This window comes from Metopolophium dirhodum, chromosome 2, assembly GCF_019925205.1.
Source record: "Metopolophium dirhodum isolate CAU chromosome 2, ASM1992520v1, whole genome shotgun sequence".
Taxonomy (NCBI): domain Eukaryota; kingdom Metazoa; phylum Arthropoda; class Insecta; order Hemiptera; family Aphididae; genus Metopolophium; species Metopolophium dirhodum.
This window is the reverse complement of record NC_083561.1, coordinates 13,541,212-13,663,210: the sequence shown is the minus strand read 5'-3', so window position 1 is coordinate 13,663,210 and position 121,999 is coordinate 13,541,212. Positions and strand designations below refer to the sequence as shown.

The 121,999-nt window shown below is 32.0% G+C and overlaps 1 protein-coding gene across 1 annotated transcript; it reads right to left on the bottom strand.

Moving 5' to 3' along the window:
• Positions 1-34,648: 34,648 nt before the first annotated feature.
• LOC132938233 (division abnormally delayed protein) lies at positions 34,649-120,897 on the bottom strand. Its single transcript, XM_061004951.1, has 8 exons — positions 120,245-120,897; positions 75,127-75,285; positions 66,008-66,404; positions 64,917-65,271; positions 40,015-40,280; positions 38,751-38,883; positions 37,316-37,520; positions 34,649-36,573 (listed from the first exon to the last, which is right to left on the bottom strand). The coding sequence occupies exons 1-8, from the start codon at positions 120,411-120,413 to the stop codon at positions 36,404-36,406; spliced, it is 1,854 nt and encodes a 617-aa protein (XP_060860934.1). The 5' UTR covers positions 120,414-120,897; the 3' UTR covers positions 34,649-36,403.
• Between the last annotated feature and the right edge of the window lie 1,102 nt (positions 120,898-121,999).

Here is a 121,999-nt window from a genome sequence, read left to right as displayed (position 1 = left end):
TTACTATTTCTTACACGGCGCATGTGTGGGATACGAGCGTACATTCTATTCGATCTCTTGTGGTCATAAAGCTTATGTTGGGATGAATTTGTCCATTTTTTTTAAAATCGACGCATTTGCCCGGTCACGTTTTCATGAACACAAACGTGGTGTATTGGACAACCCGTGAATCGATGAAACGCAATACATCAATATATGTCATACAAATTTCACCGTGCCGCAAAAGCATTATTTATTTATTTTTTTTTTTTGGGAGGGGGGCAGTGTGTGTTCTCACTCCCATGAAATTGTGTTCCATAATTGGCCTAAGTCATTTATTGATAAACTATTTAAAAGTGTGTATAAGTCATTTAAGAATAATGAAAAACTTTATAATTAAAATAAAAATATATATTTTATTATAATCTATACTATAAAAGCGAAATAGAAATCTTCGTTACGGATGCTCCGAAACGACTTGACCGGTTTGGCTGATTCTTTTTTTGTTGTGTTCGTAATTATCAGGACAAGGTTCTTATGAAAGAACATTTTAGGAAAATCCACCGAAAAAGTAGGAAATCTGGATGTCAAAAATACAACAGTTGCGCCATCTGTCCAGGAAAAAATAAACTAAATAATAATATAGTTTTGTTTATTATAAGGTTGCTTGTTAGTTATGATTGTTATAGTTTTAGTAGTTAATTTTGAAGAATTTTATTAAAATAAAAAGAGGAAATCAAACCTTGACCGCTCCACAAATGGTGCCAAGAGGATGCGCTTATCTAGGTACAATATAGTTAAACATGAAATTAATAACATGTCCACGGTATGTTGAATTAAGTAAAAACTATTGATACTTTAGAGTTAAATTATACACTTCGTACAAACGGCTATAATATGACATAACCAATGGTGTAAAAATGGCATATCATTTACGCTAAATATAATATTTTATATAAATAGTTATTTAAAAATGTCAATCTTATAAAAAATTGTCTATAAATATAATAGAAATTAATAAATTATAATTTTAATAAATCGGTTGATTTTTTCGATCTTATAAAAAATTGTCAATAATAAATTGTTAAAATTTACCTAATATGTAGTTCTAAATGTATCTAATATCTATTAAGCATGGCACACAGGTATCTAGGATTTTGGCGCTTTCGTACTATACAACATTTTTTTCTTATCTCATTTTGGCGCTTGTCTTCCACCAGTGCAAACAGCACAAGGTCCGCGATCTACCGCAGGTAGATTGCCTACATGATAATATACTGCTGTGAATCTCACGGGATAACGCCGGTCGAGATGGCTATACATTAAAATATAATATCATTTATACTTAAAATGATATTGCTTCCACATCATATTACACCCACAAGGAGTTGAATAATCAGAATTTTTTTTTTGCGGGTGACAGCTAGTAGTATATATTTTCTAGCTGTATTATCTAGGTTTGATCATGTCTGACCATTTTTTTTCTTACTGATTACAATATTCATATACATACATTAGACATAGTTTGCATGCACGCTTCCCATTGTGCAATTTAAGTTACAAAACGTTGCCGCTATGCTAAGTTTCGATCGCATAATAATGAGACGATTGTCTCATTTTTATACATATAAGCAGATTATAGTTGTGTTTAATTTCAAGAAAAAATAAGGGAACTTTTTAAAATATTTGACTTGATCGAGTGGAGGAATTGACCCCATAAAATGTTTGCATCCCCTTATAAAAAACTTAAATGGCGCGCCCCCGTGTCGTTATCTCAAAACAATAATAATATTATTATTTATATAATGTCTATTGTTTTCATCACGGCATTCGATGATAGGTTATTGATTGTAATAATATCAGTAAATAATTATATTATATTGTTTTATTTACGATATAGTGCTGCTATACTGTGTGTATCGAGTATCGACCGATTTCCGAATAAAAGTTTTTGCGCAATAAAAACAACTCTCACGACGATATATTTCACGTTCAACGATCTGCGCTGCACTAGTACACATAAATTCGGTAGAGCTGTATTAAATGTACCAATATCACTCGTAAACCCCCGTTTAACACGTTTTCACATCTATAGAAGCGATTTATTTATTTTCGTCGCAGTCGTTATATAACGTGGTGAAATCACGTGGCAGAAATCGTCTTTAAAAATATCTAGACTGTGTTGTGGTGTGTAGGGTGTATTCACGAATGGTATATACAGTAATCTCTCGTTATCCGCAGAGGTTACCTTCCAGGAAAGTTGCACGGATAACAAGATCACAAAGCAATCTAAAAAAGTAGGTTAGGCTATATATTTTTAATTTAAAAAACACAATAATATTATTTTTATTATTATTTATCGTTTGATTTTTAATTTAATTTATTTGTTTATACAATACATTTATATTTAGCACTAAATTGAATAGAAACGCGCAAATATCGCGCCACGCACAAATATCATCTGCAAAATTAATGGTTAGCGACTATCAATCATGGATAATATATTGTACCTTAAGTATTTATCTCTAAAGGCATAACAGTATTGTCAAGTATTTGAGTAAATGTATTTAAATACTGTCACAGATTAATTCGTAGTTAAAAATCAAATACTCTTATTTAAATCCCTTATCCGTCTATCAAGTTTCAATAAATATTCAATATTTTATTTTTTAGTCACAATTGTAATTTTATGTTTGACTCATGAAATTATGAAACAAACGAGAAGAAGATAACAACATAGTTGATTATTTTCGTCGAACCCTATATTATTAAATTATTGTGCCATAAATTGAAAAATACAAATTAACAGCTACCGGATACGGATTTTGTGTACATTAAAATGTGTGTATACTGTTTATGACATACCTATATAAGAATTATATATACCTATTATTCTATAAGGAAATAATAATAAAAATTATTTAATGAAAATATTTAATACACTATGTCACAGCATGGTAGACAGGATTCTACAAATTTATACCAGTAGATAAGTACTTATAAGGTTAACGATATTTTTCCGATCGTATATACAATTTGTTCACTGTCGCCAACACTGTTGTCCGTCGCAAGAGTAGATATATTGAAAAAATATTGGGTATTCAATAATCATAGTAAAGTGAAAAAATAAATTTAGATAAGTATTAATTGTATTTAAATAGTTTCCAAGTATTTGTATTTGTTATTGAATAATTATTGACAAAAGTACTTGAAGTACGCTATTCAAATACTTTTTAAGTTGATTTATTTATATCTATATTTAAATACAAAAGTGTCTTTTTCACAAGATTGCGGCATTGTATGTGAGACATATTATTATGGTTATACGTACCGTTGTAAAAATAATTATCTAAAACAAATTGCACAGTGGTGGTATAATAACGACACAAATATATTGTATAGGTTATTAGTTTATGGATATTTTGAACAAATCCGTTGATAACGATGGATTACTGTGCATATTATAATATACTCGGCAGTCGACATCAATTAATATTCGTCACTGGTTGACATAATATAGCTGCCATATTGTAGTAATAACGGTGTGTATACACATGCTGTAAACGTGTTCAGCAATATTATTTGTAGCGTCTTGTGCGTCGAGAAGAGATTGTCGGAAAATGGGGATCTCGAATCAAAGGATCTATAAATATAATGTATACTTAAATATGCGGCTTGCGTACTAGCTATTATAGTGTGTTTCCGCCACTCGTTCACGTCATGATTGCAGCAAAATTGTAGCAGCGTGATAGTATTGCGGATTTGGTGGAGGAAAAAAGATAAGAATGGAATCGCCTCGGACGGAAAAACGAATAATATATTTTATGATAAATACTAGAAAAATAATATTAACTTTTTTAAGACTTTAAATATTTTATAATATTCAAATTTTACATAATATTAATGTTGCACTAAGCCACCGACCCTAAAAATTATAAATAATTTTTTTAACGTCAATAGTTGAATGGATTTATAGTTTGTACCATATTTCAGCATATTAAATACGGCGAATAATAGTAATTGTCAGCCACACATAAGTAAAACCACACGGCGTAATAGATAGGCAATTTAGGTACACAACAAAGCTTACTGATGAGTGATGAATTAATTTTACTCAATAATCGGTCTAGTGCATTACTACACTAAAATAGCTAAAGATGTTATTGAACTAAATTAAGTAAAATAGTTAAGTATTATATGGTTACCGTCGATCGTTTCGTATCCACATTTGTGTGGTATTGGATTAATCTTGGATTGATATAACTAATATCTCTAGTGTTGGTGTGTAGGCACTGTGAAATTGGCTAAATTTGTACATTTTGTGGCTGTGACATTTTCTGAACGGTTCATCAGTCTATAGATTTATTTTGTTTCATTAGTATTATTAAACAACTGTAAAATTTGTAACATTGTACAAAAATTAAATTAATTCGACGTACGATATCCAGAATTACGTAAAAGATACCACAGTTAATCACACCACTCTGTACGCAATAGTATTCTACCCGACTTATCAACTATACCTATGTTATTGTATAAGTATACTCACCATTGATAATATAATATTATCGATTTAATCGAAAGTAACTGCGGAAAAGGTGATAACAACGAACAAAAAGTTAACTTTTTGGCACAAATTATCTGTGTATACGACGATGACGACAAAAACAAATACAAAACCTTTTTCGCTTGGCGGTAGTTTTTACTTTTGGAGGTGTGCAAAATATTCAATATAAAGGCATTTGCTGTAGCATAGAAAATTGGATAGAAATATAATATAATGTAATAATATATATAATATTATTAATAACGTTATGCCACAACGGCGTGAAACCTCTCAGATTTCAAAATGTCGTTGGACGACGTCCAATCGCGATACGCCGGGGAACCGCCAAACGTCCCGCGACGCCGGCGATATTATTAAAAAATATTATTATTGCACAGGTAAGACTTGCTGTGGTGTATATTGCAATATCCACCTAATATTTTATGTATACAAAATAGTATAATAATATTTCATGTCTCCCTGTACATTGCTATCTCCGCGGGCAATTCACGACGAGTCAATATTCCACGTTGCGCGCGCTACGAATAACAAATCGTTGCCGTATTGTGTTACTGCTGCAGAGACTATAGAAATGAAAAACAATAATTTAATTTACTTCGGTGATACCTACATATATCATATATTATGTGCATTGCACCTACGCAATAAACATCGTAAACACTATGTGCATCTGAATATATATATATATATATATTATGATGGTGTATGTATGCGTATTATGTTCCGTGTCCTTCGAAATTCGATTACGTTTTCGTTTTCTTTTCTCGTATTATTATTATTATTATTATTATTATTATTCCTTACCTGCGCGACAATGAAATTGACCGTCATTCGGGGTTGCTCTGTCGGTCGTCGTTTATTGTTTCTGGCCATTTCAGAAAATGCAATTACTGTATATACATATATTTTTTTTTACTTACGCTTCTTCCTCTTCTGCTGCTGCTGCAATACTACTTATCAATGAGATCTTTCGGCTGCGACGATGCGTGTCGCGACCGGTCCGGGCACGTCGGGCCAGGATGACACACGCTATTAGCGTTGCCATTGTGTTTATTATTATTATTATTATTGTTATTATGAACGTCCGTCCCGCAGCAATGGACCGCCGACTTATGCGATTTCCACGAGATTCTCATGTGATGTATTATAGGTATAGTGTTATATTGTATGTTATATTATAATGCACAGTCAGTATATGCGCATTAAAAAACGTTTCGAAAAATACGTAATTCTTCTCCACCAGCTAGCTATAAATCCAATAATATACAGGATGATTCACCGATCATGCCCACCTCATATTTCTTTTGACGAGGAGAACAACAGAATATAAAATAATGTTTATTAATGAATTTACGTGAATGCGTTCAATAATATTAATTCATGTGAAGGTACAAAGTTAATATTATAAACATAATAATAATATATTATACCTATTCTAGCTACTAGGTAAATATGATAAATTTTGTTGCTTGTTTTTTTTTTAAACGCTATGGAAATCATTATTTTATTAAGACTGCGGGTATCGTCGTTTTTGGATTCTGAGCGGAGCGATGAATGTATTGATTTTACAATGATGTGTGTCTTATTTTTTTTCAACTTCAGTATCTTGTTTGATGGGAAAGTGAATCTAGTTGGTGCATCGAGAAGGTCAAAATTTAAAAAAAATTGGGGAAAACCAAGAATTTTTACCCAAAATCAGTAATCGATTTTGATTTTTGTTGTAACTCTAAGCATTTAAAGTTCAAATCTTGACAAAATACTTAAAACTCACGATAATGTGCAAATTATTTTGAGTTAGAAATACATAAAAATGTTTTATTTTAAATCTAAGATTTGAAAATGTTATACAAGATTCCTCATAAGTTTGTCTACCTTTATCATAAAAAAAAAATAGTAAAATGTCTACAAGAAAGTCAAACTAAATTTTTATGAAGGTTTGAAGTTCATATTTTTACAATATTGGATATTCACTTGATTCCTCATGTACCGATTTTCTTATTTTGTTGTTATTCAAAAACAAATAACTGTAAATACATGAAATTTACACCATATGTTTCTTTTTTCAATTCTCATACTTGATAAAATTTTCAAAATATTTTGACTCTTTATGAACTGTTTGCGGACATTTTAAATATTTTTCTATAATTGTCAATACATTTTATTTGTTGGGTCAAAAAGCGTGAAAATGTAATACAAGGCTTCTGATATATTGTTTTTATAGCAGTTGAAAAATATTAAAAATATATTGTCACAATTTATTTTTACAAGTATCTAAATTTCAAATTAAAAAAATATTTTGTAGTTAAAAACTTACAAAATTCTCAACTTTTACAGCTAAGGATTGAATATGTTAAACAAGGTTTCGCGTAAATAGGTTATATATAAATTACTTTATTCACAATAATATCATCAAATATACTTGGTAATATCATAAGGTGACTGACTGTCTTATACAATTATATTATACCATTGAATTCAAATTTAACACAATCCATTACAGTGACCCACTTGTAACCTACTGTACAGCAGAGTGAGACACACTTGTCCACATTTATTATTTATTATCATATCATAAGTTACTGTAAGCTCAATAGTTTCTGGACTAGGTTTAGAACTATTCTAAAGTTGTAAAAGATTTAAAATGTAAAATTCTAAGACATAAAATTAAATTTGTTTTCTAATGACTTGTAAATAGGTAATTAATTCTAGTTATATCGTATTTTGATATTTTTAGTTTAGAAATTAATTTTAAAATTGAGTAGTTTTACTTAAAAATTGTATCATATTCTGAATAATTTAATAAAATATGTATTACAACAGTAAACACTTTGTCTTATACCATCACTACCCTTTCTCTTATAGTTTATTGTTTACAGGCAAACAAACTAGTAAACACGGTGAGTGTTAGTTGGCACTACATTGGTTTTTAATCTTTTTCCCAGGTAAAAAGTTATCTGTTGAAAAATGTATCGAACAACTTCGTACTAGGTATATACTGCTACAGTTCATTTATTATTATACAAACATTTATGGTCATTACTACAGTGAATAAGACCAAATTTCATATTTTTGTGATAAGCTGCAATTTCGGTATGTTTATGGTTTTTGGTTACCACGACGACGATCTGCCGTGGCTGCATAATATATTATATTCTGTTCGATCGCATCGCATATTATTGATTTGAGATTCCATTTATCTTACACGATTTTTATATCAGTATAGTTAGTTTATATCAGTTACATATATAGATACGCAATGCATTTTCTGCATAGGTCTGAGTCGACGGACAGCCTGTTGGCGTGGTCACCGCTCGAATGCGAGAGAAACAAATACGCACAGCAGTATTTTTTGTCCACCACCGCGAAACAAAGCAAGTTGAAATCAACGCTCTTGGACCGGACCATATTGGACCGAACGTTCCGTCGGCTGGAAGGCAATCAGACGACCGAGTGCGAGAAGGAGCCGGCAGAAACGACTAGTGGGCATCGAGCTAAGAACGCCCGTCCGAAGAGTGCGATCGAGGCGAGTATATTTAATACATCCTCTGCACGCGTGTATATATGATATGATATACAGTAAAACCTCCGTATAACGGACACCGTATAAGACAGAAATCTCCCCAAAGAAAACGATATTAGTCCCATAGGTATATAATTTTTATCCCGTATATATGTATATTAGTCCCCCTATAACGGAAACTAGTTTATAACTTTGCTACAGAGTGGAGTTTCGTTACAATGAGGTTTTTCTATGTTATAATAACAGTGGAGTAGACAGAGAGGGGCTCGAAGAAACTACTCGTATTCGAATTTTGTACTATAGGTGCATCAACATTTTGAAAAACAGAAGATTGTATTTTCAGTACAGAATTTTCTTTAATTAGTTCAAAAAATATCAATAATTTTGAAATATAATCTTAAACTATATTTACATTTTTTCAAAAATCAGAATTTCAATACATTTATTATTAATTAAAAAAAAATAAAAAAAAAAATTTTAAAAACACACTTTTCCATAAAAACATTTAAAAAAAAATTTTAAAAATTGCACTAAAAAGACAAAAATAATTCTCTGTACTTAAAAATAATGAAAAATTTATTGATGAAAAATTTAAAAGTGTGTGGTGCTCATACACTTGACATATATTCCCAGTCACTATCTTATAAACATGATTGAACAAAGAAGTGTATGTGAGACTTTCCTTGGCTTTTAAATTTTTCATCAGTAAATTTTTCATTATTTTGCTCTTATACTTGACATATACTGCCAGTCACTATCTTATAAACAGGATTGAACAAAGAAGTGTATGTGAGACTTAGCTCGGCTTTTAATGTTTTGTATGATGCACCACACACTTTTAAATTTGTCATCAATAAATTTTTCATTATTTTTAAGTACAGAGAATTATTTTTGTCTTTTTAGTGCAATTTTTAAAATTTTTTTTTAAATGTTTTTATGGAAAAGTGTGTTTTTAAAATTTTTTTTTTTATTTTTTATTTTCTACTTTTTAGTTGAAAGTAAATATTTTTATTAAACGTTTAAGAAATATGTTATCCGGTGTTTTCGGTACCTATATCAGAATACCGGTATAATGTTATTTGGTAATAATTACCGTTGTTACCATAGATATTATAATAATGGATAGGACACGCCTATACTTGCTTCGTAAGAGGTTGCGGTTTTTTTTGGGGAAGAGAGAAAGTTCAATATCTGCGAGAGATATTACGGCGACGTCGTGGGGACAATCCTTTTTTTTTTTTTTGGTCCATGTCCCAAAATGACAACGGATTATTGTATTGTCATCCAAGACCAAGGTCTATACCAATTTTCAGAATTTTTCATCTTCAAAAAGTGCCTCAAATCGAGCGCGCAAGATTTGATCACAGACAGACGTGAAACCAAACTTAAGAAAAGTGTTAAAAATGAGTGTGGTCATGCTTGGTGAATCATGCTGTATAATAACACATTTAATTAAATTATTGGATTATTATTGGAACTGTAGCCTAATATTGTTTAACATTTTGATAAAAATTTTATAATTTATAATTTAGCAATGAATAACGATATAATAGAATAATCGATGCTTGGCGTGGCGCATTGGCTGCTATCAGTCACGCAACGTTACTGAGAGTAAGTAAGGGCCGTTAGTCGTTACCACTTGTTCCCCGATGGGTGACCACCCGGGTCTGTAGTGCGCAAAAACCTTGCCACACATACACTTGTTGTTTTTACAATCGTACCAACCCTACCAACCTTATAGGCTAATGACTGAGGAATCGTCAAAGCCATAATTAAATTAAAAACATAATGAAAATTATAAATATAATATAATCATACATAGAGACAATTAAACTAAAATAAAGTATAAATATTATCAAATATTAATATATAAGTAGCATTTATTATACTAAATTATAAATAGTTATAATAATTATTATTATATTGATAGGAGGTGCCCATTAGAAAACTAACACAATACCTACCTAGTCAATAATATGAAACCATCATTATCAAAATAGCATCACGGCCGGAATGTGTTATTTTAGCCTTTAATATTATAAATCTCCAACGCTATTCCTGTTCATACCTCTACCTCCCCTAATCTTATAATCCTGCCCTCTCTTACTAGCAAATTAAAATCCTAGCCTAAAATCCTAACCTTAAGTGCCTCCAATGGGTGGCTTCTTATCTCCAGCCACTCAAGCCATATCACCTCCATCACATGCACTTATTGTAAGACAACATTTACAGATTGTGTATATTTAAATAAACGATAAAAAAAAAAATATATTATAAATTGAACCATATACAAATCTGTTGTGAATTTTTTTGCTCATTATGAAATTCTGTCACTGACCAAATTGTTGTAATGTTCATATTTTTCATAGGTAGTTTTCATTTTGCTGAGATTTTTTCAACGTTTTACGGTGGGTATAAAATAAAATCGTTACTTAAGTAGGTAGCTTGCTAGACTGAACCCTCTTGAATACAACATTCATTGTGTAAACATTTGCGTGGTAGAACACTACTCAGTACTCACACGACCCGGCTAGAATTTTTTTTTTGTTTTTTAGTCCGGCACAAAATATTATATTGTATCGTACAACGACCAAACTAATATTGTTTTTTTGAGATCATGGATGATACCGATCAAACCGTTGTTTTTCAGATAATACCTGCAGGTGTTTAGTATAGTTCATCATGGCAAATATATTCTTACATTTTACAATATAACAAATAGGATATTTTATACAATATTATTTTAATTCATAAAATACATTACCATACGATATAAATGTATAATTATACCTATCTACCATCAACGATTATTATTATTAGTTATTACAAAATGCCCATTTTTGTAATATTATGGTTGTCTGACCAGAAACACTTTATTTTGATTAAAAAGTTTCAACGGCTGTCAGTACTATTATGACTAAGATTAAAATAACTAATCACAAAAACGAATTATCCGCAAGAAATACTGCAATATTATATAGGAAAAGATACTATGATGATTCATATGTAATTTTTTTTTAATTAAAATTTTTATTTCGTTTGGTGAAGGTGTTTGGAACCAAGCTGCGCAACAAGAACTGCGATAAGGCGGACTACGAAGTGCAGATCGGCAGAGAGTATAAAACGTTCGAAAGAGAGTTCATCGCGTTGAGGGTCGATAGCATGCGGATGTTGAGTTGCAGTGGTGATCCGCAGATCGACGATGGGTGGATACTGATCGCAGATCGGGTCCAGGAGTACTTGAGCAGAGTCCGGGAGTTTTTTGACAGTAAATTGTCACATATCAACTTGATGGAGTCCACGTGGACTTTAAGGCGCAGGACCCTCGCTTTAGAAGTATTAAAAAAATTGTATACACTCGACGTGTCCAGGATGGACGATTGGATCGAGGCGGTCGTAAAGGTGTAATCACACACACGACTCACTTATTTTAAGTGATTATTATGTCATAATATATTATTATAAACGTATTGTCTCGATTGCCAAACTTTGAAGTTTTATTCTTATAGTATTCGTGTGCGCTTGTCGTCTCATCGTTTTATTACTAGGTACTTACCTATATTCACGGGTTCTTATACTATTCCTAATATTATTTTATTTACAAAAAAACAAGTTTTAATGTAAAGCTAGTGGATTATAGTGAATTTAGTGATATTATATTTCCTAAATTTTTGTTTATTCGTTTTCTGAATAAACATAAAGAAAACTAAAAATAAAAACTAAAGATCAGACGGTTTACTCTGGAGCATGCGACGTTTAATTTAATTGTCCACGAGGGAAGCAATCGTTTTCTAAATTCAAACCGTATACCCTTACAAAGATTGCCTTTGCCCTTTATTGGTAGTCATCATTCCAAACGCAAGGCAAGTTTTTTAACCTCGAACGCGCTAAATCTGTCTCAATGAGTGGTCTTCGTGGAAGTTGTGCGTCCTCACTTTATGAGTTCAGACTAGAATTGTTGTTTAAATTTGATTCTTCATGTATTTTTTAACTTATAATCTAATAATCACTAATAATGTTGCTTAAAAATACTACATACACCTAAGTTTCGCCACACACTTGAAATTTGCAAAAAAAGTTGTTTTTCACGTAGATGGGGCTGGTAAACGTTTCTCTCACCCCATAAATTGAATTTTCCAGGCAAAAAGATGCGGTACACATTTCGGAAATGGTCATTCAAATGCATGCAATTTGCATTATAAATATTTGCGTATAGACGAATTTGCAAAATTTTAAAAGTTGGGGCTGAAATAACGTACTTAAAATAAGTGTCTCAACGATCTCAACTGATCTTCCTCTCGTACATATAATAATACTCTACTCGTCAGCCAATCAAATCAAATATATTATCCCTTTATGGCTTTATACAGGAATACCTGCAGCAACCGTTACCTGCATAAAAACTTCGATGTGTATAACTATTATAACACTCACTTATCAATAAATAACGCAATTTGTAACTCATTAACACAAACGACGAGTTTCTACATAATTTGGCTTTTCAAAGTAACACTGAAACAAAATATATTTTACTTGAAATTATAATAAATTGGGTACTTGCAGAACACCAGTTATCCGATTTACAAAAAAAACCGTATTTTGAAAACGCATTAATTTCAAAAAAAGTCGTCGTAGACAAAATGCGTGGTGACGCACCCTGTATAATGGCGTTTTGACTTTCAAATTTCAGCATATATTTCCGATCAGATTCCGGTGTGGGATCGTGGAGGTTTACTTGGTCGGCCGGCGGATCGCGTAGGTAGTTCGAAATCCGAAAAACGCGGACTCTAATAAATGACAATAATGCGTATTAGCTGTAGTTGAACGATTTCTGGAATTCGAACGCCGTCTGAATATTATGCTTACTGTTTGGGTATAGATAATATTATTATAATATATTATATTACACGCGGCACGAACATCACATAATATTATTATTATTATTGTGCGCTATTGTCGTCGTCAGGAGTATAATAATATATTATGTTCAGTTATAGATCATCGTCGTGAGAACGTTTGCTGCAGATGACGTGTCATCTATTTCCTATTTTGTCATCTAAATATTATATGCAACGCGAGTATTTTTTTATATAAAAATATTTTACAGATTACATCGATTATATTGCACACTATACGCGTCGCAAACGAAAACCGTCGAACAGAAAGAAAAAAAAACGAGTGTCGTTTCCGTCATACCTCTTTTTACAGTATATACTATACCAAAAAGGCTCGGGAAAAAATCAGCAAAAATCAGATGCAAAAAAAGTCCGTTGTTAAAAAGTCTGCGGTATAAAAAGGTCCGGTAGATATACATAACCATCAATCAGGTAGGTATATAGTTAAAAATGTACATAAATAAAATACGATGTGTTGAACAATATATTTTAACGTTCCGATTTATTAGTAGGTACCTATATTGATGTAAATTTTAATTAATTGATTTATCTGACGAAATAAGTAAATAATATCTTGTAGGTAATATGGCTATATACTTATCAGTAGTCAACTGATATAACATATATATACATAAAACTACTGTATGTCTGTATCTATACTTTCTTTGTAGGACTTAGAACGTTGTTCGAGTCTTGGGAGTACTCGACAATGTCTATTTTTGATCATCGTAATGAATGATCCCAGTATTGTCACACAGAAATCAAATAGTAAATACCGTCGCATTAATTTTAATAATTATATTAGGTATAATTTAATCTTGTTTATGTAGCTCATAGAGGTTATAATATATGGACAGGTACTTACGTTGTACATATTATTATATAATATTCTTGTATTTCACTGAACAGTTGTCGTTTTCGTCGGTATCCAGTTGGACATTTTGTTGGTTCCTATTTCTATATGTAAATCTGTTAAAATCGCTTAACGTCGAAAAAGAGGGCAGAAATCTTCAAAGTAACCATAGAAAGCGCCAAAATAGTCGTGCGGTTAGGTTATGCATATTATTATTATAATCGTAACATATATACGTTGGAGAATACAAAACGATGGAAATTACGTATTGAATGAAAACCAAATATAATTGACCGGAAGATACTGTCATGGTCGTTACATTTAACAGATATGTTTACAGGTATCTTATACTTTTTTATTCGCATTTTTGATGTGAAATTAAATAGTTTTGCCATATGGATTTGTTTATATTCAAATTTCAAATACACTTGAAACGTATTTAGAAAACCGGACTTAGGTACTTACGACTTTTTATGTTCGGAACTTTTTTACTGCGGACTTTTTATGTTTCGGACTTTTTGACCAGAACTTATTTTCCTATGCCTTTTTTTTCCTGTGATTCACCTACGCCCCACGTATACGTGCATGCAAGTTTAACGCCATTTCAGAATCCCATAAACGAAAAAAACGATTTCGATAAGTGCAACTAAAGTATATTATCATACGCCGATCGTACGCCGCCTAAGCGATTATTATTTTCATTCATTCTCTAATGTCGGTATAATATCGCATCGACTCACCGCGACCGTGGTATTATCGGTTGATGTTGTTTGGACCGTTTGTCGATGGATAAAATAGTGGTTGTAACTATTGTAACATATGTCGTTTTTTCGGAGCTCGTTAAGCGTATTGTTAACGTTTTCATTAAATTATCATATATTACGCTGTGGATTCGGTTCGAGTCGTGACTCGTGTATTACTACATGAGGGCCCCAATAAAAAAACGAACATTTCGTTTCCTATCGACATCATTCCGTTGTATTATTATAATGTTATTGCGCGGGACTAAACTTAAAATTGTCCAGGTTACGATTTTTATTCGCCGTCTCCCTCACACGGTGAAATACGTCATATTTTATCATTGGAACAATAAAACACATCATGCCTTCACCTCCCGGATACGCGTATGGACATATTATATAGTTGACTGTAATATCAGAGATCACAAGATGTTACAGCGCTCAGGCGTGAGTTTAGAACTTTAAAATGGCGGAGGCTAAATTTTTTTCAGAAAAAATACAAGTATAATTTTTGTACATTATAAATAATAGATTTATAGATAAGGCGATTTGATGTCAATATTTACAATTTTATTTATATTTAAAATGTTTGGATTTCAAGTCCTGTAATAACTAGGTATTTATTGTATGTATGAATACATAATATATAATATTTCCAAAGAGGGTAGGGTAACTCCCCCTCCAGGATTCGTAATCTTTCAGCGTCGAACATAATATTATATTATCTTAATATTAATCATAGGTATTTAATTATTCATTTTAAAATCATCAAACATTTTAAACCGCGGTGAAAATACAGCTATAGCAACAATTATTATCTTCCGTGATATATAAATTAAAAACCCAATTCGACAATAATTTCCAGATAATTGCAATATATGGATCGAAAAAAATATTATATAGTGGTCCTGTTTCGATATACCATATTTGATTGTTGTGAAAAGACGACAATTTTTTTCCGTAGGAACCTTGGAAACTTGTACTAAATATATTGGCGTGGGATTTCTAGTCATAAATTAGGTACAACTATTGTAAAATATATAATACGACAAATGCAGAAGATAACGTACAGTTGAAAGTGCGTGAACATGTTTTTAAAGTAAAATTATTCGTTGATCTTGGCACCCTCTTAAGTCTACCATGCACAAATCCATAAATCATGTGGTGAAATCGCAATTCATTACGTTAAATAAATGTTGGCTATTGGTGTCCATATTGTATAATATATAGCATCGATAAATTTATTACGCAAATATACAACATTTAGTGAGCATTGCGTATTTCGATACCTATTTTTAAAATGATAATTTATCACTTTCAATACATATTTCTTTGTAAAATAATTCTTAAGTATTGTAAAATATTGTATAGAAACTAAAGTGCCGTAAGTTCAATTTTCTATGTCAACTTTGAACAATACGTTAAAAATTAAAGTTAAAAGCACCAACTGCTAAAAAAATAACCGTTGATATAAATATATTATATATTGAATGAAATGCTGCCTTTTGTTGTCACGAAGCTTATAAAAAAAACCACCAACATCTTTTTAGCTTTTGGTACTTTATTTGGTTTTTTATCATTTTTTAAATTGTTTTAAGATTTTATTTTAGATAGAATTCAGTTTATATTCTGAAAATAATACTAATAATTAAAAGCTAAAACCTCACAATGATAATTTATTAAAATGGTTCCAACTAAAAGAATCTCCATGAATGAGTTTTAAAATCGATTTCCTTTATTTTATTTTTCTTTATCGAATCTATGTTACTTTATAATAAATAATTCTTCTTTGAACTTATTTTTTTATGTTAAATGGCCTGCTGTAATAATAATATATGATTGGTATTAAATTGATGACAATTATATATCTCACCGTTAGTTGCCCGTGACTATTTTTCAAGTTAATCTAAAAACATTAAATATAGAAATTAGGATCATTGTGAACGAAATGGAAGGGAATAACTTTTAATGTTACCTACTTAATATTATTAACTTGAGTATAAATTATAAACGAAACTTTCCACTGATCCTGCTTACTTTATCTGGGATTCTTAACTTTCATTTAAATTATTGTAATTTTAAACAGTATTATATTGTATTGATTTGTCAGAATTTATAAATTATGAGGGCTTGGTGGCCGTATCATAGGTTAGGCCATATCATCTGCTTCTGCGTGTAAAAATAATATACCCTAAAGTAGCAAATTTGCTGTTATAGCTGAATTCTGTGCATATCTTTTTGCCGTTTTACTAAATATAATACAATATAGACACATGAATTGAATCGGTCATGATGGATCACGGATGGCGATTATAGGTTAAATGTTAATAATTACATTGTTGCATTATTGTAATATTACAGCGTAATATCCCTCTTTTCGTTGAAATACTTAAAACGGAAAATTCTACAAAAAGTAATCTAAAAATAACATTGTCGTATAATTTAAAAACCCAAAGGTATTACCTTCACTTTGAGTGTCTTATTTTTAGTCAAGATTTTCTAGATATAATTATTAGAAGGAACACGATGAAATAAACCTTGTATTATAAAATGTCGAGTATTAAAACACGAAATTACACATTTTATTAAAAGATGAACAACGACAAAAATATTTATATTAATAATACAGTGTTATAAATTACAAAAACGGTTACATTTTGCTGAAATTGTAATTTAAAACATTTTTAAAAAAAAAATGTATGTTGATAATATAATATATATAATATATTTTTTGGTAGGTATTTTAAATTAGTATACGGTTGTCTCTTTCGCTAAATTGTTATGTCTATTAGAAGTTAAAATCCCTAATTTTACAAAGTTAAATCAAAAAACAATCCGGCGTTAGACGTACTTACATTTATGTAAACTTCAATGGACCAAAAATATGTATATAGTAAAAATTTTATTCTCGTAACCTCGTATAGTCGTATAATAAACGTTGTTATATTTAATAACTATTATCATTACTCGAGATGGTTTTCAGATCATGTATAAAATACACTAATATCTATGGTTATTATGCTACCTATTTTTCACATCAACAAAATTTGTAATTTATCAATTTAAGCTTATAAATAATATTCTTAATGTCGAAATCAAAAGTATTTTGATGAAAATTTTAATTTGTCCAACATAGGTTATAAGTTTTTTTGCATTTAACTTCGAGAAAATATGGTGATATTTAAAATTCAGTAGGTAAGTTAATCATTAAAATTTACAAATGTTACAAGTTGTACCCTTGATAATACTTGTAAACATTTTTTTTCTTTTTGCAACAATAATATAGTTTGGTACATTTTTAAATGTGAGTACATTATAATAATATGTTTATATTACAACCAATGTTTTATTATGTTTTTTTCTCGTTATTTTTAGCAAAACAAAATGAAATTAACACTTATCTTATGCACACGTACCTACTTATCATTGTGCAGTTCTAACACGGTACGGGTGGACAAGCGGTGTTCGTCGTGACGCACGCATACCAAACTCTACATGACTCTAATTATGTTAATAGAATTTAAAACTTAATTATAAAGAAATTCCGTTATGGTCACAACGACATGCGATCATTTCTACACGTGTAATATTAAATCGTTTACAATATGATAAATGATAATTATATGTATTGTATATTTAGAATTAAATCAGAAGCTCGTAAGTAACTAGAACGAGTTCTAATCCAATATATAATTACAGTGTTGGTATACTATTATGGACAACGAGAGGAAAAGTAAACTTCAGAATTACAGAGCTACTCGCTTTTAAAGTTTAGTAAGTATAAAGCTCGTGTTAGGTATACCGTTTATAGGTAAAAGACAATTATAGTGGCAGTAGGTACTACGGTTTACTACGGTTTAACCTTTCCCCCAAAACCACGACTTTTCCATTTACGCGCAAAACTACACCATTCCATTCTCCGGATTTCCCGTTCGGAGCCTGTTGGCAAAAAATGTAATAAGACATTTATTACATTTTTCTAAACGACAAAAGTACCTATATGAAATACTTAGGGACGGTTTTCAATTGCCACACTGCACCACCGTCGAGGCATACATTCTCATTTACGATCAATATCAATCAACCGATTTCGGTCTGGGACAAACGTCGTATAGGTATATTATATTATTATTCCATTATATCATGGACAAGGCGACCGAGCTGAGTTAATAATATAATCGTATAGAGTGGTTTTGACTTTAACGTGCATACATATCACGTCCGTCGAAATCGGAAGGTAACACGTCGCCCGTGGATGTTAATGCATGACGTAGGTTCGTATAGGTACTATTGCTATATTTACGCGTGCACACCTTTTCGTATTATTATTATAATGTTGAATGTGTTATTATAAATGCATAATCGGTGTACGAAACTATAGCATAGTACACTGTGCCACGGTAATGCCAATATGCCAACGATTAGGAGGGTGCATCGATTCCGCCAGCCCAGCACTAGGTAGATATATTGCTATAAGTTTTAAAACAATACCATTTGATTCCACCACCTACCAAATCGTTTTACCACAGGTCACCTTACAGGTTACTATATCCTTAAATATATTAATTCATCAAAAACCCTTTTTAATTTGACAAAATGTTTTTTTAGATGTGCTACCTAATGGAATAATTTAATTACTGTTCATTTCTATATATACATTGCAGGCAACTATCAGATGGGATATAAAACATAGGTTCAAATGTTTGTAAATAATTTCTCACGTTTAGGTACATAAAAAATAGACGTAGTGTATTTAAAATTAACATTTACCTATAATACTTTCAAAAGTAATATATTAACAATCTACAAAATAATAGACAGGTGCCGTTATCATCTAAATATTAAAATCAGCAATATAATATTATAAATTATTTATAATAGTTGTCGGGTGGTGCTGCTGAGTGCCTGCCCACAAATGTTAAATTCTGCTACTTTATATTATATTAAATATCCTATTTGCTTGTTGTACATAATGTTGTATAGATTGTAAATTACTTAAATGAATAATAATAAAAAAAATAATAATAATAGTTCATGTACATATTTTTGTATTTTAATTGTATTTTTTCTGAACAAAATATAGCCCATGATTACTGATCCATGCCTGTAGGGTATACCTACCAACTATGGTAATAATTTAATATAACGACGTTTGAAAAATCGAAGTTCAGGAGAAACGTAGATACTAAATCTATTAAGATAATACTATAATATTAATAATAATTAAAACTGAATAATATTCATCAAATAAGAATTAGTAGTTGACGTTACACACTGTTGTTATTATTTTACTCATTTTTTTCCTATAGCATAAGACTCATTTATGCTTGTCTTGTAGTTTTGAAATCATGCCAAATAGTATTTCATATATAGGTATACTGGGTGTAACAAAAAGACCTGACAATTGAAAAATGAAAATTTGATACTAGTTAAACGTATGAAAAAGTTATGAAAAATATATATATGGTAAATAATTTAAAGATCAGTTATGTAAAAGTCATTTGGTACGTTTCGAATTAATTTACTCCAAAAAATATAGATATTTAAAAATTGCTAAAATTAATTATTTGACATTTTAACTTAAAAATACGTTATTCCCATCTAAAGGTTTCTAAAAATTAGATTTACAGAATGGCCAATTTGAATTTTTCCAAAAAAATGTAATTACATTTTTTTTATTATTAGTATTAAAAAAGGTGGGTAAGTGGGTGTCGCTCTGCTGTACAGTAGGTTACAAGTTGGTCACTGTAATGGATGGTGTTACATTTGTATTCAATGATATAATATTATTGTATAAGAAAAACGATTCTGAGCGAAAACGGTCAGTCAGCCTATGATATTACCAAGTATATTTGATGATATTATTGTGAATAAAGTAATTTATATATAACCTATTTACGTGGAACCCTGTTTTAAATTTTCAATCCTTAGCTATAAAAGTTGAACATTTTATAAATTTTTAACTACAAAATAATATAAGCAATAGTAAATTATTGGTTATAGAACAAAAGTTATTTCATTTGTCAAGTTATTCTGTTACACCTTGTACATCGTCGTTTCTACGATAATATAATATATAATATATTATATCATATACGTTTTATCGTGTTCCAAGATTAGATTAGATGAAATGATGAAAATAATAATATAATAGGTCTTACAATAGCGACCCCTTGTTGTCAGTTAGTCACCATGTCCATCATATTATAATATCATACACGTATATTTATAAACTGTATTAATGTGTGGACGGGGTCATTAATTATCGTGAAAAGGGTAAGGTGTAAAAATACCGAAAAAAAAACAGTCTGTTAAAGAAATTCTCACGGCTTCAATTTTTGATATTTCAAAAATGGTTTTTTTTTATTACCTATAGTATATTATTATTATATATCTGATCCGATTACGGTTTCCATTATATAAATATACATTTATTTCTATATTATTATACGGAATTATCTTGTCTGACATCAATAAAATATTACGGATCGCAATAAAATCGTTTGATTTCGCTTTTTCTAGATACCTAACAACCAACAGAGCAACGAGGAGTAGTAAATTTACAATGTAAAATTTAAAAAAAAAATATAGTTAATATTACTGACTTATTTTCTACCGATTAATTAACTCTATTACCCCTAAAAAATTCATGCGAGACCCATTTAATTCATTCTAATTGATTATGATTTGTGAAACATGTGGTTAGGTATTGTTATCTGCAGCAACCACCAAACGGTTAACCATATTTACCAAAATTGCTTTATGGTTAACTGTACTATACTATTACCAATATTACTATAATTTAAAATTATTTATTGTTATTCATGGTAATATTTCGTGACAATTTTTACTTTTTCTGTTTTATATCAAAAAAGTATAAGTATAAGCATAGTATTTATAAACAACGGTATAAGGTATCATTTCACCATTCGTACCAATTTACTATAACTTTTATTTACGTAAGTTCTCCATAATATGTCTATCAAATATTATTATATAATGACGAACTTGAGTACCTTAAAGTGTGTCAAATAGATAAACTTTAAAATGTATAACCACCGCTGCGTGCTTGTTACGTTTTTAACTTAACTAGGTGCAAAAGTCCTAGATTTTATATTTATACCTGACTATATAATATAATCAGATATAAATACTATTATGCGTACAGTACATATTATTACATTGTATATATTTCCATGCAACCGATTTATCTCGTTGACGTTTTATTTTTAATGTTTAAATATATTACACTCATCTACCGGTTTTCGTTCGATTATATTTTACTATCGTACAACCCCTACCCCAGTTAACTCCAGAGTCCGGATTGTTTGATTATTATTTCATAACATAGTCTTTTTTTTATCGTCTCGTAAAACGCAGGTTAAAGGAATTTTTAATGCACGCGTATATGTAAACGTAATTTACTGGATTTATTTCAAATCGGTATTGAGGCATGTACAAAAATACCTACGTCGTGCGTGTATCCACCTAGATTGTTTTCCACAAGCCCCAGATACCATATAGGTAACAATATAATATAGTCTTTAATCTATATAGTATATTTCATATTAAAAAATATATATATTTTTTAGTATATTTTATGCGTAGATATTTAATATGCAGATCTAAAACAGATTTTTAACACAATACCACATTGTACTTATATTATTCGGGGTGATTCATTATAAGCATCCTCACCTCATTTTCTTCAATAATGCAGTTATTAAAAATCAAATTTAAAATTTAAATATAATCAAGATCATATTTTCAAATTCTTGAGATTTCTTTGTAGGTACCATTACTTAAGGATTGTCCTGTGGAATACAAACTTCTGTTTTTTTATGCCCCCCCTCCTTTTATATAATAAATCATTTAGTGAAAAATATTGTTAGTGTTTGAAAACGTTAATGTGTATCAAAATTCGTTAGAGTAGTTTTGAGTTAATTAACATAGTGTATTAAGGATAATAGGTCCACGATAATGGGTTTTAAATATATGGCGGTTATGGTAATTTGAAAATTTTAGGGATTGATCCATCAACATTAATAATTAATGGTCAAAAAATGGTTCAAGTATAAAATACTAGATCCAATATTTATAGTTACTTTATATTTTCATAAAACTATTATTTAGGACTACTATCCTTAATTTAAACATTTTAATACCTAATTGAAAAACCACTACTTAGTTTGAATTATGAATTAGGTACATCAACATTAAAAAAAAATTAACTGCTAAATAATTTAAGTAAAATAGAGAGGTACTCATTTGAAAAAAAACAGAAGTTTGTATCACCTTAGGACACTCTTTAAATAGTAAAAGAAAATTAAAAATTTGAAAACTCTAAAAACCACAATTCGATTAATATAATATAATACATTGAGACTTTTAATATTTATGTCACACAAAATACTAAAGTTCCTGTGATGTGTTGAGAAAAATTGTAGTTAAAAAAAAATGATGCATTCACCTCGCGGTTGTTATTTTTGTTACAGCTATAAAAGATTCGTATTATATTATAGTGTTCAATAATTGTTATTGAACGCCGCATAATATTATTATTAATAATACGTCTTAACAACCGATAGCTTTTTACGTGATACAACTATATAATGGACGTGGCGCCAGTGTGTACTTACCTATACTTGTATTTATTTATTTATTTATTTATATAATATGTCTGTATTTGAAGGCTTTGTATTAATTTTGGCTACCTAGTGTTTAGAATAATAATGCATTTTTCTGTTCGAAAGAAATTGAGTACCAATTATTAATTTCTATAGTCAATCATATAAATTATGTAACACACTATATATCGAGTCACGGACAAAAAAAATGCATATCAAATAATATTATTTCGTCGATATTGAATTTGTTTACTATAGTCTATAGACACAGTAATGTTATATTATAATTCAAGAAAATTTACATTATTAACACATAACTATATTAAAATGTATGTAAATATATATATTTATATTGCATGGGTGCATTATGCACGTCATACACCCAACCAGTAACACAGTACATTTTTGTACTTCACTTTTTTACCTTCTAACTTTTTAGAACTGTTTAACTGTTTAACTGCCACTTTTTCATCTGTCCAATTTATCCGTCAATTGAGGTTTACCAATAAGGACCCATCTTTTTCTATAATTTAATCAAAACGTATCAAACTTTCTTGTGTTCGTTATTGTTTCTAATTTTTTTTTTGCTACTTTATTAAACGAAAGCTTATTATTCTTGAATATTGTAAATGTTATTGCTATCTATAATATATTACAATAATATTTTTTATTATAAATGAAAAACCATTGTTGTTCCAATGTTCCTATAACCGGGTAGTTGTCCGTAGACCATAACATTATTAAATAAATAAATATACGCATTATCTATGTATAATCAATACGCAATTAAACGAAAAATAGTAATATACAATACATTTTATATTTACTTATAACTAAATTTTTATTTTTTATGGAATTAATAATAAATATCTTACATGGTTTTATTATAAAAATGTTTATGATCCTGCCTATATTTGAGTGTTATCGAGTTTAAATTGAAAATATTCAAATATCGTAAAGTATAATGTTAATAATATGATTTCAACGTTTAAGTTTAACATTAATACGATTAGAAATATAGGTTAATAAATAATATATCATTAATTTATTATTGTGAGTATAACCTTTTAAGTACCGATTAATGTGATCCAAATCATATTTTTTAATTGTTTTACGCAATAATATATGTTTTTTCTAAAAATTAATATACGAAATACCATTGATTGATTATAAACGCTATTATTATTAGTAAATACTAGTATTTATAATCAATGTTAATATCTACAGGCATAAAATATCATATTGGAAGCACAAAAAACTGTCATTCGCCTCAGATGAAATGAAATTATCTGATTGGCATATTACTATCATTTGTAACTCAGTGTAAGTGTGACTGCGTGGGAAAAGTGTATATAATTTAATAATTGTTCTGACTGAAAAATGTAAAAAACCTTATCAGATAGGTATTGAGATATTGAGTAGAAATCGAAGCAAATATATAAGTTCAGGTTTTCTTAACACATTTTTAGATTTAATTGTTTGCAGTCTTTGTAAGTCATGAACCACACAATATGGTGTGGTTCATGACTTACCTAACCTAACCGACACTTTTCTATAATGTCACTGAAAGTTTTTTTTAATAATATTCGTTTTTACACCAATGAAATATTATAAATCTAACATAATTATGTAGGATATACTTTAGTATGCACTAGAAATGTTGAAACACTAAATCTATTTAGTTTGTTTTATAAAACATCTTTCTGAGTAGTTTCCTAACTCTAATCTCTCTGGGTACTTTATGATATCCCTTGCTAGGATTAAATTGGGATACATCCGTTTACTAGGCTCACGCCTATAATTCAGAGCTTAACCAGGCCTCTGAAACAATGAACTTATAAATTCTATATTGAAACGAATAACGTTGTACGGTAAATAATATAATATTACTAACTTTACTGCTGACGATAATAATAAATGATAATTTTAATTCGACGTGTATTAAAATGGTGACATTTTAATCTAGAATAATTACTGCAGTTCCTTAACCCACCAAATTGTTCATATTTTAACGGAAATAATATTATTGCTATTTGTTTATTTTAATTTTATGTATTACCATCTAATTGTTTTGGTAATTTTCGTTTGTTTTAAATAAACACACAAAAATAAAACCGAGAAATTCGTTCAAATAAATATGTAAATAAATTGTCGGCGGAGCGTTATCGAACCGCAAATTCCCAACCGACTTACTTGCTTGATTATTGAATGTATAATATTATACATATATATAGCCACACAGGTAGTTACAGTCTTACAGCTACTGAGGATATTAAGATATCTGTTCAATTATAATCTCTTCGTATCTGTCATTTTGAGTATTACGATGATACTATATATAACATCCGGATTTAAATGATCAAACACAGAAATCTGAATTATAATAATGTGCACGTTTCACATCGCAGAGAAATTCTAGTCAAGTATAATTCGTATATATAGGTAGGTACTAAATCTAATAAATTCAATGCATAGTGGTATCCGTGGAACCGGAAACGAGCACACTCAAACCTGCCGTGGTTGACTCCCCGACGAGTCTGCGATTCAAATATTATAAATTATAATATATGAGTATACTGTATGTTTACAATAACTACTTTTGACTTTAAATATATACACAATCAATTAAATTTTAAATCAGATCTTATTGTAAATCGGCATTGTATAGTTGAATTTCAAATTAAATGTGTATTAGATATATCAGTCGAGCTGTTTTTTAAATCATTGTAAATTACTGCACATATCATTATAATTATTAATATACATGTGCTAAGGCATTAAGTACAACCTGTACAGCCTGAATATTAAAGTGACAAAAATGAATATTCTACTGTGGAAAAAAATACGTGATCTGCAGAGTAGGACATCAGTACATTTAATTTCACTACAACAGAGCACGGATATTTTTCCGGATAAAATTACATAACACGTCGTGGATAGGTATATTTTTTCGTCTGTTCAATGTTTTTAATTACATTTTTTTATTAATTAATTGTTAAACTGGTTGTTTTTGTTCAACAACAGTCAACAAACCATTTCGACTGTTTTTTTTTACAATATTTACAATAGTTATTGATCGTAAGTAGGTATAACCTAATACATTATACACATAACTATTACAAATCGAAAAAATTAACTATATATTTCACTACACATATTATAACATTATACACCTCAGTAGGTGTCCGGAGAGAATTGCCGCCATCTCCCCCACCCGGGCATGGCAGATACCTACCTACGGGTGCCCACTAAAAAAATTGCCAAACTAACAAACACACGTGTTTCACTTACAGTACCCTCTCCACAGTTAAAAACCAACCAATGGCCAAAGTTGCCGTGGCATAATTAATAAAAAAAAACAACAAAAAAAAATACCTCAGTAGCGCTAATTTCTATATGTATAAGAATTGTGCATCCATTACCTTATTTAAGTGGATGGTGATGTGGTGGACGATGGTACTGGTACGTAGTCCGAAGGATGATATAGGTACAAGATTTTATAGTTTTTTGAATAGTATGAATACTTGAAATTTGTCGCGTATTTCGATACAATTTGAAACTGACATCGACACGGACGACGCCACTGATACACCACAAATCTACACCTTTACAAAATTAAGTCCCTACTTTGACATGTCAACTGATCTTTAAAACATATTATGTTAAAAACTAGACTACTATCAGAACTCAAGTTTTGACGTCGAAAGCAGTTTGAAATTGTTTAAATAAGATTTACATTTCTGATCGATTGTGCGGTGAACTTTTTTTATCGCCCTGGTCAAAACGTTACGCCCGAAAAACTAGTTTAAGATTTCTGTTCAATATTGTAGCCTGTAGGTACCTTTTCATTTTCAATAACGAATAAATAATGATAAGCGTAAAAGTAAAAAAATGTTTTCGACCGTTGCAAATCCAAATTGAAATATGAAAATATAATATCTTTTGTCAGGCGTACATTGTATTGTTTATCGAATTTTTGTTGATAAATTGGTTTTGTTTCGCTGACAAAATGTGATTGTTGTAGTACTCTGCGTGCAGACTGTGTCTATTTAAAAATTTGCTTATTATGTACTTGTGATTTCAAATTTGGTCACCGCACGTATATACACACACGACACACATAATATTGATTATTTACTATTTACAATATTGTCATGCAAAACGTCATAATAGAGTAACAAAACAATTGCCTTTACGCAACTCTTTAAATACTTTATGACTTGTGTGTGTTACCGCAATGACAGCTTGTCGATTTTCTAACAATTATTATATTGACACTAGTGCTTAAAATCTTAGGGTTGTAGTAACTCCGACCTTCCTGAACCACGTGTGAGTAATGAGTATCGATTATATGAGCAATGCGTCTATAGATATTATAATATACTGCGTAGCGTAATAACTTTATGCAGAAGTTTATATAATATCAAAAATTAAAAAAAAACAAGAATTATTATTATTATTTCCTTTTAAATCAATCGCAACGCTAAGTTTTTAAACTCTAATTAGTGATTTATTATATAATAATTTTATTATTATACGACATTTTTTTATTTTATTTTTGTTTTAAACCATTTACTACTTATATTTTATTTTTCTGTGTGCGTTTTATTTAATTACTAGTTGGTCATTAAATTACTTATCAAAGGTGGGCAATTAACTTGAGTTAGTTTAGTTATGTATACTTAAGTAACGTTTATAGCTACGTAGAGATATAGCATAATATAATATATTAAATAAATACCAAACAATATATAATATTTAACTAGGTCAAAATAAGTCGATTAGTTTATTTTCTTTTCACTCAGATCACACATTATAATATATAATCACTCATTAGTGATAGTGAAACTTTACATTTTTTTAGAATAACTCGTAATTTTGTATTAATTCTTCCTACTTTTCCTTCTTAGTATAAAGGTGTATATAGACGCAAATAGTGCTAAGCCCCACCAAAAATATCAATATCCACCTCAAAAATTTCCTAAATTATTTTCAAGCTTCTTCGATATTTTTATATAGTTGGGATTTAGCCCCTACCCCAATTTTCAAATGCTATTTGCGCCTCTATGATGGTTTAGAGAATTTATTATAAGTTTGTGGCTACTGAATATTATTGAATTAAGAATTATTTTTTCTTTACTTTTGTTTAAAATCACTGTTTACAGCGTGATTAGATTAACAAATATTTAGTTAACTTGTAATTTTAATCATAATTGTTGATTTGTATAAACAGCATAATTTTAGTTTAACGAGTGTACCTTTTATTTTTCAAATTAACTGAAAAAAGCCAAGTAGGTATTTATAATCATGGACAATGTTATCCAATTCTGTAATTAATTGCATTAGAGCATTTACCATAACTAATTAAGTTTATAAGGTTGAACAAATTAACTTTTAGCTACTTAACGACGGCCACCTTTGCGATTATTATAATAATATTACAACACAGAAGGCACTAACTCGGTATAAAATTCAAATTCCCATTGCAATTCTACAAAACTCCAAGGACCGCGCTTTTTAGTGTTTATACAGGCGTATTATAGATTAGTGATTGCTGAATTGTTTTGGGGGGTGTAATAAAAGGCCGTCACCTCCTCCTCCACCACTACACTCTTAGACAAAATATGTAAACAGTATTTTTTTTTTAACCACCAATAAAAACAATAATTCAAATTATTAACTCCAATAGTTACGCCACTGCGACCATTGTCTGCGAATTAAACTTTAATGATGCAGGTGCGTAGGTGTTATAATATAGTGCGCGTAGGTATTTATTTATGATTCGCCGCGATCGCAAAAAACAAATAATATTATGTAGATCCGACCGGCCACGACACCGGTGGTTATAATAATACACCGTCGAACAATCGATAATATGGTTTTATGTGAAGGTGTTTTACGGGTAAGAATATATATAGATTGCATGCCATAAAGTATAATTTCGCCTCGTCTGCGTGATAAACAACGATTTTCTACCATAGGTGCGTGCGTGTACGTATGAAATGTGCATACGCCTTGAAAATATTATGCTCAGCGTTGGCGACGGGTTGAAAAATAAAATAATACTTTATATTACTATTATAGAATAGAAACCGAAGAAAGAGTGGAGTACAATATCGTACTAGACATTTTTTATTATCACAGAACTTTAATGCAACGAAAAAATGGGAAAATGGAAAAATAATTAATAGTCCGTCGATCGGGTGTTCAAATAATTAATGCAAACTTCAAACTCGAATTAAACTTTTATCGTTTGGGTATTTTCTCTGCAAGTCCTAAGTACTTTTGTTTAACAATCCAAATTGGTTTAGTTTGTTTTAGACTTGCGCTAAGACTTTGTCCGGTGTCCTTTTTAAGTAATGCGCACGCAAATAGGTACAATCATTTAATAATACATTCTTCTCGTGTCCGTTGAGATATTAATAGTTCAGAAAAGTCATTTCACTCTACGACCGTGCAATAGATTCCATAAAACTTTTTTAAAATGCAAATTTAAGTATATAATATATCAACCTTATTTGTTATGATATTTATTGCAATTTATTATTGTTTGCATGACGGACAGATAGCGTATAAGTGTAGTTACTATAAGTCTCATACTTGGTATATAAATATAAGAGGTCCAATAACCTTAATTTATTTGTTTATAGTTATAAACATTTTATGGCAATATCAATATTTTTAACATTTAAAACTCGTGACATATTTTATGTTCTTTTTTTTAGGAAAGAATGCCAAAGCGCTTAAAATGAAATATTGATAGACAGGTAGTTATGGTTTAGAGTAATAGTAAACTTATTTAAAACGTATAAGCTATATTATGTTATAATAATATTATACGTATAAAGTCCAATGTTTAGCTTTACCTATTTAATATAATTCAGATGTATAAAACTAGTATCGCAAAAACTAAAACCCTATAGCCTTGCCGAGTTTCAAAAATCGTTTTGTTAGTAATTTATGAGTGATGGATATTGCAGAGCCGAAAAATCGAATATGGTATAATATTACTATTTCAATCGCGATTTAAAATTTAAAATTTCAATATTTCATACTGCGAGTTCCGATGAAAATCTCAGTAAAACTTAGAAGCATAAATTAAAAACGTAAAAAAAAAATCAATAAACGCCCTTAGGTCTTAGGTACTTTTCTATGAACGTGCAAACAGTGTAGATCTCAACATAATGCTCAGTATCACGTTTCGCGTGTGGTCGTAATCACGAAATTTATTCCGAACCGTGTTCACTTCATAAACTACGAAAAAAATCGTTTACGGACGACCTCGCGTTACAGTAAAAATTGTAGAAAAAAATTGATTCACCGCTGTAATACTCCAAGACATTTTTTTTCGGTTTGCCGACGATTAGTACAATATTATATTATGATATTATTATGTATTGCTAGCCATTCTAATGAATGCTACTTTTTGTCAAGATTTCAACACATACCTTTTGAACAAACTCACATATTGAGCAAATTTACAAATAAGGAAGGCCTAATTAACTATTTATAGCTATCACAGTTTTTACCACATTTAATTTAACACAATAAATGGTTGTTTTTTATTTTTGATGTTTGTCATATTATTATTCGAAATACCTTCTCGAAAAATGAACAATTACTAATATAACTCAAGTCAAAATCAATTTTTTAAATTTCAAAATAAAATACGGAATTGTTGATAATCAACACCGATTCACAGTTGATTGTCATGTCATCTCGGGACAAAGGCGCCCGCAGGGGGTTCTAATAGGGGTATTGCCCCCCTGGGATTCTGTTATTTGCTGTATGTAATTTAATAGCATGCACAATATGCACATCATAATATAGTTTATTTTTGGAATAAAAAAATGTTAACAATGATGTTGTATGCTATATTAGAATAGAGATGCTTATAGTATACCAAAATATAATAATACACTAACCTGACCATAGGATTTTAATCCTGGTAGAATTTTATTCTGCGAGCGCTCTTGTCTTGGCATTAATAGTCCCAGGTAGATCAAATAATAAATAACATACAATTTAAAATTTCAGTTTTCAATGTATTAAATTTGTATCAACTGTAAAATCAGTAATCACTGAATTTAGAAAAATTAAATCCATAAATGATAAGCAACAAGTTAAGAAAACGTAACCGCAGATTCAAATCATATTTAGTTTAAACTTTTTAAACACCTGTGCCCCTTGTCGTACTTCGCCTAATTTTATGGTATGAACAAATTACGTTTCTATGACAAAGGGCAATATTATTAACGAGATATTTTATAGCTATGTCTCACGCCTCACGTCTCACGATATCGGAGGTACATTGTTACAAAACAATAATATTTCTAAATGTTTTCTACATAATAATATCGCGACTGTGGCAATCCATACGATAATAATGCTCAATGCACTGGCCGCTATAAAAACACTTTGACATTTTATTATTCCTGTGCCAATCGAATCAAACAAACATTGTTCGTGACTTACAGACTTGTCGACAAGTTATAAGTATTAATGGTATTCGGTAAATGATTCACGTCGATAAAAGGAGGAATACCACTCTTTTCGGGCAACAATAATAATTTAATACGTGCGAAAAATAAATGTCAACACTATAGTGTTGCTGCAGTCACGCCAGCTGTGGTCAGTATAACGTCACACCAATGAACGCAAAATACATAATAATAAATAAGAATAATAATTGTTTGACTCCACTAGCATTTTATTGTTCTTTTCCATGGCCAATATATTTATCACTATTGTAAGTCGTCTGAGGGAAAACTGGTAGGTACATTTTCGATACTAAAACGTTTTATCGCACATTGCATTTATTTAACACGAAGTAACACGTAATTGTACACATTGTTTATGTTTCCGAACGTTTCAGTCGTGTGGTACAAACATAATAATATTATTCTAATATAGTCTAATGACTAATATAGACGACTGTAACATACTGCAGTAATCGACGTCGTTAAGGGAAGATAGTCTTTTACACACATTTTAGTACTTGTAATTTGTCCACAAATTATAGGTACACTTCTAAATATTAATTTTGGTAATCTGCGCTACAACATAAGACGAAATGGCATATTATGTAATGTGCGCCGCACTTAAAATTTAAATTGATGAAATTTACCTAATAATATTTACCACAATATTTGACAGTGATTTATAATATTTCTCATTTTTACATATTTAATTATTAACTGAAATATCATTCATTTGTACTTAAGTACGTAGGTATACCTACCTACAAATAATTACAATTAGCTTACATTTTAATGATTTCATTAATCTATTAAGATTATGTTGATATTACATAGGTATTGTTATAAATAAGTCTAAAAATTATTGTTAATTATTTTAAAGCGGCGAAAATCACAATTTTCGTATATCCAAGTTTGCGCAGATTACGTACCTAATATGTCTTTTTATCTAGTTTTATGTCGCACAAATTACAAACTTAAGACGTGCAGGAAATCACCAAAATGAATTTTGAGTTTTGGCACAAATTACATACGACCGTGTGCCTCATTGACCTTGAGGCGAGCGCTTTGTGACGCAGCTGGTGTTTCGTCGATCGGTAGAGTCCCTTTAAGTCGGTAGCCGAAGGTTGGTTCGCGAATTATGTCCTTTACCGACGACAATATTACGATCGGTAATACGGGTCGCGGGGATGAGTCCTGCAGGGTCGCAGTCAACCCGTAACTGTGTTACCCCGTCGCTTATTTGGGTTTAGTTTCGTACGGGCTGTCGTTTCAAGTCGGTGTAACTATATATATTATTATAACCGACTTTGCGCGGAATCTCTGCACAGTACGCGGAAAAAGGTCACCGCGGCGGACCTACGGTGTGATTTCCGTACCGCTCCGGTCACGCCCTCCTCTGCACCGCGAAAGTGCACTTCATTTATGTCACGGACTTAAGAAGGATGGTAAGCACAAAACCCGGGAGTCCCGTGGTGAATTGATGCGTGTTTTGTTATGGTCGTGTATAATTATACCTATTCTAGAAATTCAATCAATCGCCGTTCAAATACATTACTATGTATTAGTCGGTTGTTTTTTTAAATAATTAGACATAATTAGAAACATTTTATCGCTAACGAATAATTCCACTGGCCGAAAATTTAAGAATAATTGTGTGAAAAAATAGAAGAAAAAAGTGTTTCAATGTACCGTCTTACTGATAAAATGTATAGTCGATTAAGATTTAGTTTGTGATGATGGTTTTTTTTTCCGAAATCCTATTTATCTTTTTCTGTAAACGATTATATTATGTCTGGCAGAGAGATCGTTCCGAAAGTCTCTAGAATCGTTTTTCGAATGCCGGATACGAATTATTGTCATTTTCAGCATTATACCTAATATTATCACAACTCTGCAGATGTATAAGTTTAACACAACCGTATCAATTAGGCCTACGAAACTGCATTGGATTTTTTCAACCCATTCTTTTATTGTTTTATTTTAAAAGCGTAAGATCAAATGTAGTCACCTTTTGTCCGCTGATCAGTAAGTACACACAATGGGGCACAGGGGTTTTTATCCATCAAAATGGGCGCTGGGTGGCTGGTTGACTGTTAAACTTACTGGTGGATTATTTCATATTGTGTGTTGAACTAATGTGTGATACCTATAATTAATTTCATGTCCTATTAATGTAACAAAATTTATTAGAAATTTTTTTTCGGTGTAGTGTAATGTAATGTAACCTAACCTAACTAATGGTGTAATGTGTGTATTGTTAATATCCTTTGCAGAAAATGAGTGTGCGCTGATGAATATTTAAAATATATACTAGACGCGAAGTATGAAATAATTTACACTCACTGTACACGGTTCAACTCTGTTAGAGATCATTGTAATATACATATTACATACCCGCCTATTGCAATATTTATAAGTACCAATAATAATATTAATGTATTATAATATGCTTTTTTTGTCTTGTCTTTTTTTTTTTGCTTGTTTTGTTCTTTTTAATGTATACATATATATATAGTTGCAATTGTTGAACTATAATAATTTAGAAGCTAATAACAAACAAAAATAATAATATGCAGCTGTTAGTAATGCGTCCCGATCCGATTATGTTGGTTCTAATCATCGACATAGACGTTTAAAAAAATGCGATTCAATAGAATAATATTGCGACTGTCGTCGGTCAAACCGAAATTCGCGTATGGCACTGCAGCACGGCCCGAGAGTTTGGCAACGATGTGTAATAATATTTGCTATAATGATAATAGCAATAATACATTCAGTACGTGAACAATGATAATAATATAATATGTGCAGTGTCGTCTTTGGGTCGTCGATATCGTCACTGTTGATTGCTGCGACTACGTGATATTCGCACCCGACTGATTTCCCGCGTCACGTCCGTTGATGTTATTATATTTAATATTTTCCACTAGCCGCAGAAAAACCAAAATATAAACTAGACTCGTATAATATTATATAGGCAATGTGTATATGGTCTAAAAATTGTATTCTTTATTGTATCATAATATATTATAATAATATTATACATATTATAACTATACAGTATATATTTTATTATATTAGCATGAATAAACATTAAAGACAATTTATATAATAATAATTTTTAAATTTGCCTACTTAACTATACAAATCACAGTCGTCAAAATGAAAAATAAAATAATAATAATAAAAATAAAATACAACTAATCCAATACATAATAATAATAAGTTTCAGCTAATCATTATATAATAATTTTTTTTCTCCAACAAAACTCTCATACAAAACAACACAATTCCCTAGTAAATTTATCCAATTCTTCTATATTATATTATTATTGAAATTTATTGTTACGTTCAACGTCGAAAAATATAGGATATTAAATTTTTTATTTAGCAAGCAATCTCTTTCACCCGCTGGAAGCCCAAGAGGAATATCCGATGACGACCACACTCGCGTGCAGTGCCCACAATCCCGTTATCGGTGTCGCAGCGTCTTCTGCAGTATATATTATGTTGCACACATCATAGGTGCATTCACACGATATCATATATATTACGTCTCACGGTAAAAAAAAAACGCGTTACACAAAAAAACGTGTCTCTGATAGTAATAATAATTTGAAAAATAAATAAATAAACAATATCATATATAAATAAATAATAAAAATATTATGTCGGCTCGTTCTTACAGCATATACGTTTTTCGAGGGTCGTTTTTTTTTAATTTTCCTCCCTCACTCGTTCTTTTTTTAAATTTTTTTTTTATCGAAAATCCGATTCCATCTTGAAACGACGACGACAAAATTACGACGTTAATAAATAATGGCCTATATATTAAAATATAATATTACCTATGCACTACACATAAGCTACTTTATATTATAGTAATATTATTATTAAATTAAATTTTGTTCGTGTGTCGAAATATTAAAATATTCAATAGTACACCTATGTACGACTTATAATGGCGTGAAAATCGTACCGTGGAGTCGGCCTTTTTTGTGCGTTCCCCCGCTCGACTAAAAAAAAAATCATATCGCCACGAGTGAGAAAAGTAAAAACAAAAAAGACAAATAAAAAATGCGGAACTAGTGAAAATACAAAATTTTCCGTCAAATAAACGCGTGTAGAGCTTAACAATATAATATATTTATAGATTATTACGGATAAGTGTTCAAAACTAGACTAAACAAATATTTACATTGTTTTTTTTTTTTCGTAAGTTTACATTATTTTAAAATATAAATAATTATTATGTATTATTATTGCTCGAGAACAACAAATAAACCGTAAAGAGACAAAGTTAAAAATTGGGTTATTACGTATTAGTATAATATAAGCCTAATGGTATATAATATATATATAATATTATATTAACGATTGTTATTACAAATTATTGCGCTTGGTTTTCGACAACAAATATATATAAACATATATAGGCTACAGAGAACATTTTACACATAAATAATATCATATGAATACAAATTTTATCAGTCTAAAGGACGTAAAAAAAAACAAATATATAATGACGACAAATTAAAAAAATAGTCTCATTTTGGAAAAAAGAAAAGTTTAAAATAATTAAACGATTAATTGTGTCCAGAAGTGTTATAAATTGTACATATATATAGTTTTTTTCGAAAAGGTACCCTAAAGAAAAGCCGAGTAAATCCAAGAACAAAGTTTCTTTTAACAACAATATAATAATAACTTAACGCGACAAAAACAAAAAATAAAAAGTACGTTTAAAAATATATCCTCGTCTGCAGCTGCTGCAACGCGGGGATGACCATCAAGCACACCGTTATCAATAGGGGTGCGTGCAGTCGTGTAGACGGTGCGGCGCCCGAAGGTTCGTTGGCGTTGATCACTACGTCCGGTCCCGATTTCGGTCCCGATTTATCAGTCGGTTTGACTGAAAAAAAAGAAAAAGAAAAAATTATAACACCGAATTTAAACAATTACATTGTCACGATGCACCTATACATAATGATGTATTATTACTATTGTAACGAACGTGTGCGTTGTCGTTTAAATATTTAACTATAGGTATATTGCTGACGATTACATAATAATAGTTGGCATACACATCGTGCGCGATAATCTTTCTCATTTAGTTATTTGTTTAATAATACAATTTCATATACATATTATGATCACTGAGCCGGGCGAGCCTCACTGAGAAAACTCGTGTGGGAGCCCAAGTGTTCCAAATTACATTATATAAAACAATATACCTATCTATTAAATTATATTTGATAAGTACGTGATTAAAATTTAATGTTTAATATTAGAATTATTTTACATTGTAAAAATAGAAATTTAGATTTATTAAGATAAATTTACAACAATAATGAAAAAATGATTAAATATGGTTCACGAGTAGATGGTTACAAACACTTACAATACGCTTGATTTTTGATTACTATAATGTATTAATTCTTCGGGAGATTGTAATTGCCATTGCAAAATTTGTTTTTTTTTTAAATTAATTAATTAGAAGATTTATTACATGAGATGGTATTTCATTACATAGTTTAGTGCCGGTTATTTCAAAATGTCTACTATAGATTTAGTTATTTGTTTTTCAACAATAACAACCGTGATAAACATATTTATGTCCATGCGTATAATATTGTGAAGAAAACAATACTTACATTGTGAATCGTCGGCGTTAGGCAACTGAGTGGTGATCGGATTTTCGCCGGAACCGTCGCCCGATGAGTAGTCTGCGTTGTCGTCGTCGTCGTCCCAGCCCGAGTTACTGCCTCTGCCGGTGCCACTGCCTTCGCCGGACCCTTCGGCCTCGTCGGCCATGAACGAGTCCGATTGTGGACTCGAACTCAATTGGTTCAACACCGTCTGGAAATCGGTAAGTAAAAGATTACAAATATCGTTCGGCAGTGTTTAAATTTAGAGGGGACAGAGCACACCCCTTATAATTATGTCCTATAATCAATAAGACATTTAGATATATCAGGTACGCACATTATTTTTACACTTTTGCATACCTCTCCTAGTTTTTTCCCAAATCAAGCGATGTCGTTCGGTCACATCTAACGGTGCTATATATTATATATTATTCTGCCCAGCGAGTGAACACGCCGTGGGCCGACGAAAATCGGTTCTTCAGGGCGGCATCCCTACGCGACACCTGTCATAGTGAAAACGGTCTCGGCGGAGAGGTGTCGAGTGAGGATGCGCAGAATCGGCATGTTCTCCCGTTGGACATAGTATATATAGTGGCGGGTATTTACGAGGAGATGGGTCGATAGTGAGAGGTGGCGATTTACTTTCCCTCACACTCGAGTATGATAATATTGTTGTATTGAAAATATCTTAACAATAATAACAGAGTCGAAACGTTTATACCTATTATAACTACTGTACAAAATTTACCAAATCCCATCACATCGCTGTTTAGCTGTTACGACGGTCAGATGTCAGTATTGACTGGTCATTATAAACGGTTAACGCATATTATAATACGCATCGTAACATATTATGATATAATATCCAATATTTAAATGCTTTATTAGCACATTATAAGAAATGCACTATAGGTATATAGGAATAACTAAACAGTAAATAATCGATAATTTTTCGAGTGTTTTTTTTTTACCTTCCTGTCGGATATGTTTTGATTTATAGAGCCGAATCAGAGTTAAAACAAACAATTAACTGTTTGTCTACGTTCCGAGCACATGTATGTATATCACTCGTCATTAATTTCGGGCAAGTCAGTCAATTCAATATATTATTATATTGTACCTATATTATGTATTATTAGTATTATTATTATAGGTATATATGCGTGTTATCCTGCAACACAAGTTCCTATACAACATCAGCAAATACTCCATCCATAAATCACGTTTATGGCTCCGTTAACGATTTTAAACGATCTATCGTCCGACTAATACATATAATAATACTAATAATATTAATAGTATATAATATATCCTTCTACCCCTCCCCGTATATAATTTATCGGATCGTCTAAAGAATAACGCTCGACCGCACTACATCTCCTATACATCACTATATAATATAATATTCTGTACACCAAAGTGATAATATCGTGCAACTCACTTGTCTGATGTGCCTGAGCTTGTCGATGACTTCCGCCACTTTGTTGTCTTGGGAGTTGATGGAAGCCGTCCAATCGAATTCCGGATTGTACATTTGCGCGCTCAACAACGGCCCGACGACGTTGTCCGTATACCTGTGCAACATAAAATATATAACATCGTTATCAATTATATAGGTATAATATATATATATATTATTGCGTACGGCGATGATAAATATTATTTTAATAAATAAACAATAAATCAATAGATCGATAACAAGCGTTTGTGTAACCGAATATGGAATTATAATAATTATTAACAATTGCCGCACACGCGTCTAGTCTTGTTTGGGCATACAATGCTATAATATTATTATTTCGTAATATCATCGTATGATGTACTGCACTGGAGTAGTGGACAATATAAACGCTAAATACACGACGTCTCAGCCGAATGTTGCTGTCTCCGTCTTCAAGTGGCTAATACTTTAGCAAATTTATGTTCTGCAGTTTAGATTCGTTTAGCTTCGTTTAGCCTCGTTAATGTTAATATTAGTATGTGTTTACCTATTATTTAACTTAAAGTAAGATAACAAAAATGTTTAATCATTTATTGAAAGCGATTTTTCGATATTTTAATTTTGAGTAAGTAGCATTTTTAATTTGTAGTATTTTACACACTCTTAAAATTTGTTTCGAAATTAAAATATCGAAAAAAGTGACCAACAAACCACAGAAAATTATGTTACCTTTCAATTTAATAATTGGTAAATTCACTCTAATATTAAAACTAACAAAACTTAACAAGAACTGTTCAACGTGAATTTACCATGTTTCACCCTTATCTAAGACGAAGACGACACATGTGGGTGGAGATATTCTCTTGACGATTCTTGATATATTATTGTATTTCATATTATATGTATTGTATATAGCCAAATAAGTATAGGTATAGAACTACCGTACGACCGTAAATAATTATCACGTTACAATAATAATATATGGCAACAGATATGATGATTATATTCAGGGTTGGGCAGTACATTGTATAACATACAATTATAATTTTATAAAAATGATGTGGCATTTTTAGAGAGAAAAAGGTCCGAGGGGGGCTACAGCCCTCCCAGAAAATTTCAGGAAAATCCAGAAACGCTTTTAGCGTTCTGTAAACATATTACTGTAATAAGTTCACAGAAAACAAAGCAACGTTTTGAATTTTCAGGAGAGCTGCAGCACCCTTTGTTCCTCCCCTAACTACACCACTATTGTAAATACACTTACTCTCCCACAGATCGGCCATTCCAGCAGTCTGTCGTCGTGTAGTTTGTGCACATGGACCGTGCCATGTCCGAGAACAGTCCCCGTACCCTGACCGCGGTTTCCGGGTCAGAAAACTTGGTCAACTTGGATGTGAGCAGTGCGGTGCTAAGGTCCTCTTCTTCGACGTTCCACACTTCTTGGCTCTCTGGCGTCTTGGCTGCACCCGACGATGAAGCTGTAGCCGAGGCGCGAGTGTTCCACCTCGCGGGACCGCAAAAGTATTTCACCTGCGACACCGAATCAAAAATCAAACATCAATTAATATTAGGCTGCAGTGTGTACATATAAGATATAACTAATATAATTGTTTTTCATCGGATCTCCCGACTCATGGGCCATTGAACATATTATATTGTATAGGTATCTTTTAAAGAATAATATAATATTTTACGATGAGAGAGTTAACTATTGTAAAACAAAATTCGTTCAACATTTCAGAAATAATAATTAAATTTTCATCAATGATGATGCCCCGAAAAAACATTTAATGTTTAAAATAAAATACAAAACACACATTTTATTTATGTGGAGTCCATAGTTTTTTATTGTTTTGTTTCTATACGACTTCATTTCATTATCATTACATATATTAATAAAAATCTATTCAAATACGGAACGATATTTTTTTTAACATAACTTATTAACAAACTAGAATAATATATGCTAGTAAACAAAAACCTTAACTAAAAAAGTGTACGATAGAAACGTGCGAATAAAATATGGTGGGCAGACGATCAGTAAAAATATTCAACACGTTAACGTCGTAAATACGTTTAAATAGGTCTCAACTATTACAATGGGTTAGTTAAAAATATTTATAATATATTAAACGAAGATTGATTTTTGTATGAAAGGAGTAACAAACAGAAAACTGACTAATTTTGATTTGTGCACACCACGAAAAGTTCACGCAAATATAATATATTATAATGCATCAACTTAAATAATATTATAATAAAATTGAGGTGAACACCTTTTAAAAGCCATAGTACACGTTTAATATCCAACCGTATTATCAGGCGCAATCAGGGAGGTGTATGGAGGGGCAAAGCACCTGCCACTCGTGCAGCATATTTCAAAGGTCCTTAAAAAATGCCTTGTCAAATTCCCTAATAATGCTGCACATATTATTTATATATGTGCACCAATGTAATGTATAATATTACGACCCAGTGATAAAATTAAAATAATCAAGTGACTTAAAGCACGCCTTTTCAAAAAAAACACGTCTACCCCAAATGCTCCTGAAACAAAATCGTGTGGTAAAAATGTTATATTGATTGCATGACGAAATCCTCGCATACAATAGACACCAAACGCGATATTAAATTGGTTTGTTTAATAATACGATGTACGTATATATATATATTATACTCTCTCGATCGGCATCCGATGTGCGTTTCGATTAGATTGTTATTAAAATAATATAAACATAAAGTCTCGACGATGATTATACCGGAATCTCGGGTTTCATAATAGTACATGTGCACAGTGCACATATAGCTGCTATGGTCGGAGGAAAAGAGAGATAGAAGAGAGAGACAGATAGACACGGTGAGAGACAGAGAGAGACAGAGTGCTCGAGGCAAAGTTTTGGACACACCGCGAGAAACTTTTTGTTTTAAACATATATACTTCTAGGTATGTATATACCTATTGTTTAGTCATCGCGTGTACACACAAACACTCACACACGGTCGCGCTTACTCCATACACACACATATAAATATAATATATATTATTATACTTTTCGGCCGGCCGGTATAACAAAGCGCGCGCGATCGGAGCATGCACAATTGAATTGTGTGTATCTACATGACGATTATTGGGCTCGCGGCGTTAAAGATATACGTGATGTATTATGTGTGTATACAGGGTGAATCACCTGCGAGCATGTTCACCCCCCGTCTTTTCCTTTGTTAATTAATTTATTAAAGTCCTGATTTTTAAAGTAGGTACCTGTGTGTATGCAGGGGAATGTGGGACAAAGTGGACACACCTTTGTCTTTAATTAACCGTATAATTATATTATATCATTGCGTGAGTTTGTAACTTAAATAGCCAGCATTATTGCCAATACGCATAACTAACTTCATATAGTTTTATAATTTATTCGCTATAATTTAGTTTTTTAACTAAATGAACTTAAAGTCATTTTTTCTCATGATTGCCATGACGATATTAAAAAATCATATTTCGTTTGTCAGACATCGTACAAGAACAACCCCAAAAACTACGACACTGGCACTGCGGTGCAGCGTGTTGAATATTATAATTTATATTATACTATAATTATTGTGCAATATGATAACAATAAAATATTATTATTGTTTTTGTAGTTCGGTCGGTTACAGTCGCGAGAGTAATGCGCACTGCAGCGGTGTTTTTAGTTTGGCTTATTAATAATTATACACGAAAACGACGACATATTTCAACAATATTGTTTTAACACAAAGGGCGGGCGGGCTTTTCCCGTTTTTCCGGGACGGCCGTGCGGGAAAACATCGCGGCGGCGCTTTCCGTACGCAGTTTACCGTACTTTTGCATTATTCATCGAGTCGCGTTGTCCTGTAAGTTGTAAACAGTTATTATAATATCGTACGCGCGTATATATTATATTGACACGGACGCGGCGATAAAACAATATTTATCCGCATAACGTCATCCATTGCTATCATATTATCTGTCTTTCTCTCGCTCTCTTATCCATATCCCTCTCCCTTAATTTATGTACGATATTCTAATACTAAATTTTCTCGCAATTAAAATTGCATTCCGTTCGTTCACACAGTTTTGGCGTATTTGTACCGTGAACGACGCGGAAACGGCGGCATGCTAATGATATATATTATGTGTATATATATATATAGGTACAATAATGGCACAATCGCGGTCGTCGTGCGCTGTTATAATATTATTATTATTATTGTCATAGTTCCCGTCGCGAAATTCTTTCGCTGTACAAACACACACCCACACAGTTGCAATGCACATCTTATACATTTTATAATAATATGCGATTGTTCTCTTCCCGTCGGTTGTCTTTGCGATGCGATTCTCCGTGACCACCCGACCGGAATCGCGCTGCATCCGCCGCCGTCTCTCGGAAACGTTTTCTCGTCAAACCCATCACATTTTTGAGCCGCGGGACCGCAGGAACCACAACCGCACCAGTGGCAGAACATTTTCTTTTGGATGAGGCCCAGAAACTGTTTATACCTACCACCATCGCAGCTTATAAGTTCTCTTTTATAATAGTGTTTTGACGGAAGTTGGGGTGATTTTCAGTCACTATCGAAAAACGTATAGACATTTTTATAGTTTTTTTTCAATACGTTTATCGGTCGCATATATAATATGTATACAGTGTTAGTTGAGACTATTCGTTGCTCGGTCAAATCGTTTTCGTCGCATGCATTGTACGAATATTGCATAACATTTTGTATCGTAGATACATATATTATTATATTCAACGATTGTCAGAATAATAATTTATTCAATTGTATGACATTATCTTACTATTATTTTTTTTTTTTTTTGATAACAGAAAGTTATTATTTAGTTTACGTCCCCTCGCTTTCCCTACTACCCGTTTTAACCTTCGTCACCGGTCGGTCAATAATAATAATATAATAGGTTGTGATTAGGTTTTTTAACAAGCGTCACGAGCAAAATGAAACGGCGTCGAAATTGTTTTATTTACGCGTACGTGACTGCTGCAGCAGTATACACAGACCCAGACATACAGACACACACACACAGACATACAGACACACACACACACACTACCTGTAATACCAACGACTACCGCGGTCGAGGCGATAAATCTAAGAATTTATCGCCGCGCGTCGGCCGCGAAATCATTTCGGTCGTTGTTGTAACACGCAGGGGCAGCGATAAATGCGCGACGAGTGCACGCCACGGACACGACCAGTTGCAGTCGCACGTTTTCTCGGATTGAGTTTGCAGCTCAACGGTTGTGCTGTTTCAAATGCATAAATTATTAGTAATATATTTTAAAACACGATGACGACATGTAAAAAAAAAAAAAAAATAAAAATAGTAAAAAATGAAACGATTAAATGTTTCGGCAAACAGAATAATAATAATATAATATACTCCCGGCAGTAGGTATGTGCGCTGTTCGACTGTGAATATATATTTTATTATTTTTATAGTTGTGGCGACAATGGTATAATATTATATTATTCGCAGTGTCATAACTCAACGAGTTGATGGGTGCGCCCCTTATACCCGAAATGTTCGAATTAAGCTCGATTCGATCATTTCAAATCATTTATCATTCATCCTATATTGGCATATGTGTATCTATCGATTTGGTTGTTGTGTTACAACGACGCAACTAATTAAGAAATAAAATATAAGCGTAAAAATGTATTTTATATGTCTATAATAATTTGTAATTATCTAAATGATTTTTAAATTGTAGCTATTTATTAACTTTAAAAAAAAAACTAATTTTTATATTAATGTGTATACAATTTGAAAATTATACATATTTTTAATTTGTAGTTATGTGTAATTATTATAATAAAAACAATTAGTTTTAGATATATTTCTGACCGTCAACTCATGTTCATTGATAAATATATTTTATATAGATTATTGCAACGAGTGCAGTTCGAATATTACATTATTACCTCTTTTTTTTCCCTAGCGCAGCTCAACAAAAATAAGTGCAACTCGACCTTATGGCTTATTACATTATCGGGGTGAGTCATCCGATGGGGATAATCCTCTGCACACATAAAGCCATTTTTCCGGTAAGTATTATCATTTTATAAGTCATAACGGTACTCCGTATCGTAATAAAAAAAATGATTATGTTAGGATTCAATGCAGAAGACATACAAGTAATATTGGCAAACAAAAACTAAAAATACAGTTTTAATTTTATTTGTGGCATACCTATAGCTAGAGTAGTTCAAAACTTAAATGTGTAAATGCATAATTATCATTGTAATAATTTTTATTTATTCAATTCGTACCTATATTACACGTGTTATATAGTATAATAATTTTATCCCTGAAAAGTTATATTCTTTTTTCAACAACGAACAAAATACTTGTTTATACCGCTTGTAAACATTTACGAATAATATGCATACACATTAATGTTGTACATATCTTTGACTTTAAGATATACGGCGTATGACTACCTCAGAAAGTTATATATTGTGTAGGGTGTCATGCGAGAGACTGGCTGTACATTGCGACAAGACACCCAAGAACTACACATTCCCGATCACTTCACCGACGAGCGTATGCTGTTATACATGTAAGCACTAATACATCGTATAGGCTGTAGTGTGGGTAAGCGTGAGATATATTAATTTTCTTATAATTAAACCGTACAATGTATACTCGCGGTGCAGACACATTGTACTAAATAATACACACACACGCAATATAATAATATATTATATATAATAAAATATATATAATGCGCTCGAACACGTGTGTGTGTGTGTGTGTGTGTGTGTGTGTGCACAAGACGAAGAATGCGATAAAACATATTATAAATTATAATAATATCGTACGCATATATATTGGTACGTACATTGTATATAATGTATGCGCGGCCTATAGATCACGGAGGGAAGATTGCGTAGCGTGGGAGGCCGGAGAAGAACGGCGGCGGCGTATATACCATATACCGAGAGAATATTATCGTATATACCTGTATGTAGGTATACCTCTATATTTACAATATAATATATATTATAAAAATACGTAATATGCAGGTACGTTGACGATCATTGTGTGGCGTAGTTCTTTGACGGTCGCGAGCAGGCGCGCGGATTCCGTACCGATGACTCTTCTCATTCTTCTCGTGTTCTCCTTAGATATATAATATATATATATTCCTATTCCGTCCGTTCCTCTTCTTCTTCTTACTATTATTATTATTATTATTCTCCTTTTCCTTCTCCTCCTCCGCCTCCGACTCCTACTTCTCCTCCTTAACTTCTCCTCAGACCAGTGCCGCGGCGGCGCTGAAGTATATAGGTACGTATAATAATAATAATAAGCGTGAGTATGCGAAGCGGCGGCGGCGGCGGTGGTTGTGCATGTGTAAACCAGGGGAGGCGAAGTAGGAGGAAGAGGGGAAAAATACCTCGTGACTGTAAAAGAAACAATGAAACGCGCGAGACGTGGGGGGGGGGAGATTATTAAAAAAAAATAATAATAATAAAAAAGCATAAAAAAAAATAAAAAACGGATAACAATGAAACGGACGGGGTCTCCGACATGTCTGAACTGGTCTTCGGCGGTGGTGGCGGCGGCGTACACACGCGGGCCGACTGAAGACGTTGTCGTCGCCTTCGGGCTGCAGCGACGGTGACGACGTCGAGACGGCGAGGCGTAGAGAAAGACGGCGAGAGGCTGTGAGAGAGAGAGAGGTGGACAATTTAGGGCGCCGCCGTCGTTTGATAATGAAAAAATATATATATTATATTATTATTATTATTCTCAATGAACCGCGTACGCGCGGCGATGCGCAGACGACCGCGACAGGCCCGCGTTTCTCACGGCAATAACCAACACCTATATATATATATTATATTATATACCTGTAATTATTCGATTTGTTTTTTCCTCCAAATCATTGTTAGTAACGCGGGCTCCACCACCGTTCTCTTTCTATTATAACATGAACGATTTTTGTTTTTGATTTACTCGTTGCGTAGTCACCGATCTATAGTCGACAACGATAATAATTAGCATATACCTATTATACTCACATTTCAGTGCGCATCGATGCCTTCGAAAACGACAAAAACAGAGAGACAAAATATAGTTTCAGCCAAAATCATGACATTTTTACTTGCAGTCACTACTGTAACACACCCCTAGGTAGGATTAGCTGATCTGCTGATTGCACTCACGTCTTATTGCGGTACGAACGGAACGTTTTGTTTATTCCTTGACGCAATACTATGCGCATCAAGGCAGTTAAAATCAGAGTGTTTCGCAATGTTTGAATAAAGTTTTTCACGAAAAATCTCCCGTGAAAAAAACGACTACATATTTTAAACACACCACCTGCACGCCGGAGGTGCAGTAATCCCAGTGTACCGAGTGATCAAATACCTACAATAAACGCGTGATAAATAACACTGTGGCGGATGTGTAAGTACCTATAACTTATTATATCGTTGTTGGACACAACCACACTCACACACACACACACACACACACACACACATGTGTATATATAAAATGATACGAACAATGTAAACGGAATTCTTCAAATGCGTTAATACATAATAAAACAATATTATATATGTTGTGAGCGGACAAATTACTTTCTTTACACTTACGAAGAGCCAATTTCGTAAGAAAAAAAAAATAAGACGCATGAATAAGACGAAAAAAGTTTTCCCGAGATATTTATATTGAAACATAAAAACCATTCTTGACATGGATTGATTTAGGTTCTCCTTTATAACATTATAGGTTTATTTTCTCCTCATTTATCGAATGTTTTCACCATAATATAATTATTGCGCACGTTTAAGCAGTAAGATACGATATATATTTCTGCGAGTTTTGTGTACCTACCTATACGTTTCAGACATTCAATTCGATCAAATTCGATTCGAGAATACGATAACACTTTCCGTGATGTAAATACAACGCGAACGCATAGAGTGGAATAGGGTACATACATAATGTTTTAATCAATAATAAACGTAAAGGTGAATTATGTCTGATTCAATATTAAATAACCTATCTTTAATAGGTTAGTACATTTCATATATGTACCTACGTCGCACTAATATAATATGTATAATATTATAGGGACTGCACACGGTCGACTATGTTGTCCTATATACATAAATACAGGATGATTGCCGAGCATGCTCGTCCCATTTCTTTCCCTTTAACAATGGATTTATTCAAACTATAGTTTATCAACTTTTTAAGTACCTACGTATAAAAAATAAATACATATAGATTTTTCAATAACGATTGTCCTGTGGTATAAATAACATTATGGGGGCTATGATGATTTGAAAATAATAGTAGGTACCTAATCAATATAATTTTTTTTTAGATAACATTTCAAAATTTGTAAAAATTGTCCGAGTATAATAACTAATAAGTACTAAATTAAATATCACATATTATATAGTTTTGTAAAACCATTTTTAAGCAATATAGTATCCTATTTATTCCTTTGCGTATTATAACAACTCAGAAACTATTTCGAATTGGTATTTAGACACATTAACATTTTCAAAAAATTATCTGTTTAACAATTTTCAGTGGTTAGTTCTCATTTAAAAAAAAAAGTTTGGATCATCTGCACTGGACAGTCCTTATTATACTTATGATATAAAAATCTCAGTAGGTACCTATTTGAAAATAATAGGTATGTGCCTTGAGTAAACTTAAAAAATACAAAAATCAGAATTTGACTAAACTCATAGATAAATGAAAAAATGGTGCAGGTGTCACGCTATAGGTAAATCACCCTGTATTATGAAGAAATGTAATGTTTGCCGTTGAAACGTTTCTACACAACAACTGAACTCGATACATTGACGTTAAAGTTATTCCAAAGCCTACAGCTATAATACATATATGAAATGCACTCATGCGTTGATGGTTCAATTAATCCATATTACACTCATTGTATAATTGCAGATACTTTTATACATTATATTACTATAATGTTTTAGCATGATCAATAAATTATTAACGAATTGCACAACGAATGCGATTATGAAAATAATAATATGCACGCGATGTGTCCATAAAACATCCACGCACGGGTGTCATTAAAATGTAAATTTAAATATATGTGAATTAAGTATGCGCTTTATAAGACTTATAGCGAGCGTATGATAATATACGGGAGATTTTTTATTTTGTTTTCCTTCGAATGTAACTATCTCGCTTATTGTTGTTGTGGCTCCCTTCGGTCAATACAAACCACTCGTCGTGGAACCGATGCAATTGACATTTTACCCAAACACAATTTACATTTAATTCTCGAATTAATCATTCAGCGTGCTTTTTTTGTTGTTAAATTAACCTTGGTATGAGATTTCAATACTATGTACAACAAACAAAAAAAAAAACCTCATAAAAAATTGGTATTTTTTAACCGCAATTTGACCGTATAATAACCGCGTTGCATAAATAAACGACATCTTGTCTTGTTGTTTTTTTAACGCTACCTTGCAGCCATACGATGTGGAGGGATCTCGTCCTAAAGCAACAAATACCTGAATAACGATCGATGCAAATTAAAACTACATAAGTACGTATGTATAGATACCGAACTTAAACGGGAAAAAGGCGTTTAATTCCCAAATCGAGTTATCACCGCGCGGACCGTGGTACACTGAAAATGTTGAATTTCAAAACTCGTTCTGACCATCATCGTCTCATACAATACCTATTTATGTATATACATATTATGTTATGTTTGTGTGTGTGTGCGCGAGCTTATTTATTATTATACGAAATCCTTGCAGCGTGTGTAATATTATAATAACGCACGCATGCATAATATTATTATCATTATCCATTATTGTTATTATTTTTATTACGTACTGCAGGTTACCTATAACCAATTATTAAACGACAATGACGTTTTGTTGCACACGAATTACCGATGACGATAATATTATGCACGTATATATACGGGGTGGCCCATTTAACGTAATACACTCTTTATTTGAGAAAATATCTCCTATAAGTACATCATTTTTAGTTACAAAAAAACGTTTTTGGAAAAAAACTATATTTTTATCGTTATCAAGTTTATCAAACGTTTGAATGACTATGTACATTTTTATTTCATATTTTCATATTCCGAAGCAGGATGCCCGTTCGGAGCAATTCGATCTACCAAAATAAAATGTCGGTCAAATAATTGATTAGTGATAATTTATAAGTTTTAAGTATTGAAAGTTTAGACAATCAGAGTAGTTATACCACCAACATTTTAGGGGTAGTCATGTACCACTCCATTATGCTCATCAAAACTTTAAATACTTAAGACCCATACAGTACTCATCCAAAATTCGATTTTGAATCGAACATCAAAGTACTCCAAAAAAATATTCTGCTTAGGAATAAGGATTTAAAAATACATGTGTTATCAAAAATAGTTAAAAATTTATAGAATAATAACAAAAATGTAGTTTTTAACGACTTAAATATTTATGTAAAAAAAATAATAACATTAATAGTTATTGAAATAATGAGTGTCTTGCGTTAAGAGTGGATCATCCGGTATAATATTTGGTGTATTATAGTTATCGCATATAATATACTAAACAAATCAAGTTTGATTTGATTTTCGCTGAAGTCAACGAAACATAATATTATTTGCTTTCCGTTCTACGTTACTACAGAGCGCAGGCGTTTCAATTTACTTTTTATCGAATAATTTACACGATACGCCGTAATTTTGTTTCAAATCTCAAAATCAGTCGATTACAAATGCATTAACATCGAATATATTATATTATACTATTACTATATTCCCATACGGCCGTGCGATCGAACGAATTGTGTTTATATTATCCATCTCAACCGGAACAAAACGTGTAGGCACTATAATTACCTAAAATATGTCGTGTGACATAATGATAATATTATATTCCATACTGCAATACGCACATTGCACACGCAAGTGAGAAATGTGATGTTCTATAGTAATATTAAGTGTACGTCGATATTTTAATTCGATTTTCGCGTGACGTCCGATCGCGGATTATCGATAACATATTTTAACTTATATTATACGATTTCTACAATATCTTACGAATATGATGATAGGTATAGACACTCGACCGAACACGTAGGCGTTGCAGGATTTACGAGGTCGTTGTTTTCCATTTCTCGAATAAACCACTCTGCGGGATGATCGTAAATCAAAACGCGGTTTTTGACGAAACGAGTGGGTCGTATCGAACTTTTGGGGTGTGTCGCGTACGTCACTTCAGGCTGTGCCGGCGTATCATGCTCTTTCTCTCTCTCACTCTTAAGTCTTTCTACATACACACACACACATGCATATTATATACTTGAATAAATATAATGCTTAGTAGGTATTTTATACTGCTAAATATTATTATATTGGCCATGGTTTGCTTGACACGTATTTATTATACCTGTATATGTATATATATTATATGTACATATTGTTTTATGCTATAACGTTTACGTAAATAATTAGTTTAATAATATTATGTATTAGGTATTATCGTGTTTCGTTAAACTTTAATACCGTATACGAGCTGTATGTATATATGTGTATAACATATCCCAGTAACCTATAAAGGTGCAGATCAATATGTATGTTATTATTGTTCCACGACGACCGTGCTGTCGCCTATACACTCGTCCGTTCGAGCGTGTATCTCTGCTGCCAAAAACTTAATCAAAGGAAAACGCCCGACGACAAGCGTTACTCTAATTGTCACTTATTGTTCGGGAAACGCCAACATCGAATAAAAAGAAAACGGACGCTTCCCTGTGCCTCCCCGCCACCAGTGCTATATATAACTCACAGCTCGTGCGACGACGATAATCAAACTAAAAGAATTGGGTCTTGAAAATAAATAAATGATCGACACATCACAACGATTGCGATTGTTCCTTTTTACGACCGCCATTTCAAATGGAAGTGAATAAAATACATTTTTATAAATCCTAAAATGATTGTCAAAAGAACCGTTTCGATATATTTTATGGACATACTTATATATTATTGCAGTCGATTCAATAGTTTACAACTATAGATAAGACTTATCCTAGTTCGTTTGGTCATATACATATAGTAAATAGCTTTTGCAATCAATTATCGTAAGTTGTAAGTAGAATATTTTTAAGTAAAGTCAGCATTTAAACTATCATACACGAGCATATAATATTATTATCGTCATTGTTAAAGATGTAATTATTACAAATTTGCAATTAATCATTAACTCGATTCTAAATAGTTGTCTTATTAATGTTTTATATTATATTAGGTTAGAAATAGTAGGTATAACAATTATTTGAAAAAAATACACTATTTCTAATTACATATTAGGTACCTTCTATATTATACTATAGGTGAAACTATTTCTAAAAATATTTTAATCAATTTTTTAATCGAACTGCTGCCGTACATATTATAAAATTATCAGATTTCTATTATACTAGAATACTAGTAGTACCTATCTATACCAACTAAATTTCTATTATATACCTTCTATACTCAAATAAACCAATAATACCGCGTACACATTTTACAAAATTTGTTCACTATGTAATATGTATATATTGTTAACAATTTATCGATTTTAATTAATAACTCTTCAAAATTAATTATTCTACTGTAATTAATTACTCCCACGTCCGGCTATACGATTTATAACTGGCTAAAATAATGGTCATATTATAGTTTAATTAACAGTTTGTCTATTAGTTCGCAGTATTAATTGTCCCTCGTACCGATGTAATAATATATTTTTGAAAGCTACCATCAGAGTATTCCTACCATCGTAACGTTAATTATTCTATTCGATCAACACTCAACTATATTAAAACGTTATCGAAATCAATGAACTGCCTGTATATACTTTATAGCTAGCATGCCTAATTATTGTAGTTTTGCGTGGCTGATACAGATGAAAAAAAAATTTAATACGACGAACGTTTAATAATATAATAATAATAATAATAATAATAATAATATATGTAAAGCGGTCCCTAATTTAGTCGTCGTGCAACGGATGTTTGTATAGCACTGGGTTATTATACTGAGTGTGTGTTAAACAGATTAGTGTCATCGTGCGTAAAAAAAACAAGTAACGAATTAGCAAAAAAAAAAATACCACGCTCGGACCCTTTGCTAGTCGGAAACAGTATAATAATAATATGTACGCAAATAATATAATAATTACACGGCGCAGACTCGTGTGCTATAGATAATAATATGATATAGGAAATAAAACGCGAGTTTCGGTTCAAAGCCATTTACAGTAGCGAGTTTCACGTAAACAAATTTGTAACGATTACAATATAATGTTGTAAGCTATGCAAAGTCTCAAAATCTTTCTCCTAGGTAATCACTATTTCCAAAGTTTTGAGGTTTTTAGTTTTTACGTTGTAACATTTTTTTTCATCGTTTTTATCGTAGGTAAATTATATTATGTATGCCCATTGTTTTTTTCGTTAGTCGATCATAATAATAAATAGTCAGCGCATAATAATAGTAATAATTTACACTCATAAACGAACTGTCATATAATATGTTTTTTTAGCGAGTATAACGAAATTGTTTGAAATTTTCAAATTAATAAAAAAATTAAACCGGAAGAACCTCGGCCAATATGGTGGAATAACAGCACTACTCGATATTATATATATAGTAAATTAATATATAATAAACAGGTACCGTTTGCGAGAAACCGTTAGGACGCACTACACACAATCGGATGTATTTGAAATTCCCTTCTTTAATTTTTTACGTACGTTTTATAAGTGTACCCGCCGTAGTTAGACATGACAGAAACGAATAAATCATTTTTCTGTTATTGCACGACCATAATGAGAATTCCGAGCAATTATACTCAATTTGAAAAAAATTATTCTCGGGAACGATAACCATAATTTGCACCGTAAATTATATTATGTACCTACGTCTCGGTCGATACTTTACCGACATAAAATATGTAGGATTCACAATTAAGAGTCCAATCCGCACTTTATCGAGGAGACTGTATACAAATACCTAACAGATTTTCACTTGGCTGTTTTATTCGTATGCATACTGCAACTCGATACAACCGTTTAAAATATTTTTACATTTTTAATAATATTATAATAAAGTAGTAAAAATGTTTTATTTATAGTTTTTTTATTACGGTATCTAATCTGAAATAATCAAGTTACAAATTATTATAATTTAAACGCATAATAACGGCCGCGTACAATTTCCAAATCCGTGTGCTTACATCGCATAATTCAAAATTATTCGCTTACCAAAATACGATAAACTTCATTCAGGATATAGGTATACAAAGCGGTCGTTTGTGTAATTGTGTTTACCTGTTTCATTATCAAGATTCCGTGTACAGACACGAATATTATTATTTTGTGAAAAAAATCCCATTCATTCGAACAATAATTATAATATCGTACGCATAACTATTTTATAAAAAAAAACCGTGAATGTATTGTAACATTTGTCTCCGTCGGAACATCGAACTATTGAGTTTCCACTTGCGTGCCAAATAATATTATTTATCTCGATTCGTCAAAATTCGTGTTACGGAAGGGTACGAATGACTAGATCCGTCGTGACGTGTAGTATTATTATATCGATTCCGCGTGAACCTAATTAAGGTGGGTTTCCACTACAGAATTTTATACATTCACGTGTGTAGTGTGTAATAATCGTTTGCTATGATTAGTATAGTTGATATTCATATTAATTCGTAGTGGGCTTTGGTTAATATACCTACCACATAGTGTTTATACGTTCTCACCACACCACAAACCACATTACTACGTTGTTGGATCCACAGTTCAATGGTTTCGTGTGGCACGGTGGTATAAACAAAAAATATAATAATATATTAATATGTATATAGAATCATAGAATAATATCGGTTTTATAACCACTTTTAGAAGCCCGTATTGTCAACCAATATGAAACGACCGTTAAAACTTCGAGTGTACCTAAGTCAATAATATTCGTATGCGCGAGAACGCATAGGTACTACACTCGTGTCATGTGTGTTCTATATTATAGTAGAAACCCGCGCCTTAAATATCGCATGGTATAGGAGAATATCGCGGTTGTCGCGCGGTATCAGGTAACATAATATTATACGCACATATTGTATAAAGGTATATATATACGCTTCGAGTCGTTTCGTCGACAAATCGACCGACCAAAACCTACGACAACGCACTGCAATAAAAATAATAATAATAACACTGACTCTCGTTTTTTTTTCTCCCCAGCCGAAACCCACGCGGTGTTTGTTTAGTCTCCCCGGCGCAGCCCGGTTTCCGACCTATGCGCACGTATTGTATACAGACACACTCGCACAACCGCACGTTCGTCGGGACAGGAGCACAATGATATTATAACTACTTCGCCTACCTGTAATTATACCTATATATACAATAAAATATTTTATATTGTACGTGGACAGGTGGCGGGGGGGGGGGGGGAGGAGGAGGAGGAGGAGGAGGAGAACGAGCGAAACGTAAAACTGCAACGAGAGCGTATATTATATAATGCGGTGCACACGAAACACTCGTACGTATACATAAAAAAAAAAGAATTGGTATATATTGTGGTACGGCTGAACGTAAAAAACCAAAACGAAACGTAAAAAACTAGTCGTAAGTACAAATAACTGTATAGATTGTAGATGTATTTTAAATAATAAATAAAAAAAAAAAAGTACATACGTCGGGTAGGAGACGCCTTTGTCACGCGGACGGACGCGCACCGGACGAATGCGAATCGACACGAAGATTATAATGCATACATAATATTAATATTATTATGTGCTGGCGCGGGTGTCGATATCGGTTTGCCAACGCTTGAATGTCGAGTATTCCGATTGCATTGATATTATAGTGTAATATCGCTCTGACTACGCATACGATATTAAGAATATTATGTTATATTACATTTAAATATTTAACCAACGATTTAACGCATAGAACGTCCATTTGGTCAAATAACTTTATTAACGTTTTTGGAAATACTTTTTTTTATACATAACTTTGAGTCGTTGCGAGAGATTACATTTTTATCGTTATCGTTTTGTTAGAATTTTAATTTTTCGAATGATAACGTTCATTTTAAATTTTATATTCTGAAGCAAATAATAGATATTATTCGGAGTATTCTGAAATCTATACAAAACAAATTTCGGACGAATAGATATATATTTAGTTGTAAGTTTATTTTAAAAATTTGATAAGCGGAGTAAACAGTATTGGACAAATATTTGCGGGTAATCCCTGTGCACTCCACTCAGCTCATCTATACTTTAAATATTTATTACACACAAATTGCTGGTCGAAAATCTTATATTCATGCATCAAAGTATTCCAAAATATATTTTACTTTGAAATATGAAATTAAAAACACACATTGTTATTTAAAAAAGAAAATCTTAAAAGTACAATACCAATTAAAATCTTTTTAAAAATGGTCAATTTTAAAAAAATAAATGTTGTTTTGTGACAAGTTTAAAACTTTAAAATTTTAAAAATTGTGTCAACATAAATTTTTAAAAACATTGACATTTTTTAAAATCGCGATAGTGTCTATGATCACCCAGTGTGGCGTATAATATGTGGTCCGACGAAATTATATAATATGATACAATAAATAAACTATACAAGCAATTAATCGTCGGAATTATAATATTATTATTGTTGCACGCACCAAAAGCGATTAGATTATTAAATATTGTTATCTAATAACGCATACGCGCAAAACATAAATTACATATTTATCATAATAGTTGATGATTTCGCGGTAATATATTATAATAGGAATTATACACGCATATTAAGTATACATAAATTATTTATTATATTAATTATATAATATAAATAATATATAATTTTAAACTCGTTTAAACTTGATTTTTTTCTCGATCGACCGAGCACTTGGTTATATATATATTATGTACAACGGAATAAAACTCATAATAAAGTACTCAAATATATAATCGTATATGATACAGGGCGATTCACTAAGCATGCTTACCCCCATTTTTGCATTTATTGATTAATTTATTCAAATTCTGATTTTTTTTTTATTCATTAGATAAAAAAAAAATACTATGAACTATGATATTATGGTACGTTATTATGGTGTTTGATCAATAATGCCACCCAACATTTTAAATTACATTTGAAGGGATTCAAAACCGACGAATGTTATTGATGCTAAAAATATCTATTTTTATTTTTAAATTTTCAAACATTAATGTTATACATTCTACAACTAATCATCCTTTTTCATTTAAAAAAGTCTTTCGTAGGATCATACATAATATACGTACACATATTACGTTTTCAATATCGAAATTCATGGAATGTTTGTTTTTAATACCCGAGGCTTGACAATAAGTTTATACAAAATTCTTTAGAAGTTGATCTTACTGGAATTTCAAAAGCATAAAGCCACATGTATAATTTATGGGTGGGAATTGTCCACCAACAGGTGGAAATCGTCCTAAAAACCGACTAGTGGCAAATGATCGGGTAGCAATTGACCTAGATTCTAATATTATTTAGTGTCGAATGCAGTGTAACTGTAGAACTAGACGTTCACAACAAACTCACTGGTCCTAAGTCGTTGAAGTACATATTATATATTATACAGACATATGCACACGCACAGTGATTGAATCATTGAAAATATAAAATTGTGAAACGTTTTTGTATAATAACAAACTACTAATAATAATATTAGCTAACATACATTCTTTAGGTACCTATAGCAAAACCACATTTTTCTCGCAATTCTCATTTTGTATAGCCAAAATAAAGAACATAAAAATTACTAAAGCGAGGTGTGTATATCTATAGTGACCTTTACTATTGGCTTCTTGCAATATTTAAATTATTAAAGAAACTGTTAGGTATATTATAGTATTAATGTTAATAATCCTGACTTGGATCGTTTTTGACGGTTATTCGTAAAAAATGTAAATATTAAAAAAATCCTACGTAGAGCACTATATCATTCCTCCGTAAAAAATGTTGTATTATATGTTTTGTATTAATGCTATCAGCAAACACTATTAGACGACGGCGTAGCGTAAAATGGCACGCTGATGTTTATCTTGACAGTAATTATGTTTATCTCGAATGCAATTTCAAAGACGTAAAACTGTAGAAGTAAAATTACGTTTTAAAAGTAAAATATCCAATATTGAATCAAGATTGTGGATCTGTAGATTTCAACACGTGCATTAGGAACCGATGAAAAATGCATATTATGTTTACGTATACCTACAGCTAATATTATGCATTATTATTGTCGATAACAATAATTCGGTCGGTAAAAGAAAATAGTTGCGAAATAACAGGCAATGACATCCGAACCCTATCGTATTATTATCGTCTCGGCCGATGGACGGTAGCAACAATATTAGTGATAATAATTAATCAAAGTAAAAACCGTAAGAATACGAGTGCGAGACGACTCGACGGCGCTTCGGGAAGTACTGCTCCGAAATCTCAACGCTGCGGCACAGCATCGTAGGCCGCCACGCACTACTGCACCGTAGTTGACGCTCGACTTAAATTATAATATGTTTGTATGTTTGTGTGTGTGTGTGAAGCCTACCGAGAAATATTGCGGCATAATAGCATTCCGGTAATATGTCGAACGATAAAAATAAGTGACGGAATTCTCCGATAGAATGTCGCAGTGGTTTTGCCGTGTAACTGTTCATACGTGTTACGCGTTTGTATATATCTATATGTATATATCGAACTACTATTTTTTTTCATCCTCCTCCTCCTTCACCTGCTCCTTCATCAACTCCTTCTCATTCTCCGTTTTCTTCTTCTTCTTCCATCTCTCTGCGCTTATATTATAACGAACTTAAATTATACTCTTTGTCAGTTTGTCCTTAAAACACTCGCTCGCGCATCTTTATACGCTACGTCTAATTATCGTGGACGATGCCGCTCCCGAAAACGTTTCTATCATAAATCGTATCACGGTAGGCTGCCGCCGTAAATTAAATTCGAACGATGATGGACCAGTACATTCGTAATATAGCCCTGAAAAAGCGCAGCAAGCATTTGTGCACTTAAGAATACCCTAAGATATGCGAAAACATTTTTATCTAGTGGCTTATTTTATATAATATTAAAAATAAATAAAATATATGGCATCTAGAAAAAGAACCGATGTTAAGCAAGACACATTCGAGTCGAAAAGGTACGTGTAGTATAATACACTGGAATACTCAATCAAACCACGTAGCCATGTTGCAGTGCGTGGAGGCTTTCGAATAATCATAATAATATGGTAGGCATATATAAGAACATGTTTTTTTTTGATAAACGTTATTAAAGGAAACTATGCAAAAACATGCAAACAATATGCCTCGAAAAGCAAAAATAAAACTGATTGTATGACTCAAAAATTAAAATTACCCAATTATGCAACATAAAACTACATTTTTTTTTTTTTTTTTATAGTTTTTTATCGTAATTTTGTATTTAGTTCACGAGAACCTGAACTATTTTTTTTTGAATAAATGCATTTTCAAATTAAATTGTTTTAATTCTTAACAATACGATTACATATGAATATATTTCAAAATGTGTGGTTTCAGGAAAATACATAAAATATGTGTGTGTACCTATATTATAGACACAAGGCACTTAACGCGTCATGTGCAGTGCGCTTAACCATCGAATAATAATAATTACGAGTTGTGGTCGTGCAGTGCACTGTTATTATATCGAGAACGAACGAACACACTCGACAACTATTATACACACCTCGTCTGTACAATTTAATATATTAAACCGATTCGCGTTGATCGCGACACAATTCAAACGAACAGTGTAATATATAATATATATATATATAGATAGATAAGGTGTAAACACGCCCGGTGAATGCCCTGCGTAATTATATATATTTAACTAAACACAATCGACGGATTCGAAACGCGTCATAACACATCGATTACTGTCTGGTTTTTTTTCCATAGCTGTCCACTTTAGATTTTTTTTTCAGTTTTCATTTTTTCTCCCTCCTTCCATGCACACAAGAGGCCATAACAGTTTCGTTTTACTTTTCGTGATTAATCGCGAGATACCGAACATCATCTGGCATGTCGAAACCATATATAAATATATCGATTCGGCAGCCATATATTATTATATACATAATAATATATTGTATTATTATTATTGTTATTGTATTTACGTGCACAACCAACTTTGAACATATCACAGTATTTTTTTTTTTAAATGTGAAACCAATATTTTACGTTACAAAATTGTAATTGAAAAAAATATTGATATACCTACTTACCACAAGAGTTCCGGTACCGTCTCGAATGTTATATAATAATATATTGTATATGTAACGTGCATAATTATTATTTAATTTAATGGATTTTAATTAATCGTTAAACTTAATAACAACGCTACCTAATAAACTAGATTTTTATTTATCTCGTCTTGGCATTGTAGTATACGTATCTATAGTTAAATTTAAAATATATTATTCTAAAAGGTCGGGCCCTTGACCATTTTATATCGCGAGGCGATCTGCATAATTTTTTTATTATTATTATTTCAAACATGTACGATGTACCTATTCTTGCGTATTACTTTAGATATACAATGAAAAAAAAAACATTGCTCTAGGGGATTCAGAAATTATATGTACCTACTTATGTGAAAAGAATTTATTCCACTAAAACTAGCTGCGTATTTACAAATCGAAATTCTAATTTGCCATAAGGTTATTTTTAGTTATTACTTATTAACACCTTTAATATTTTAACTACCGATGATTTACCTCGGGCACATAGGATTTTATGTTTTATCCAAAATAATCGTAGTATTAGATATTATTATTATCATTATTATTAATTACGTCAATGTAAAATTGTTTAATTTGAACAAAACATGGTTGTTTGATGAAACGTGAAAAATAACTTTTCTTCAGACATTCAGCAATTAACACAATATGATAGTATGTGATACATTTCAAGTTTCTATGGTAAAATACATCAAAACATTTTAATGCGATTATTCAAACAACAACCACTCTGTCCGTAATTTAACAAACACACAAAAAAAAAACTGTCAATAACAATATACGTAGCATAATATAGTTTGTAATTACATTAGTTTGACAACTTCAAACAGTCAACAAAATGTCAAGGTATAATACCGGACTGTCGGTGTTAAAGTTTTGAGTGTAAAACTTATATTGCTTCACAGGCTTATTAAATTTAAAAGCATTTTGTAAATGAAAAAACAAGAAAATATTAAACGTGAGCCCCATCCTGTTGAACTTTTTAAAGGGTTTATGGTACTCGGGGGACAAATCTAGTACGAAATGGTCTTATTTTTGGCACGATCGTTGGAATTTTTACTCGCGACAGATTTATTGGGGAGCCAGACACCCGTTCTTCACTCGGGTTCTAATAAGAAATTTCCTGTTGCCAATGATACACACCGGCTTCTCTCTCTCGCCCCCCTCCCCTCCCCATCCCCCTCCCGTCACCACCAGACACTCCCTCACTCTATTTCACTCTCCCTCTGTGTGTTTGTGTGTGTGTAATGTGCGTGTGCTTCTATCGTTTTTTTTTTTTACGCCCGGTAAAAATAAACCAACTGCACGGCGACATTCCATTCCGAGGTACACGCTAAAAATGCATCGTCCACCGACGTCGTCGCCATGCATATAATCTTGTCACACATATAAATCGTTGGCCTTAACTCGGTATATTAATCATTCCTGTCTTAAAATATACAGAGTGATTTCCATACCGCAGACGGACCGTCCATTCCACCGCCTCGTCGTATGTGCTTCCTTTGGACATACGTATATTGTGTACGTAGCTAATCGCAGATTATTAATAATAATTATACGTATTTAAATACGTTTGTATTTGTAATGACTATTCTAATTATATATTTTGTAAAAACGGCGCGACGTTTAAATGTATAACGCGCACAAGACGACTGTACTGTAATAAATTATTCATAACGATGTATCGGTAATTTATTTGAATTAACCGCACCCTGTATTCTCGAAATAAATATACAAGTCTTGCGGGCTCGCCATCTTCGATTATACAAAAGTTCAAGACTCCTGCAATAGTGTAGAAACTATTTTCTTCGTACAAAATAAATTACAGTTTCAAACATTTTCGTTTCACTTTTTTTTTTTATCAATTTGCTTTACGTGTATAAATTTAAATTAGCTTAATTTTACTTTGTTTTTTCGTATTCAAAATATTGTGTTCTCGGTATATTAGAAAAATTACTTTCGTTATTATAATATATAGGTATTCGCTCCGACAATACAAAATTCGTACCTAATATTTTCCCTTTTCATCGTTCCGTTCCACACTATGCCGTCATGTTCTTATGGGGATTAAGAGTACAGACATATTATAAAGCCATATAGGCACTGTATACCTATACAAAATTAAAATTAGCAAAACCTAGTTTTCATTAATTTGACCCAGTTTCGTTGATACAAAGCACCGATGAGCAAAATGTATATATAAGTATGCCATTCGATAATTATATGCATATTATTATAATTACGTCGCTTTTCAAATTCTTGCTTTATATGGGGTATTGTCAACGGTTTTTCCTAATTGCATTTGGTTTTTTTTTTTGAATTCTTTTCGATACACATTTGAGACGACGGTTGCGCCGTTAGAACGAAATGAACAACTACGACACTATATGATGATGATTTATTGTTCGGTTACGATGTTATACGCGACCAGTTGTTGTAGACGTCTTTAAAACGGTTCCCAGACGCGATAATCGATTTATTTCGTATCTTCACCGAAAAACACTCGAAAATTATTATTATTTTTATTTTTATTATATTAAATCGGTACCGCAAAACGAATTCCGACCAAACTTGTCGTTTCGACGACGGCAGTTGTACCGGCCATATTGTCCAGACGTCCAGTGCTTTTCGGTACCGTGCCTAATGCGAGGTTTTGAACGAAACGCCATCGACGGGTTTCCAACCCCGTTTGGGGGAGTGGCGAGGGGGTGTAGGTGTACCGCAATCCAACATCCTGCGCGTTTTTCCTGCACTGCAACATACGCTGCACCGCCGGCACCTCGTTAGCGCTATACAAATTCGACCGAATTCGTCTTATTGTTCGGGCATCATGTGCTTCCACATTGTTGTGCACACAATAATATATATATATACAGGTATGGGTATATAGGTATGCGGTATAGGGTCCCGATTGTAAATAATATAATATATAATGTAGGTATATAATATGCAGGCAAATGATGCGGATTGTCAGGAGGTGCAGCGAGCGCGCGCATGTGTGTGTGCGAGTTGGAACCGGTCCAAATATGGTAAATCGAGTTTAGTATCGGAAGGGTTGTGCGTTTGTGTACACGCCTACGTCTGTGTGTGTATACATATGTATATATATATGTATATAAATAAGTATATATATTTATATATATATATACATAAAATACATAAAGTATACACGTGCGTTTACGTGTGTGTGCGTGAAAGGTGCCGGCAGATCGGAATTCCTCTCGCCGGACCAATGGAAGTCCAGCATTTCATTTCGATGAGTCATACGCGTTGCACCGGTCCTCGCCCCGACGAAGACCACGGCGGCGATGTGCACGCCGTCGTCGTCTCGTGATCTCAGGTGGCGCTACTAGGCGCACCGATCCGTCTGGTCGGTATTTCGGGTCCCGTCGACGGCCGCCGCGCGTATACGCGTTATGTTATATATTATTATAATGGGTACGTATTATATTGTTATTATACCGCCCGAACCATTCAGTAAAACCGTGTCGGAGATATCCGATCGCCCAGAGTCATTGATATCTGCGGGGGAATCGCCATATCATTTGAATTCCACGAGTTCGGACCACCTGGTCTTTCGTTTCATCTCTTCAGAGAGAGAGAGAGAGAGAGAGAGAGAGAGAGAGAGAGATAGAGAGATAGATAGAGAGAGAGAGAGAGATAGAGAGATAGAGAGAGAGAGTACAACGTTCGGTTTCGGCGTACCGCGACGTACAGGAGGTAAATACCACATAAGGTACCTAAATATTCCGACCGCATCATCAACTCATTACTCATTAGGCACTGCACGAAAATATGCATCCAACGCTACTTACCACACATAGGTATAAAATAATTGTGTGCGTCCCTGGATTTCGTTATCGGAGTAAAAAACTGTATAAATATGATCACGCGTGACCTCAATTTAACATAACACGTTCGAATCGCGAGGCATCTCATATTAATCATTATTAAATACATTGGTGTACTTAATGTTTTATTAGTTATTACTTATTGTAATTATAATATGGTGATAAACAAAACATAATCAAACAAACGCGTTATGATTGTTTCGTATGTTGATACAATATATATATAAATATAATAGATATAATAATGGTTATTATTACGACAAACTGATTAGACTAACGGATTGAAATCAGAAATACAACTAGGAAACGAATATAATAAAGAAATTTAATCTCTGCTTGGCAAGTAGAAAATACGCGTAGGTACCTATAGTACCTACCTATATACATTACGAATAAATTAACATAAACACGATTTTTAAATAAATTACAACACATGATATCATTTTTATGAAAGCCGTACAAACCCTGTCTAGAATTTATCCATTTTTCAGGTAAGCTAATTTAAGAAGTGTGACAAAACACAATGATATTGGATTTTAATTTTTGTGCTGTCCAAATTGCACCACTAGAGTGATAATATACAAATTTTGATTCCTTTCTGCCTCCTGGTATGTATCCTGTATAGATGTAATTGCTATAGTCATACGCATGGTATTCAAAAGCGAATGAGAATTAAACAAAACAAAAAAGCGGAAACGCAGAGAGCGACAAGTTTACCAAACTATATATTGTCTCAAATCCATTGAGACAACAAGTCCGTGGGAGAATTATAATATTATAATCAGGGCCCTATTATACAGAGTTAAAGGTTTATAATAAATGAGTACCTATACATATAATATTTAAAACTATCCCAAACGGTGTTCGACACAAGAGTCGAACATAATATTATGTAAATTTAAAATCCTACTCACGTTGTCTTGTATATCGGAAGCGTGGTTCATCGCGTACATGATGGCTTCGGATATCCTCGAGTGCAGGGATCTGAGCAGGTCCTCCAGACACACCGACGACTGACCGTTGTTGATGGCCGACACCAGCCGGTCGACGGCCTCGTAGTATCCGGTCCACGGCGCGTCCAGATGCGCCGTCTCCCTGGCCAGACACCCGCGGATCACGTTCACGCACAGCCCGTGACACGGTTTCGCGTCTTTGCCGTCGCACCACGAGCACTGTCTCATCCGGGTCAACGCCGCCGAACACTGTTCCGTGTTTCCGTAGCCCAGCCACGACCGGGAGTGCTCTCCGTCCACTAGTTGGCCACCGTATCTACGCCATACAATAATATTATTATTACGACGTAAATGATGAAATTCAATAGACATTATTGACATTCACGCGATCTCAATATTGTAACGAACGGTTTGCTAAACGCATTATTATCAATCGGTGTCAGGGACGCAGCCAAACGTACACAGTGTCTGGCAGTATGTAATCAGCTACAGGTAATGTAACAAAGTTACGGAAACAAGATACGCGTAATATAGTTCGTAACTATAGTAGCTATTGTAATAAATTACGTAATTCGTAGTTTTAATTTAAAGATACGTGTATAGTATATCTTATTTGTTATATTTAAATAAGTAACAATTTGACGATATCAAAACCATTTTTGTTTTTAAAAATTTAAATATTTAATACAATGATTTTTCAGGAATTCCTCATACAAACAAATATTTAGCAGTGACATTATTTTCTCAAAGAAACATATAATACATAATTAAGTGACTTGTCACATTCAATGTAACTGTGACTTGTATAACCAGTTACAAACTTACAAATAGTCGAGTAACTAACACATCTCTGAAAATAATTAATAAGGGTAGGCGCGATTATAGAGCATTATTTTGGGACAATAGGTATATAATATTATATTTTCTAGTTCCACTTAGTACAGATTATACAATAATATAATATTATAAAAATCGGATGAACATCGAAATAAAATCAAAAAGACATGGGAAATCAGGTTTCGGGAAAAATCTAAACTATCATTATCGTCTACCTTAGTGCGTGTACGAGTACATTGGTGGCGGCGAACGTCCTGGAAATGTCCTTGGCCAGCGTGTAGGGCACGTCGCCGAACGGTTTAACATCGAACGATTTGCCGGTTAGACACTGAACGTAATCGTCGTCGAACTCGGTGGCGCCGCCGTCCGGTCTGTCGGCCGCCGCGGCCACCGTCCGGTAGACGACCGGAAACAGGTCGGCGAACAGCCGGGAAGCCGCGTCCTCCAGGCTCGTCGCCGGGGTCGTTTCCGGGTCCTCGTGCACGTACCGCGACAGCCGCCCGTAGAACGCGTCCAACGGACCCGCGGCCGGTCCTTCGATGCTAGCGTACACGTCCGCCAGCACCCGGACCGTTTTGCTCTTGGACTTCCGGATCATGTGCGTCATGTGATCTGAAACGATAGTTTTCGAGATACAATTATATTATATTATAATATACGGATGCAAGTATAATGGTTACATAAGGTATTATATTATTATTTTATATATAGTGTCACGCTCGTGTTGCGGTAAGTACCTACCTATTATACGTTACGTAAGACGTATATTATGCTGTATAATATAATATCGAATCGCAAAAATACAGAAAGGACACATGTGTCTAGGTTTCGAAATTGTTCAGGAAAAACAAACATCTTAATATCCCTGAGAAAAAATTTGAATTACAATTTTATACAAATATTGTTGTATGTGTCACGAAATAATATAGTAAAATACATGATACATACAATTACTTGAAGAAATATTATAAAACTCTATAGGTACTTAAAGGTTGTATACATGACGTGTCATTTATAACTTCAAATTGCTATACATTTTAAGAAAAACGCGTTTTCTTATAAGCAAAATCATAACTGTATATTTTACTACCTACCGAAAATTAAAACAACATTATTATATGATATTATACAGTAGATAATGAGTCATAACTATTATATTTTATTGCAATTTGAATTTCATATTGTAGATTATAAATTTAATTATTGGAATATTTTACATTATTGTTATGTTCTATTTTTTCTTGTTTGAATCATCTCATTTTGTAGCGAAAATATATCATTGTTTCTAAAATGATTGTAAAGCTGGTTTTGGAATATATTTTGCTAGCGTAAAATCTTTAATTTTGCTTTCAAGGATGGGTAAGTTTGATGGGCATCTTGTTGTTTTTTCTCAATTTGAAATGGTAATTGGTATGGTATTATTCCATCAACTAATTCACTTGTCTCAATTATTCAAAATTGATCTGATACACAATATTATTATTTGCAGAGACGCGTAGGAAACGTCGAGAAACATTGGCGGGTTCATGTTGATTACGCGTTTAATAATCATGTGATCGCCTCTGATTTCGAAATTCAAACGACCCTGTACAATGTATTATAAATTATAATGATATAAGGTCGCGATGGTAAAGTGATACCTTATTTTATTATTATTATTATTATTATTATTATTACGGGAGGAAATAAGAACCGGTGCACGATTTGATGCGTCTGCGGTCTGCATATTATCCCAACGATTGCACGCACGCGACATCATATTATATTAATATAATACGATATTACGTTGTTACACTGATTTAGTATTATTCATTATTTCCGTCGCAAGTATTGATATCTGCAGGGCGATGACGAGGATTTCGAAAACACATTCAAATCTCTATTAATTTTCCTTTTTGTTTTTCTTGCCTAGAGTTCCGCAAAAAACGTTAAACTCGATCGGTAATCTCGAAACAAAAAAAAAAACAAATCGGTTTAAGCCGATCTCGTCGAAATTTTAATCGTATATCGTTATAGGTGTAAATTATAGGTACGCCTATAATAATTTAAGAAAAAAATAAAAAAAAGGTAGGTACACATACCAATACATGTATTTAAGACTTTAAGCATGGCTGTTATGGTAGCAATTAACAGTACTCAAATACTTAATAAAACTGCCCTCGACTATACACAAAGATACAATAAAAATATAATTTGCATACTACATTTGCATACTTTGCAGTTTGCACGGACTACGAGTAGAATTTAAATCGAGTATGAAAAAAGACAGAAATAATTACGATCGTATATTTTTATTACTGCGATTTGATTTTGAATACTCTACGTGGATTTGTGTAATAGTGATTATAATTATTATACCTATTATATTATAATATACGGATATAATGTGTACGCGTATAGAGGATCATTAGCTAAATTCATACTCGTTTTAGCTTATTATGGTTTATGTGCTCTCCAAAGAAAACGTACAATTTATAATCACCAACGTACCTTGTAAATATAATAATAAAATATTGTAATGGCATAACTTATATAATATGCTAATTTCTGTCGACTGCGCATATAATATTATATACGTACATAATAAACTGATATTAAATTAGCACAACGATCGTACGCACCGCAATTATGTACAAGCGAAAATATTACGATATAGTGCACACAACACACACGGTCTTTAGCAAATATAATTCGCGTCTTTAATTAAGTACATCACATGGACGATTACGCAGACATTAACGCGTCGAACTTTAATGGTTGTGTAAATGTGTAATCATTTCGCGACTTATATTCCGAGAGTTGACGAGACCGACGACAATCGAAACGATTGATATATATATATTATATTACGCAGCTGTAGTAAACATATTATATTATAACAATAAATTATGTAGGTCAAGTCTTGGCGCGACACATGTGCCCGTCTCTCACCCAGGCGTGTGCACCCTAGTGCGGCATGCGGTAGCTGCAACGGTTGCACATCAGTATAGGTACGTCCTATATACTTATGAGTTATGATAATATGTGCATTTGCAGACTAATCGACGATGAATATAATATACGCTGTTGTTGTAAGTATATTATAGTAGTATATGGTATACAGGGTGATCCATTTAGCTTAACAAGACACTCATAATATTTCAGAAAACACAAAATATGTTTTTGAACGTATTTCTTTTACATAAACTGTAATAATTATTACAAAATAACATTTTAAGAAAAAAACTTTTTATCGTAATCTATTTTTAAGTATTTTATTCTTTTGAAAACGTACATTTTAAATTTTCTATTCTGTAGCAGAATAATATTCGGAGTATTTATATCTATAAAAATCAAATTCCGGAAAAGTAGTTAATTTGTAATAACTTTGAAGTTTAGACGAACGGAGTAGTGAAACCAATATTTTGAAAGGTACCCCTGCACTACTCCACTCCACTCATCAAAACTTTAAATACTTATTAGCTACTCCTCCAAAATTCGATTTTTGTATACCAAAGTACTAAAAAAATATGGAATTAAAAATACATGACGTGTTTTTTAATGAGTGTGATTAAATTATAGTGTGATAAAAAAATTAAAAAACAATTCAGTAAAAAGTATCTATCGCATCTTTTAGAAAAAAAATACGACATAAAGCTATATGTAAAAAAGGTATTTTCAAAGCGTTAATAGTTTTTGAAATGTTGAAGGTCTTACGTTAATTGGATCACTCGGTATATTATATAGACATATTATTTTTGGAATCGGATCGTTTGCGCACGCACTCTGTACGTGTGCCGTGTGGTGTACTTAACGTATGTATATATAATATATATATATCATTATTATACTCGTTGTAGGCTGTTATAAAATTATAAGTACGGTAGGGCCGCGGGTAACGCGCAACGGGTTTAATAAGGCGGTATAATATTGTGTAATATGTATATATTTATAGATACGCGAGGAGAAAAATATGAAAACGAAATGAATAATAATAATAAAAAAAATCAGATTATACGAAACGGAATTAAAAGAGCGGTCGGAGGAGAGGGAAAAAAATACAAGAAACAATTGAATGGGACCCGCCGATCTGGACTGGAATGCAGTTTGCTATAGTGCCCGGAGGACGTCGCCCGCGGCGGCTGGGGGGGGTCTAGCGCTGGAATGCGGCGTCGGCGGCGGCCCGCGTGTCGTGCGAGTGTGCAGTATACCGAAATGAACGTTTATTCACCGTCATTCGTCAACCGGGGTGAAAATATATTTTTATGTACGCCGTCGGGTCTTATAGGATATTACTATTGTGTGTTATTATATTATTATTTATTATTATTATTATTATTATTATTGTCTACAGGGAGCATCTAATACGAGGCCGACGGACCGACTCATCGTGCAGCGTGTGTGTGTCACGGGCATATACCGGCTAAACACATTATTGATAATAATAATAGACCGTACGTCGTAAGGTACCTATTATGTTATTTACGACGAGTTTGCGGACAAACCGGACTGCTGCTGCTGCTGTTGCAGCTGTGAGCCGCGAATTGCGATCCAAACACACCAACGACCGGCGAAAATGGCGCAGTCGCGGCGGCAATCCCGAAAGCGGAGTGAAACTCACGTGTACCGCGGTCTGATTCATTTCACTACAACAGGTGGCTACACTAGTTCTCTGAGTACATTTTAGTGATTTAAAAATAAAAATGTTTTAAACATAGGTAGTTTAAACTCGACTTTGAAGTAAACAAAACTTTAGGACAAAAAGTTAAAAGTTGAAATAATATATTACACTATAAAGACATTTTACGGAAAATATTATATTTATACGGATTTTATAATCAAAGATTTAATTTAGAATATTGGACGAGCGGAGTACGTAATACGTATGTAGCAGATCACAACTTTTTGGTGCATTTTGTCGTTTTACTTCGTTCGTCTAAACTTATACAATTCAAATGCTTATAACTTAAAACCTATTTAAATGTTTTTAGAAAAGTACCCAAGTAGGTACTCTGCATCTACAAAAATTACAAATATATGATTTCAACAATAATAATTATACTGTACAAAACTTTGTAAAAATATAATATAGCGATTAAATAAATACCATACATAATACCACTTACATCAAAGTTTAGACTACCTATATAAAAACAATTTTTCTTAAAAAAACCGTAAAATTGTTTTATAGCCTGTATAGTCGTGTAAATGTGAATAATAGATCTGTATTATATTTTACGAGATTCTTATAATACCTATATAGTTAGATATAGAACTGCATATAATATAATATTAATATATTTTATTAAGCTTCCTTGCCGACAGCTAAAACGCACACATTTAACAGGTCTGCCATGGTTATGCCATATTATTATGTGTATATATTATTGAAAACATAATATATAATGCGCAACACGAAAGAAAAAAGGACACCCCCATCGTGTGCCATAATTATTTGTAGCCGGCTAATAATTTCGTCTTCGTTCCGTCTATATAATATAATATATTGTATACAACATAATAATAATATATATATATTTATACCTACGCTGTTATTATCATTATATATACGCGTTTTTTTCAAAAATACGTGAAAAGAAAAGGACGGTCGACAATAGCCATAACGGCATAAAGCAATGTATATGCGGCACAACCCCTTGCTGCTCCTGCTTCAGGTCGAGATGGTTATCGCCACGTGGTATAGGTGATTATTAAATTATTTTTTTTTATATGCGTTTCGTTATTGGATAAACTATTTTATATACTCTGTCATTTCATAACGCGTATATGTACATGGATATAAGATATATTGTGTGTTCAATACACGTAGGTATAGGTACGATATACGGTGCGAGACGTTTCGGCCGAGGGCGGTTCACACGCCAAAACAATATTACTGCATGTTCACCGTTTAGGTGCGATTAAATACCGTTTTATTACTCTTCGATAACGATATAATATTATATATATATATATATGGAATATCAAATATTATTTTATATAGAAGGAGGAATCTTTATTACGAATTGTTAGAATCGGATTTAGACGATCAATAGACATTTTGGTATTACACTATTTATACCACCAATAGGTGGTAAAATTATTATGTTAAAAGTACGAATACCGGTAACCTTAACTTTAATCCGCTAAACCTAGAATTTACGGACTACTGTCGGTACATTTCAGAGTTGGAACTTTTGCCGATCGATCTTGGTAAATTCTAAAATATACAAATGAATTCGGTCAAACTATGAATTATTATTGTACTTCTGGTTTTTACAAACGAGAAATGGTATCTCTATTGGTATAGGTATACGTCTTATCTATAACGAAATACATAAATATGTTAGAAACTAAAATGTCTGAATCAAATACATTGAAGTAAAATTTATATTTGAAAATTATTCTTATTTTTTTTTAGTTTACTTATAATTATAAATTATTTAAATTATATATCGTTAGTTAAATATATACGATGATGATATACGGTTATTGATTTGCTTAAATGTTGTATTATTGTACATTTGTACCAATGCACTACATTGCTACAGTATAAGAAAATGAAAGACATACATTATTACGTTTTTTAATTAAATATTTTTTTAAATTATGATTTATAAATTGAATTATGAAAATCTGAACATAATAGAAAATTATTACAATATATAAGATATTCTTTATTAGTGCGTGAATGCGTGATTGAATACCGTAACATCGAGTATTGTATGAAACAAAATTTAAAAATACATAGGTAATTAGTTAAGATAACGTAGTTAAATTAATTTTATTTATCAATTCATATTTTATATCTATTTATAAAAAAGTTAAAATTAAATAATTAAGTAAAACAAGTTTCAAGTAGGTACTAATTTATATTTCATCCCACCCAATTAGGATATTTTCTTTTTTAATTTATTTTTATATTTTGAACTTTTACTAAGATAAATTGTTTATCCTAATCTTTTCCAAAAATTATAGTTTGTAAATTCCAGAACTACAAATTACAAATTATTTGTAATTTGAACGATTTAATTTGTAAATCTTATAATTGACTAATAAAAATTGGTAAATTCTTGGATTTATCGGTTAAACTTAAGTTTTGCAAGTATTCCTGTTTTTACCTAAAATATATGTACCTATATATTAATTATGGACCAAATAATTTTCAGTATTTTAAAATATTTATTCACATCGTGGAAGTAAAAATAATATATTTTGTTATACATCACTTATAATATTGTTACGTCTAATAATTTAAAGGTTGTTGACGGAAAACCTATTTGTTCAGAATAAAATGTCGTATCTAATAATGCACATAATACGGGTCGAAAAAATGTTTGAGAGCAAAGGAATGATAAAACCATAGCTTTTAGTCTATATATTAGAAAGTCTAAGGTAATTGCTATAGCCTATTGTAATTAAGTTAGGTATTGCTATTTAATATAAATTTATAAAGGAAAATTCTAAAAAAAAATAATGAAATTGCTCTTTTTTTTATAAATTAATTGTAATTGAAACAGTAGAAAGTAGCGTAAAATGTGACCTTTTTTACTTTATTTTATATTTTAGTACATGAAATGAAAGACTTTAAATGTAATATAATCCTATTTGTTTTACATTCTGACATTCTGTATCAAAGAAATACTTTTCATATTAATATAACACAAAAAATATTTTAGTTATTATAAAATATTGTTACTTATAATAAACGTTTTAAAGTTAACATATTCATGTAGGTGTTCTATAATATTAATTTTTTTTTAACAATATGACAATACATTTCAGTAGTCTTAAAAGTATTTGGAATTAACTATAAGTAAGATAAATGAGAAAAAATTCTATGAAAGTAATGGCTACACAGTTGAGACAACCTAAGAATTTTAAATTATCTAAATGTTCAGGTCACCGCACCGGTTCCGTTATAGACGGATGGGCGGGATCCTGAGAAGTGTGTTTGAAGTAAAATTACTGATGACTGATGAGCTAGTTGGAATTGGATTAAAGTTTTGCATGGAAATGTTTATAAAAAAATGTAGTAAATTCATTGATTGAACGGATTTTGCGGTCAGATTTTAGAGATATGTTTGAGAAGTACCTGCAGGGAGTTACGGCAATTAGGCGAAGGCGGATATTTTGGAAGGCTTGAATGATTTTATGTTATTAGAGTTCTCAACAAAAACCCTGAGGACAATGTCCATAATGGTTTGGATTGGTATCATGAAATAAATTTAATACGATTTTCATACAGTCCACATTATACCTATATTATTATTACCTACATATTCGGTGCAATTCGTTGGGAGCCAAATCCCGGAAAACTAGACAGTTTATAAGGTCATCCACATATACAGTATGGGAGAGTTTTATACTTTGATATTAAATAAAGTTCAAGGGTTTATGTTAAGTTCGAGCGTGGCAGTGTCATAATAAGCGAAGTGTGCAGTTCAGCTTCTTGCTCTTATTTTCAAGATGAAAGAAACAAGTGTCTGTCTAGTGTAAGATATCATATTTACTAATGTTTACATGCATACGTTTTATATGTGCAACCAATTGCGCCGAAACGTACAAAAAGGTGTGACACAACTTAAGTACACACCACCTACAATTTACAAACAGTTTAAGTAGAACTGAATACCGATAGCGTTGAATTTAAATAAACCACACATTTCTAACCTTTAATAATATGTAAGTATACCCTAACGAAACTTGACCACGATTACACGCGGTAACCAACCACCAACCCAATCCTTAAAAAAAGGTGTGCCGCGGTCACTACACCTTTATGGCGTACCTATTCTGTTCCACTAGGTTAAAGCAACTATTGATTTATTACGAAAAAAATAATGAACAATGAACATACATAATTTATTAATAATTGAGGTGTAGTAACTAGTAAATACAAATCGTCGGTTAAATCAAAAGAGACAGTCGTCGGTCTTTTTCCCAGAGTGTTGTATATTTACCTGATAAAGTACACGTTATAGCCGCATAAACGCAAAAGAGGCAGAACTCGAAATCCAACTAGCTACGGATCGAAATAACCGTTTAATAAATTCATTCATGAGCGGTCTTATACATAGCGATTTCTGTGACTTTTTTTCGCTGATAACATAATGTAGGCGTAAAATTATAATAATAATAGTAAAAGATATCCCTAAGGATTTATTTTATTTTTTTTTTTACGACCGGCCGCCTTCGCATATATAAATAAGCCATAACATAACATTATACACATATATATATATATATATGTATAAATAACACACCAGCGGGGGCGCGTGTCGTCCTCGGAGCACATTTTGTGTGTATATTTTCTCTCTTATATTTTTCTTATTTTATTTTGTTTTCTGTTTACCTTGCAAGTGATGGGCGGTGGAATTGAGCAGGTCATAAACGTAGCCGGCCTGAGCAGCCAGGTGTCTCTTGTATTCGCTGTCCACCATGTCTATCAACCGAGCCTCAGTGGCGGCGTTGCAACAGCTCTTCCTCGACTGACACACTTTCAGATTGTCTCCTGCAAACACAAGAAAACGATAAATTACTTCCAGAATAAGACGTATTCATCGAACGGCACATATATCCGACGAAATGGGCAATAAAACGTCGTATGTGTACATTTATATATATGTATTGTACGCGAGTGTATTTTTCCGTCAGAACCTTCCTGTCACGACGAGGATCCCGTTGTGGGCAATAATAATTCATTGTAATCAACATGTCCGAACTATATCGTTATTATTATTATTATTATTATTATTATTATATAGTAAACCATACGCCCCGCCGTGGACGGTCGCCAAAACACAATTTTAAAAACCTCACTACAGTATCTTAGGATGCCGGGGACAGCAGCTGCAGTTTGTATATTATTGTTGTTGTTTTTATATTTATACATTTTATTTTAACCTCAATCGACCGCAGCGTTCCAAATTTAGCTAAGAGATACCACTGGTCCTCGATGATCTCCAAAATATTTTGCAATTTATATAGGTACGATCTGAATAACTCAATACTGTTAAAATATTTAACATAATTATGTGCGACATATTATAATTTTATTTATTACGCTTACCTATATTATATTATAAGTATAAATGTATAATAGACAATAGACTCTGTAACTAAGATACTAATGGATCAATTCATTAAAATTTAATTAATTTTAATCAACGGACAAAACTGTATCAAAAAGACTTAACAACACATTAAATGTTGCAAGACTGTAACGTCATAGCTGTACCGTTTTATTTTAAGTTCTTGGATAAAATCCCATTAAAATAATTAATTTACTGAAATCGTGTTTAAGTAAGATCCCTCTGACCCATTGCTTTCTGACATAAATATCAATCTAAATCCCTACAAAAACACCGAACGAATTAAGTAATTGGGCTTCGAGCCAAAGGTGAACTGGAACTGTACACAACTTGAAAATAGTAATATTTACTTAACACGCTTTAGTTTAATGATCTGAGTGGTTCCTTGAAATAACATTGGTAACATTATACCTACTGTCATTCGAATTTATTTTCATATGGACCAACCAAAATATAAATCAAACCAACTATACTTAACTTACTGAGATTTCAAATGTGATCGTTTATAATGGTTCATACTAAATTTACTGTACGATAGTTTTATTGAGTTATAATTTATAACTCTATAGTCACTAACAAATATTGTCAGTTGTATTTTGTACAAGTATTCAATATTATATTGATTTAACGATCAATTAAAATTTAATGAAAAGATTAATTATTATTCAGCGCGGATAACCCGTTCGTACATATTTGGAAGTTTGCACGAGTACAATACACTTTTTGGTCCTAGCTGACTATTAGGACGTATACAATATAAATGTGCAAGGTACGCCGATAGCATTTAAAAAGAAAAATTATTTTTGTGGATTAGTTGTACATAAAAACAATTTTTTTTAACCTTATCCATCTAAGACTTGCGTAATATGTATCTGCCTATATTAAGTTGTATATAACTGATGAACGATAAATGATAATGAATATTCGTATTTATTTATTTTCATCTGAATTTTTAAATGAATTCAGTAATTATTTTATCACAATGTACAATGAATATTGAATACCTAGTTTTCAACTTGAAAAATTACATGGGTACCTATACAATATACGCTATCATTAGTTATTTTTACCGTGATTTATCAAGTGTCGCGCCACTCGCCAACGATATAAATCGTTTTTGCACCTCGGACAATTTCCTGTATCAATTTATTATACGCTACGGCATATTATATTATTATATGCAAACGTTGAGTTACGACTTAGTTTGTGTTTCCGTTCGATCGCGACGAACGTCCCAATTAAAATGTACAAAGCGAGATGCGAAAAAAAATCGAAAAAATAATTTAGTAAGGCTATATATGCGCATATTATAAGCCATTGTTCAATACACTATAACAGCGTGTGTCATCGGAATAAAAGGCGAGCTGCAATCGTTATCACGTCTTCGTTGGACATTAATATTCAATATGCTCGAGAATTATTATACACCGATACCGAATATGTATGCTGAAATCGGCTCGTATGAATACTTAAATAGTACACCGACTACGTTATTGCCGCGTACCCATATCGACAAGGGCGCGAGGACAAGAATATCAAAATGTCGAATTTTCGAGTCGAAACAAAATATTGTACACCACGTGTTTGTAGGGAGGACGTGCTGCAGAGTCGTCCTTCTAAATGCAATACACATAATATAATACTGCAGCAGCAGTAGGTACCTACACAGTAGTATCATGAACGACTTTTGTACGATACTTCGACATATTATTATATATGTATAATACAGTCATCCAAATCTAAATGGATTAAACTATCGCAACGACTTATTGCCCGCCGGAATGTATATAGGTAGGTATACAAAACAAATGCGCACACCCAAGTAATAATTTATACTATGATATTATATTATATTGTTATTTACGTTTATCTTTTAATCCCCGTCCCGTCGTCTTATTGTGTATATTATAATATGTTTAAGTATAGTTACCGCGAAAATGCGATAGATCAATATATATTATTCGTGTGTATGTATAATAATATACGATTCGGTCTTTCACGGGTCGTTATATACAACAACACAATATAATAACGCACATATAATATATTATGTGCGGCTTTTAATTTTCAAACGAGAAAAGGAGAGAGAGGGAGAGAGAAAAAAAAACAATCGGTACCGAAATTTCGGGCACGAGTGAACGTTGCCGAGAAACCCGACACCCGCCCCATAGTTGAGATGAATTATTATGTCCACAGATTTTACGGTTTGCGTGTGTGTGTGTGTGTAGGTGTGTAGGTGTGTAGTGTGTATATGCACGCGAGTACCGCGCAGGGGATGATAGAGAGGCAGAGGACACCCGTGTATGCGCGTTATTATCGGTCCCTTTAGGGGCAAAAGAAAATAATAATAACTTGGCGACAATTGTGAGTGAGCCGCACGCATATAAATCTTAATGTCTTCCGTACAAAAGACAGATTTTTTTTTCTCTCTCTCAATAGGAACCCGCACCCCGAGGGTTGTGCGTTGTATCGGAATGTTTGTGTATTCAGAGGAAATCGAGGTTAATTTTTTTTTTTAAACATTCTTCTTTCCCTCCCGAAAAGGTACCTGCGGCGGGCCTTTAGCGCCATAAAACGCCAACAATGGCCCAAGAGAAAAAAAAAACGAAGGACACGTCGTCACCGTCCCATGTAAATCAGAGATGCCTTTCATAGTAAAGATAGGTTGATATAGGCGCTAGGCAAGCTGCAGGTAGGAGTTAGGTATACGCACACAACAGGATTATCAGAACCATTTTTTCTTCATATTTTTCTCCGAATTGTTATATGTATTATTTTCAGACGGAAGTAATAATTTTTCTCGCACTCTGTGCGGCTGTGTTAACAATATAATATTATATATTATATCTTATAAAGGATTGTACGTAAGAAAATGGCTTTGAAAAATTGTTTCCATCTTCGCATAATATACCTACCTACCTACCTACCTACCGCATTTGTAACACATTTTATTAAAACGAAAACGTCACCGTATTACGGTAACCCTCGTTATAAATTCACGAGGAAGTAGTCCTTCACTTGGTTATTGTAATACAAACGAAATACGATACACGATCACCGATTCCGGAAGCTGGAGGAATCATATTGTTGAGCGGCACGTATAGTGCACATATATGTACGTAGGTACTTGTAAACCCGTCATTTTCGGTCGCGCAATGTTGACCTTATTTTAATAATGATAATAAACGCTTTTCAACTCGTTTCCTTTCAGATGTTCAGTCTAAACATTAAACACACACTTTCTGTTCCGTATAAGTTTCTCTTATAATATATACACCGCGAGAGGTATTTTCCCAATTGAATGCACCACAATAGACACGCGTGTTACACTTTTCGATTTTCAAATCAATAGAACAAAGTCCAGACATCGATATTATTATTATTATTAAAATAATAATAATAGATATCGAGAGTAATGATAATGATCGACGATTCGAAAAAAAAGTACCTAATACTATACCCATATACACACATAAGTAGTTGAATCAACTTCGTCTTTGAAATTTGTTCATTAAAATATACCTAATATAATGGACCAACGAATTAATTCAATAATATTATAGTGGGAATGGTAAAACATATTTTATAGTAAGAAAAATTAAAATGACAATATTGTGATCTTTAAAATATATAAAACATATTTTACAGTACTATGTAAAAAATATGGCTGTGTTAAACGATTAAATATATCATGTACCTAGCTAAACGTTGTTATTATCTTAAGACTAATTATTATTCTAATATGCCGTTTGCGTCAAGTCCAAAAATTACGTTCTCGTAATAACTCCATTATATTATACTTAACATTTAACAAAACGCGATGACTGTAAGCCTGTCCGGTCGGGGATTCTACGTGTTTTTTTTTTTTTTTAATAATATCGTTATGGCCTGCGTGTGTAATGACCGTAATCAGGAAAATACATTTTTTATATATATTTTTTTTTTATCTTGATTAATGTCTGAGCGTTATTATTATTATTATTATTACACCAGCTGTGTGCCTATGTGTACAGTGTAAACGTTCCGCTACCAGCACAGGAGTCGGAAGTAAAATCAATTCGAGCTGGTTCGTTAGCAAGCGCGCACACGACTATATACTGCCTGAATATATAGCTATATAAATATATTATGTATATTGTATATTACACATTTATACATTCCAAAACAGTTACCGCAAAAATTCGGGATTAGCGGGTGTTGGTACTCGATACCGAAATTGTTTTGCCCAACGCTTTAAGCTCGTCAAGTGTCAACAGTATAGTACATAATAATATGTATTATTATGCATATATAACCATTATGCATTGTTGAAGATCGATATTACTATAGTAATATAATGATTATTATTATTATTATTATTGTTGTTGTCTAAATTAGTTATAAATATAAATATTTTTTTTAAATACAAAAAACGTTGGCAGACGCGTATTATTATAGTAGTAACAAACATTTTCCAACTACGCGCTAAAGTATTTTAATTATATATTTATACCTAGGTCAGGCGTGGATCCAGAATCAGTATTTTCCGTATTATATTTTATACATGTATTTAAGTATGATTGTAGTGATGGTTGATATATACAGGTTATTGCACATAGACTCGGATTATTATCATCAAAATGGCTGCTCAACGGGATATCGATTTTGTGTGTCATATTATATAGGTACTTGATAATTATAAGCTCCCTTAATGCTGACATTTTTGTTTTCATCATGTAAAATATTTGATGGAGAATAGGTATATATATTATACCTTGGCTTATATAATTCAACCATAATTGTAGTAAGTAAATAAAAAAATATAGTAAATATTTTGTTAAGCATGAAATCATATTTTTATTACACATTGTATAGTATAAAATAACATATCAAATTTGAACTTTTTTCAAACAACAAGTTACTTAATATTGAATAATATTTTTTTCCCCATATTATTTATTTTTTATTCACAAATCTATCAAAGACATTTTTTGTTCAAATATCCTTATGAGTAATGAATAAACAATTCGAACTCTATGGTTAACCTTTATTCGGCCGTTCAAGCTCCCACCGACTTTTAAGTAATCGAAAAAACTGCTTTCAGTCGCTATCATAACAACTGAAAAGTAATAAAAAAATTCAAAGCACAACGAACTACGAAGGTACCTACCTGCGTATTGTCGGAATCAAACTTGTCTAAAAATAAAATGGTATAGAAAAAGGTTAAGATATTATCTGGCACGAATTTATTTCCAAACGTGGATTTATTTCTGCAGCTCCCTGGAGATGCAAACAGAAGAGAACAATATTATGATTCGGCAAACTAACGAATTTATAGGTACCGTCAACAATATAAGTGAAGGCGATCTCACTCTCCAAGCGTTCTAGTTTTTCTAGTATCGCAATATAAAGTTTTAAAATATAGCTATAGGTACTTATATTAAATTTAAATTTCAAAGGTTCAATTATTTTTAATATTAATTAATAAAAATGTTTTCTTTTTTAAATTGTATATAAATATATCATATAATTCAATTATTGATCGTAACAATCATTTACCGCAGGAACGAGCAATTTAAGATAAATGCATTAAATAAAAAACGCCAAACGCATTAATGATATAAAACATAGATATGTAATGTTAAAATAGGTATACTGAGTTACACGAATATTACAGCACCAAATCGCGTAAGGGACGGTCAAACGAACGTCTAATGGGTTTTACTCTTATATTATAATATATAGAACACTATAACAGGCACCTAAAAGTTCGAAAATCTGGTACTAGAATTGAAATAACAAATTTTTAATTTAAAATACGTTAGGTTTGAAAATGTGAAACAATACCCCTTTGAAGTTTTTCTTACATCAATTAAAAAAAAACTGAATAGACATGTGCACAATTGTATTTTATATAAATGTTTAAGTTCAAATATTGTCCATCACCGACGCTCTGCAGACATTTTTTTACGTGTACCTACAGTGATTTGTTGAATTCAAACCTATACAGAAGAAGTTAGCAATGCGGCTTTTATAATATATTTTACTTATTAATCGCAGTCGGTTGGAATAAAGAATTACTTTTCAATAAAAATATTTACCAATATTTTATATTACTATTGAAATAGTCTATGTAAGTACATAGTACTTTTTTAAAGACATTTTGGACAATATTTATAAAGAAAATAATATTACATTTAATTGTATTTGTCCTTATATAGGGGAGCTTGAAGGACTTTTAAGCGGGGTGAGCCCCCACTCCAATACTCCTCCCCGCAACGAACACCGCCAAAGGACACCTCTATCAATACGCTGCGCTGTATGAAACTATGCGAGAGATCGAAAAATATTTAAATACTTTTTTTACCATCAACCACCGGCTGCACGTCATACTTCTATAAAATGTTGCCTATTATATAGCTGCGCATATTTTAATTTCAATGCTAATAGGAGTGGCGGGGGGGTGGCGCTCATCCCCTGCCCGTTTACCACGAGGATCGCGTCTGAATCACATTAAATATTGCGTAGGGCCGACCGCGGCTGCAACGAACCTTACCGCGAACGTAAAACCGGAGATCAAATCTAGGGCGACCGCGCGCACAGGCGCCGGGCAGGCGAGGCGTCGGCGGCGGGTATCTGGTGCCGCCGCGGCGACTGCAAAATCGATTCCGATATTACTCTCCTCTTCTTTTGTATACACGAAAACCCGCTGCCGCCACCGCCGCGCGATTCTAGGTCAACATACATATCAGTGTGTCGCGCCGGCTGATGCTGTGTCGAGGCTGCGGTGGCGGCGACGACCCGCCATAAGCCATTAGCCTGTGACGGCGGTAATACCGTCGCGTGATGGAGAGACGGAGGCGGTGTGGACTCGGCCCGGCGATTGTTCGGTTGGCCAGCCGTGGACGGTTCGTGGAGTGGTTGCAGGGAGAAGGGCTGGTAGAGGAGAAAGGGTTAAGTGGACAAATGAGGAGTGGTGCAAATGTGTGGGTAAAATCGTAACTTGATGGATTTTTCAGTGTTTTTTAAATTTATTTTGTGACACTATACGCTCGAGATGACCTCACGAGTAGGGTCGACCACCGCCGTCAGTTGGAGGTAGGTTCGGAGAAATTTTTCAAAATTGAACGCGCTCGAATTTAAATTAAAATTGTATTCTGCTGGTCATCACCAACTGCAAGACTGTCGTTATTAAAGCTAGCAACCCCCCCCCCCCCCCGCGCACGTTCCAAGACAGATTATATCCGCATACTGACGCATCCGAATCATGTGAGGCAGACAAAAATTAAAAACCATAAAAAACGAATTTGCAAGTGATTTTTGGTAGGTTTACGTTTGTTATTTTATAACTAACTACTAACATAACACGGGTTTTTACTTTATTTACTTGATCATATGACATAATATTGATGAATTCATATATTAAAACAATACGACGAGAAGCAATGGAGAAAAAGGAAATTGTATAAGAGACACAATAGAAATAACCAAATGCCATTCATCGCTTGAATTCATTGACAAATCAGCATACATCAAAGCGCAACACAAACAGCATTTCTATCGAAAATGTAATTCATAAAAATTGATTTTAACCACCACTATCATCGTACTATACCTACTATAGTTATTAGTTGCTAGGCATTTAGAAAAATGAATAAAGTTAGGTTAGTCATATATTTTTATTATTATTATTATCACTATTATATATGTATAATATGTTTACTGTTTAGGTACATACCATATAATTATCACATATTAATACTGTAAACTATACAATACTTAAATAGTATATTAATATTAGTAGAATATAATAATGATTTTTACGATTTGTGTATATATTATAATATCAGTATTATATATACCGGTTAAACTTTGTTAAACTGACGCCTGAAAAAGTGGGAAGAGAAATTATACAATAGCAATAATAATAAATTGTATTGTATACCTAATATTATAAAATCGGGCGTGCAATTCAGTTGCACTCAATAAAAAACACGCACGCCGCAACTCGACCCAAATTTGAATTTTGGCACGCAATTCGAATGCAGCCTTATGATATGGATAACACGAGCGCATATTCAAATATTACGTTTCGTCGGACGTCTTCACGAGGCGATTGCCGATTCGCGGACAGTCATGGCGTATATAAAATTATAATACTCGCAGTGGTGTTTGGATGTTTAAAATTATAATTTGTTACCGCCACAGACGCCGGTCATTGATTAGTAATAATTATTATCGACGATGTAATAACCAGTCATTATATTTTATGTTACGACAACGGCTGCATTTTTCTCAGACGATATATATTTTAATGATATCGTCTAGACGTTGTATTTTTCATAAAACACGTAATAATATTGACGATGTAGTGATGGTAGTACGCTGCACCCATTAACTATAGACGACAAATTAGACAACTGTTTATTATTGTGGTTGTTAAAAAAACAATTATTAACATAGGTAGTCGACTAGAAGATACTCTCGTGTAATTACAAACCAGAAACGTGCCCCAAAAACTGTCTGCCGATAGTTGCGCATTAATTCTAACCTCTCAAATCGAAATACTCTGAACATGGTCGTTGAAATGTCTATTCGATTTTAAAATAAAATACATTATTTTAATTATTTCTCAATAAATGTTTTATTTTCTAGTTTGATTCTCTTTATTTTTTCGTCGGTAAATATTTTACTTTCCTATAACTATAATACAAAATCAACATTATAATATAAAGACACAGCACGCAGACTAAATCCACAGAGAATAGAGATCAATATGAAAACAACGCAATGCATATAATATTATTATAATAATAGTTTATAACACACGGTCGTACGGATGACAATAATAATGAAACGAAAATGAAATTGAAAAAAAAAAGGTAGGTAGGTAGGTACCTGACTACCTACCTAATTTGTATAAAACATCTGAAAGGCAAATGTATCGTAGGTACCTATAGAGCAATGTAATAGGCAATACATGGACATAATAATAATTCATCGATCGGCTTATAAAGACAGTATACCATTTATATTGTAGGTATATATAGGTACATTGTATATCATGCATATACATTATATTATATAGTATTGTCGTCTTCGGTTGAATTATGGTTTTCGATATTATTGCATATTATTATAATGAAGAAATCCATCCGTATATAGCCGAAACCGATTTAAAATTCATTTCTTTCACGACCGCGCATCGAATACTTTACTCAAACATTTCAACATTTTACATAAAGGCGAGCCCTGCCGAGGTTGCGTGTTAATTTCAACGTTGTACCTTAATAATTATTACCTATCTAACGGACAATATTCGAGACATTGTATGCGATCGTCACAAACGGTTTTCACCACGCAGTGTGTCTTATGTATACCCTATATCCTATGCACCTATATTATTTTAAAGATAATCATAATGTATGTCGATTTATGGTCGTAGTCATTTTCCTCCAAAAACAGTAGAACGTACTCCTACGTATTCCTAGAAAAAACCAATGTAGACCATTTCCTCCATTATCAAAATTATGAATTTTCAGTTTTCACCCACTTATTAATCTGAATAGGAATCTACCTATACTTACCATTACCTAGCCAAGAATATTATTCGATTTTTATGTACATAGGTGAACAGCAAATATGAAATAAATTAAAATTAAAATCATTATGTTAAAATACTTACTGTAAAATGTAAATGTTTTATAATCGTTTAAAACTGATCTAAATTTAAATTTTAAATGCAAATTATTGTCATTTTTTTAATTACCTATACTATATACATATTATTAATATTAAGAGTGTGTAGTGTGATATATGACTTGTATACTATAAAAACACAAATTATTTGATTTTAATATTTAGTTAAAATAGTATACATTATTCCAGTCTAAAAAAAATGTGTGGAGGGAATAAAGTACCCTTCTTCTTATTTTTCAAAGGAAAATGAATAGTGAAGTAAACGAAATTCCATTTTTGAATGAATATTGTCCAACCCCGGTTTTTTTCGTATCCCGGACCGTACCTAATCGCTATATTAATTTTACAGTTTACACTTACAGAAGTATTGAAGTGTGTATACACTTTACTATACTGCAGGTAGATACTATATTAAATTATAAATTATATTATATATATTACATACTTAAGAGGTACCTATATGATAGTTATGTACCGAGTCGATACAGAGCTATCGAGCACTCTGCGGTGATTGTGTAAACGTTAAATTTTTCCAATTGATAAGATTGATACAAACAGAAAACAAATCAATGACAAAAAATAAAAAAACCACAAACACGATAAATACTACGCAAATAACTGAAAAAAGCGCTTGTGTCGCTCTCGATAGTATAATATATTATATAAATATTTTTTTATAGGTACTTAACAATTAAAATTCAAAAATAAAACCATATTTTTTATAACTACTCCAGTTCCTTTGAACTTTAACAAAATATGTTTTTCCTTTTTTTTTTCAAATTCAAACGATATTTAACTTTGCGAAAAAATGATTCAAACGCCACTCGAATGCGGAAAATGTACAATATTTTATGTATTTGTATAATGTAAACGTACAAAACATCTGAACCGAGCGCAAATAAATTAACGTTTCTAACGGGGACAATTAATTTGGGTGAGTGGTCCTTTTTTCTGACGACTGAAACACGACGTTCCTATCGTTTTCGAACGAATATGTAATAATATATTATTAGCATTAATAATTGTTATTATTATTTTATCATCATATTTTCGCTGACGCTTAAACCGCGTATGACGTCATAAAATAATATATTACACCCGTCACGTGCACCAATTATGATTCGAGTGTTTGTCGCTGTTCGGGATCGTAAATATCGGTCAACTCGTCGCGAAACGTTCGGTCAGAACTGACAGAACTAAAAAGCGTGTTTTTGAAAAAAATATATATTTATATGTTTTAAGTTTTGCTCTATATAGTTTAATGCAATAATACACGATTGTATTATTATACATTTAGTTACATACAGGAATAATGAATAATTACTTATGGTATTTACGGTGCCATATGTTGCTTTATTTATAATACTATTTAATTATTATATCATTACTTATCGTTTTAGAGCTTCAGAAGGTTCGTTTTAATCAAAAAAGTCTCTTAATGTGCAAAAGTTGGCATAGGTACACGAGTTAACAAGTTAAAGTTAAGTTATTTATATTTAACATTTTTTGCGTTTAAATTTTATTTACTTAACTTTTATCCAACTGATTTTTGTTGATGTTGACTTGATGAATCACGAGTTACTTTCAATCAAATGTATTTATAAATGATTAAATAATAAATATAATATAATGATTAATGATTAATGAAACATCTTAATAGAAAACTAAAAATTTCATTCTTGTTGCCAATAGCGATTAGTCAGAATTGTTTAATTAAAATAAGCTATTTATTCATTTAAAATTTTTTTAAAAAAAAATTATAACTTACAATTTTTTTTAAATCTGTTTCTATCAACTAGGTAACCAGATATCATTAACTTGCACAGCCTTGAAATGTATCATGTAAATCACGTTTATTCTAGTACAACGCGTGGGACGTTATACGCACTAATAAATTGTACATCGATGAGCATAATATTATAATTTACAATTATATTATATTTAGTCGTACCTACAGTTCGATTTGTATAAACATCGGACACAGATTTTTATCCATCATATAGGTACGCGTATATTATATTATTATTATTATTATTATTATTATTATTATTAAGGTGTTTCTATATGTTTTGTATATTATTACAGTAACAAATCTGGTAGTAAATGGTTATGGATGTTAGTATAGGTTACTATATTTTTATAACCTTTAGACGACGATATAAAGGTCGATTTTGAGAGGAAAAAAAAATCTATGCTTGTATAAGCAGCAGTAGGTATACCGTTCGAATAATGTTATTTTAGAAAATCCACAGCAACAATAGGTACTTAGCTCGCCGTACTAAATTATATATATATGTGTGACTTACAAGTCTTAATTTAAAACTCCGCCGCCGACACTCTGCGAACGACTCGACATTTTTTTTCCTCCCTCTTGATATTTGGCTCGAAAGATAAAATATATCACAGCACATTATTATTATTGTATAATGATATGGAGCTGCATCGCGCTAACTGTGCATATTATAGCTCGTCGGATAATATGTTGTCGTATAACAGTACGACCTTTTAGCTACGACTTGGGTTGAACAACTAACACAGCACCATTAATTGTATGATATATAATAACAGGAAAACATTATAATATGAATGCAGACGATATCATATAATATTATAGTACATCGTCTCGGCGCTAAGATGTGTTACATCGATCGTTGGTCGCGGGTTTTCGTTTGGAATTTAGGATCACGAATTCAGCTAAAAGTGACTAACCTATAACCGTATTTTAGGTATATAGGTATGACGACAACGAACGATTAAAAATAATAATGATAATAATTATAATACGATTATTATTAATCCAACACGTGTGTGATCGACCAAACAAGGTTTGCACACGGTAATTTTTATTTTTATTATTTTAAAATGTATTTGATATTATATGCCACGAGATGTTGTACGGCTCGTAGGCCTTTCCGTACACGATGACAAATTCACTGCTGCGTAAAAATTAAAAACAGTTTACGTCATTTGTCTTAATGGTTAATATATTTTTATTATGAGTTCAAATTATTTTGTGTTCGTTATAAAATAATACCGTACATTTGTACGTTATAATTGCTTTACACCCAAAATATTATATTCGCGTTTCATTAATAAATCAAGAATTTAAAATAAAAAATTCATAAGTTTACAAACATGATTAATATATTATATAATATTACAAGTGCGAAACACGGTTCGAGACGTGCAGAGAATTTTCAAAGAACAGCGTATATGATATATGAATTAATAAAACCTTTTTTCCTAATACTTATTTCATATGTTCATAATTTAAGTAAATTTTTGTATAGTGCATGTGCTGTACATTAGTATAATTTTTTTTCAAACATTTTTATCCCTTCCTACAGCCTCTTATGGTTAACTTTGTTATTATCATATGAATATTTCGTTTGAAAAAAACCAACCTTTAGTTTAGTCAATCTGTTTATTATTAAGTACGACCTAACGGTTTTTTTCTTCTGTCGTTCACAACTATTTATCATTCCTATAGATGGTAAAAGCGCTATAAATAAAATATAAATGTTTATTATACAAAACTATTATACCCGCGCATAATAACGAACATAACGTTACTTTTAACACAAAAAAATATAATAAATGTAACATAACATCATTATAATATTATTATGTTCAAGTATTGAAAATTGTACTCGCGCGCATATTCATATTTTGCTCTGTTATAGAATAACTAACAAGTGTATAATATATAAATGCTTTCATGTTTTTCAATAACAAATAGAAACAAGACACATCAAACTATTATACTTTAATATTATCTTATAATATATACGAACACGTGCACATCGTTCAAATAAATTGCTTATTCGTCATAATATTTGTAATACATTCTTCAGATATTTGTTCATTTGATATTTTTTTATAGTTCAACAATGAACCCCAAGTTTTTTAAAATACTTCTGTTGGTCCTGTAAAAGGAGCTACACTACATACAAAGACGTAACATATAAGGAAAATACAAATAATATCAAAATATGCTTATTTGTTCTTAACGTCCTTATAAAATAATTTAATGAGACGCAAAGCCGCAATGGTTTTGTATGTATATATAAGTTCTGACTTCCCGTTGGCCACAAAATCAGATCACTTTTTTATCACTCGGGCAAATTTTAAAACAAATGTTCGCTTTTATATATAATATACTGCAGTAATCATGTCAAGCGAAACCATGCGAATAAATGCTTCTTGAATCTTGGATTTTATTTATTTATTTATTTAATAAGATTTTGATCCTCCATCTCTTTAAATAAATTCAAACTATAGTACTTGGGGAAAAGCGTTCAATAAATTTTCGTCTCACTACGATTCCGTGTATACATTGTTTGAATTTAACTCTCGAGGGTTCGAAAAAAATCAGTCTGTAACGCATAAATCAAATTTCTTCACAGACTTTCACACATTTTCACTTCAACCCTTAACGCGTCTGATATCAGGTGCACGTTACATATAATATCGAATAGTATTTCATATAAGAGAAATAATAACTAAAATGTATTATTATTACTATTGTTTGTATGTATTTTTATACTCTACTCTATGGGCACTGATTATTCTAATGCGTAGAAATGGTTTGGACTTTAGGGTGGGTTTTCGTGGAAAAGTATCAACGTCAAAAATGGATGACGTTTCAAAAATAAATTTTAGTTGCTAACGGTATTTTAATGGCGTCTTAATACTGTGACACGATATAAATAATAAATGTTTTTACGCGTCTATTTGTCTTCATTCCCTGTATTCACCAAAAGGACGACGAAACAAGGACGGGGGTGGAAGATACATATAATATAAAACGCGTACACTCGAAACTGTTGAGCCAGAAAAGAATGATGGACCTACGGTATCGATTTGGCACAGAATTGCATAATAAGCAAAGCTTGTACGGAGATAATATATAATAGTCTTTCGCTAATGACCTAGTGCACACAATGGAAAAGTTTTTCATAGATCCGAAGAATTAAAATGAAACATTTTTTTTTTCACTTTTGCGTTATTTAGTGTATACAGACATACACCAAGACACCAACCATTGCCATTAATAATAAAAGCTGGCGCACGACCGCGGTCGTTGTTTCTTCTAAATTATTTATATTGTGTGTATATAAAATATTATGATATTAAAATATTATGGATTATCAGCTGCAAAAAATAAAAAAGTATATTAAACATGTAATTCAAATTATTTACTTCTTAAATCCATCACCACTATATTTTATAATCCGAGAACCTGCAGCTATAATCAATATTAATACGTTGATGTTAATATGTTATCAATCAATCATTATTTTATGTTTAAATTCAATTGTGTCAACATAAGTTAGATAATGTTTTGAGTATTGTTGATAATATACTATTATAAAAAGATTATGTCGATTTTTTATTGAAAAACCCACAAGAACATAGATTGAATTTTATGATAAATTAAAACTTAGAATATTATTGTAATATCATTATGTTGCAGATACGTTTTAAACTAGCACTACCTACTGATAATCTGCAACGTTCTATATACTATGTTTGTGCGCGATTTTATGACGTGTAGAAACCGGTAGAAAGTTTTTATCGACATTTTGCTATATGTTAATATGATCTATCTTACGTAAAAATATGGATGTACGATAGGTATACACAAGTTTTGAAGTCCACAACAACTTAATAGCGCACATACTGCGGCTAACGGACAATTTTCCATCTTATTATTTTTAATATTGTTATAAGCGTTCGTAGCAGTTACGCAATTTCACACAATTATTATCATTAATATGATAATATAATAATATATGGGTCATAATATTATAATATGACGTATTGAGTTAAATAAAAATGAAAACCTATATAATATAAATAATATACGCAAATGATGTCAAACCACGGTAAAAGTCATTTGAAATGCGAAAATGCGAACGGTTTTCGTTATCTCAATATTATTTCAGCTTTTATAGCCAATTGCAAACAAACAAACTGTTTTGATTTCTTAAGGATAAAAGCACTTATGAAGCCATAATATAAATTGTTTATTTGATCTCGTGCAAAGTCGTAAAAAAACGTTATTGCAAATCGCTTTTAGTTGTACCTATCTAATTACTTAATATAATATTGTTATTATTACCGTATAATTAAATTAATATACAATGTTGCAGTGTAACAAAATTATATTCTTCTTATCTGACAAACCATAGACAGATATGATAATGTGTAGTTATTTATAAATTAGCGTGTTGATAAATAATAAACCTATTATCTCATTACAAGCCCTTCAGTAATTTTTTCAGCAATAAACTCTAATCTACGTTTATAATGATGATATTATATTTTATTTTTAAAAACGTTAGTAGACATTTTTAGAATTTTTACTCGATTCATACACTTGTAAAATCGTATAATAATAATATATCAGTAATATAACTGACGAATAACGATATTGGTCTATACCGCGACACATATTAAACTATTGTTACATACCACAGTACCAGGATGAATACATTAATTATGATTTGTATTAGTTTACAGTGCGCACTTAAGCAAAAAAAAAATGTTATCTGTGTGTGGGTGGGGGGGGAGGGGGGGGGTTGTAAATCACAATTAATATAAATTACAAATTAAAAGTATTGACAACATTCCGAAAGTGAAGATTTGAATTCGAAGCATTCAGCACTGATCAATTTTTATTAATTTATCCCGGCAAAACGATGATAGAAGCGTGCAGGAATATCACTATATTAAAAATTTGACAATAATTAATATGAAATTAAAATGGTTTTTCGAGAAAACCAACAATCGGATTAGTGAACCCGCTTCGTTTTCGACGTCTAAAAATTTGAATCACCTATCGTAAAAAATCTAAACAATAGAAAATTACGTAATTTGAATTCGGTATGAGTAGATAATATTATTAAAACTGCCAAAATAACAACAACGTACCTATCGTATTAGTGTATTACTATATATTATAAACTGTTTACTGTATGCGCTATTGCCAAATTTTTATTGAAAAACCAAAAACGTAATCGACCACTATGCAGCTATGAGATAAAAGTTCCTAGGATATTATATAGTGAATAAAAGGACATATTATGTATGGTGGACAAAAAAATATGAATCTCGAAATCGTCTTCGGATGTGTCACGCTGTGCTGGAAGGTAGGTACCTATTTGTATAGCAATAATAATGTTATAATATTATATTGTACCTATAGTGCATAGTGATTTCTGTGCCATTTTCCCGAGCTGCATGGCGCCATATGTTATTAACGTTTACGAAACACTGGTTTTCGTGTACGGAGTTTATACGCGTATACTATAGCTGCTGACGAGCCTCTGAATCTCGCTTACGAGACCTAACCTTACAAGTCGGGGTAAATATCTAGGGCACCTTATATTGAGTACATTTTAGTTCTAATATAGTCTAAGATATTATAAGGAGCGAGTATTGTTTCGTAACGTTGATATCAATGATTTGGCAGTCTAATGCAAATCTGATGTATTATTTTAAATGCAGAAAAGTTGTTTAAAACTGGGATTGAGCTGCTAGACATCATGATGCAGTCATCACCGATGCATAAATCGAACTTGTGTAGGTAATCAAACTGCGGCGGATTATGGATGGATCCTCCGACGCTAAATGGTTTGGTAATTTTTTTGCAAGTAAAATAGTGGTAGAAAGTCAAAAGTCGTGTTCGAGTCAGTCACCACCGCAGTGAAAATCGACGACCCTGGACGTGGAAAAAAAAATACGTATCTCGGTCTCGTCACTCGGCGCTTGTAGGTATATTTTATGTATTACAACAATAATAATGTTATATCAATAATTTATTGCTGTGATTTCTCGGGCATATTCGCCCGAGCAGGCGCCATGTGAACGTTTACGAGACACTGGTTTTCGTATACGCTGTTTATACGTATATTATTGTCACGGAAACGGGTGGGCGACCACGGGGTCATCGTTTCTGTGTTTAGGGCCCGCGGCTTAACGCACGCACGCACGCACCCGAGATTTTACTTCACGCCAGATTTTACACATAATGCGCGTTTTTATTCGCCCGACATCGACCGACGACAACAATATACAATAATAACAATAATAATTCGAAGCCCTGAAAGGCCTGCCCGTCGTATGTGGATACCTGCTGCAGCCAGAGCAGCACAATGACAGACGGGACCCGAAACGTACCTATGTCTATAATATAATACACATAACGTTTATATACCTGCGGACTGCTTACATCCGTTTTCTACCCAAAGGAGGTATTTTCTCGCATACACGACCGACCGTTCTGCAGTCTCTCTCACTCCCTCTCTCTCTCTCACACACACACACACACACACACAGAGCGGTCGTCGTCGTGGTATACGCACAATAATACATAATATAATATAGTAGAGACGATAACGACTGCGATGACAACGAACGTATTATTGGACGTGTGTGTGCAGTATACCTGCTATTTCACTACCTGTGCGTTGCTCGCCTAAAATGATCGTTTTCGCCTTAAATAAGAACATATTGGGTCAATAATTTTTTTTTTAAGGAAACTGTTTTGTTCATCATCAATAGTTGTATTAACTTGACACACGATTATATCACTATATATTATATTATACATAGCTAATCTCAGTATTAGCACACGATGCGTGTTGGACTTAAAACACAATAATATTATAAATTGGTTACCACCATACCTACTTACCTTACCTATACAATAATATATACTACATGCGCGTTTAATCTCGAAACGACGAGTTTGTATATAATAGGTATACTACCTACGTATTATTATATGTATAAGATGTACGTCCCTGATGGTGTAGTAAATACACGGCATCGTGTGTATTGTAATATATAATTTTCATATAAACACAACGAGTTCTGCTCTATAATATGCTTCTTGTACTGTATTATTATTACACCGAAAACGTCGTTTTGCCAAAACGCATCGAACTGCTATTATCTGCATGTAATATATTATTATACATGTCGAATTATACACGAGTACCTACTAAACATAATATATTTCTATGCAAGCCAAAAGGCGGTTACGGTTAAATTACAGACAACTCTGCTGCAGAGTACACCATGTGAGCAACAGAAAATTGCACGTTTGACTATATATCACGTTATTCTATGTGTTCGTGTCGTACATAATATATTGTATTCGCTACGATTTTTGTACGAAAGACGAACTACACGAAATCAGTATTTTATTTTTAGCTGGTTGAACTGCGTATTTGCTTGTTTCAAAAATTCAAACAGCGCAGCGGTGCCGTTGCTGTATATAGACGTAGGTAGGTAGGTGTTCGTCCAACACCCGAAGACACACAAAATCCAAGTTGGTCTGGTTTTTTAGAGGGTGGCGTCAGAAAGTTTCGGGTAGGTACGCCAGCAAATTCTGATTAACGCTATATACTATACAATACGGACAACTAAACGCCCGTAATTTATTATGTTGTTATATTTTAATAACAATAATAACATATTATACCTACCTACTATTAATTACGGTTAATGACACATTTGATTAAAATAATTAATAATCTGTGAATAACACGTATCAGGGATAAAGAAATAATAACTGAACATGTTATAAAATATAGTGTGATACATGATGATTAATAATTTTATTAAGAGTTATCAACGAAATCTAACATATACTCGGGTTATAAATACTTAGCCAAATACCATCGTGGTACATATTTGGTATGATTTTATTACTAGAAAACTCGAATGCAATAGTTGAAAATATTATATTTATCACGATACGACCTAATATAATATTAAAATATTATAACCCGTTACCTACACAATTACAAATATACATATTTATGTACTGTGTAAGCGATGTTTGCGCATAATTAGGTATGCATACTAACAATTTTTCTACATACAAATTAATATGCTTAAAATATTTCCAATATTTTATTTCGAACCGGCTCAAAGTAAACGATAAAAAGATACAAGTTTGAGTATAAAACACGTTTTTGTTCCATCGCAATAAATACAAATGTATGTATTGTTAAATTTATAAAACATATACGTTGCGGGTAATCATATTATTATATTACAATATTTACCTATGGGGGATGACATTTTTTTTTTAAGCAATGTAGTTAGATTTTCTTAATTGTTTATTGGGAAAAAATACAGCTAAATGTAATTAACTAACTAATAGTTTTATTTTATAATGACGTTGAAAGGATTGCAGGATCATTAAAAAGTTAATTTAAACTTCAAACTACATATACTAAGAAAATATTTTTTTATGAAACATAAAGTCTAGGTTTTCTCTAATTGGAACAAATTGACAGATTGTATAGGGTAGTTACAGGTAGTTACATATTAATACCGTGCAGTAGTTCGTTATAAGATGTAACAATTGGCACACTTCGTAAATAGTTTTTTTTTTTTTTTTTAATTAAGTTAAGGCTTGCACATCTGAGGTCATTAACCTGGGTAAATTAGTAAGTTTTATTACTGTGGGGGAGTGTAAGATTGTTTTAGAATATGTGTATGTGCGGCAAGAATACTAAAAACCCGGGTGGTCACTAATCCGAGAACTAGTGGCACTCAGAGCACATCGACTGAAGCTATAGACACCACGCCACACCAAATCACCCTTTACAAATTGTAGGTTTTCCAAAAGCAAGTTTATTTGATGCAAATCTAACAAGTAATGAAAAATTAGTCTGCAGCACATTTGATTTACAGATGGCAAAACATTTTTTTTTTATATCCTGTATCGAAAAGATTTGATTTAAATTGTACACATTTTATCAGGGCTGTATTGGTGACGTAATATTTCAGGTTCGACGGTTCAGCTATAACTTCATAAAAATCGCTGACTTTTGATTCCGAGAATTACGAATCCAAAGTGTAAAAGTTTAATACCATTTCAGAACACGTATCTATGCACTATTGCATTACAAATATATGCACGAATGTATTATATGTAGTGTAGGTAGTAGGTATGTTCACATTGTTTTAAACGTGCCTAATCACTATATTTATATTACGTCCAATTATTCATAAACTTTACACACGTATAGATAAAGACATATAACATATATATGTTTAATATTAATTATTTATGTATGTGGTCACTGTATTCAATACTAACTAGTTTTCAGAGAAAGTGTTTCCAGACACAGAAAAAGCACATCACTGCAGTAAAATCAATATTTTGCTACGATCAGAATTTAAAATATAAATAATAATAATAATAATAAATAAAACTTTCTTATAAACTGGTCAAAACTAACAATTCGCAACCAAAGCACTAAAAGCACTATAGAATACATAATCTTATAATAATATTATTAAGTATTACCGGTGGCAGGTAGTCCAGGAAGTTTTTTAAAATTGAGGTCGTAGAAGAAGTTTGGTCTCCTACTGTCCTTATATCTCTAAATAGATCCACGACCTACCATTACAGAATACAGATGTGCAATATTATATATAATATATACCTACCACCTATGTCAGTTTATTATTATCTATTATTTGCTCGAAACACGTCATTATTGCACAAGTGATATCGTTGTATGATATAATAGACCTATTATTCATGACAATATGGCATTAGTTATTACCGTGAAGACAAGAATAAGGAGAACAAACACAGACGACCGCCCACTTGAAAAACGTTCCAAATAGAGTCACACGATTGAACGGCCATAGCAGGCCTGCTGCGCTTCAGTATTATCCGTTGATATTATAATTTACTATCCGAGTGGTAAGTATCGTGCGACTCTTTAAGTGACGTTTTCAGTAAACAAAGTTTGGTCTCCTCAGTATTTATTCTAGTCCTCGCGGTCATTATTACTATATGACCCAGATTAAAATGGTCAAAAACTAACAAGAAATACTCTATAAAAATAGCCTGAAATGGCCTAAAAACAATTCATTTTTACCGCCCAATAATGACCTAAACATTTATTTTTATTTTATTACAAAAATCGATAGGACATAATATTATTTTAATATTTTAGGAAGTTTATAGTAAATCTAACATAAAAAAACTTACGACGAAAAAAATTGAAAATAACTCATGGTTTGTATCTGTGAACAACATTATCTTGGGGCTGTATTATTCATTCTATACAATATATTATAACAATTAACAATATAAAACTAAGATTATGCTAAATTCTTTGTTCAACTACTATTTTATACATCATATTCATTTATGAACATTAAATTATAATAAACAAAATTTCTTGAGATGATAATTTTAAACTAAAAACTCAACAAATTTATAAATGTGCTGTAAATTATAAATAAAAATATGTAAAAAAGTTTTAAAAAAATTTTAAATAACATTTTAAATTTTTAAGTAGGCACTTATATATATATATATATATATATATGTAATATAATATGTTACGTGAATCGAATATGTTCTTGGAAGTTGGAAATTTGGAATGCATTATTCTAGAGCACCAAAAAATAAATAAATAAAATGTACTTCGCATAATATAGTCATTAATCATTACTATATTTACTTTACTAGAAACAGAATTTTTCATGTCAATTTTAAATATAATATAATCTGTAAATATTGACGAAATAATTTAATTTGGAACAGAATATTCCCTATACAATACCCACAATTCTGGATTTACAATCAATAATTATATAGATCAGAATTTAAAAAAAAAAACTATCCGTTAACGCTTTTTGATTTTTAAACCGTTTGAGGGCCTAGAATGTCGTCGATGATTCAATTCGGAACGCGGTAGGTACTATACAATTTACTAAAGACAACAATGTAATAATTTCCCAATTAATTCACATAATTTAATAGTAACCTGATAAATTGATGGAAATTTCTCTAAAAAATATATGGCAATAAATACGATATTGTGTGTTTATGGGTTGGAAATCGAACGTTTACAATTCTCGTACCTACCTACATATTATAATACCAACAATAATTATGCTCAAAAAATGTTTATGCAGCGGGAAAAACTAAACATAAACATATAATATAATAGGACTACCATTGGACAATTATAGGTATACCTGCAAAAGATCAGTCTAATCGTTATTGTTATTATTTTTTTTTATCATACACACATTATTATACCGTGCACATTTTCCACGATAGGAACATACGGAACAACGGCACTTATATCGTTTATTAATATTATTATTATTATACGCATACATTGTTTTTATCCGATAACATATTTTAATATTATTGAGCGTTTGACGTCCACGATTGTAAACGGCCGTGTGTTAGTTAAGTGTTCACATCGGTCGAATACATTATCCACTTATCCATAATTTCGATCACTATGACACTATATTGTCATAATAATAATAATAATAATTGTAATTGTTATTCATATTACTGTCGAAAAAGATTGAAACATTTTACCATGGTGTAGGACCTACAATATAGGCGAGTATATAATATACTAATAATGTAATAATAAAAAACAGCTTATGAATTTTTATACTTTTACAATGTTTACTAACTATAGAATTTTTAACAAAACGCGTGCACAACTCACAAGAAATTATATTTTCTTTTTCTTTCCCCCAGAAAATCAACTTGAAACCATTAATTATTTACCCACACTAACTACTTCAATGTGTTTATAAATTGTATAATACTAAAAAGTATATAAAACTGAAAAACTATGAAAAAATTCAAAACATAATTAAGATTATAATCTATAGTCCAGGAAGTGTTTGCCAAGCATAATATAATAACAATAATTTTCATTTTCACTTAGTGTTCTTTAAAGAGAAAAAAACTCGTGGCAGTTTGGTTAAAAACTTTAAATTTAAATCCTTAACTTCAATTTATAGTTGTTTGATAGCAATTAAACTTAATTTGACAATTGCGTGAAATACTAAATCACCAAAAAATTAAATGTATGTAGGTTCCTTGAAACATTTAATAATATTTGTAAAAGTATTAATTTAATAATAATTAGAATTTCGGTCAACAACCTCAAGAGGTGCAATTTCTACGATAAGTCTCTACACTTTTAATGGAGTTTTTAAAATTATTTTAATTATTTGAGCTGATAAATAATTGTATAATTTCGCATCAACGATAACTAGACGATTTTTAATCAATATTTATAGCCTTATAGGTAGTGAATGTATTGTATATTATTATGTTTGTATACTGACGAAAAAATTTAAAAAATGTTAATACCTAGCATATAATGTTACAAAACAATTAAATTAATATAAATAAATAATTTATATTAACGCACTGTGTTCATAAAACGTCTGTATAATAAGCAGTGATTTTCAATCACCATTGAATATTCAATTGACAACATTCGCAATAACCTTATTTTTTTAATGATGCCTTTTGCTTAGCATTTATATAAATTGAATTGACGGAAATTATAAAGTACCTATTCATTCGTATACAAATATAATTATTATGTACACAATTTTGTTGTAATAATATAATATAATTCCGTAGATATACCTACTAGTCGGAACTACTGTTTTCCTCTTTAAGTTCTTTTGACCGTATTCAAATTTCCCAAAGTATTACAGGTACATTTATATATTATGACTTATGGGTTATTACTTGTTTACTATGACGTGAACTGATATTATCAATATTATTATCAGAATTTATGTTCGTAGTATCAAGTATGTGGTGCACACGTAGTTAGGTGATAATTGATATATTGTATATATTTTATCGTACAAAATACAATAATGTATTGATATAAAATAATTATAATTGCATATCGCAAAAAAACAACATATATTTTATGGTTTTTAATATAAATTAGTTTGGTACAATGGTACGAAATAATAATGAGCTTATGCATCTTTTTTTTTTTTTTGCATCAAACCTAATAGGCACGTGCAGTTTGGTTCGTACCAGATAACAGAATAATCTTTTCGATGCAAACAACAACAAGATGAAATCAGCGAAAAATTAATCGCCAACGCCAAAACACTATTGAAATATATTACATATTATTATATTATGCAGTTAAACTGTTCGCGTTGTTATTTATTGGTCTCGATTGTATTCTTAATTGGCCACACTCGACTATATTGGTAAATATACACACACAATACATTTTTATGTATAGAGACTTGATTCCTTCCCGCGTTTATTCAAAGGAATGTCTGCATGGGCAACGCTACCGACATGTTTTGAAAATTCAAATGTATCTCCGTGTATGGAAGTTGAAGTAGGAGGTAATAGGTATATAAATAAATATAGTACACCTATGTAGTAGTAGTAGTAGAGCGAGTAAGAGAGAGAGAGAGAGAGAGAGAGAGAGAGAGAGAGAGGGTGAGAGGCGAATGAAAGAAAAAACCTGCCTCAAAGGTTCCGACTATTTAAATTTCCGTCGACCGCAATAAATTAGAATGTAAAAAATATATATACCGTGTAAACACACACGACTTGTCCTTCGACGTATCAAGTGCTTTAGAGTGAAAAATCTTCTTGCATCGCATTAGTCAATTATAATAATCAATGACGACACTATTGTGGATTATAATAATAATAATAATAATGTCTTTAATCGAGAATGGATCTAGATACAATTCGACAGTTCTAACGTCGTGCGAGTGACGTGCGGTGTAAAACGAAAACGATTAAACATAATATAATATATTATATATAATATGAAAAAATAAAAAACAAACTGTTATTGTGGACGCGTCGTTTTCGTTTCGAAGAATGTCGGGCGACCCGACTCGGTTTCGTAGACCGCAATTCAATTAAATATTAAATTATATTCGTGCGCGCACAAAAAAACAAAATCGTCTTGACAGACGTATGGCGAAAACCATAGTAAATAAGACGACGAGAAGATGACGGGTCGTCGGACGGACAACCGCATTTATTGTTAATTATACATTATACGCAATTGAACAGTGCGCGATCGGTCGATATTATTCATTTGACATTATTGCGGTGGTTAACAATATTATAGTATAAAGTTATAATGTGTAGTTCGTATGTGTCTGCTGCAGGGTTCGTCTTATATTGTTTGCGAAACTAGCAGAAGACAGCACACGTCATACTTGAACAGCGGTGGATACAAGGGGGGAGACGAAGGGGCGTTCGCCAATCTCTTCGGCTGTTTTTTTTAACGTTATTTTTTATTAAAATATTTAGCTAAGGTAACATAACTTTTGGAAATTTTCACCCCCCCCCCTTGGGTGACTTTTGGATCCACTACTGTACTTGAAACGCCTGCAAGAGGTCGAACCGTGTAAAATACGTTTGTAATTTCATATCAAATTTATGATTTGACGTACCAATGATAAATAGTTATTAATAATTATCGTGAAATGCGAGTTATTGCCATTACGAGGTACGACTTACAAACAATGGGACTGCTGGCAGTCCGTTACGAAACAATAAAAATAAGATTTTTGCAATCATGCGCGTCCGTAGGTACATATTACTGATCACCAACCGGCAACCACTGGCATAAGTCGTAACAGTGTAAGGCCGTTGTTCGTTTAGTATACTAACTAGTAAGTAAGTGTTCACTTTAGAGGAGTAAGTGCGAAAGTATACCTATATCTATATGACATATTAGAAAATTCTAACTTTATATATTATCTATGTGAACAAATAATGGTAATATTAACCTGCCTGGAAAAATTCACACCAATAATTAGCTACCTCAGCGCCCATTCTCAAGCGACATGTTGTATTAAAATTATGAAACAATTTTTTTTTTTTAATGATTGAATACGGTTGTATTATAGATAAAAAAAATAAATAATAATAAATCTAACCAAATCCAATGCTGAGATAATTCTAAAAAAGTCGTGTTTCAAAAAATGTCGTAAAAAAATGTAATTTGCGTGGACAAACACCACGGTATAACACCGCAATATATATTACCTATATTTATTCGCGTGCATACCACGTGCAAAATATTATTCAATCACATGCAGTAAATTTACATATAAGCCGGGATGAATTGCAAATTAGAATTGACTGAAATATTTGAAAAAAAAGAAAAAAAAAAACGTAAACACGTTACATACATAATACAAATCGTGTTTCGATATCCGTATATAATTGTATTATATTATATTATGTGTGTGTGTGTGTACTGTGTATACAGAAAAATTAACAAAAACAACGGACGAGTCCAGTCAAACGTGCAAATTACTCACCGCTCGCACTTTGTTATGTATATTATACCTATTTAGGTACCTGCTCATAAACATATAGCATATACACGTATACCTCCGAACACACAGATATTGTCCAGTATACAAACAAAATTATAATTATTGTAATGGAAGTGCGGTCATAATAATATATATTATTAAAAGCATAGATACCTACTGTTTTTGTTATAATGTACTAAATTACATATTATATAGTCATAATTAATATAGGTACCTACTACGATGCATATCGCATGACATAATATTATAATAATACCGTCGACCGAGTGATGTTAAATTGCTATATAGGTACGTTATGCGTGGGATATTATAATGTATTATAATATTATAGTATACGCTGCGCACCGCGAGAGGCGAGTATACCGGGGGGTCACACTTTGGTGATGAATCGGATTTTTTCGTCTCTTCCATCGCCGAACTAACCGGACGGGAAATTAAAAACCATTTTTTAATTTAAGCGGTGACGATGCGACCGACTGCGCGTTATGAACTCATCAGCAAGAAGAAGCGCGTAGGAGAAGAGGACATTCCGATACGCGTTTTGAGATAACGGTTTCCCACGCAAAACTGCGGTGGCCCATTGCGGCGGATCGTTGTAATAATAATAATATTATCTCACATAATACATTATAATATCATATTATATGCATATACGACAACAGTCACACATATTATAATATATTAGGTACCTTAAGTATATATAGTTGTAGTAGTTGTAGCTTAGTCTGGTCCGCACGACCACATTAGATCCATATAAAGCAATTTTCCAGCTGCAACTTGTTGCTCACAATAATTCAAAAGTCGATAAATATTTCTTCAAGATTCCAAATGTCGTTAAATGTTTATATGGATAGCAACCAAAATTTCAACTTGTTTTGTATTTCGATTAAAAGCGAAGCATGTTCCCATTGAATAATTCAATATTGGTGACGAATTGCGACTGCGGGTGCTAGGTCGCAACAAGTTTATCAGTGTAAACAGATCAAATTGTTCCAAGCAGCGAGTTCACACTTCACAGAGCAACATGTTTTGAACTAAATGTATTGGTATGAATGAGAATGTTTAAAATGTTGCACTATGTTTCGGGGAAACAAAAACAATTGGCAATACCCGTTAATATTCAAGTAGGTAATTACTTGTTACCTACCTAAGTGTGAACCAGACTTAGCTAACTCACTAATGTAGTTATGTACTACCTACTATAAACCTAATAAGTGGCGTAGCCAGGATTTCTAAAAAGGGAGAGACAGTAAAAAATATCTTTTAAAAATTAAATTTGCATTGTTTGCAATATCTAAATAATCTAGAGATAATTTAATACTTATTATATGACCAGATATATAATATTAAATACATCGCTCAGAATAAATAACATTTTTAAACAACTTTTTATTTATATTAATTTATTACAAAAAACTTACATCTTTATGAGGTACTTGTAATATAATATTATTATTGTGTCCAAACCAATTTAAAACTTTAATTCTTTTAAGAGATTTTGTTTTAAAAAAAGTTCAATATTTATTTTTCTACAATATCATATTCTGCAAAAATACTACTGATTGGGTGGTGGCTGGGAGGGGCATGGCCCCTTAAATCTTTGAAACCCTTGGCTACGTCACTGGAACTAATATATGTTATAATATTATATAGGTAGGTACGTTAAATCTCAACAAATTGTATGTAGTGTGTGCACACCTATGTAATAAATATAAGCACTTACTACATAAATTGTCAGCTATATGCGAGGGTTGCGACCCGCGTGTAAAATAACACGAAGTAAAAACCATCGTCGCTTATCATATTATACATTATTTATGTTATGCAGACAACTGCAGTACGTCAGTAACCTACGTTTTATGCCTACCGTTGTTTAAGCATCGTTTTGCGCCATATAAGAGGAACGGATTATTAATATTAATGTACGAACACGCGCGATATAATAGTTTAGGTACCCACTGTGGGTAGGTTGACCTGTGTACTAAGTGTATTGAAGATCTCTGTCTAGCGCCCACGCACGCGCCTTCGGTCAAACGATCCGGTGGGAACGAAGAACGGTGCAGCGGCGGCGACGGTGAGTCCGACGAGGGGAGGGCGTGCAAACCGGCGCGCAAACTACCGGGTAAAAATCGGGCTTGTATTTTATTTTATTTATTTACTTCTTTTTTTGTTGTTGTCTTATCGACCGTCGCACACACGGTTCGAAAACCGGTCTTGAATAAATATTAAATAAAATTAGAAAACACTGCACACGATGCCGGATCAAATATCTCTATTTGAAAACAGGGGGCTAGCATTATTATTATTTTTTAAATGATCATAATATATCACGCACCGTCGCCGCGCCGCGGGTTTGACCCTTTTATACTGTAATAATAACAATAATACATAATATATTTATACAAAGGTGGGCAAGTTAACATTATGTACGCTGAGTTATAAGTTGATATAGTTAACAAATAAAATAAATAATAATGCATTAAACTCATAAAGTTGAAAAAGTTTAAAATTAATATAAATAAAAATATTAAATAAAAATGAGTTCACGTTTTTTTTTCAATATTGGTCAAACATAATATATAAGTGATAGCTATGCTACTTTTAATTTGTTGTGAATAATAAATAAATATTTTACTAAAAATAAATCGTAATTCTTATTGCGTACTAGCTATTGTGACGGTTAAGGATATTACAGGTTAGTAGGTTTCACATTTAGTATCAAATAAATTATTTTTAGTTAAGACATATTTATTTATTTATTTTTATTTAAAATAATTGTATAAAGAATGATTAAGCGAAAAATAAATTATTAATTTGTTGTAACTTAAGTTATGTATAAACTTGATTTTTAGCTAAATGTATAATAATTTTAAATCAACTGGGAAAGGCAAAGTTATTACAATAGATACTATTTAATTTATTATGTATTTAAGTTGATTAGAAAATTAATTAACTATAATAATTAAAATCAAAAGCAAACAAAAAATAGCTTTTTAACTAATTAATTCCCACACCTTTGTATTTATAAATATAACGCACCGAACGCGGTCCAACTGGGTGGCTGCGTGTATGGTGACGATGCAGACGATCGTACAAAACGGTGTCTCCATGTAATATCGGTATATTATGTATAATACAGATGCGCCTACCTATCAAAATAATAAAATAATTTCGCGTGTAGTGATCGAATAGAGTCCTCGAATATTATTATTATTATTATTATTTTAAATATATTTTGTGAGTTGATCGCAGAGAGATCAAACATCGCGGGCGATCATAAGTCGCAACGAATCTAAATATCGGACGCGCGCTGAAAACTGTCTCGGTTGATGGTTACAGGTGAACGGGGGACGAATTTGAGTACGCTAATTTTCTCAAAAAAATAATAGAATAATGCGTTAAACTGTATGCAAAACGGCCAAAGCCGACCATTTATATATCGATATTGTTGCCGTATATAATATCACTGCGGCAGGCCGGTGACCGAAGGCCAAGCGTGTGACGGACGGACGGCGAGAGCCGTTTTCCATCTGCGACTCCGAAAACTATAATATACTTAATAATAATATTATTATTATTATTACACCAACCCAGTCAAACAAACCCGAGTGCAGTGCTGTAATTATAATGTAAATAGAGTTTTGAATTTCCCACAACACAACTACACGAGTGCACGACAATAATATTATTATATTATCATAATATAGGTACCTGGTACATATTATCTACCGACGGTGTTTAACGAATATTAGTCATTATTGGTCATTGTGAAAATATAATGTTATACTCGTACTACATATTTTGCGGCAAATCGATTGAAAAACGCTAAAAGAACAAATACACATTAGTACAACACACAGCTGTGCAGTATAATAATATTACACGCGTGTATAAGCCCAAAGTAAATAGCATTAAGACTTGCGCTTCCAGCCCAAATGTATTACGGGAACCGCCTCTTGAATAAATATATATATTATATTGTACGTCATGTTATCTCTACGAGTCCTCCGGGTTCTTCGCGTGCGTAACTGCTTAAACGGTTTTTTTTTCGTGTTCATAAATCATATAATAGTTTAAATACATTATAAATAATATTATTATATTACAGTAACACGAGTGTAATAATATGACCATTAGTTTAATGTATATAATTTGTAAACATAAACATTGTAGCATTTATATGATTTTTTTCCTTTTGTCGGTTTTTTAAAAACAAAACATGTGATACGGACTCATTCGCTGCGATTTTTCGGGAATTCAGATAACATGCTCGTCATTAAAAGCCGGGAACTATAATATTGTCTATTATTATTAGTTATTACGCGTGTACTATAGGAGCTATATATAATAGGTATAAACGTAAGACTTACGCAACAAGTCCTTCAAAATCAAATTGGACTTCTGTATGTGGAGGGGAGGGGGTGGTTATCGGATAGCTGGGTAGAACTACGACAACTGTCGTCCAATACACATCAATTGATCTTTGAACAAAGAGCGAAATTACGATTTCATTGTAAAAATATATATATAATAATAATAGAAATTACGTCATTTGTTTTTTTTCTCCAATCCGTTTCGTCTAACCGCGTGCGTGTGTGTGTAAAAATAGGGAAAACGTATGTAGTGCTGCTGCAGCGTGGGTGAGACGAGCAGAAAATCACATTATGGACGGTGGTTTCGGCGTTCATCACAGAGGATAGAATACATATACATGATAATATAGTAATAATAATATACACACTGCGGCTGCAGCGTGGGCCTTGAACGTCTAGAAATGACAATAGGACATATAATCGGGCGGAGGGAATACAATTTTTTTTCCTTATTATTTAGTTCTCTTCTTTATATATATATATATATATAATATTATGTTATATACATAAATAATATAATATAATGATTCGGTGCGCAAAGGTTCGGCGTCCTCGCACATCTTTGACACGTAGTCCGCCATGTGTGTGTATTATAGGTATACACTCGTAACTGTCGCCACCACTGTCGTCGGTCAGACACGGTGTGTATAGTTTTTCCAACAAACCGTTTTCACTGTTGTATAGGTACGCTATACGCGATGTACGCGCACTCGGGCGTTTTCGGTACAACTGGCCGTAGACAGAAAGAGAGAGAGAGAGAGAGAGATCATTGACCGCCGTCGTTGCCGTAGAACCACTGCAGGTATAACGAATTTTAAATTACTGTATATCTGGTAATACACCCTGCCGACATGAAGTGTATATTATGTGTGTGTGTTGTACTCGTAATGGTAATTACTAATTAATATTATATTTTGTATTATACGAGTATAAACGATATATTAGCATAATAATATGAGCGATAAATATATAATTTAAATTATATAGTACCTATTTTTAAACGTTCCAACCTTTTCTCTACTACAACGGTCCAGTGTTGGTCGGAAAACGATAATTTATAATATTATATACTATAACTATAATAATAATAAGTAATCGATGATGATTTCTATCTCTAGTGTCCACATGTATACATTTAATTTGGCGAACTAAAAAAAACCAAACTACACTAAAATATACTAGAGGCCTCTCATCATATTATTTTTTCGAGTAAATACAATTAATAAAAAGATATTTATACAGTCGACAGACACTTTAAAAAAACGACATTACCACGATGAGCTTAAGGGCAATTCATTGAAGTAAAGATATTTATGCACTGTGCGACTATGTAGGTATTAGATTAGAATTGAGAGGGAAAATAACTTATTTTTTAGCGACACAATGTTATCATGCATACTTTGCAATCATTTAGTCATATATAGATACATTATAGTCTAGCTACTTATCTTTTGTTCGTTGCGTTTCTATGCTATATTGTATATTATTTTTCTTCAAGTATCATATATTTTATTTTAATGCTATTATTACAAGACACAAGTATATAAATATAATACTTCATGCGTTTTTTTTAAAACTTTTTTTCTTCATAATTAAAATTTTTAATCTGTTTTCAACAGCAAACATAACACATTGTTATTATTCTAGTGTTACATATACCTATAACTGTTCCTCTTGTCTGTCAATATGTGTGACTTACGAGTTACATAATATAATTATTAATCCAAGCTGAACCGTCGCGGTCGTAATGTATAGTATAATTTCATGAATTTATCACCGCGACTATTATTAGGATACCTTCTATTTCTGTTGAGTTTTCTTTTGGCAGTTGGATATGTAGTATATAGTCGTAAACAAGAAATGAAGCGACGACAGTAATTTATACGTAAAATAATATACACTTCGAGTTTAATTTCAACTCGCGACGTGTTATCCACTTAAACAGCTCGACGAAAGCCGAAAGGATACGAAAATATGAAACCGTTCGGTGTTTTTTTATTTAAAATTCTAAACTAACAATTTAACAATTTAATAATTTAACTTCAGTATAACTAATCGGGTCTGTATCGTTATCGATAATATTTTATATAATATGAGCATAATATAATATTATGTGGCTGTATATTATACTTGATATACGAACCGATTTTAAAGCAAAAACTTTTTTTTTCGCTTATGACTTACATTTCTATAATAGTAAGTAATAATAATAAGTGGATGTATACGACATAATTCTTTTAAAAAATAGTTGATTTGATCGAAAAATAAACTTTATAATATGACATATTATATTATGTAGAATGCAGATAATATAATATTTGAATGTATTATGCAATTAATATTCATGCATAAATATGGTAATTGGTAAGCTTGTGTACGAAAAGTGACTACAGCCTTAATCCGGAACTGTATAGGTATGATGTGATATAGTATTATGGCATATATGTACATGTGCGTGTTGTCTACATAATTATTAATTAATATTCACGTGTGTAATAGTAATACCATACCAACGACACAATGTATAGATAGGACATTATTCTCGACAAATCATAGATCCGTGACCTTAAAATTATCAAATACGCATGTTCAATTGATAGTTGATATCCTGTGAATTTGATAAGTTTGTATTATAAGTACATATTATTATATTTATTACTGTAATAATAACGTAGTCGGAATGTTCTAAAAATATAATCAAAAACTACTAATTTTGAATGAAATGTTCAAATGATGTGTACACCTAATACACTCGTATTATATGCATTCACAATGGACGAATTAATTACTGATCGTGTTTACACGGTAATAACAACTTAAAAATGAAAACAATAGCGGCTTAAAAAATAAATTATACATTATATTGTACTATGCATATTTATTATGTTTACTATGAGAAATTGGTACAACAAACTACTAATTATTTGTGTACAATTGACAAATACGCGCATGCTTTAATGAACATTATTTTATTCAATTCATTATGGATTACAAATTTACAATCATAATAAACTAGACCGTAATGATGACAATATAATACCATGAATACATTATAATATACATGTGACAATACGTGTCTACATTATATTGTATACGCAATCAAACAGTAATCAAAATAATTGAAAATATGTATAATTATAGTAGGCAGTTGCACATTTAGTGGTTGGGGAGGGTGAGGGACTGGGGTAAAAAAATGTCCTGGGCAGAAAAATGTTAATCTATACCCAGTGATCAATAAATACCAGTGATGGATATGTAAGTATTTTGTTGGTGAAGTAACTTATTAATCATCTCCCAAGTACCTATAGGTAACAAAATTAAATTTAAATATTGTCGATACGTATATTTTTATTTTTTGTGTCAAAAAACTTTAAAACTATGACACACTGTACCGCTGTACGCGTGTACTTAAAAGTACTATAAATTAACAGTTTTAAAAATCTTTTTTGTTTTCTTAACAGAAATAAAATAGAAAAATGTAAAACTGTTTTCATACGGGTCTAATGGACTATGTATATTAATATACCCTATGGGGCGGCGCGACATTAATTATTGCAGTAATTATATTTTATCAGCTACAACCTAAAATATAACATATGAGTTTTGATGTACTAAATACTAATGTATAATATACTAGATCATAACTTCCAAGATTTTGACTTAAAAAAATAAAATTCAAATCTCTATAAATAGCTCAAAAATAACCAATAAAAATTATATCATGTCCAGAAAATGATAATATAAATGTCTCCATTATTAAGATTTGGCAGTTTTCTAATTTTGACAATGCCCCCCTCCCCATATGTATTATTATTTACTTTCTAAAAAATATATTCAATATTACATGTATAAGGATCATAATTGATACTATATAATATAGATAGAAGGTAGTTTCAATTTCTCGTTGGGGGAGAAGAGGGCGCTAATAAAATTTGTATGCCTATATTCGCCACTGATTATAGTTTATCTTAAATATATATACCAACATACTAAGAAGTGGTTGTAAAAATTAAGTTATTTAAAGTGATATCATATTATTATAGAACTTGAAATTTCTAGCACGATAAAATAATGCTATACACAGACCTGTAAATTATATTTATGTATAATAGCCTGCCTGATAGGTATAACTTTTCAATCAATCAGAGAAACACATAACTTACCACGTCTAAACTTTAAACATTCATCAAAATAATATTATAGTACACGCAAAGTTTGTATATGAACTATCGTTGTAGTATGATACAGCTTTTATATAATATAATGAAATGACGGAAGTCACGATAAGTTAATTTCACATTATAAAATGTTGCTATTATATGGTAGGTATGCTGTGAACACTGAACACTATGATAATAATTATTTGTGCATTAGTAGGTATATACTATATATACGTTTATAGATACCTACCTAATTGTTTGTTTACTAATTAAAAATAAAATGTAACAAACTCCATGCCGAAAATGTCTATATATTATAGAATTAGCGAGGAACGAATCAAACAAACATTTTTTTTATCATTATCCAAAATGTGAACAACTTTCGAAGATTAAGAATACCCATTATAAATCTGGTCACACTTGAAACAAAAACATTAATTTCAGTCAAGTTAGAATGAATAGACAAAACATAAATTAAAAAAAAATTATTTTGCCTCTTTTAAAAAATAAGCATTTGGTTGTTGCGTAGTACATACGTCAGATACTCAGATTCTATATAAACCAATAAATTTAAAATTGATTAAATACTTAATAGGGGTTTTCAGTACTTATTTAGGCATATTATGTGTATTATTATACCATATACCTACCTACAAATAAATCCACAGAATACTAAACAAATTTATCAACTCGTCTACCTATTGCATAATAAATCATAATCATCCTCACAATCTCACATAGTCACGTACATTATGTATAAAATGTATGGGTATAGTATATGCGTTTATTATAATATTCATCTCTATTTACTATATGTTAGGTCTGTACAAGACCACGAAGACTAAGTATAATCTCAAAATCAGTAGTCATGCCGATTATAAAGCCAACTATAAATTAATGGCAAAAACTAAAACCCTGCCGCTTTTACACATTTATAATCATTGTCTTGATATTTTATATACAAAAATTAAGTCTAGGTATACATCATTATAATGTGGGATTTATGTCCAGGTGTTCCGTGCTCTATAATTTTTACGTATTTATTTTAACTGATTAGAAAGGGTATGCCAATTAAAAGTTAAAACCTAAAATATGTCTCCAAAAGAAAAAAAATAACAAGAAAAGCCTCCATTATTTATAAAGCACCTATATAGGGACAATGCAAAATACTTTTCCAAAGATAGTGCCCGCGTAACAATCGAGACAAACTGCTGACTCAGCGCCTCCCGAATGATCTTGCAGAGCACACACATACTTACATTGAGAATAGTCACTATTAATACGGAATGTTTGAATTCCTTTTTCAACGACACAAATAACCGCATAGAAATGGTATACACAGGAAATAATTATTAAATTACGAAAAATATCTCGTAGCTCGCCTAGGTCCGCAATATAACTGTACTAGATTCCCCATAATAAACATCTAGACATTGGATTTAACTATCTAAGAAAAGAAGTTCGAATACTAAAAATAAGTCAATGTATTTTATTATTTTAACATACTATTTTTATGGTAGGTACGTATAACATGACATTTGCATCATAAGAATTATTGAATTAAATAATGATAAATTTCGAAAGTCACAATTAATAGAATTTCCAATGGTTTTTAATCGCCGAAGCGTTGGATTACTCGTCTCCCGATATTAAATACGTAGTTTGGTATATACAACACAAGATACACTTATATGTATTATATTGTGTAAAGTGATGAAGCAGCTATAAAGCGAGAGTCTTCGGTGTTTTTTTCTCCCAGATTAACGACTGCGCAACCAACACGTCATAATAATAATATATATATTATAATAAGCAGTAATAATGACTAATAACGTAATATATTCTATTATCAAAAGAATATATCGTCTTAATGTCATACTCATTGACCGGCACACGTATGTGTACGCACACGATCGTTTAACCCGATCTACAGCCATCGATGGCGGCTGTCTAACGCTCGAATGGCATTCCTAAGCACGTGCAATAGATTTACATTATTCGACGAAGGCGGCGGTGGCGTGCGTGACTCGAAAACGGAAGACGGAAATCGACCACGAGTGCCCGGAAAATAAATTTAATAAACTTCGCGAAAAGCCCCGACGATACCGGTATCACTGGGTTGGTCGGTTACCGTAGGAATGGGTTACCCCTCCCAATGAGCCAAGTTGTACATTTTTACGCCACAAACAATAATCGTTTTTGGGTAAAATTTAATTTGCTGAACCTTGCTCAGAAAGATCTAAACATATGATAATATACCCACACACCAAATTCGTTTTCGGGGATTTGAATAGCATGTCAAGTGATCGTGTATGACGTCACATTGATTAAAATATCCGATGGAAACAATTCCCGTAAAAAATAAAACGTGGAACAGGGGTATGTAATATAAATGTTTGATGGGAGGGAGTGACGGGAGCGGGGTATACATATAATATACTTATTACACAGCCAAAGTCGGCGGCGGCGGCAGCAGCGGTGGTCGTCGCTTTCGACTCATCGTGGGAACATAATAATAATAATATTATTATTATACAAGTTTCGGGTGTCCGGTGCTCCGTCCGCGGCGCGATTCAGGGACACGCACGGCGGGGGGTAGGAGGACGGGTGGACAGGTATATACCGCGTGGGAGGTGTACGTGTACGGCGGCGGCGGCGGGCCACCGGCGTTTAAAAACCATCGTTGCCAGACCTAATGGAATGCACCGGTGAGAGTGTGTGTGTGTGTTGCCCCGCCGCCGCCGCCACCCCGTTGAGCACCACACCGCCACCGTATCACACACACACACACACACACACATGCGCGCGCGCGCATACACCTTTTCACGCGCTTTAAACGTGTGCTTATGTATGCGTGTGTGTGTGTGTGTGTGTGTGTGCACCGGTCTCCTACGGCGAACCGCCAGCACCACCGGTCGCTTTGACCAGAGCGCCAGGCACCACGTGTAATAATAATAACAATATCGTATAACCGGAGGGGTAGACTTTGGTGGGGACCGTGGTCCGGACGTCCGGTTACACGAATACCAGAATACCGACTATATATTTATACATGTATTGATGTATATGGATGCTGTTGGGAGACGTGTCGTTGATGATATTGAAATAGGTATAGCGTTTATAGGCACCAGCTGTATTTAAGTCGTGACGATTCATGTAATAGATGTCAAGGCACTGCATAGCCGTGTCCAGACCTTATATTTGTTGATAGTACACAAGCTCATCAATACACGAATGTGAAACCAAGTGGAGATAACGAGTTTGGCATCACCCAAATTTTGAAGAAAAAAATATATCATTACCTTATATTGTGAGTATAATATAGGTACTGAAAACAAAGTATAAATAATACAAATGGATAAAAATGAAAGGAAAAATTATTAACATTTAAAAGAAACCGGAGTTACTATTATTATTGATATTATATTTATTCACATGCCTAAATGGCTTGTCAAATTTCGCAGATGGTGTATGTGCATGATAGGCACGATCCGTAGACACGCCTATCATGGATGTCAGTGTTATTATTGTTATTGCGCGTAATGTACCTATACTCCGTATTGTGCCTGTATTGATGTACACAAGTCATAAACTCGTAACACCATTACGTGTGCGTGCAAAATAATGGATATACGAAAATATTGCGTGTCGAGTGTACATTACAAGTAGGTAGATACAAATAATGTTATATGCGGGGAAAAGGACGAGTGTACATAAAGAGTTTTTCATTTTTACAATACCGACGAAAGGACTACATTTATACGTTGTACGCGTGATTCACTTTTTCAGTTTTGACTCGCGTTTAGTTTTATTTTGACCCGCACAAAGTCACTTTGTTCGAAGGATACTATATATGGTCTCAAAAGTATAAAGTACAGCGCGTGGTGCATTGCGTAGCTTGAACAAATAAAACCAATACGAAACACGACGTATGAATGCCAATAAACAAAATGTCTTTACATTATATTTTTTGTGGTTGGAGAGTTGAGGGGGGAGTGAAGCCCGCAAAAGCTCGGCATTATATTTTTGTTCCCTGCAATTTAAATTAATACTAAATAAAATTTACCACTTGATATAAATACTCAAATACCTATACTTCAAGGGAAGAGGTCTAGAACCTATAGAGACCCCCTCACTGGTTGCGCCACAGTAGTTAGGTCTGGCGCTATGCAACGATTTCCACGGTTGTCACACAATACCTATTGTGTAAAGAATATATAATAAATATAAATAGTGGATTCGCGTTGCTCGAGAATAAACGAGTATTATATTATTATTATTATTATTATATAGGACATAAACGTACTTATCGTTTCAATAAGATATTTTAATCCACACCGGATCGAACTACGTAATTCCGTGTATTATTATTATATTATCTCAAACCGTCCTCGCATTGCGGAAGTATTATACAGTCATAATCCTATGTAATATGTGTACGAATACGACTACACCAAAGGGTGTTTCGTACAGTAGACTATTAAACATTTACAACCAGACTTATAATGTTATTATTATTTTAAAACCATAATATATACGAGAAATGTACCTACTGTTGACGACCCTGTAATTTTAGATTTGAACGTCATCAAATCATCACACAAGTAATAAAGCGTAACGTCATAAATAATGTTGAAAAGCTTTTAAATAATATTACCATTTACCATACCGTGTTGTACTATTTACAACATTGATAAATCCATTTGGCCGACTTCCCGGATGAGTTTTAAATGAAACGTCTTCTTTTTATCGACCAAAATGCATATAAGGAATTTTTTAAGACCAATAAATCCGCCTTCCTATTATTAACTGTACAGACAATTGCAGAGTTATTTGGCTCGTTCCCACTTTAATTCTACATTGTTTTACACACAGACGTGACAAACACTGGAATCCTAAATAGGCTATTATAATATGACTGCAATTCTGGAGCGGATGTTCTGACATGAATGGTTGTTTTTATATTACCTATTGTATGGTTATACAACTTTTAATTCATATATATTTAAATTTTGAGTACCTATAGGCTATAATCATTTCGATACTAGTTTCCTATAATTTTAATTATTTGACCGAGAATTATAATTATTATTCGGTCCTCTCAACGATATTAAAATACAATAGTTTAGTTTTCATTGTTAAAAAAAACTTGATCAGTTTGAATCACAACATATTTTAGTACCTACAGGTAATTATTATACTTAAGTTATAGTCAACTGTAAATAGGTATACTATAAATAAATACTTAAAATCCTCGGAAAACGGCAATTTTATTAAAGATGTCACGGCTGTTGAACTATATAATTTAATCACTTATTTTATGTAAATTGTTTTTATTACATAATTATTTAAATTCATGCTTTGTCTTGCAGCCAACGTTGACGAAACCAACATAAAATATTGTGGAATGGATTTTTATTTGAAAAGAGTATAATATTAATTAAAATAATTTCGAGTGCATTGTTAGCAATGAGATTTTATTAAGACGTAAAATTCTTTAGTGACCATATATTGGTGATGAAGTAACTTTTAGTGACCGGCCGAATTACTTTTTTTAATTTTGGCTAATGCATGAAAATATTGTCCGCGCCCACTTGGTCCGGTTGGCAATCAGCCACGGGAAGTCGGCCAAACAACGATGTCCCCACCTAAGTCCCAATAGCACGTATGTCCTGTGATAATATTCGTTATTTTATAGAGTTTTAGTTGTTTGGGCATATTTTGGTCGCCTAACTTTTTCTGTTTATACGGCATTCAATTTCAAACTCATAATATACTGCCCACGTATAGCACTACTGTGGGTAGTGTTTGAACCATCCTTTTTAGTACCTACTACAAATTTGAACGCAATTTATTACAGAGATATTTTTTTTTAAACTTAACAGAAACTCGGACAAAAGCTCAAATTCATGACAAATCAAAATACCAAACGCAACACATCTTATACCTACACAATGAAAATCTTTATTCAAATATCAAATTCAGAATGGAACATCTGCAATAAATGTACACTGATTAGGTACATATATGTACGAAGCATGCTAAATAACTAATTAATAAATGTGTCCGTTAATATGTTTTGATTATGATTGATTCATCCACATTGTTTATAAATAACATATTGTTATACAAACTGTATTTTTTTTCTCTTCTACAATAATATTTACAGTACTTATAAGTTGTATGGCCATTTGTTTTTTCATACTGGGAATATGTTCTTAAGAATACGACTAATGCGAGATGATTACTTATAATTGACCACTCCGTAATTTGTCGTTTTTATTAGAATTAATATGTTAATCACAAGTTTCCTCGACCCTTCATTCTACAGTATATGCTCCCGTAATATTGGATTCAGTTACACGTATATGACGCGTGTACGTTAATCGCGCCGGCGCTTGTGGTTACCGTGTTTTAGTTGAATTAATGGGAGGCGGCTGACCTGTACGGCAATAATATAATTTTATACAGAGAACACGAGATCACGATTACATAGTCCCTGTTACCATGGAATAATGAAGTCATTGTGGTATAATTTACAAAAAAAAAAACAAAATCCAACGCGACGTGTTCAATTAGGAATTCACTGTTCAGTACCTTTTTTTTACAGAGATGAACACACCCCTGAGGTTAACATGATGTACATACGTAATAAATTATTATGGAAATTTTGTCTGAAAAATAATATTCAACTAAAAACAGCAAATTCCATAAATGATCAAAATCATCCTATAAAGATATAACTTAATATAATTAAAATCACTATTATTGTTATTTATGTTTTTATTGGTAAAGTTTAACTCAACTTTTTAGTTAACCTAAAAACGAAAAGAAGAAAAGCATCGCTATTTATTATTTTATTTTGTTGATGTTTTTTTAACTAAGAAGTCTTTGTTATCACATTTTTATAAACTAAACTCAACTCAAAAAGTAAAAAGAAAGTAACTTCTTGTCGTAAAAAAAGAACCCGAATGAAAAGAAATAAAGACGAGATTTTATAGTTGGTTAAACTCTATTACTGCAGTGTGTAACCATTATTTCAGATGAATCAATATAATATTGTGGTACTATAACACTCAATCTACCATTCCAGAATAGTTCTTAAAATTGAAAAACAATAATTTACGTATATTATATTACATTAGGTAATTTTCAATTTTAACTACGCAGTGGCATGGCCAGGATTTTTCTCATTTTTTGGAAAGGGGATAACCTTAACTATAGGATTCCTTATAAATTTGGTATACCGAGACCGTATGAATATAACATTTTAGTTTTGCAGCAACCTTCATAAGTTACAATTTTAATAGATGGTTACGTCTTGCGTAATACTTCCATAAAACACTGAAAGCATTTTTAATTATTTCTGAATTTTCAGTGGAGGGAGGTGCTTCAGCCCCCTTAGTACCACTGACTATGCCACTGTAACTATGTAAACATAGCATTTGTGAGTGATAACTGATAAGTGATAAGTATAGTATTTACAGGTACATCTTTTATAGTTTTTAATTTTAATATTCATGTAACTAATATTATTTAAGATTTAATAAATATAAATAATTAGATAACGTACACATTACGCTCCTATTAGGTATGCGTAAGGAAGCTTTGTGAACACGTAAACAATTTGTAAGAATTTATCTTCAAACGATAATCCAAATTATAAGTTTACCAAATTAATAAAATCAAATGTTGTAAGTATACACAAGCATACAAATTTACATTATTCTTGAAAATTGCAATGTCTGAGTATTCTAATTTCAAAATATGTTTGTTTCCGTATACAAATAGGAACATGGTATTATATTAATTTTTAGTGAATATTAAATAGTGATTATAGTTTTTTTAAGACCACGATTGTAAATTTAATTGTATCGCTTTATACAGTTAGGTACTGCATAAGTGAAACGTTTATGAAAAATAATATTAAACATACCATTTTGGGCTACTATTCTAATGAGATAATAAAACCTAGGTACTCGTGATAAGAAAGTATCATTAAGTGGGACGATCATCAATACTGATCGTTCGATTTCATAATATTGTACCAATATATTTTACCATACCAGACAAAAATAAATCAACAGTTGAAAAGTTGATCCAGAGTAAATACTTAAATTTAAAATTTAATATGTATACAGTTACAAAATTGAAAATATTAAGAATCAATAACTATTTAAGTATCAAGCACGATATATTTTAAACCTACCTATATGATTACTGTATCCATATATCTACATCTATAACGGTCAGAGGAAATGTACCTGTATGCTTTTACAGTCTTACGAGTAAGCATTCTATCTATTGGGACGAAGTAAGACAAGTTGACATTACAGGTTTGTCACAACCCGATCGCGGGACGAATCACTGCAGCATGAAACAGCACATATGTGTACAGAAACAGTTGCGGGGGAGGTGAAGTCAACGAACCACGATATTTATCGTGAGCCATTGTTCGGGTGGTGGAAGGAGGGACAAGGGTAATGCGCATTTAATATTGTCACTGAATTTCCAATTAAATAAAAAAAAAAATTTTGAAACAATTTTATCCGTATAGATGAATAAATAGGTAGAGAATATTATCAGCTAAATTGTTTTGTGCTTAGATTTGTAGATACTAATAATGTTAAGTGACACCACGGCAAGGTAGTACAGTAGCAGCTAGATCGGGACAGTTGGCTGCCATTCCGATCATAGAACCTTATGCAGTATATAGGCAAGTCTTATATCATATACATTTCTCTATATTATCAATGGGAACGACCTGCTGCAGGTGAAGTGGCTTGTATATAGGTACTGTATAATATACGAAGGTAGGTACAATAATAATCGTTTCGACTCGCTCGTGGGCATTGGCTCTCGTAAAGCTCGACACGCCGCTGACACGAATACGTATGATAATATAAATAGTCCGAGTATTATGATGATAGTATAAGACGTACCTATATAATATACATAATATCTATACGAATATTAAACCGAAAATGAACGACGGCGCTTACCTTGGTCGATCCGCGACGTCGGCGTGTCGTACAGGCCGACTGACCGGAACTGTTGTACGGCCACGCGGCATTCCCCGTCTGCAGCTGACTCTGCAGACGTCGGGTAGGCGCATCCGTCCCACCGACGGTGCGCCGACAACACGATTACCGCCAACAAAAACCTCCGCATGTCGGGCTCGGAGGTGTGGGCGGCTTGACGACGGACTTAAAGGTATCTCCTAATTATTTAATATTATGTGTATAATATGTATATTATGCACGGTGATGCGCGGAAACACGATCGGAAACTGTTGTAGACACTTGCGCGACCGCCCGCGACACGGCGACGTATGTATATTATTATTAAAATACAATACACGTACTTTTATATTTTTACTACTGCGTTTCCGGAACTTAACTCAAAAACACGCGTGAAAACAATAATTTATCGAAATTGGAAAAAATGACCGCACACCCGACGGACGAAAAACTCGCGGAATCAACAGTTGAAATTTTCGTACATTTCCTCGTCTAAAATTATTTTTATAATAATATATTAATTATTATTTTAACCGATGTTAAAAATACGAATACGACGACAGCGGCAGCGGCGTCGATAAACGGCAACACGCGTACAGTTCAACCGGGTGTGAACGGCACGACTGACTGACGAATTCGCGGGCAATGCACATCGTCGGGGGCGCCGCCGCAACGCGACGGGTGGGCGGTCACGATCTGGAAAAGCAGGGGCGGAGGGACTTCTGCTGCGGCGGTCAGCTGAGCCGGACGGCTGCGGCGGCGGGTCGACGGCCGCGCACTCCATCTGTCGGCCTACGGGACGGAGATTTGCCAATTTTTATAACGTGCAATTTATTTTTATCGTATCTGCAATAATTTATATACCTAGGTATAAAGTATAAAGTATATACGTATTATTATATTTTTATTACTATATAATCATTACGCGCGAACTAATATTTATATTTATAATATACAATACACATAAAGGTAAATGGATCGTGTAATTTTTTTTTGCTTTGCGTAATTTATCTACAAATAATATAATATTGTCTTAACATAATTATTTATCTAACGGCGAAACTTCAAGCTAAATAAATTATTATTATTATGTAATACGTAACATTAATATTTGTATAATATATCAATAATAAACTTATTATGACTTAGCTGGTACTTAATGAATTACAGTATTCAATTACCTAAATACATTATACAGTGTATAATGAATTTACAAATGTAAGCACGGTCCACGTGTGCCTATACAAAATCCAATTACGGTTTTGATATATAGGTTATAGACGGGTGGTAAAATTGATTATAAATGCTAATTTTATTTATAATCAATAGTAGTAAATAGTAAGTAATGCAATATAGGTACCTATAACCTATCTGTAACCTGTTGTATGCATTTTTTTTTTATAATCTGTTAATATCTATTATAACACATTCTACGGCTGCTGAAAGTTGTATAACTTATCACTGTTATGAGTGTAAGTGTCTATACTTATTGTCCATGCATTATATAAAAAAAAAATACAATTAATTGTTAATTGTAGGTATACCTATTTTATTGACATATTGTAAATGAAAGTCTTAATTCACTAAATTTATCACCTACATTTACAGTCAGTAAATCGTCAGTAAGTTAACATTGTAAGTTTTTAAACAAAAATACAATTGAAACTTGCCCATATAAAAAATGTATGTGAATATTTTCTCTCTGCCGGAATGCTGTGATGTCTCATTAGAGACTGG

Excerpts from the sequence above, each read along its gene's own strand:
- LOC132938233 (XM_061004951.1), bottom strand. The coding sequence starts at position 120,413 with ATGCGGAGGTTTTTGTTGGCGGTAATCGTGTTGTCGGCGCACCGTCGG. Across the intron at positions 65,272-66,007 it reads GTACTCGTACACGCACTAAG|ATACGGTGGCCAACTAGTGG; the intron begins GTAGACGATAAT and ends TGTATGGCGTAG. Across the intron at positions 37,521-38,750 it reads AGCTCAGGCACATCAGACAA|ACGGTGTTGAACCAATTGAG; the intron begins GTGAGTTGCACG and ends ACCGATTTCCAG.